Below are 144,179 nucleotides of genomic sequence, written 5' to 3' on the forward strand. Positions count from 1 at the left end.
AGGGTGAGTTGCAGCAGGTGGACTTGTTCAATGCCCCCCAAACTTTGCAGGATGTTAGAATATATTATTTTGACAAGCCCCAAGAAGTTTCAGCCCAAACGGATAATTGGAGGCGTTAGGCGAGCGACATGGAAACATTCAGCTGCCTTAGGCCTAAAGAGAGGGTCTTTAGTAATTTGGACCCTCCAACTTGGGAAACAAGTCTTCAAACTTTTCAGGACTAAAGGAGAGGATACATATGCTAAATCCATAAAGTTTCAACCCAAATGGACAATTGGAGACGTTAGTCGAGCGACTTGGAAAATGATAACACTCTCCAAAGCTCTTACTGAGGTCCCTTCTTTATTGCTAGTCTGTGTACATTATTTTTTGTTTGGGCTTGTTTGTTGTATTATTGCAGGTGTCTGGAGTAATATATTAGCATTCTTCAACAACAAATACATAGACAAGAGCACAAAAACAACTTCCAAACACCCTGCAACCTCTAAGCTTCAGCAGGGCAGCAGGTGCAGGGTGTGGAGTAGCATGTGGACTTGTCCAATGCCCCCCAAACTTTGCAGGAAGTTAGAATATATTATTTTGACAAGCCCCAAGAAGTTTCAGCCCAAACGGATAATTGGAGGCGTTAGGCGAGCGACATGGAAACATTCAGCTGCCTTAAGCCTAAAGAGAGGGTCTTTAGTAATTTGGACCCTCCAACTTGGGAAACAAGTCTTCAAACTTTGCAGGACTAAAGGAGAGGATATACATGCTAACTCCATAAAGTTTCAATTCAAATGGATAATTGGAGACGTTAGTCGAGCGGCTTGGAAAATGATAACACTCTCCAAAGCTCTTACTGAGGTCCCCTCTCTATTGATAGTCTGTGTATATTATGTTTTGTTTGGGCTTGTTTGTTGTATTATTGCAGGTGTCTGGAGCAATATATTAGCATTCTTCAACAACAAATACATAGACAAGAGCACAACAACATCTTCCAAACCCCCTGCAACCTCTAAGCCTCAGCAGGGCAGTAGGTGCAGGGTAGGGAGTAACTTGTGGACTTGTCCAAAGTCTCCCAAACTTTGCAGGATGGTAGCATATATATTTTTGATAAGGCCCAAGAAATTTCAGCCAAAACGGATAATTTTAGACGTTAGGCGAGCGAGCTTGAAACAATCAGCTGTCTTAAGCTTAAAAAGGAAGAAATTTGCTAAATGGAAGCTCCAACTTGGGAATCAAGCCTTCAAACTTTGCAAGGCTAAAGTAAAGAATATATATGCAAACCTCATGAAATTTCAGCTCAAACGGATAAGTGGAGACGTTAGTCGAGCGACATGGAAAATGCTAACAGGCTCCAAAATCCTATTTGAGATCCATTCCTCTCTACTAACCTGTATATGTCTATGCTTGTCTTTGGTTACTTGCTGTGTATTTGCAGGTTGTTGGAGACTTACACCAACATGCTTTAACATCAAAATCATAGAGGACAACATCTGCAGCAGCTCAACACCTGCAGCAGCCCAACACCTGCAACACCTGCAGCAGCTCAACACTTGTTTGCTTTGTTGCTTGTCTTTGGTTGACTTTCTTTGCTTAGAACCTATTTGGCACTGCTATGAGGGCTGCAGTAACCTTGGGCTTATATGGAGTAGCACACTCAGCTGGCCAACCACACTCTCTATTATCAACACACCCCAGCACCAACCTGCAGCAGACAAGGAACAAATCCAATCCACCTATGCCTTCTCTAATAACTCTAATAACACAACACTTGCAGCAGCTCCTTTCTTGCTGGTTCTTGTTTGTGGTGTAGATGCAGATGTCAGGATGAACTCATCAACATGTGTTTCCAACACCTACATAGAGCACAGCACAGATACAACCACCAAAACAAATACCTTCACTAAGAGGCCTACACAAGGACTATGCAGAGCAGCAACTTCCTTCTGGATTTTGTGGTTGTTTGGTTGCTTGTATTTGGCTGTTTGTCTTGTTGGTTGTGTTTGTCTATGCAGGTACCTCAGCTTCACCCCCCTCCAGGAGAATGCATTGATCTCCATGACCAGTCATTCTCAGCTTCACCAATGCAGCTGGCAGACTGCTAAAAGGACTGCAGTATCTTGGGGCTGCTTTGGAGCAGCACCCTCAGCTTGCCAAACACATTCTCCACTACTAACACACTCCAGCAACAACTCCATCAACCTGCAGCAGACAAGAAACATATACAAGTTTGTTGGTTTTGTTATTTTGTGCAGGTGCTCCAAGAGGCCTAACCACCTCAAAACAAAGACCAACAAGCAGCCTAGGGAACCTGCAGCCACCTGCAGATTGGCAGCCTTGGATGCATTCCATCAACAGCTGCAACAGCTCCACCAACTTGCAGCAGCCAAGGAACAAATACAAGCTAATGCTACAGCAGCTTGCACACCTCTTTGGTTGAATGTATTGTTGGTCTTGTTTGGCTGTGCAGGTACAGGTCTGCAGCAACCATACATTTGGACCACCATGCAGCTACTTCCTTCCTTTCAACCTCCATAGCTGGTAATCATGATGCTGATACAAAGGCACACTTCACCTGGATTTACTTGGTACGACAAGACTAAAAGGAGCAAAGATGAAAGGAATTTCCCATCCCATGCGAGATAGAAGTTTCGTATGCTTGTTCTTCTTCAATGTAGCTATGTCTGGTACGTAGCATAGTTGAATAGGACTAGTGTAGGTTACTTTTCTTTTTTCTCATGGAAGGGGAGAGTCTCCCTCATTTATGCTTTCATAGTTGAATTGTACCGGGAGGAGTCCTCTCACAGGTTTAATGCTTTCTAGTTATAGTTAGTTTCTTTTTTGTATCGGGGATGAGTTAGCCGACCTTAATAGGTTAGCCGACTTATGAACCACCATAGGATCGGAGGTAAGGTTTATGTCCCCCTCCTTGTATTTTTATTTTGATTATTTATGTTAAGGCTTGGGGGTGTTGCTTAACCCCTGACTGTGCACGAGAGGTGGGAGCCTCGTGTAGGGTCTGTTCCCGTAAAAAAAAAAAAAAAACGGCATCACATTGTAACAATATGTGCTGAAGCTAGTGATAAAAGAGGTTTCAACTTAATCTTCTAGATCTAGGAATCAAGAAAACTCATTATTTATGCTCGATTGTGGCATTGACGATTGATGTTTGGTATGGGAAATTAGCCTTTGGAAAAGCTTTGTTCAAATCCTTAAAATCAACATACATTCTAAATTTATTTTGTTTCTTTGGTACAACAACCATGTTAGCCAGCCATTCTAAGTATCTTACCTCTTGAATTAACCTTATGTTAAGTATTCCATTTGCCTTATCCTTGCCATACTCATTCATTAACTAAAATATGAGGCACTATTTTTCCTTACCATAAGAAAAATTGAGTTTATCCCCAGCTTGTGGACTATTATGTGTGATGGTATACTTAATATATCAAGGTGGGACCAAGCAAAATGGGTGGTCTTATATTTAAGAAAACCAATGAGTATACTTGTGAGTGACTAAGTCCCATGCCTAGACATACATTTCTTTACACAAAATCAATGAATAAAATGATATGTTTGAGCTTTTATTCTATTAACTTAGTTACATCTCGATCATTTAGAATATAAAAAGACCTCGGTATTTGATACTTATCTTGGTCTATCTCTTCAATTTCCAGCAGTCCATCCTTTGATTTTTGCTATTATTATTTGTTACTGCACTTATCGTCAATTGATAGTTCCCTCGCTAGTAACATTACAAACATCTTTTTGTTGATAACAGGTCACCACTGATTTGTTTTATTCCCTATGGAGTTGGGATTTCATTACTTGATGGTATGTGGAGAGAACAACTTTCATGGCATGGATGAATGGCCTCCTAGTATAATATTGCACCACATTTATTCATCAATCATTTTGGGTTGGGTTTGTTTGATCATTTCTTCAATATTCGTCGGTAGTTTTATCTCTTCTCAAGTTATTTCATTAGACATGTTAAATCAGTCCAAAAGCTTTGTTGCCATGATTGTATTGTCCACTAAATTTATTTCCTCAAGGACCCTCATGTGGATGATATTTGAGAAATACATGGATCAATCAACAGATGTTTAACCATAGTTAGCAATATCTAAAGAAATTACAAAAGCATTGTTATGAGGGTACTCCAAGTTGTTTGAATCTTGTTTGTTGAAAAAGATCAATTTTGAGTCTAGGACATCCCAATGTCTTTTTCCGTAGCTAACTAATACCTTAGCCTTTTTGTTATTTACATAATTACTCCACTAATTTTCTACCTGGATTATCATGTTTATCATATATCAAGGGAGGTGATGCTTATTTCCTTCTTCATCTCTTTCGTAGTTAATCCTAGCTTGACATTAAAGAACTCCCTTAGACAGCCATTTCTGAGAAGTATGTCTACCTCTTCTCAAATATCCATACATTCCTTCATTCTATGTCCATACATTTTATGAAATTCACACTAGAGGATCTAGTACTTTGATTCAGGATCAAATCCGATGGGTTTCGAGAAACACTTTTCCTTGATAATTCTCACAATTGCAACCAACTGAATTGAGGCAATGTTAAATCTATACTCTAATAGCCTGGTAGAGTTCTTAATTGTATGAATTGAGATCGGGTCCCAATCGCCTCTTTGTTTTGCTACCCCTTATGGTCATAATCCCTACCATTTTGTTTGTCAAAACTCTAGCTCTAGCTCAAACTTGGCCTTAATCCAGATTAGCATAGAGAAAATTAGTTCATCATAGGTTTTAGATTCGATTCATATACCTCTACCCCTTTGTGCATTACCTACAACATTTATAGATTCCAGATTAGCTCCACAATATTCAGACATATGCTCACTACTACAACACACCTCACACCATGTTGTGTGCTATTGAACTACATTCACTAGAGCTATTGTTGCCCCAATGCAAAGTAGTTGAAGCGTGTAGACATAATGTTCTGTATTGGTGCAATCTGAGCTATAAGGTTGTCACGGTATCAAATTTAAGCATACCTACCTGTTTTTGGACTACATTTCTAGAGCTCCTCCATTCCACTAGGGATTTCCCTAAGATATGTGATTTGGCCAGGCAAAGATCTCATCATAAGTCTTCTCTAGACCTGTCTACCTGCAGCAGAGTTAAGAAGAATTTTGGTGTTGGGTTCCAACCCTTAAATAAAGGTATGGACTAACACTTTATTAGCTTGGTAACGGTGAGGACAACTAATAAGAAAAGATTTAAACTTATCCCAGGCTTGGTACAAATTCTCTCCAGCCTTATGTTTAAAACTCAAGATTTCACTCTTTCGCTTAGTTGTCTTCCCTAATAGAAAGAATATAATTAGAAACTTGTAGGTTAAATCATTCCAAGTAGTGATTGAGTTTGGTGGCTCTGTCTTCAGCCACCTCCTTGCTTCCCCCAACAGAGAAATGGAAACAAGGTTAGTGTTACATAGTCCGGTGACACTCCAGTTGGTGTATAGGTGTCATTGATCTCTAAGAAATTCTGCAAGTAAACTTATGGATCCTTATGTGTCAATCCAATGAACTGGCCATTAGTATACAAGAGTTGCACCATAATCTGCTTTAGTTCAAATCTACCTACAGCAGGCAGTTTCTGGATATTATTGGTAACATTGGTAACATTTATAGTTTGAAGGATTGCCACATCCCTAATCGTTCTTGTGGCGATATTTTCTAGTACCACCATGGGAACTTCATGATTATCTTCCAGGTTGATTTTTTGTACTAGATATAGAGAGGCCACTCTCCTCCTTTGTTGATGTAAGAATCTCTCGAGCTCAACTAGTGGCTTTAGAATGTCTCTACTCCTTTCCAGTGTACCTGTTTAAGGATACCTTCAAGAAATCATAGCTAAGAATAAGTTGTTAACACTAACACAAATATCTAAGAAACATTGAAAAGAAACGATTGCCAAATTTAAAGTCCACGGCAGTGGTGCCAAAAATTTGTTGCTACCAAAGCACACGGAAGTGTATGCCATCTCACAAGTAGTAAAGTGACTCTTTTCAGAGCTGAATTATCGAACCCAAAGGAATTTATTTAGGCACTTTCTAGCTTCTCAAAGTATTAAATTACTTATGTGTGTTGGAGAGAGTTGAGATTTGTGGTGTGCAATTCTAACCTATGTAAAATAATAGTAAAATTGATTCGATAGTTACTGAAGTTTAATCAAATTAAGAAAGAATTTCAGTATTTTAGCACTTATAGATTTCAGGCCTAATATTCATTACCTTGGCATTCATTGGGTTTTTTAATTAGTGATTCATAGGGTTGATATTACAATCATGATCTTCTGACCTCTAATTGTCAACCTTTGTTGACAGCCTAACTACATCATTGATTAGGGATAACATGAACCAACAAAGATGCATTAATCCTATCATTCTATATAATAACCAAACATGGTGTATAGGTATGTGTCACGGGCATTCTATACACAAATTATCCTAGAAAATTCTAGAATAAACATGTTCCCTATATTCAAGTGTTCTATCTCCTCTCCATCTTCCAAGTTCCATGAAGTAAAACAAATATATTTTAATGGTGATCAAACATTAAAATAGTAGAAGCAAGAATATAAGAGTAATCATACAAAAGAACCCATTTTGAACCAAAGCAAATCATATTAAACCATAATCTTATGGCCACAACCCTAGAATAAGGGTATTTAGCCACTCATAGACCTCATTACAATCAAAGAAATAATGGATGACATTAAAGAGTAGATTAAAATGAAAGAGAAGAAGAAAAGTAACCTTAGATAAGTTCTTCCTTCACTCCTGTTCGTCCAAACTTTGAAATAAAAACTAAATTTTAATAAAAAATACAAGTGTGCTATTTATAGCCTCAAAAATGTAAAGATTAATTAACTGCACTGAAGTCCATGATGCAGACTTATTTCTGCACTGTAGAATCTCTCATTTTTCTTTTATCGGCGAAATCCCTTATAGCATCAGTCAAGTCCGCCATAGAGGCCTAACTTGAACCATTCTGTCTCGCCAATTAAATAATTCCCAATCTAAGCAATAATCCTGAAGCTAAGTTCGCAACGCGGAGGCACTCCCTTATAGTATATTTTCATTACTTTCGTTCTCAACTTTATCTTCAAGCTCCACTTTCATCATGATGCCCTTTTTAAGGTCATTTATTTTTATTTAGCCCTGAAAGTGTCTAATCACATTGATTAGCTACAATAACATACAAATACTCTAAAAATAAACTAAACTTTAAGAATTTGTTCTCAAATTTGACTATAAACATGGGTTATGTTGGCTATTAGGCGCACAAATGCACCCAAGATCACCACTCCCACGCTTGTAGTTTTGTTCATCCTCGAACAAACTCCTAATCTAATGCATGCAATATTGAAAAAAAGTACCCAAAGAATTCCTACCAAACCACGACTATTTCATAAATAGTTTACATTACACAAGCATGTATGACTTTGTTTGCGCGACAAACTAATCCAACACAACCTAAACTCAAGAGTTGACTCGATAAGGAATCAAACTCATATGATTTGTTAAGTCAAAACTAGTGTAGAATTACCACTCTTTTACTAAACATGTACCCTCACCAAGAAAAATTTACCCATATTCTCTCATAGTTACATTCAATGCAAACAACAATGGGTATTACATAAAATCACTCACTCTCCCATATGAAATCTAAAACTACTCAAGATAAACCATAGGCTTTCCCTTAGTGTATTATGCAACTCATTTAAGGTAGCTAAGAGCTAAGGATCACTTAGGACTTTTTGGGTTATAATGTAGGTTAGGGGATGGGTAGGTACTATTTTAGGGTATAAATAGTGACTAGTTCCCTAGTGCTTTAATACACTAAATATTTTTATTTTAAGTACATTCTTCACAATCTCATTCTTATCACTTCTCTCTTTTGCAGTGTACCCCTTTTCTTTTTAAGCACTTATCAACTATGTTGGGGAGTTTCCTTTCATTCTTCTTTTTATTTTGTTTTTCTTTCAACCATACCATATTTGAATTTATTTCCTTTTTTTCTATTTACTCCCTAATAACAAGATTTCATCTATCACGCACCAATGGCTCTTTATTTAGTAGCACAAGATTGTGACTCCCCCATTCCTTCACTTACTCTTTCTTAAAGCACTTGGGCTTTTTGGATAAAATTTGAGGTATTAAAAAAAATAGGAATAGGCTTCAAACAATGCTACCAAAAAATAACGTCAAGGGCTCAAAGGGGTTAACTATGGACTATCGTCAAGGTGGTTATCACAACAGTTCTTAAAATAAGGCTCACAAAATAAATGCCTAAATTGTTTTCCTAAACTCTAAACTCCCTTTGTTTTTGCTACACATACTGGAAAAATTCTAGCAATCAAGAGACAACAAGGATTATACAATCAACCTCACACATATGGCACATGCTCAATTACAGAATGACAACTCTTATGTGATTTCAACTCAACATTCATATGAATTCAACATTAAGTTTACATACTCAAACTCTAACAAAAACACTCAAACAGTCAAAATAAGATAGAAATATTTACAGAAGTAAACATGCAATCCCCCACCCCACACTTAAAACATTGACACTGTCCCCAGTTTCACAAAATAAAGGCAAACATAACAAGTAAGGTGGGATATTGCCCTGTCTACTCATCCATCTCTTCAGTATTAGTCGGATGCTTAATAGCCAAGGATGAAAAATCCTCTCCCTCAAAATACGACTCGACATCAGAACCAGCCCTCTTCTTATCCTCATCAGTGGTGACATCATCATAGAAAGTCTCACAAAACTTGAGCTTGATGTGGAGGAACTTTAGCATGGTCATTGAGGGGATACTCATTCTCCACCTTACTCAATTCAGACATAGTGGATGGTCTACCACCTGTCCTATGTTGCAGCATCTCTAGGATGTCCAAACGAGCCATGATTATCTCATACCACTTTGCCCGCTCTATAGAGGTGAGGACGGGCCCAAAAGTGGTGTCTAGCCCCTTGGTATTAGTGACGACGAAGGGATCAGAAGTTAAAGGGACCATATAATCAAGGGGTTTCTCAGATACCCCAGCTATTCATTACTGCAGTGCGGTTAAGCCTCCAAAGGCATAGCCACTGCCCTTGTGCACTCTAGAATTCCGAATAATAGACTTTATAACCACGCCCATATTAATCTCCAGGCCCATCATAAGGGCATAAATTAAGTAGGACCTATCCTGTATGACCTCAGTATAGTGTAGACTAGGGATAAGGTTGTGCATGATGATCTTCACCCAAGCACGAGCCTTCTTATTCATATATGCATATGGGTAAGAGAGGTGGAAACCTCTATTGCCATGATGAACCCATGTAGCAGTTGATTTGGGCCTGCATAAAGTATGACGAATGTCTTGGTAGGGAGGGCAGATGTTCAGATTTGTTAAAATAGTAGGAGGCATCTCCGAAGTCCCCAAGAGTTCATTGATTACCACAGGAGATAGGGGGACATCTACACCCCATATAATGATATAGTGAGTGTATGTATCCAGTAGGAAGTTAGCATATAACTGGCTCACCATCTACAGATTACATAGCTATGGGTCTGCAAATAGAAAGCTCATATTGAGCATCATTAGCCTCCTCATGATCTGAGGGAATTCCTTGGCCAAGATCTCGTCACCAATAGGCATGTCCGGGAAGTACCAAGACTCATTATGCCTTTTATAACAATTCTTACCCGCTCGATGTATTATTTTGAAGCCGAATCTATGTATCTTTGCTCATGGGACAGCAGGAGCAGTGGTATAGAAGGAACACATCTATCCTTTCTTTGGCTAACTATGGCTGGTTCCTTCCCGTGTCTACGGCTAGACGGCATAACAACATGCATTCAACACAAAACAACACATAAGCCTCCTCAAATTTAAACTTAAAACACAAGGCAACCACTACCAAACAACTACCCCATACTTAAATATTTTCATCGAATGCATATTTCATTAAGGTACTAAGACTTCCCTTATTTTAACAATTTGGTAATAGATTCATTCTCCAACTTCAATAATAACCATAATAAACGAGTGTACGCATTCCACATTCCTAACTTCAAGGCCTAAGCACATTTCATGTTTCAATAATCCCCAACTCAGTTAGCATACTACTCAAAAAGTCACATAGCTATTAAAAAAATACAATCCGAATCAATTCCCCAAATTTAAACATATATGCAACCAACGAATTCACAATATAGGCAAAATTTCACAAATTATTGCAATCCTACGTGCATGCTACTCAAGATTTCAAAAAATATGTTAATAAACTCAAAACTTGAACCCTTTTTATAGTTCTCAACCTAGGATTTCATGCAACAACTTCACCCAATAAAATCACCAACAAAAACTCAATTTCATACCAAAATCTTCCTCTACACAACAATTAGCATCCAATAGCAAGCCAAGAAAAATAAAATATTTTCAGAATTCAAAGCCCATGAGCCTACCCAAGCCAATTTTATCTCTTACATCAAAAAAAGGTTCAAGAACACATACCTTGTTAATTTGGACAAGAGAAATAAGAAGAAACTTGCTTGACTCCCAAAGAGTGTCATGGATTTGAGAAAAAAGAAGAGAGTTTAAGAGTAGGGAGAGGTTTTATGCCAAAATTATAGAGGGAATAGAATTTTAGGGGCAGAATTGGGGTTAAAAAGGGAAAGGGGTTGGGTTTTAAGTAAAAATGGGTAAAACCCTTCTTTTTAATGAAGGAATCCCAAAAAACACCAAAAGTTCGCGATGCGGAGATGTCGCGGACCCTTTTATTTAGTGCCCTAGAATTTAAAAAATTAAATTCACCTTAAGTGGACCTGGCGCACACTTTTCTTAGGCCATGATTGATATTCAAGTTGAGAAAATATACCTGGGAAATTTTGTGCATAGTGGGACTAGGTCAGCGACGTGGACCTGTCGTGGACCCATTATTTTGGAACATCCGCTTCTCTTTTTTTCTTTCATTTTCAATTATATATTCTATTATGCCTAAATTTAAAAGAAAACAAAATAAAATTAAAACAATTCTCAAAATAAAACTTACAACATGGGTTGCCTCTTGTGTAGCGCCTGATTTATTGATGTGCCATGACACAACTCCTTTGCTACTCATTTTCGACCTATATTTCTTCCTCTTCACACACCATATCTTTTCAAAAATAATGTTTCACTCATTGTTCGTTCACCACAAATATGGTCATTTCATGAAAATCCATAAATCTACGGCTCCATGCGATGACATTCGAACCACCTCAAAGGGACCACTCCACTTAGATATGAGCTTACTTAGAAAGAGATGGAAATGATAGCTAAAGAAAAGTACCTTTGTCTAGACTCAAATGTGTGAGAAACGATGTGCTTATCATGCCATCTTTTTGTCTTCACCTTGTAGAGTTTGGAGTTTTAATAGGTGTGGAGCCTAAATTCCTCAAAATTATGTAGCTAATCCATACGCTTCCTTCCTGCCAGCTCCGAATCAAGATTTAACTTTTTATAGGCTAATATGCTTGATATTCTAGCTCAACTGGCAGGTGACATGCTTTTCCAAATACCATATGGTATGGCCAGGTTCCAATGGGTGTCTTATACGTAGTTTGGTAGGCCCACAGTACTTTGTCCATCTTGATGGACCAATCCTTCCTAGTGGTATTCAAAGTCTTCAGGAGGATTTGTTTTACCGCTCAATTCTATACTTCAACCTTCCCACTTATTTAGGAGTGATATGTTGTCTCCACTTTATACCTAACACCAAACTTATCTAACATGTTCTTTATAGTTTGATTAATGAAATGCTTACCTCCATCGTTGATGATGGCTCTTGTAGGGCCGAACCTTGTACAGATGTGCTTCTTAAGAAAACGACTTACCACTTTTGAATTTGTAAGACCCCAGAATTATGGAAAGTACTAAACTAAGGATCAAAGGAGAAAATCTCGGAAAATGCAGAAACTGGCACCAGGGGTTGACCATAGAAGCCATCACGGGTCATGTTGAGAACCACAGACCATGGACAGCAACCGTTGTAGAGATTCAGAGGTTCATACTTATAGGGAAAAGACCACGACAAAGAACCATATATTGTGGTGAGAACCAGAGGCCGTTAAGACCTTTGTGGTGACTCCTCCCCAAAACCCTCATGACACTTCCCAAGGCAAGGGCCACAGATGACCACCACCGATCTTGGAGATTTTCATGGACCATGTAGATGGTCCATCCAAGGGTCCATTCATTCTATATTATGGGCTTCAGGGTTGATTCTTTAGTGTGAAAATAGATTTGGAGATGTTTTAAGGTCACAATAATCCTTTAGCATAAAGTTAAGTTGAAAAGCTTCCTTACCGATTGAGTTTCTATATAAGACTCTACATAGGACAAATTTAAGTGATAATATCTCCTTCAATATATAGACTCAGGTGTCTCATAACCTACCAAACTAAAGGTCTCTGAATCCTCTTTCCAACTCCACCAAGTTTGCCTCATTTGGAGTTCAGAGTAAAAAGTTATGGCAATTTTAATGAAGCTGATCAGACAGGAGAGGAACCACAACCCGTGGAGGTCTTCCGTGAACCTTGGTACGGTCCGTAGTGGCCGTCCATGAAGAAGGTTCAGAGACATCTATGGAACACATTCCAAAATAATTTTTCCAAGTCTTTTACCATGAGACCCCACCACAGTCCGTGGTGGGCATAGCGGATCATGAAGGTCCCTCATGAAGTCCAGTTTTGGCCAATTTTAAAAGGGATATTTTAGCCTTTTCCTGTATTTTAACATAAAGTGGTGTCATTTTGAGAGCTGAATTCACCTATCTAAAAGACCCAAACCTTCCCACACTTATTCACTCTCACTCTCATCCTAAGAACTCAAACCCTAACTTCCCAAGTACTCTCAAAATCTCCTTCATCATCAAGAAAGGTTCTAAGGTTTCACTCCAAGAAGATCAAGCCTCTATTTCTTTTCAAGTTTTGAAGGGTTTCATCCCAAAGGTATGTGGATCTTCATCCATGGGTTATTCCACTCATGAAACCCAAATATTTTCTTAAATTAATATTTTAATTTTTGATAATGAAATCTTATGAACTTTTACATGATGACTTTAAATGCATAAATTTTGATATATTTTAAGTTTATTTACATATATTGATGAATATTGACTCTTGATTACATGAAGTTATGATGTCATTACAGGTCCTTATATGAAGGTATGAATATAGTTTTAAAGTGTAATTATGGGTTGTTTTAAGATGTTTAAATGATCTATTCCTTTACTCTCATGCATGTTGGCATTGATTTAAATAATTTGGAAGTTGATTAATTTGAACCCACCTAGTTTTGACTATATTTTCACTAAAGCATGACTTGAAGTTTATGGACTCCAATTAAATGTTTAAGAAAGATAATGACTATGGTCATGGGAGTCTTTTCAATGGAAGAATGAATGGTTATGAAAAGTGTCCTCACCTAGTTTTACTATGTTTGAGTGAAGTTTGAAATGAAAGTTTTGACTCCAAAATGAATGATATGAAGCAAGTATTTATTCTATGGAGTCTTATGATTGATTGAATGATGAAATAGTTTCTTAACCAAAGTAAGGTTTCAATGTGAAAGGACAATTCGCGCATTGAATCAAATAAAAGGTTTTAATGAGCTATTCTATCAAATGATGATTTTATGTTAAAGTTATATAAATGCTTATGCTATTATGATATTTAAATGTTATTCTATTGAGATCTTACCTAGCACCGAGCTGGACTAGGGGCGAATACCCATATCTCAGAACTACATGCCACTATAGGAATAAAGGATATGGAGGCGAATACCCAAATCTCTAAGAGGTGAGTAGACAAAATATCAAGACTTGGAGGTGAGTAGCCAAAATATCAAGGCTTGAAGTGAGTACCCGAGTCTAAGAATTAAGGGTGAGTACCTAGTTTATACAATCTCTTAGTGGATTCACTCAGGCATGTAGGAGTCTATCTTGGAAAAATAGTCTCCACCTTTCCTCTGATGTATGGGAAAACATTGGGACCCCATGTTATAGCTCACATGGTATATGTCGATTAACAGTCACTCTAACAAAGGTACAAGGTCACCCTTTTAATGTTTAACATATCTCTCACTATGGTTAATATGTCTTACAAAGTAAAGTATGTTTCCTCACCCATGGTTTTATGACTCTCAACATGATTTAAGATATTTACTACTACTTATGAACATTTCTCATTATGACATATAACTGTCCATGCATTGTAGAGTTCTCTTTATAAGATTGCATTATGGTTTTAAATGACACTAGCCTTACTTTTGACTCGTTATCCCGTATAAATGATTTACTTATTACGGGTTCTAACATTGATCATTACATCATTGTTTTTATGTTATGAATTGCATTGCTCACATACTTAGTACATTCAAACGTACTAACGCATATTTTTACCTATATTATCTTATAATGTAGGGCTCGGCAATCACCCTACACACTCTCGTGGCTAGATAGAATACTTGTTCACTTGATTTAGTTACTCCTCATGCTTCGGGGACTACATATCAAGCTTATTTCTTTTCCTGCTACTCTTAGACTAAGTTGCTATTTCGAGATGTTTCATTCTTGTTTGGGGGGTTAGTGTCTTGTTCAATTCCCCCACCTATGTTGGTATGATACAGGCATGCTTAGACATAGAGTTGATATAGTTTGTTTGGACATATGACTTGAGATCTCACTTTCATTTCTAGACTTTCATGCTTGAGATTATTTTTACACTTATTTTTATAATATTTTATCTTACCATATGAATGCAATGTATGCTAAGAGGCTTAGTTGGGATCCTTCGGGATTTCAATTGCCATATTATGACTATTCCCTAGATCGGGTTGTGACAAATTTGGTATTGGAGCACAAAGTTCAAGTGTCCTAAGGTGTCTAATATGCCGTATCAAGTAGAGTCTTGTTCATAGGTGTGAAGCATGCCACATCTATGAATAAGAGACTATGAGACATTTTAGAAAATCTTCACTTCTTTCATGATCTATGTTGTGCGATAGAGTTGTGCCCTTAGGTCATTTTCTTAACGATTGTTCTTTGGAATTTTCAGAAGATACCTCTAAGAAGAGCCCCGGCCCAAAGAGAATTCAACACCAATAAGGGACAAGTACCTAAGGTCCCTAATGATCCCTTGGCCGAGCAAGTGACTCATGGTGAATTTCAGACAGTTATCTTAATGCTAGCCCAAGTTGTGATGACACAAGACAATCAAGGAGGGGTGGTTCAAAATGTGAGTTCGGTGGCAATAAGAGTTAGGGACTTTACAAGAATGAATCCTCCCGAGTTTTATGGATCCAAGGGGTATAGGAATCCACAAGATTTTATTGATGAGGTACACAAGATTATTGCTATTATGGGGGTACTATTAGAGGAGAAGGCAGAGTTGGCGCCCTACCAACTCAAGGGTGTTGCTAAAGTGAGGTACAACCAAAGGAAGACCAAAAGAGTGAATGAGGGCCCTATAGATTGGGATAGTTTTAAATTGCATTTCTTGATCGTTTCCTTCCCTTAGAGTTGAGGGAGGTGAAGGTGGTGGAATTTAACAACTTAAAGAAAGGGAGTATAAGTATGAGTAAGAGAGAGTATGCCCTCAACTTCATGAAGTTGTCCAAATATACTCCGACTTTGGTGTCCGACCCTCGAGCCCGAATGAGTAAGTTTATATCAAGGGTTTCAAATTTGGTTTTTAAAGAGTGTAAGATAGCCATGTTAATAAAGGAAATGGATAACTTTAGACTCACAATTCATGCCGAGCAAATTGAAGAGGAAAAGCTTAAGGAGGTTGTTAAGATGACCAAGAAGGCCCGAATTGAGGATGGATCATCTTTTGATAGTGCTTCAGTGCCTAAGTATCACAAGGATAGGGTTTCTAACCCTAGGTATCAAGGTGACAATGATAGTTGGCAAACTTTTCTCACATGCCAAAAGTGTGAAAGGTACCATCCGGGAGATTGTTTAGACAGTTTGGGTGTATATTTTGGTTGTGGTGCGAAGGATCATAAGTTGAGGCCTTTTTCATGGGTTTCTAAGAATTATAAGGATAGTCTTCAATGATCTCAGCCCTACTCCTCTATGGGTCCCCAAACCTAGCGTGGTACCTTATCCGATAAGTTAAACGACTTTGATTTTAATATATATGCATTGTATATCCGAGTGCAAATTTGTCATTTGTTACTCCATTCCCTTCTAATAGGTTTGATGTGTTACCCAAATTGTTATTAGAACCCTATTTGGTGTCAACCCTATTTGTGTCTACCCTATTAGTAGAATTGAAGGAATTGGTGGGAGATAAGAAAGTAGAAATCTTTTTCCAAGGGGGAGATAGAGTACCTAGTTATCAAGGTTGGTTGTGCGTTCTGAGGTTGATGATATTAGACGAGTCATGATATATAGAGAAAGAGTGGGTGTTCCGTATTGTGATGATTGAAGTATGCTTATTCCATTTAAAGCTATGGACAAAGAGAAAGATATAGATGGGATCTTGTGTGTGTAATAGATAGGTAAGAGTATATTGGTGTTCTTTTGAAAGGAATTAATAAAAATGTGGATGTAAAGATGTTAAGGTAGGCATGAAAATTCTTAAGTGATTTTAACTTCAAGGGAGCCATAAAGAGGTCAAAATGGTAGGCTTGAATACGTGGTTGTAGGCATACGAGTGATGGTAGTAGGCTATTGATGACTTCTCATTAAGGGTTTCAAATGAGTGTATTAGAATTGTTATAGAACTAGGCTTGAATGTGGTATTGATGGCATGTGGGTGAATGTACGATGTATTGGATATTTCATTATTAGGTCTCGAGGTTTGTGGAATATGGTAATAAGGGGTAGTACTCTCGGGATATATTTTCCTATAGAGGTATAGGGTCCTAAGACTTTTTGGTAAGGTGTTCTATGAATGTGATTTGTCATTGGAGTTAGCCCCAGTTCGTCTGGTATTTCCTATGTCTATGTTGAGGAAATGCGTGGGAGATCCTAGTTCCATTGTGCCTTTGGACATAATGAATGTTGAAGAGAATTTGACCTATGAAGAGGTTCCGGTTGAAATCCAAGATTGGCAAGTCAAGAGATTGAGGAACAAGGAAGTTGTATCCGTTAAAGTTCTTAGGAGGAATCAACAAGTTGAAAGCGCTACATAGGAAATGGAAGCGGATATGATGAAAAGATATCCTCATCTCTTTCACTTTACTCAAGCCTAAGGCAGTAAGTTATTAAAGCTTAAATGTTTAAGACTTCTATGTTTCAGTTTTCCTAAGTCCTTATATGTATGCATGTTAATGAAGTTGGATTTAAAAGATTATGTTTTATGTTAAAGTTTAAAATCTCATTGTTGATGCATTTCAAGTGTCATTGTATTCATCTTGGGTTGCTAGTCCTCGTGCAGTGTTCATACTATGCTAACGGTTCTCATTCGAGGACGAATGTTCCTAAGGGGGAGATATTATAAGACCCCAAAAATTTGGAAAGTCCTAAACCAAGGATCAAAGGAGCAAATCTTAGAGAGTGTAGAAGCTAGCACCAGGGGTTGACCACAGAAGCCATCAAGGGCCGTGGTTCTCACCACAGACCATGGTGAGCAACTATGGTAGAGATTCAGAGGTTCAGACTTGCAGGGAAAAGATCACGACAAAGAACCATGGGTAGTGGCTTACTCTATTCTCCCACCTATGTTTGGGGAGTTAGTACTTGTTCTATGGTCTCACCTATGTTGGTATAATAGAGGCATGTTTAGAAATAGAATTTATGTAGTCCGTTTAGACATATAACTTAAGATCTCACTTTTATTTCTAGAATTCCATGCTCGAGATTATTTTTTCGCTTGTTTTTATAATATTTTATTTTACCTTATGAATGCAATGTATGCTAAGAAGCTTGGTTGGTATCCTTTGAAGTTTTGATCGCCGTGTTACGACTAGGCCCTAGGTCGGATCGTGACAGAATCATTGGTTGGATAGGCGATGGCTTCAACCTATTTGGACACAAAGTTTATTGTCACCAAGATGTATTGATTTCCATATTAAGATGGAAAGGGACCCATGAAGTCCATGCCCCACACATCAAAGATCTTTACCTCCAAGATGTTGTTTACTGGCATTATATGCCTTCTTGATATCGTTCCCATCCTTTGATATTGTTCGTAGTTCTCGACAAAACCTGCAACATCTTTAAATAAAGTGGGCCAATAGAAACTAGATTGTAGTACCTTGTGAGTAGTGCGCTCCCCTCCATGATGTCCTCCATAAGCAGATGAATGGCAACTTTGTAGCACTTGTTGTACCTCAGTCTCAGTCACACTCCTTTTAATTATTCTGTAAGTACATTGTTTGAACAGATAAGGTTCATCCCATAATTAAAACTTTGCCTCGTACATCAACCTCTTATTTTGTTGGGAGGTTGCTTTTGGGGAAAAACACCACTCACAATGTAGTTGATGATATCGACATATCATGGTAGCTCAGTCACTTCTAAAGCTAACAGTTGCTCATTTGGAAATTCTTCTTTTATTTGCATGTGTTCACCCACATGCAATGAGTCCTCCAATCTGGACAAATGATCTGTTATTTGATACTCATATCCTTTTCGATCATTGACTTCTATATCAAACTCTTGTAACAGCAGGATCCATCTAATTAGCCATGGCTTGGCATTTTTTTTGCGCAATAAGAACCTGAGAGTTGCATGGTCAGTATAAACAATAACCTTTCTACCTAACAGATATGAGAGGAATTTGTCAAATGCATAGACCAAAGCAAGCATCTTTTTTTTTATAACAGTGTAGTTTGCCTGTGTCGAATCAAGAGTCTTGCTGGCATAGTAGATGGAGTGAAAAAACTTCTTCTTTCTTTACCCTAGAACAGATCCCATTACTATATCACTAGCATCATACATGAGCTCAAAGGGTTATTTCACGACTCAATCCTAGGGCGTAGACGTGACATAGCGAATAAGGAACAAAAAAGTACCTCAAACAAGCCTCTTAGCATTCTTTTAGCCTTTCATAAGTAATGACAATAAATAAACAAATAGAAATTATAATAGTAAATCTTCAACTTACATATGTTCAACAATACCTCTAACTTTTAGATTTAACGGGGCTAACACAAGTCCCTAGCTCAACCTAAATCATAACAGAAAGAAATGTCATAGTAAGTGTCTAAAGATCTCAATATATCATAATCTAGAAAGATAAAGGAGTATTGTTCCCGAAACATGGGAACTCACCAAAAGTAGTCTTCAAACGAAATCTCAACTAACCACGTGGATGAGGACGAGGAGGAGCACCGGTCCCTACATGGTGATATCATGTAGGCAAAAGAGTATGTGTTAGTACTTTAAATGTACTAAGTATGTAAGCATGAATGAACATTGAGGAAACATTAAAATATTTATGTAATATGAAACATAATGTAATGCATGAATAATCAATCATATAGATATCCTTTAAAACATTCATTTTGTGGGAAAATGACCATAACCGATATTTAAGACCATGAAAACTATTACATGAAATCCAACATTACCCCCTATATTGGACGGAGAGATTACTTGCTGGGTATAACTCCGTCAACTTCATTCATTTCTATAACTTTAACTTTAAGGGATTTCATGGATCCATTAGCCTAAGCCTACAAGGGCTCCTATGTTGGCACATATTTAATGAGACAAGGGGTTGCTACTAGGATTTCCTTACCGAATCTCACCTCAATGACCCATTCGGTGCTAAGTCAAGCCCACGGAATAGTTTAATAATTTAAAATAGTCATAGCATATAGCTTGAGAATTCAAAATATGATATTCGGTAGAATAGCTCATTAAAATATTTAGTGATTCAAATATGCAAAAATTATACTTATAGCATAAAGAATCCATCAGTAATAGCATTTCATCATTCTTTTATTTTATAAGACTCCCTTTTATCATAGACATTGCTTTCATAAATATTCATTTGGAGTCAAAGTTTTTTAGTCAAACTTCATTGAAAACATAGTAAAACTAGGTAGGTTCAAATCACTTCAACTTGCAAACATGTATGTAAATGAATATGCATAAATACTTTAAAATCCATTAATTAAAAATCATGCTTTAAACAATCCACCATGAATTTCAAGAACCTTTAACGAGATAAATAGAAAAATTACTTGTAAACCATCAATTCATACATATGAAATCATGTTGCATCAAAATAGATCAATAATCATTAGTTTAACCATGATTCATGATATTAAGTAAAAATAAGAATTACCCATAAGAAGATATTACTTTAAATCAAGAGATTTAGCTTAAACAGTTTTGAACTACATGGGTGGAAGAACCCATGGATAAATACCCACATAATTTAGAGTAAAGATTAAAGAAAATAAATATAAAATATCATATAATCAAAATACTTTAGGCATGAGAGTTGAAGGAATACTCTCATTGAAACCTTACATACCTGAAATCTGAAGTGTTACTCAAAATCGAAAGATTTAATAAACACTCTTGATTCCTAGAATTTTCTCCTCGCCGGAGCATTTTGTGTACTACCCGGAGTATATGAATCACCTGAATATTATTTCTACACTACTAAGAACTAAAACTATATTTTGAGAATGAGTAAAGGAGTGTATAGAGAGAAGAGTTGCTTGAGAAAGCTTGATAAACAAAATGATAAAATAAGATGGATATTTATAGGTGTGAAGGAGAGACCTAACAATAATTAAAATAATTAAAAAGAAAAATTTGAAAAATTAATGGAAGATTGTAATGCCACGGGTGATATCAAATGAAGGACTATTGATATCATGGGTGATGTCAAACGGATCTAGATCTTTCCATTGTTGGTGAGATGAACCTTTTTTTTAACGGAATACCCTTTTTTGGATCTACGTTTGGAAAAGATAACTTCCTCATTAGGATTTTGTGTCTTGATATGAATTGTTTCTCTAGAAGTCTACTTTCATGTCGTTTAAGAATCGACCGATTTGGAGCATCCTATTGTGAGATATGATTTTTTTCTTACAAATACTCTATTTCTTCACACCACCATGTCTTGCAATAATTAATTTATTTAACCCACTTAACATCCGAAACATAAATATGGTCAAACAAAATTTGTAGGTAATGATGTTCAAGTTATTTAGAAATTTGAATCACCTAATTTGGACCATTCTAATAAAAGTTATGCCCAAAATATAGAAACGATATCATTTTCATCGAGATTTGGAACATCATATACAATATTTTTAGGGGGTGTTACATTATCTCCCCCTTGGGAACATTCGTCCTCGAATGAGGAAAGACTTAGCTTGTGTAGAGTAGAGAGTAAACCAACAATTCACCATTAATGCAATAGTGCAATTTAACACATCGTTCGAAATATATTTCATAATTTTACAAGCATATGACAAAAAAAGTTGAAATGTAAGGATTTTAAGTAACTGAGCAAGAACAACTTAATCCCTTCGATTTGGGTAGAGGGAAAAAGATGAAGGTATTGCTTAATCATATCCGCTTCTGCTTCCCATGTAGAAATTTCAATTTGTTGATTCGTCCAAAGAACTTTAACAGATGCAACTTCTTTGTTCCTCAATATCTTAACTTGCTGGTCCAAAATTTCAACCGAAACTTCTTCATAGGTCAAGTTTTCTTCAATATTCACTACTCTCAAAATAACAATGGAACTAGGATCACCCACACATTTTCTCCACATAGACACATGGAACATCGGATGAACCATGGCCATTTCTAATGGCAACTCCAACTCATATGCAACCTTGCCAACACATCTCACGATTCTATAAGTACCTACATACCTAGGGCTCAATTTCCCGTTCTTACCAAACTAAACCACACTCTTTATGGGTGAAACCTTCAGATACACCCAATCGTCCACATCAAACTCAAGATTCCTTCTTCTAGTGTCAAAATACGACTATTGATGACTTTGAGCCATCTTCAACCTTTCTCTAATGATCTTCACCTTCTCTAAAGCATCAAGTACCGAATCAGGGCCCAACAAGTTCATCTCACCTACTTTGAACCAACCAACTGGGGATCTACATTGTCTTCAATACAAAGCCTCAAATGGAGCCATCTCAATACTTGAGTGGTAACTATTATTATAGGCAAACTCAATGAGCTTTAGATGATAATCCCAATTCTCTTTAATCTCCAACACACAAGCCCTTAACATATCCTCTAGTGTTTGAATCGTCCTTTTGGCTTGCCCCTCTATTTGAGGATGGAATGCAGTGCTTAATTTTACCTCAGTACCGAGGCCCTTTTGAAATGATCTCCAAAAGTGAGAACTAAATTGGGTACCAAGATCCGAAATAATGGATAACGGCACACCATGCAACCTCACCAACTCTCGAATATACAACTTGGCATAGTCTTCGGCACTATGGAAGTCTTAACTGGTAGGAAGTGCCGACTTAGTCATTCTATCAATAATTACCCAAATCGAATCATGACACTTCCGGGTATGAGGCAAACCCACTACAAAATCCATATTTACATCTTCCCACTTCCAAGTAGGGATTTCAATGTCTTGGTCTAGGCTACCCAGCCTTTGATGTTCGGCCTTCACCTATTGGAAATTCGGATATTCGGACACGAACCTTGCTATGTCCTTCTTCATGCCACCCCACCAATAGAACTCTTTTAATCTTGATACATTTTCTTCAAACCGAGATGAATACAGTATGTAGAATTATAAGCCTCCATCAATATCAAACACCTTAGGCCATCAACATTCAGAAAACATAGCCTACCTTGGTAGTATAGCACTCTATATCCCCCTTGGAAAAAGACCTCTATATGTTTTTCCTTCACCAACTTCTTTAACTCGATAAGCATTGGATTAAGATCTTGCTTTGATTTAACATCCACCACCAAAGAGGATTAGGACCTATTTTGAACAACTATACCACCATCATCAGTACCACACAACTTCACCCCTAATCTAGACAACCGGTGAACATCTTTCACCAACTCTCTCTTCCCTTCATCCACATGGGCCACACCCATAGACACTCTACTAAGTGCGTCGGCAACAATATTAGCTTTACCCAGATGATAGTGCACACTCATGTCATAGTCCTTAATGAGTTCTAGCCACCTCCTTTGCCTTAGATTAAGGTCCTTTTGGGTGAACACATATTAAAGACTTTTATGATCGGTATACACATCCACATGCACCCCATAGAGGTAATACCTCCAAATCTTCAGAGCAAAAACAACGGCTGCCATTTCAAGGTCATGGGTAGGGTAGTTATGCTCATACACCTTTAACTATCTAGAAGCATAGGCTATGACCTTTCCATTTTGCATTAATACACAACCTAATACAATCTTTGAAGCAACATAATAAACTATAAACCCTTCTAATCTTTCTGGTAGAATCAAAATAGGAGTGAGGTAAGTAGATCTTTCAAGGTCTGGAAACTCTTCTCACACTCATCCATCCATATCAATTTGGATTTTTTTGGGTCAATTTCATCATAGAAGATGAGATGGAAGAAAACCCTTCGATGAACCTTCTATAGTACCCGACTAAATCCAAGAAGCTCCTAATGTCTGAAGAAGACACTGGTCTAGGTCAATTCTTAACTGCCTCTATTTTTATAGGATCAACCTTGATCCCATCACCGGACATTGTGTGACCAAGAAATGCCACATTCTTCAACCAAAATTCACACTTATTAAATTTTGCAAACAATTGTCTATCCCTCAACATTTACAGCACAACTCCCAAGTAATTTTTATGTTCTTTCTCACCCTGAGAATAAATCAAAATATCATCAATAAAGACCACTACAAAAGTATTAAGGTAAGGTTTGAACACCCTATTCATCAAGTCCATGAATGCCGCCGGCGCATTCATCAACCCAAAACTCATCACCATAAACTCAAGTGACCATACCTTATTCGGAAAGCTATTTTGGGAATGTCACACTCCATCACCCGTAGTTGGTGATAGCCAGACCGAAGGTCGATCTTGGAGAAGTGACTTGTCCATTGCAATTGATCAAATAAGTCATCTATTCTAGAGAGTGGGTACTTCTTCTTACTGGTCATTTTATTTAATTGCCGGTAGTCTATGCACATTCGAAGAGACCCATCCTTTTTTCTCATAAATAACACGGAAGCACCTCATGGTAAAATACTTGGTCTTACGAATCTCTTTTTTAACAAGTCCTTTAATTGTTCCTTCAACTCTTTCAATTCTACCGGTGACATCCAGTAAGGAGGAATAGAGATAGATTGGGTATCGAGAAGGAGATCAATACCAAAATATACTTTCCTTTTAGGAGGGATACCGAGAAGGTCATCGAGAAAGACATCAGGGAACTCATTGACTATGGTAACCGAATCAAGAGAAGGACATTCGGAGACAATATCCCTAAACCTTAAAATATGGTAAATACAACCCTTAGAAATCATTTTTCGAGCCTTAAGATAATAAATGAACCTATCCTTCACCACCGAATCATGACCCTTCTATTCGATAATAGGCTCATTTAGAAATTGGAACTTGACTCAACGAGTCCTACAATTTGCGAAAGCATAAGATGCATGTAACCAATCCATCCAAAAATGACATCAAAATCTACCATGTCAAACTCAATGAGATCATAAGGAATAACTTTATGAAAGATAGACATGTGACAACCTCTATAGACCTTTTAGTAATAATTGACTCACCAATGGGGGTAGACACCAAATTGGGCTCTAATAACATTTCGAGTGACACATCAAATCTATTAGCAAGAAATGGAGTAACAAAGGATAAATTTATACCCGGATCTAATAGTGCATACACATTAAAAGAAAGGACCTTTAATATACCGTTAATGACATTGGGTGCATCCTCAACCTGTCGTCTCCCATGCAAGGCATAAAAGCAATTGGTGCATTGAACACCTCATTGGGCTTGTTGACCATGAGCAATTTATCCTTGAGGCCTATTGTTGGTCTCAAAATGCACACGTAAGTATACGTGGTCTCAAAAGTAATATAGTAGCTCTTTTTGAGAGCCGGATGTCGAACCCATAGGGAATCTACAACTTGGCTTAGTCAACTTTGTTTTGAATCAAATTATTTGGTGTGTGTCTCAGAAGGTTGAGTTTATCTATATCTACTAATGAAATTATTATAACTTGATGCAAACTACTTCAAGGATATCAAATAGAATTTCCAAATTTAAAGAAGTCATTGGGTTGTAGCAATTTAAGATTTCCAATTTAAGCTTCATTACCTTGGTATGTAATAGGTTACCAAGTTACTGATTTACAGGGTTGATTTTACAATTATGATTTTCCAATCTCTAATTGTCTATTTATGTTGACAGTTTAACTATATCATTGAGCGGAAATAAGCGTGAACCAACAAAAATGCTTTAATCTTTTCTTCCTATTTAACAATCAAACATGGTGGATAGATATGTGTCACAATCATTCTATACACTAATTATTCTAGACAATGCTAAAACAAACATGTTCCTTATATTCTAGTGTTTTATCTTCCTTTCATCTTCCGATTTAAGGATAGATAACAAATATGTTCCAATGGTGATCAAGCATTAAAAACAACCAAAACAAGAATATAAGAGTAACTTCATATGAACCTATTTTTAACCAAAGCAATCAAGAATTAAACTTTTATCTCATGGCTACAACCCAAGAACAAGAGAATTTAGCCTCTCATGATTTTTGAGATAATTACAATGAACATCTCTAACATAAAAATGAATCTAAGATGAAAAACAAGGGAGAAAATATTACCAAATTAGGTCTTGGGTCGTCTCTCTTCAGCTCCTTCCCAACAAGAACAAGTGTCCATGATATAAAATATAAAAGTGCTTTTATAACACCAGTAAATGTGTTGTTAAAGTAATCGTACTAAAGTCCGCAATGCGAACTTATCTTGTTTTAATATAATATTTTATTTTCCCGCTTTTGGGATAATTTAAGCTTGCCCATGTCCAAGGTCCGCGATGCGGACTTGTTGCAGACCATACTATTTTGCCCAATATTTTCACATTTTAGATTTGAGAATAAACTCCCAAGGTTCGCGACGCGGAGATGACGTGGACCACACTGTCTCGTGAAATATTTTCTTTTCCATGTTTGTTGATTCTTCAGGTCCAAGGTCCGTGATGCGGAGGTGTCACGGACCACACTATTTCTTGAAATACATGCCACATTTCTTGTGAATTTATTTCTCCCTTAGAGTTCCGATATCCATCAAATTGTGCTTCTTATTTTCCTTTGTGCTCACTTACACCTGAAAATTTTTAAACACACTATTTAGTTGCAATAATATGAAATATGAACAATATGGACTCGACTTTAGGAGTTTTGATTTCGATTCTAGTGATAATATATGGGTTTTAGTTTCTATTGGGCACATAAATGTATCCAAGATCACCACCCCACACTTATGGCTTTGTTAGTCTACGAACAAACTCCAAGTTTTATTTCTATACTAATTAATTATATGATATATAAAGGAATTTTTGTCAAACCACCATGAGTGCACAAATAGCTTATTTCACAAACATCCTTTGTCTTAGCCCTTAACTACTTCAACATCTTATAAATTCAAAAATTAACTTGTGGTGAAGCATTTCATATGGTTTGATGAATTAAAAATCTTCTATAAATTGTCATTCTTTTGTTAAACATGTGCCCTCACTGAGAAAGAATTACTCATACTCTCACAATTACTTTCATGGGTATTTAGACAATGATTCGTTCACTCTCTCAGATGAAATCACAGATTGCTTAAAATGAACCATAGGCTTGTTCGTAGTGTATTAAGAAGCTCTATTGAGGCAGCTAAAACTTAAGGATCACTTAGGACTTTTGCAGGTTGTAATGTGGGCGAAGAGGTGAGTAGTTACAAAACTGGACATGTCTAGTCTTGGTTTCCAAGTGCTTTCAACACATTATATTCTTTTATTCTTTTCAACTATTTCATAACCTTACTCCAACCACTGAGTTCTTTTGTTGGCTCAACCTTTCACTTTTTTCCCTTATGTTGGAGGAAAAATTCTTCAACCATGATGGGGTTGACATTCTTTTCATTTTTTTCCACACAAGATGTTGTGTCAATTCCTATCACCCTGGATTGTATTTTTAACAACCTAAGGTTATGGACTTCTTATTTCCCCAATTTATTTTTTTCTAAAGCACTTGGCTTTATGGATTGAAAGTATGGTTTCAAATAAAGAATTTGGGCATAGATTTTAACTTAGGCTGCCAAAGAATCAAGTTAAAGGCTCAATAGGGCTAACTAAGGATTTAATTTCATGTAGGTACAAAAGTGGTTTTAGAATGAGGCTATCAAAGAAACTACCTAGATCCTTTCCTTGAAGTCAAAACTTCCTTTATTTTCACTACTTAAAACACGTTGAGCAAGTTCTAGCAATCAAAAATAACCCGGACTAACCAATTTACCAACACACATTGCACATATTTAATTTTAAGATGACAATTCTTCAAAAATTTTAACCACAGTTACGTGAACTCAACATCATTCACAAGCTAACAATTAAATTTTTAAGTGCTTTAGTTAGTCACTTATTCATGTTTCTGCTATCTATTTTACTTTGGTAGTTGGACAAAAAGACATTATATACCTTATAATTATCTAAACTCTTTTTTTGTATACGGTTCAAAGGGACTATCCATAGCCAAAGAACCAAAAATAAATATCGTGGAACCCCAAAATCAGCAAAACAACAATCAGAAAGAACACACATAAGTAAAAATAAGCACACATATTCCTCATAAATCTAACAAAATAACCACACAATCCAAATAAACAGTAAGACTAACAATTTAATCAAAATCTAAATATAGACGTCCACCCCACACTAAAAGTTGGGCACTGTCCTCAGAGCATAGAATAGTAGACTTTCCTGTCTACTCATCCATCTGACCAACTGCAGTTGCATCCTCCTTTTCTAGTGGTTCAAATTATGTGGCTTCCAAGTCCGATTCTATATCCGAGCCAATCCAGTGCCTGTCTTCATCCGTGGGGATGTTATCCTCAATCGGCTCGTAGAAAGCAAATCCCAATCCTAGAACAGCCATCGTGTGCTCATTCAACATGTATCTCCTCTCGACCTCCCGAAGTTCCTCATCAGTAGACGGACGTCCTTCGGTGCGGTAGTGCAGCATTTCAAGGCCAAACATGCGGGCTATGATCATGTCATCACGCCTTGCGTGTTCTTTTATAGTGAGGACTGGGCCATGAGTGTAATTAGGTCCTTTGACGTTTGTGACATCATAAGAATCTGATGGGAGGGGGGCCATATAATCATATGGTTCCTTTGGGACACTCGCTCGTTGACATATCTCCATAATAAGCCTGCCAAATGTATATCCCCCACCTTTATGCACCCTGCATTTGCGAATAGTGGACTTGATCACTGCATCAATGTTTATGTCTATCTCTTTCATGAGGGCATAGACCAAGCATACGTTGTCTCGTGTCAGCTCTGTGTAGTAAAGGCCCAGAATAAACTGTGCATCATAATTTTCGTCCATAAACGTGCTTCTTTGTTTAGATGCACATATGGAAATATGTAGTGGTAGTTACACATCTTGTGACGTACCTACTTAGCAGTAGATAGGGGCCCACTCAATGTGCGTCTGATGTCTTGGTAGGGTGGCTGAATGTTCAAATCTATCAGTGTAGTGGTTGATATTTCAGGAGTGCCCAATATCTTATTTATAGCCATAGAAGAGAGCGAGACATCCACCCCTCGGACTCTTATAAAGTGTGTGCACTGTTCTAGTTGATAGTTGGCGTAGAACTCCCACACTATATATAGGTTGCATGGTCTTAGCTCAGCAAATTGAAACTGCATGCTCCTATCCTCAATGCTTCGCAAAATGTGAGGGAAGTCCTTTTCTAGCTTTTCCTCGTCGATCGACATATCTGAGAAATAACGTGCCTCAGTGTGGTGCTTGTACCAATTCTTACCACTAGGGTGTAAGGCTTTAATACCATATTGACGAGTATGACCTCTAGGCATTGATGGAGCTGGTGGTATAGAGAGTACCCCTCTTGTTCTCTTCCTGCTGGATGGGGCTGCCAACTCTTTTCCTGGTCTTCTGCTGGTAGACATGCTTTCTGCAAAATAACCCAACCAACAACCAAACATAAGGTATTTACTGGGTTTTTAAAAGTTAGGGCCCTTACCCCACACTTATACCCTGCATGAGCAAACAATTGATATGAAGGTACTCAAACTTCCCTTCATTTGACTAATATGAACAAATATGCTACCAACCAGCCCATACTTTACAATCTTTAATAAGGTTCATTCGTTTCTATCCAAGATCCAGAACAGTCCTCTTTATCCATCATATTGATTGTTTAGACACAATTAACATGCATAATTGAATACTACAACTATTTCAATCAAAAATTCACAACACTAATTTATCATCTTCACCAAGCCTATAAGAAATATTCATCAACCCAACATTTTGTTAAAGGTTAAGCATACAAAGGCATAAGACTTCATTCCATACCTGTTCAAAAATTTACACCCACATATAAATCATGACTATATGCATGTTTACTTAAGAATTCAACACACATTACCCATACTTACTACAATACCCACAACCCTTTAAACATCAAAACTAGGTTTAAATATCAAAAACCAAACCCTTAATCAATTAACACTCACATGCAATTTCTACATAATTATTTATTCATACCCATAAGTATTTCATTCTAAACTCAATGAAAATCAATTTAAAGGTCTCACAACACAAAATATTTAGATATGAACGATTTAGGCCACCAAATGAGTTGAAGAACACATACCTTTTGATGATGAAATAGAAATTTAACAAGAATTGATTTGAAACTAGGCAAATGTGTCGCGGATTTGAGAAAATTTTGATAGTTGTAGGGAAGAAAAATGTTTTGGGCGAAGAAGAATATAACAATGAAGGGTTTTTTTAAAATTTTGCCAGCGAGTCTACCCGTTAAAAATGGGTAAAACCCGTCTTTTTATTCAATTTTCCCAAAAAATGCTCAAGGTCTGTGACACGGAGCTATCGCGAACCCTACTATTTTAAGTTCAAAAAATTTATTTTTCATTTTGTGCTGAATTAACCCTGGTCCATGATGCGGAACTATCGCGTACCCTACTATTTTGCGTCCAAAATTCTGAAATTGTATTCATGTTAAAATTGATCAAGGTACAGAGTTGTTGCAGACTCTACTGTCTTTTTTTTGGCATCTCAAGGTTCCAACTTGTATTTCTGTACTGAATGGAGCCAGGTCCGCTACGCGGAGTTGGCCCGGACTTTCCTTGTGAATTATTTTTCAGCCTCAAATTTTTAAAATATACTTGGACACACTTTTCACTGAACTGGAAGAGGTCCGCAATACAGAGTTGTCGCGGACCCTACTATTTTTGCAATATCCAACTTTCCTCTTTTATGCTCTTTCACTCTTCAAACCAACTTATGTCGCAAAAACATTAAATGTTAGTAAAACTAAAATAAACAAGTAAAATTTGAATGTAAAATACACCATACCTCACGGGTTGCCTCCTGTACAACCCTAATTTATTATCGTAGCATGACTCAACTATAGCTTCACTCATTGTTCAATGCTATGGCTTCCTTCTCTCTATCAACATCCTCTCCGAAGTAATGCTTAACCCTTTGTCCATTTACCAAAAATGTGGATATTTTTATTGCATTCTACAATTCTACAACTCCATGTGGGGTTCTACACACGACTTCAAAAGGTCCACTCTATTTGGAATGCAACTTTCTTGGAAAAAGCTTGAGTCTAGAGTTAAAGAGTAGTACATTTTGTCTTGTTTCAAAAGTGCGGAGATTATGTGCTTATCATGCCATCCTCTTCTGTCCTGCAAGCTCGGGATCAAGGTTGAGCTTTTTAATCGCCCAATAGGCTTGATGCTCTAACTCCACCGGCAAATGACATGCTTTCCCAAATACCATTTGGTAAGAAGATGTTCCGATGGGGTTTTATACGCAGTTCTATATGCCCATAATGCCTCATCTAGCTTTTCTGCCCAATCCTTCCATTGTGCATTGACAGTCTTTGGCAAAATTTACTACACTTCCCAATTTGAGACTTCCACCTGTCCACTGGTTTATGGATGATAAGTTGTAGCTACCTTATGGCGTACCCCGAATCTGGTCAAGAGGTTCTTCACTGTTTGATTTATAAAATGTGATCCTCCATCACTTATAATTGCCCTAGGAGTTCCAAAATAAGTGAAAATATGCTTCTTCAAGAACTTGCTCACCACCTTCGAGTCATTTCTAGGAAGGTCTACTACTTTAACCCATTTGGATACATAATCCACTACTACCATGATATATTAATTCCCACAAGATGGTGGAAACAGACCCATGAAATCCATTCCCCATACATCAAAGATTTCAACCTCTAAAATGTTGGTCAATGGCATTTCATGCCTCCTTAAGATTGTGCCTATTTTTTGAACCTGATGGCAACTCTTTACATATCCTACAGCATCTTTGAATAATTTAGGCCAAAAGAAACCACACTGAAGTACCTTGTGCGCGGTGCGCTCTCCTCTATGATGGCCATCGTATGGTGAAGAATGGGAACTATCCAACACTTGGTGCACCTCAGCTTCCGATGTACACCTCCTGACCATTCTGTCAACACCTTGCTTGAATAGATAAGGTTCATCCCACATGTAGAACCTAGCATCATGTATAAGCTTCTTTTTTTGCTGCGATGTAGCATCAGGGGGAAATACTTCACTCACAATATAATTCATAATATCGGCATACCATGGTAGCTCTTGTACTCCCATTGCCAATAGATGCTCATTTGGAAACTCTTTTTTTATCAATTTCTGCTCACCGACATGGGATGAATCCTCTAATCTCGATAGATAGTCTGCTATTTGATTTTTGCAACCCCTCCTATCTTTGATTTCAATATCGAATTCTTAGAGAAAAAGAATCCATCGGATGAGCCTTGGCTTAGCATCTTTCTTGTTGAATAAGTATCTAAGAGTTGCATGATTAGTATAAACAATCACTTTTGTACCTACCAGGTAAGGGAGGAATTTGTCGAAAGCATAAACCAACGCTAGCATTTCCTTCTCTGTGATGGTGTAGTTTGCCTGTGCAGAGTCAAGTGTCTTGCTGGCGTTGTAAATGGAATGAAAAATCTTCTCCTTCTTTTGTCCCAAAACTACCCACACTGCTGTGTCGCATGCATCACACATCAACAGAAAAGGTAACTCCCAATTAGGAGCCATCAATATAGGGGCCTCAATCAACTTCTTCTTCAAGAATTCAAAGGCCTGCAAACAATCATCATCAAAAATAAATTTTACATCCTTTTCAAGCAAACTGCACATGGGTCTAGCGATCTTTGAGAAATCTTTGATGAATCTTCGATAGAATCTGGCATGACCGAGAAAACTGCGAACTCATTTTACTGAAATTAGGTGTGGAAGTTTCTCAATTACTTCAATTTTTTCTTTGTCTACCTCCAACCCATCTTATGACACTTTATGTCCCAACACAATACCTTCTTTGACCAAAAAATAACATTTTTCCCAGTTCAAGATGAGGTTTGTTTCATCGCACCTTGCAAGGACTTTCTCTAGATTTTTCAGGTATAGATCAAAAGACTCTCCAAAACCTGAAAAGTCATCCATGAAAATCTCTACAAACTCTTCTACCATATCATGAAATATCATAATTATGCACCTTTGAAAAGTGGCAGGAGCATTGCAAAGACCAAATGGCATACGCTTGAACGCATATGTTCCATAGAGGCATGTGAATGTTGTCTTTTCTTGATCCTCCGGTGCAATGGTAATTTGATTGTAACCCGAATACCCATCTAAAAAACAGTAATATTCTTGGCCTGCTAATCTGTCAAGCATTTGGTCAATAAAAGGTACAGGATAGTGATCTTTCCTTGTGGCATTATTCAACTTTCTATAGTCCATGCATATGCGCCACCCAGTTACTGTTCTTGTAGGGATTAACTCAATTTTTTCATTGGTCACTACAGTCATTCCCCCTTTCTTTAGTACATATTGAATTGGGCTTACCCACTTACTGTTAGAGATAGGGTATATTATGCTTGCATCTAGCCACTTAATTATCTATTTCTTCACAATCTCTTTCATGATGGGGTTCAAACGGATTTGTGGTTGGGCACTAGCCTTATGTACTTCTTCCATGAAAATTTTGTGCATACACAAAGCGGGGATGATCCCATGAAGATTAGCTATTTGCCATCTAATTGCCTTTTTGTGCCTCTTTAGCACCTCAAGTGCTGTTGTGACCTGTGCCTCAGATAAAGCATACGAAAGAATTACAGGTAATGTATAATTTACTCCAAGAAAAACATACCTAAGGTGTGTTGGCAATTGTTTCAACTCCAATTTAGGAGCTTCCTCGAGAGAAGGCTTGGGTGAAGGACCCAATTCTCAATTCAAGGGTTCTACATTCTTCTTCCACATGCTGATATTTGGTATATCAAGCACCCTAGCTAATTCTTTATCTTCCGAATCCTCTTCAATATCTTGACCCATCACGACTTTCGCCAACGAATCATATGCTATAATGCATTGAGCTAAAACTTCTTCATCGACGATGGTTACAACAGACAGTTCTTTATAGACTGCAGGCAATTTTAGTGCATGATATACATCAAACACTTCCACTGTATAATATGCTCTCATGGTTAACCTACCTACAGCTATATTAATAAGTGCCTCACCCATTACCAAGAACGGGCGTCCTAAGATAAAAGGAACATTGGAGTCAGGCTCAAAATCTAAAACAACAAAATCAACAGGGAAAATAAGAGATCCTACGTGTACCAAACCATCTTCAATGATACAGTAAGGTCTAGATACACAACGATCAGAAAACTATAGCAAAATAGTTATTGCTTTAAGTTCTCTCAGGCTTAATTATTTAAGCATAGATCTAGGCATCAAGTTTAGCACCCAGATCACAGAGACCTCTTACATTACTATTTGTACCAATGGTTACCTATACCATGAAACTACCTGGATCTTTTAGTTTAGCTGGAAGCTTACTTTTGTTCAAGATTCTTCAACTACACTCTTCAGTGAGTGCCACTCTTGCAAATTCAGCTAACTTGCTTTTATTGGCCACAATATCTTTGACAAATTTAGCATATTTGGGATTCCCTGCAAAACATCAATCAAGGGTAAATTAATTTGTACTTGTTTCAGCAAATCTATGAACTTGGCAAAACACTCCTCTTCTTTCTTCTTTTTAAATTTTTATGGGAAAGGAGGATGAGGTTTTGTCTTTGGTTCCTCGACTGCTTTTGAACCGTTGGATTCACCTTTTTCCCCAACTTGCTTTTTGCCTCTTACCTTTACCGGTTTGGCTTTGGGAGCCAATTCAGTGAGCGACAGACCACGCGAGTACTCACGATATTCACCTATTTGGGATTTGGGTCAGTGTTACTTGGTAAACCACCTTGTTGGCGAGAACGTTGTGCACTTGACAATTTCCCAAGTTGTTTTTCTAAATTTTGGGTAGCTAACTGATTCTGTCGAACATCTGCAGCTAGCTTAACTTGGTCTATCATGATTTGTTTCAACATATCCTCTATACTCATGCTTCATAATTTTCCTGATCCTTGATTACCTTGGCTTTGAGGATTGTATTCTTGACCATGATTGTTATATTGTTGTCCACCTCCATGTGGTCTGTATTGAGTCTGCCCTTATTGTTGATTTTGTTGATTTCCACCTTATGAAAAGTTAGGATGGTTCCTCCAGTTTGGGTTATACATGTTTCCATAGTTATGGTTTCCACCACTCCTAGGTGAATTACCCATAAAATTTAACGACTCTAGATTTGCGCCACAATATTCAGCCACATGTTCACTGTTTCCACATATCTCACACCACATGTGTTGTTGCTGAACCATGCTTACTGACGCTTACTGTTGTCCTTTTGCTAAAGTGTTGAAATGTGTTGTCATCATATTTTACATTGCTGCAATTTGTGATGTCAACGTAGTTACTACATCAATCTTTAACATGCCTGCCTTTTTTTGCACAACTAGTCGGGCATTCCCTCCATTCCACTCTGGATTTCCTTGAGATATGCGATTAAGCAATGTATATAGCTCATCATATATTTTCTCCAAGGCTTGTCCACCTGCAGCAGAATTAAGAAGAATTTTTGTATTGGGTTCCAAACCTTCGATGAAGGTATGGACTAACACTTCATTAGCTTGATAATGGTGACGGCAACTAATAAGTAATGATTTAAATCTGTCCGAAGATTGGTACAAATTCTCTCCAAATTTTTACTTGAAGCTTAAAATTTCAGCTCTCAACTTAGCTGTCTTCCCCAAAGAAAAAAACCTAATAAGAAATTTGTGGGCCAAATCATTCTATGAAGTGATTGAATTTGGTGGTTCCGACTTTAACCACCCCTTGGCTTCCCCTAATAAAGAAAAGGGAAACAATGTTAACCTCACATAGTCAGGAGATACCCCAATAGGCGTATAAGTGTCGCTAATTTCCAAAAAAATTGGATATGAACTTGAGGATCTTCATGAGGCAACCCCGTAAACTGCCCATTCGAGTACAATAATTGCACCATATCCTGTTTCAATTCAAACCTTCCTCCAGCTGGAGGTTTTTATATGCTAGATGTGACATTTGTTGTGAGTGGGACTGCCACATCACGCACTGTACTGGTTGCCATCTCTACAGGAACTTCTTCTGGCAAGACCTCTCCTTCTAACTCGTGATTATCCGCTAGATTGAGGTTATGTATTAGATTTTTTGAAGCTCTGTATTAGATTGTTCGCCTTTTTCACTGTAAGAATCGTTCAGGCTCGGATAATTGATCTACAAGCTCCTTGTCTCTGTCCAGTATAATGTCTCAGTTACCTACAACGAGTCTTTTCAACCAAGATCAAGTTGTTAACACTAGAACCAATGAAAAATAAAACTTTACAAAGATAGTTATTGCCAAACTTAACATAAAATTCCCCGGCAGCGGCGCCAAAAACTTGTTGGTATCGAAATGCACACGCAAGTATACGTGGTCTCAAAAGTAATATAGTAGCTCTTTTTGAGAGCCGGATGTCGAACCCACAGGGAATCTGCAACTTGGCTTAGTCAACTTTGTTTTGAATCAAATTATTTGGTGTGTGTATTAGAAGGTTGAGTTTGTCTATATCTACTAATGAAATTATTATAACTAGATGCAAACTACTTAAAGGATATCAAATAGAATTTCTCAATTTAAAGAAGAATCATTGGGTTGTAGCAATTTAAGATTTCCAATTTAAGCTTCATTACCTTGGTATGTAATAGGTTACCAAGTTACTGATTTACAGAGTTGATTTTACAATTATGATTTTTTAATCTCTAATTGTCTATTTATGTTGACAGTTTAACTACATCATTGAGCAGAAATAAGCATGAACCAACAAAAATGCTTTAATCTTTTCTTCCTATTTAACAATCAAACATGGTGGATAGATATGTGTCACAATCATTCTATACACTAATTGTTCTAGACAATGCTAAAACAAACATGTTCCTTATATTCTAGTGTTTTATCTTCCTTTCATCTTCCGATTTAAGGATAGATAACAAATATGTTCCAATGGTGATAATGAATTAAAAACAACGAAAATAAGAATATAAGAGTAACTTCATATGAACCTATTTTTAACCAAAGCAATCAAGAATTAAACTTTCATCTCATGGCTACAATCCAAGAACAAGGGAATTTAGCCTCTCATAATTTTTAAGATAAATAAAATGAACATATCTAACATAAAAATGAATCTAAGATAAAAAAGAAGGGAGAAAATATCATCAAACTAGGTCTTGGGTCGTCTCTCTTCAGCTCCTTCCCGACAAGAACAAGTGCCCATGATATAAAATGTAAAAGTGCTTTTATAACACCAGAAAACGTGTTGTTAAAGCAATCGCACTGAAGTCCATGATGCGGAATTGTCTTGTTTTAATATAATATTTCATTTTCCCTCTTTTGGGATAATTTTAGCTTGCCCATGTCCAAGGTCCGCGATGCGGACTTGTCGCGGACCACACTATTTTGCCAAATATTTTCACATTTTGGATTTGAGAATAAACTCCCAAGGTTCGCGATGCGGAGGTGTTGCGGACCACACTATCTCATGAAATATTTTCTTTTCCGTGTTTGTTGATTCTTCAGGTCCAAGTTCCACGATGCGGAGGTGTCGCGAACCACGTTGTCTCTTGAAATACATGCCACATTTTTTGTGAATTTATTTCTCCCTCAGAGTTCCGATATCCATCAAATTGTGCTTCTTATTTCCCTTTGTGCTCACTTAGACCTGAAAATTTCTAAACACACTATTAGTTGCAATAATATGAAATATGAACAATATGGACTCGACTTTAGGAGTTTTGATTTTGATTCTAGCGATAATATATGGTTTTTAGTTGTTATTGGGCATGTAAATATGCCCAAGATCACCTACCACAACCATCTTTACAATCCCTAGCATGGTGGCCTTTCTTGCCACACTTAAAACATGCATTGGAGCCGGCTAAGCATTTCCCTTTGTGAATCCTTCCACACTTCTTGCAAGCGGAGAAAGTGTCATGACCCAACTCCGTAGACCGTGACGACTGCCCAGATTGGACGCTCGCATATACCCCAGCTAACTATAAGTAACTTTGTCTCCTATTTGCGTCATAAGGAATCAACAGGCACGATAACATATAAGTCAATGAGGCTGCCATTACAAAAGGGAACGTACCAAAACATAAGTCTTATAGGCACCACTATACACACACACATATACAACCCACATACATGTCCACAGATCTCTAAGAGTAAGAAGAGTAACATAAGGCGGGACAGAGCCCCCACCGTACCCGTGAACAAATAAATATATACATCGAGGGTTAGTACCAAAACTAGGCTCCAGAACAATGGAGTGCTTCTGAACTACTGAGTGGAACTCCTACTCTGGCGGATCCCCAAAGTGTGTATTTGTACCTGCGGACATGAACGCAACCCCCCAAGAAAGGGGGGTCAGTATGACATATGTACTGAGTATATAAGCATAGACATCATAAGGAAATTACAGTTAGCATAAGGATGCAGGGAACAAGTATAACAATTAATAAATCATTGTACCTGCATCTTGTAAAACGACGTTATGTATCTTAGTGTCATATTCCGTACCTGGCCTATTGTGGGACTCGGTGTTACAAATGTATCATTATGTCATCATATGTGTATATATACTGTACCCGAACCCTTATGGGACCCGATCTATAATCATGTCATCTTACCATCATATACATATATCATACACGGCCCGTTATGGGACCTGATCTATAATCATGTCATCTTACCATCATATACATATATCATACCCGGCCCATTATGGAACTCGATCATACCCGGCCTTTTATGGAACTTGATCACACCTGGCCCTTTATGGGACTCGGTCATACCTGGACCTTTATGGGACTCGGTGAATACTTATATCATCTTATATTATACCCAACCCTCTTGTGAGGGAATCGGTCGTACCCAGCCTTTTATGGGACTCGATCATACCCGGCCTTTATGAGACTCAGTCATACCGGCCTTTTATGGGACTCGGTGAATACTTATCATCTTATATCGTACCAGGCCTTCTTATGAGGGACTCGGTCATACCCAACCCTCTTGTGAGGGACTCGGTGGAATATATATTAACCATATGCACGAGCAAAGCAGTGAGTAATCATATGCATTTTAGATCATAGTTGAGACTCGATGGAATACTCAAAATGTGCTATCATTTAAAAACCAAGAAGTTATATCAAGTACCTTTTGATTGCCACTATAGATTAGGTCAAAATGGAACTTTTGGAATCATATTCCTGTATCAAGTCATCATCAAATATCTTTTGGGAATCAAGAAGTTGGCTATCCTAGTGGCTTTAACAAGAGGAACTTCCTTGGAATCGTATACACTTCATCTATTTGTTTCATAAAGATCATGCCAAGAAGAAAAGAAGATTAGCTTTACATACTTACTACTTCCCAATGTATAGAAAAGCTTGAGAAGAAATAGCTCAATTACTGTAAGAGTTCTAACATTAGAGGATGAGTGAGAAACACTTAGGAATGGAGTCACCTCCGAGATTGTATCATCTTTTACGTACATCTAGGACATGCCAAAAGAAGAGAAAGAATAAGCTTTACATACTCTCTACTTTTTTCTCAAGGAGTCAGCATATGCATATATCATACCCGGCCCGTCATGGCTCAGTGAATAATTGTAGCATAATAGCATCATACTTATGTCAAAAGCATACCAAGAGGAAAGAAGGATAGCTCTATTTACTCATGCCAAAGACATGCCAAGAGAAAGGAGATAGCTTCGCATACCTCTTATGAATTACTCTTACCCACGTTTGCCTCGTTGTATTTTGAACCTATTTAACATGAAATCAATACTAAGGTTAATAACCTTTCACTTTCCAATTTCGAACTCTACAACCAAGTATCCATTTCACTCGATTAGTTTATTACTAGTTCCGAAGTTACTGAAAATTGGGCAGCATCTCCCCTATAACTTGCCCTATCTAACCGCTAATATTAGTAGACATATTACCAACAACAACCAGCAGCCATATATACAATCACATCACTTCAACATTACTCAATACAACTCCAAACAACTAGCTCAAAACAACGATACCAAAATAGAGTTTTTAATCTTTATTTCGTAAAACATTTAATAATATGAAATAGAGGGTCATGTGGCTGCAACCAGAAGAACCCACACCCTTTTTAAAACACCTTCCATCACTTCAACACGCAACCAAACCATCTGCAACCGTAGCACCACAATCGCAACACATTACTCGACTTCGATTTCACTATAACGAGTTCAATTTAGTTTGTTTCTAACGTCAAGCATCCTTAGACAATTTTTCCACTTCCAACCTTATTTCAGACATGTAATATACCTCATAAAATCATCATAAACTCTAATTTGAAAGGTAAAACCTTACCTTGCCCGAAACTCGCCAAAACTCGCCTCGGAAGTTCCTTTAGCGCGACTAAAACTTTGTGGCTGCTTGTTGTTCTTTTGGTGCTGACCCAAATCATAATTTTACATTACTAAAACCTTCATATCACCTTGGTATACCCTAGTTAATTAGTTCACAGAACAAAATTGGAGACTTGCCTTTTTTGTTTCCTCCAAATTTGTAGCCCTCTTTCTCTCTTAGCTTAGGGTTTCTCTTCTCTTTTTTTCTCTAGAGTTTTCTTGAATTTTAGACATAAGAATGACCTTTTGTTGATAAGGATGATCATAAACATATATATATATATATATATATATATATGCCACCTTAAGAGGTGACACGTATCAACCACTAAGTGGTGACATGTGTCAAGCCCTCATTAGGACAACACACCACATCATTAGACCATGAGATACCATGTGGCATGTGGGGGGTCCACCCCCTTGATCCAGCTGCTTCTATGTGGCACTCTCTTATGATGCCATGTGTCACCTTCTTTTCTCTCTCGTGGGTTCGTAATCTTATCTTATTTTATGAACCTATATAATTTTTGCTACGTAAGCTTAGTATAAACTCAAGTAGCTTAAGTTTGTAAGATTTCCAAGTTGGTAGCTTACATAAGTAAGTCGAGTCCTATGACTCATTACTTGGCCTCCAACTCCTTCTAGATTCTTATAACTGTGTTTCCAATCTTCCCTACTATGGGGTATCACATTCTCCCTTCTTTAAAGTTGTTTGATAGCGTTATAGATTATCCGGCTCACATGGTAACTTTTAAGAAGCTTTAAGAAACTTAAGAAACTTAAGAATCCTTCAAAAAACTTAAGAACCTCTCAAGAAACTTAAGAAGCTTAAGAGGCATTTCAAGATACAAAAGTATGGGGTATAACAGAAAGTTTGAGCAGCAATATTCTCTCTTGGAACCATTGGTTTAGTGCCCTTGTCCTTTTTGAACCTTAGAGGAGGAGTATTCGTGGAACATTGTCCTACAAACCGTTGCCCAACTTGCCCTTTGCCATTGTTACCATAATCGGACCTTTAAAGGTAAACCCTCCACCATCCACTCTAGCCCTTTTGAACACCCTTGATCTCTCTCTCAACTTCTCTTCTTCAATTTGTTCTGTGTAAGTCATTAACCGAGATATGTCCATATCCTTGACCAACATGGCCATTTTGCACTCCTTGGACACTAAGCTTGAAACATCGGAAATAAACTTGCTCATCCTAGCTCTTAAGTCGAAGACTATGAAGGGAGCATACTTTGACAACTTAGTGAATTTGAGAGCATACTACCTCACGCTCATACTCCCTTGAATAAGGTTGATAAACTTTTGGATTTTGGCCTCCCTTAGCTCCAATGGGAAGAAGCGGTCTAGGAAGGCACCTTTGAACTCTTCCCATCCTATCGGGCCCATTTCTTCATCCCTCTCAACAACCCATTATTTGTACCACACTTGAGACACACCTTTGAGTTGATAGGCCACTATATCGGCCTTCTCATTCAGTGGAACACCTATGATAGCCACAATCTAGTACACCTCATCAACCCACAATCCAGCTGAATAAACTATCTCGGAGAGCAAGAAGGTCCTCATCTAGTTTAGAACCATCGAACTCGAGTGAATTCATCCTTTGGAAATCCCGAATAGAGGACGAATTTTGCATTTGGGAAGGATGAACAACTTAATGCCCTTGGTTGGCTACGACTTGAGTCAACAACGTAATGATATTGCGAAACTCGACATGGGTTATCCCTTCCTCATGATGTGGGCATTGGGAACTGAAGGAGTTTAGTCCTCATCGTCAACCCTAGCTCTTGGAGGTTCTCTTCCATTAGTCATTAACTAGAGAACACAAAATGGTTCATTAGTTAAATAGGACACTCTAAGGCATGACATTAATTTGAAAGAAGTGAAAACTTTCCTAAATGTCCCATAGTCTCCTATTCATAGTTATGGTGCGCTTTACAACCATGAACAAGATCCTATTTGACGCGGTATGTTGGACTCTATGAACCATTCAAAACCTCAGGCTCTGATACCAAGTTTGTCATGACCCAAGCCTAGGGCCTAGACGTGACATGGCAAATGAAGAACCCAAAAGTACCTCAAACAAGCCTCTTAGCATTCTTTTAGCCTTTCATAGGTAATGACAATAAATAAATAAGTAAAAATCATAATAATAAATCTTTAACTTACATATGTCCAAAAATACCTCTAACTTTTAGATTTAACGGGGCTGAGATAAGTTCCTAGCTCACCCTCAATCATAATAGAAAGAAATGTCATATTAAATGTCTAAAGATCTCAATATATCATAAGCCAGAAAGATAAAGAAGTATTATTTTCGGAACATGGGAACTCACCAAAAGTAGTCTTCAAACGAAATCTCAACTAGCCACGTGGAGGAGGACGAGAAGGAGCATCGGTCCCTACATGGTGATATCATGTAGGCAAAAGAGTATGTGTTAGTACTTTGAATGTACTAAGTATGTAAGCATGCATGAACATTGAGGAAACATTAAAACATTTATGTAATATAAAACATAATGTAATGCATGCATAATCAATCATATAGATATCCTTTCAAATATTCATTTTGTGGGAAAATGACCACAACCGACATTTAAGACCATGCGAGCTATTACATGGAATCCAACATAATCCACTACATTGGCCGAGGAGATTACTTGCCGGATAGAACTCCATCAACTTCATTCATTTCTTTAACTTTAACTTTAAAGGCTTTCATGAATCCATTAGTCTAAGCCTACAAGGGCTCCTATGTTGGTACATAGTTAGCCAGACAAGGGGTTGCTACTATAATTTCCTTAACGAATCCTACCTCAATGCCCTATTCGGTGTTAAGCCAATCCCATAAAATAGTTTAATACTTCAAAATAGTCATAGTATATAGCTTGAGAATTCAAAATATCACATTCGGTGGAATATCTCATTAAAACCTTTAGTGATTCAAATATGCAAGAATTATCCTTATAGCATAAAGAATCCATCACTCATAGCATTTCATCATTCTTTTATTTCATAAGACTCTCTTTTGATCATAGACATTGCTTTCATAAATATTTAATTTGAGTCAAAGTTTTTAAGTCAAACTTCATTTAAAATATAGTAAACCTAGGTGGGTTTAAATCACTTCAACTTTCAAACATGTATGTAAATAAAATTATGCTTAAATAATTTGAAATTCATTAATTAAAAACCATGCTTTAAACAACCCACCATGAATTTCAAGAACCTTTAAAGAACTAAATAGGGAAAAATACTTGAAAACCATCAATTCATACATTTAAAATTACTTTGCATCAAAATAGACTAATAATCATTAGTTTAACCATGATTCATGATATTAAGTAAAAATAAGAATTACCCATAAGAAAATATTATTTGAAATCAAGAGATTTAGTTGAAAGAGTTTTGGACTATATGGGTGGAAGAACCCATGGATAAATACCCGCATAACTTAGATTAAAGTTTAAAGAAAATAAATATAATTTATCATATAACCAAAATACTTTAGGCATGAGAGTTGAAGGAATACTCTCATTGAAGCCTTACATACCTGAAAACTGATGTGTTACTCAGAATCGAAGGATTTAATAAACACTCTTGAATCCTAGCATTTTCTCCTCGCCGGAGCATTTGTGTACTACCCGAAGTATATGAATCACCAAAATAGTATTTCTACACTACTAAGAACTAAAACTATATTTTGAGAATGAGTAAATGAGTGTATAGAGAGAAGAGTTGCTTGATGAACAAAATGATGAAATAAGATGGGTATTTATAGGTGTGAAGGAGAGACCTAACAATAATTAAAATAATTATAAAGAAAAATATAAAAAATTAATGAAAGATTGTGATGGCATGGGTGATATCAAATTGAGGACTATTGATGTCATGGGTGAGGTCAAATGGATTTAGATCTTTCCATGGTTGGTGAGATGAACCTTCTTTTAACTGAATACCTTTTTTCGGAGCTGCGTTTGAAAATGATAACTTTCTCATTAAGATTTTATGTCTAATATGAATTATTTCTCTAGAAGTCAACTTTCATGTCGTTTAAGAATCAACCAATTTAGAGAAATCTACAGTGAGATATGTTTTTATTCTACAAATACTCCATTTTATCACAACACTATGTCTTGCAATAATTAATTTATTTGACCTACTTAACCTCCGAAATTTAAAATATGGTCCACAAAAGTTGTAGGTAATGATGTTCGAGTTATTTAGAAATTTGAATCACCTAATTTGGACAATCATTTAAATGTTAATACAGAAAATACAGAAGCGATATCATTTTCATCGAGAATTGGAACATCATATATAATATTTTTAAGGGGTGTTACAGGTAACTTCTAGTCAGAAGCGATTAAGTTTGGGATTCAGTCAGCATCAAATTTAGGAGCTCAAATGCCTGCAAACACTTTTCATCAAACAAATATTTTACCTCTTTTTCTAGTAAGCTGCACATAGGACTGACAATCTTTGAAAAATCTTTGATAAACCTCCAATACAAACCAGCATGCCCCAAGAAGCTGTGAGCGCCCTTAACCGAAATTGGAGTGGTAGCTTTTCAATCACTTCAATTTTTGCTTTATCTATCTTTAACCCCTTTTTGGATATTTTGTGACCTAACACAAGCCCCTCCTTTGCTAGGAAGTAACATTTTTCCCAGTTTAGGACAGGATTTCGTTCCTCACATCTTGTTAATACCTTGTCCAAGGTTCTCAGAAAAAGATCAAAAGACTCTCCAATGACTGAGAAGTCATCCATAAAGATCTCTACAAAATCCTCCACCATATCATGAAAGATAGCCATCATGCATCTCTAGAAGGTGGCAGTAGCATTGCATAGACCAAATGGCATACACTTGAAGGCATATGTCTCATAAGTTCATGTAAAAGTAATCATTTGATGGTCCTTCGGCGTAATGGCGATCTGGTTATAGCCTGAATATCCATCCAGAAAATAATAATTTTTATCCATCCAACCTATATAATATCTAATCAATGAATGGCACTAGGTAGTAGTTTTTTTTCTTGTGGCTTTATTCAACTTCCTATAGTCTATGCGCCATCCAGTGAATGTTCTGGTGGGGATTAACTCATTTTTTTCCATTCGTCACTGCAGTTATCCCATCCTTCATTGGCATATACTGGACTAGACTTACCCACTTACTAGTTGAAATAGGGTTATAATTCCTGCATCTAGCCACTTGATTATCTCTTTTCTCACTACATCCTTCATAACAGGATTTAGTCTTTGTTGTGGTTATGCAATTGACTTATTCCCCTCTTCCATGAAGATCCTGTGTATGCACAAAACTGGGCTAATACCATGTAGATCAGCCATTTGCCATCCTATCGCCTTTTCCCACCTTTTAAGCACCTTTAGGGATGTTGTGAGTTGCACTTAAGACAAACAAGAAGAAAGAATTACAATTAAAGTATCATTGGTACCAAGAAAAGCATATCTGAGATAGGCTAGAAGTGGACTCAACTCCAAGTTAGGAGCTTTTTCTAGAGATAGTTTGGGTGAAGGATCCAATACTCTGTCTAATGGTTCCACAATTTTCTTCCACATACTCACGTTTAGAATATGTAACATGCTGGCTAGCTTTATTGCTTCGTGTCACCTTCAATATCTCGACCGACTAACACTTTTTCTAAGGGGTATTTCACTAATACACACTGAGCTTCTACTTCCTCATCAATGACAGTTATGGCAGACAACTCATCATAAACTGCAGGTAGTTTCAATGCTTGATATACATCAAACACCTCAACCTTGTCATGTACCGTCATGGTTAATCTACCTATAACTACATCAATTAGTGCTCCTCCCATCGATAGGAATAGACGTCCTAAGATGAAACGGACCTCAGTGACAAGCTCAAAATCTTAAACAACAAAGTCCACAGGGAAAATAAGGGATCTCACTTGGACTAAAACACCCTCAATGATACCATATGACCTAGCCATAGAATAATCAGCCAATTGCAACAAAATTGTAGTCGGTTTAGGGTCTTCCAGGCCTAATTTCTTAAGCATAGATCTGGGCATCAATTTTATACTTGCAACCAAATCACAGAGACCTCTCGCATTGATGCACTTACCAATGGTTACTTGTAATGTGAAACTCCCTGAATCTTTCTACTTAGCTGGGAGCTTTACTTTGTTCAAAATTCTTGAACTGCACTCTTCAGTAAGTGCTACCATCTCATATTCTGCCAACTTGCTCTTGTTGGCTACTATGTCTTTGATGTACTTAGCATATTTTGGAATACCCTACAAGACATCAATTAAAGGTAAGTTAATTTATACCTATTTTAATATGTCTATGAACTTCTTAAAATACTCTTCCTCCTTCTTCTTTTTGAATTTTTGTGGAAATGAAGGAGGTAGTTTTTCCTTTGGATCATAAACAACTCTTGGCAAGTTAGGCTCAGCATCTTCAACATTCGTCACTTTAACTTTACCCTTACTAACTTTGCTTTGTGGAGCCAACAGTACTAATGGGTTTCCACTTTGGATACTTAAAGTATTTACCTTCTTAGGGTTTGGATCAGTGCTACCTGGCAAACCACCTTGCTGGTGAGAGTTATGAGCACTGGCTAACTATTCAACATATTTCTCTAAGTTTTGAGTTGTAATATGGTATTGAAAACCTCAACGGCTAACTTAGCTTGGTCATCCATGAGTTTTTTAAACATGTCTTCCACACTCATATTACCAAAACTTCCTACTTGATGGCTGTTTTGGCCTTGTTGATTATAATGTTGTCCTTCTCCTTGCGGTCTGTATTGATCTTGTCCTTGGTGCTGATTTTGTTGGTTTCTACCCTAAGAGAAGTTTGGATGGTCCTCTAATTGGGGTTGTAAGGGTTACCATAGTTTTTTTGGCCTCCACCAGTTTGTGCATTATTTACAAAATTGATCGATTCCAGATTATCTCCACAATATTCAGACATATGCTCACTGCTACCACACACCTCGCACCATGTTATGTGTTGATGTACTACATTCACTAGAGCATATTGCTGCCCCAATGCCAAGTTGTTGGAATATATAGACATCATGTTCTGCATTGCTACAATCTGAGTTGTTAATGTTGTCACGGCATTAAATTCAAGCATACTTGCCTATTTTTGGACTATATGTCTAGAACTTCTTCTATTCCACTCAAGATTTCCTTGACATATGCAATTTAGCAGTGTAAAGAGCTTATCATAAGTCTTCTCTAGAGCCTGTCCACCTGCAGCAGTGTCAAGAAGAATTTTGGTGTTGGATTTCAACCATTCAATGAAGGAATGGACCAACACCTCAGTAGCTTGATGATGGTGAGGACAACTAATAAGTAAAGATTTAAACCTATCCCAGGCTTGGTACAAATTTTCTCCAACCTTCTATTTAAAACTCAAGATTTCACTCCTTAGCTTAGACGTCTTCCATGACGGGATAAATCTAATCAGAAACTTGTGGGCTAAATCATCCCAAATAGTGATTGAGTTTGGTGGCTCTGTCTTCAGCCACCTCCTTGCTTCCTCCAATAGATAAAATGGAAACAAGGTTAGCCTTACATAGTTTGGTGATACTCCAGTTGGTGTATAGGTGTCACTGATCTCCAAGAAGTTCTGCAAGTAAACTTGTGGATCCTCATATGGCAATCCAGTGAACTAGCCATTAGTGTGCAAGAGTTACACCATATTCTTCTTTAGTTTAAATCTACCTCTAACAGGCGGTTTCTAGATGTTATTGGTAATATTTGTAGTTTGAGGGATTGCTACATCCCTTGTAGTTCTTGCAGCCATATTTGCAGGTACCACCATGAGTAGTTCCTGATTATTCTCTAGGTTGATTTGTTCAACTGGATATAGAGCAGCCGCTCTCCTCTTTTATTGATGTAACAATCTCTCAGGCTCAGCTAGCATCTCTACAATGTCTCCATTTCTTTCCAGTGTGCCTATTTAAGGATACCTACAAGAAATCACAGCAAAGATCAAGTAGTTAACACTACCACAAATTGCTAAGAAACTTTTAAGAGAAACGATTGCCAAATTTAAAGTCCCTGGCAATGGCGCCATTGTTGCTACCAAATCACATGCAAGTGTATGCGGTCTCACAAGTAGTAAAGCGACTCTTTTCATAGCCAGATTATCGAACTCAAAGGACTTTATTTAGGCACTTACTAGCTTCTCAAAGTATTAAATTGCTTATGTGTGTTGCAGAGAGTTGAGATTTGTGGTGTCTTATTCTAACCTATGTAAAATAATAGTAAAAATGATTTGATAGTTATAGAAGTTCAATTAAATTAAGAAAGAATTCCAGGGTTTTAGCACATAGAGATTTCAGGCCTAATATTCATTACGTTGGCATCCATTGGGTCTTTTAATTAGTGATTCATAGGGTTGATATTACAATCATGGTCTTTCTACCTCTAATTATCTACCTTTGTTGACAGTCTAACTACATCGTTGAGTAGGGATAAGCATAAACCAACAAACATGCATTAATCCTATCATCCTGTATAGTAACCAAAAATGGTGTATAGGTATGTGTGATGGGCATCCTATACATGAATTATCCTAGGCAATTCTAGAATAAACATGTTCCCTATATTCAGGTATTCTATCTCCTATCCGTCTTCCAAGTTCCAAGTAGTAAAACAAATGTATTTTAATGGTAATAAAGCATTAAAATAGTAGAAGCAAGAATATAAGAGTAATCATACGAAAGAACCTATTTTGAACCAAAGCAAATCATATTTAGATAAGCTAATTGCACTAGTATTGCCATAAAAAATAGGAACAGCTTCATAGGATAAATCATAATCAAGTAATTCATGCATCATCCGAAGTAATTGAGTGCCACAACTTCCAACAACAAGATATCCAGCTTCAATAGTTGATAATGCTATGGAAGTCTACTTTTTGCTATGCCATGATATTAAATATTGTCCCAGAATTTGACAAGTTCATCTAGTACTTTTTCTTTCATTTTTATCACTTGAAAAATCAGCATATGAGTACCCAATTAGATCAAAATTAGATGAGTGAGGATACCATAATACCATTTCAGAGGTTCCAATGAGATATTGAATAATCCTTTTTACAGCAGTCAACTAGGATTCCTTTGGTGCGGGTTGAAATTTGGCGTATTTGCATACACTGAACATTATGTCTGGTCGACTGGCTGTTAAGTATAGTAATAAGCCAATCATTCCTTGATATAATTTTTCAGTCTAAAAGAAAAATCATAAATCATGAGATAAGGTCAATGAATCATTAAAAGACATAGTGAAAGCTTTTAAGGAAAAATGTAGTTCATTTTGTGGATATTAACTTTAATTGATAATAAGACTGTGTGAGCTATAACTTGAAATTTGGTGTAACTCCTACGATGAAAAGGAAAGGCTACTTTTAAAGGTAGACTCTGTATCATTTTATGAATGCTATTGTCGATCCACTAGCTAAGTTATTTAAGACAACCTATGGCAGCACATAGTTTGAGATTAGATGTTGCTAGTAGAGACTCCCTTACCAAGCCTCCACCTCAAAGCCCTCTCGTTGCTAAGTCAAATCCCAACGGAATAGATAAAGTCCATTATCAAAACATAACATTAGGAAACACAATAATCATACACCAATCCTCATCATAAAATCATAAAAGAGTAGCTCCTTTCAAATCATGATTCATAACGTAGTTCATATAGACACTTACCTTTCTAAATATCTAAATTATAATTTATTTCATATTGTGAGAAAACCTTTCATAAATCATTGATACTTACTCAAAGCATCATTTAAATATACTTCATCATTTTCATAAAAACATGCATAAACCTCTATCAAATTCATGATCATAGCTGTCATGACCCAATCCCGTAGGCCGTGACGGGTGCCCGAACTAGGCACTCACGTATATCCCTGCTATCTGTAAATAAATATGTCCCCTATTTAAGTTATAGCACATCAACAGGCAGGATAACATATAAGCCGACGAGACTTATCATAGCCACCACGGTACACATACATACATATACAACTCATACACAACCCATATATATGTCCACAGACCTTTAAGAGTAAGAAGAGTAACAAAAGGCGGGACAGGGCCCCTGCCGTACCCGTGAATAAATAAATATATACATCGAGGGTTAATACCAAAACTAAGCTCCAGCACAATAGAGCGCTTCTGAACTACTGAGTGGAACTCCTATGTTGACGAATTCCCAAGGTGTGTATCTGTACCTACGGGCATGAACGCCGCCTCCTCCCAAGAAAGGGGGGTCAGTACGACATATGTACTGAGTATGTAAAGCATAGACATCATAAGGAAATTATAGTTGGCGTAGGGATACAGGAGGCAAGTATAACATAAAACCATTTACCGTACTCGCATCGTATAAAAGAAAGTCATATATATTACCATCACATATGGTGCCCGACCCATTAGGGGACTCGGTGTACCATCTACATCATTCTATCATCATAAGTACATATATATTATTAGCACTGTGGAACGTACAGCCCGATCTATGTATATAGTAAGTATATGCCGAAGAACGTACAACCTGATCCACATATCGTATAATAATGCCGAGGAACGTTTGGTCTTATCCATGTATCATATAGTAATGCCGATGAATGTTCGGTCCGATCCACATATTATATAGTAATGCCGAGGAACGTTCAGTCCGATCCACATATCATATAATATCATTGCATACATATACCATACCCGACCCTTTATGGGACTCGGTGTCATCATATTATCATATACCATACCCGACCCTTTATGGGACTCGGTGTTATCATATCATCATATATCGTACCTGGCTCTTTATGGGACTCGGTGTCATAATTATCATATACCATATTCGACCTTTTATGGGACTCGGTGTCATCACATTATCATCTGAGACTCAATAAAACAATCATACTAGACTATCCTTTGAGGTTCAGAATGGTACTTATCCCAAGTGCCCTTTTAAGTGTCATTAGGGGTCGTATCAACTAGAGTCTCAGGAATCATAGGCATTTGTCAAGTAATGCCAAATGGCTTATGAAATCAGAGGCATTGGTCGTCATAGATTCCTTAGGAATAGGAGCTTATCAAAGTAAGGACATGAGTCACTATAGCGTTTGTGAGCATATGGACTTCCACACGCTAATTCCTGTTTTACGTACAGAAGGCTCGAGGGTAGTAGCTAAACTACCATAAGAGCATTAACATCAAAAAATGAGTAAGAGACAAGAATCTTATTCGGAACTTAAGAATGAGATTACCCCAGCTTGTATACATATCACTTACTTTTAGGATATGCCAAACGAGAAAAGAGGATAGTTTACGTACTTACTACTTTCCATCACATAGAAGCCTTGAGAGGTAATAACTCAACTAGTATAGGAGTTCTACCATCAAGAAGTGAATAAGACGTATGGACCATACTTGGAGTTTTAAGAACAGAATTACTCCTAAATTTCATACACATCTCATACTTGTGCTAAGACATACCAAGAAAAAGGAGTTAGCTTCACATACTTACTACCCTCCATCATATAGAAGGACTGAGAGTCGTAGCTCCTTTATTATGAAAGTTCTAATATTAGGAAGTTGGTAAGAATCATAAATCTTGCTCGGAGCTTTATAGATGAGATACTCCCTAAAGCGTGCATCATGTGGTACTTATGTCAAAAGCATACCAAGGGAAAAGAAGGATAGCTCTATTTACTCATGCCAAAAACATGCCAAGAGAAAGAAGGTAGCTTCACATACCTCTTTAGGGATTAATCGTAACCCAGCTTGCCTCGATATCTCCTTAACCTATTTAACATGAAAGTAATACTAAGATTAATAACCTTTCATTTTCTCATTTCCAACTCTACACCCAAGTAGTCATAGGAACCATTTCCTTATCCATTTCCCTCGACTAGCTTATTACTAATTCTGAAGTTGCCGAAAATCGGGCGGCATCTCCCCTATAACTTGCCCTATCCAAGTGCTAATCTTAGAAGACATATTACCAAAGACAACCAGAAGTTATATATATACAATTAAATCACTTCAACGTTACTCAATACAACTCCAAATAACTAGCTCAAAACTACGATACCAAAATAGAGTTTTTAGCCTTTATTTCGTAAAACCTTTAACAATAAGAAATGGAGGGTAGTGTGGATGAAACCAGTAGTACTCACACCCCTTTTAGAAGACTTTCCATCCCTACAATACTCCATCCAACCAGATGCAACTGCAGCACCACAATCACCACACACTACTCAACTTCGATTTAACGCTAGCGACTTCAATTTAGTTTGTTCTAACGTCAAGCATCCTTATGCAATTTTTCCACTTCCAGCCTTATTTAAGACATTTAATATACCCCATATCAACATCATAAACTTCAAATTGAAAGGAAAAGCCTTACCTTATTCGAAACTCGCCAAAACTCGCCTTAGAAGCTCTTCTAGCGCGACTGAAACTTCGTGGCTGTTTGTTGTCCGTTTGGGGCTGCTCCAAACCATAAATTTACATTACTAACACCTTCATACCTTCATGGTATACCCCATATAATTAATTCACGAAATGGAATTAGAGAACTTACCTTTTTCTCCTCCCAAAACCGTAGCTCTTTCTTCTCTCTAGCTTAAGTTTCTCTTCTCTTCTTTTCTCTAGAATTTTCTTGACTTTTGGAGATAAGAATGAAACTTATAGGATAAATATGGCCATAAAAGTCATAAACTATATATATATATATAGGCCACTTTAGGAGGTGACATGTGTCAAGCCTTAAGTGGTGACGTGTGTCAAACCCTCATAGGGCCAACACACACCTCCTCCACTTAGGGGCTGCCACGTGGCATGTGGGTCCCACCCCTTTATTGCAGCTGCTGCCATGTGGAACCTCCAGCTGCTACCACGTGTCACTCTCCCATGCTGCCACGTGTCTCTCTCTTCTTTTTCTCATGGGTTCGTAATCTCGTCTTGCTTTACGAACCTATGTAATCCTTGCTATGTAAGCTTGGTATGTACTCAAGTAGTTTAAGTACGTAAGATTTCCAAGTTGGTAGCTTAAGTAAGTAAGTCGAGTCCTACGACTCATTATTTGGTCTCCAACTCTTTCCGGATTCTTACGATACTATTTCCAATCTTCTCTATTTTAAGGTATCTCATTCTCCCTTCCTTGGAGTTATTTGATAGCGTTATAGATTATCTGGCTCACATGGTAACTTTTAAGAAGCTCAAGAGCTTTAAGAAGCTCCAAGAAACTTAAGAACCTTTCAAGAAACTTAAGAAGCTTAAGTAACTTAGGAACCTTCCAAGGTACAAAAGTACGGGGTGTAACAATAGTTCATAATCTATAAGTGAAATTCAAAGCATAATGCATGGGTCCATATGAAATCAACTTTAAACCATGTATTTTAGTCAAATCATGCATAATAAGATAAAATAAAATCAGTTGACTCATAATAAAAAGGACCCATGAAGATTTGACAAAAACTCTAATTGAATTAGGTGAAATAGAACTTGAGAGATAGAGATCTTTTGGGACCTAATGGGTGAAATGAATGCATTGGTGAATTCCCACATACCTTGATAATCAAAACCCCAAAACAATGAAGATTGAACTTGAACCCTAGATTGAGAGAGAAAAGCCTTAGAGGAATTTTGAGAGTATGAGAGGGAATAGGGGAGTTTGAAGGATTTGGGTAGTTATAGGACGTCCAAAATATCCAAAATTGACGTAGTTTAGAAGTTAAAAGAATGGAAAATGTACAAAATAACCCTAGATTAAATCTGTTGGAGTGACCCTATTGACGGGACCTATGGTCCATAAGTTCTTCCACGAGTCATCGGAAACAACCGTAGAAATCATGCACAAATATTAAAGCTACTGGAATTGATCATCAGTCCTACAACTCAAGTCTACGGTCGTAAACAACCTACAGTCTGTCAACCCAATGATTCTGTACAACCTCCAAAACCCAGTCTCTGAATGTCACTCTACGATCCACTATATGATTTGTAGAACTTTCTACGGTCCGTAGGACCTCTCGTGGAACTTACTCTTGGCTACTAGAGTTTGCAACTTCTCAGGGGTCTTACTATGGACTCCTTCTACTGATCATATGACCTTCTATAGTCCGTAGATGGTCCTGGTAGGTCAACCCATAAACTTCAAAAATTTTCCAAGTGTCTAGGCTTCCTACGACTGTGTTCCTATGGCTCGTAGGTCTTCCTACGGGCCATAGATTGTCTTGTAAAAGCATGCACCAGTTCAACTTCTGCAATATTTTCTTTTTTCGACTTTCCAACTTCCAGGGTCTTACACATATAAATTAAAATAAAGACCTTAATGAAACACAATCGAATCGAATGGAACATATTTGTCCTTTTGTTCTATCTTTGGGACACGAGTCCTTTATTGACTTCAACGACGAGTTTTCGCCATTTTTCGATGATGATTACCTTGTGATCCCAATTATGAGTTGAGGTCAAGATAACCATTTACTATTCCATACAAGCACTTCATTCATGTAATCATCATGTATACTCTTTCTCGATCTCATATGCCACATGCTCTTCTTGAGTTCTGCCACGTGTATGGATTATTTCCCTCCAATACAATTGTTACACAAAATAAGATTTTTTATCGTTACGTAACAATAAATTTAACTATATAATATAATAAAATTTAAGTAACAAATAAAATAAACATGATATTTAAAGTAATAATAATACAAGAGGTTGTTTGTAGAGCGTATTAGAAGAAATAATGCATGCATTATCTTTTGTGCATTAGTAGCACCTTGTTTGGAAATCTATGTTATTAATAATGCAAGAATTTTAATGCATGTATTATTATGGCCAAAGACCCAATTACCTCTTCAAATCTTTTGTACATTTTTTCCATTATATTTGTACAAATAAATATTTTTTTATAAATTATACATTGCATGTTATTTTTAATTTACCAAACCAAATAATGCATAAAAAACAATCTTTGCATAACTAATACAAACATACTAATATAGTCTAATTATCATTATTTTTATACAGCCCACCAAACTCCTGTTCATAACAACCATCCAAACAGGCTTGAGCAACTGAGAAGGTTTTGCGTTTGAATTGGGAGAGAGAAAAATAAAGAAGAGAATCAAAAGATCATTTCAATCCCAAAACTATCAAAGCCCTAAAGAAGAAGAGCCCTCTCTCTCTCTTTCCTGTATTGGTCGAACTCACAGAATACTACCAATACTTAAATCTACTTTCATTTTCCAACTGTCTCAACCGTGAAGATAAATGGAATTTTAGTGGATAGACCTGAAAAATATTCCAGTAAGGTTTTCTGCTGACTGAAAGCGGCTGCTCTGTGCAATTTTAATGACGTAGGTTGATTTTCCGGCTCTTCTATTCACTTCTCCTTCTATCAACAATCTCAAATAATGCTCAAAATAAATTAGTATTTGATTTCTACGTGCAGATTAATGTTGTACTTGCCTATAAATAAAACGTTCTCCTTATTTGATCCTATTTTCTATTCATTTTGGGCACACATTTTTTGAGATGATCCTTGTTCGAAAGTTTACTTGAATCTGACTTTATTGTTTAAGAAATAGATTCAGCTTCAAACTGAATAAAAAATTATCTGTTAGGATTGAGAGTAATTTACACTTCTAACACAAACAGAATATTGAAGTCCGCTTTTTCCCTTCTTTTTTTTCTTTAGGGATATCTGCAATGCACCGTGTAGCGAGTGCAGGCAACACATCCAATTCGGTGCGGGGTCGGAAGGAGAAGAGGTTGACTTATGTTTTAAATGACGCGGATGACACTAAGGTGACTGTTGTCTTACTATATCAGCTTCTGTTGTGTAGGTATCTGTTTTCCCTTTTTTGGTTGCTTCGACTCTTCAAAAGTACTGTCTGGTGTGTGTCAGATCCTCCAAATGCTATGCAATGGAGGATGTGACATGGGCGTGGCAACTTTTTTTGGAGGTTCAAGCAACATACATGTGCAGTAGTATCTGCAAAAGCTGAACTCAGCAGAGTAGAAGTTAGTAGAATAGTCAATAAACACCTAAATGGGGCTTTTTAGGTTTCCCTTAATTTGCTTACCATTTGTTTTTTCTTTCTGGAGCATCACCCATGTGATCATCAATTGTATTTCTCATTGAAGTTGGAGGCTTTTTTCTGTAAAGTTATCCAGATGATATCTTTTTAAGTCTTTTCTGGAATTTGTGGATATTTATTGTTTGGATGTGATGAGCCGTGATACTATAAGGCGAAGTATCTTAGTTGAGGTTTTACATTCTTAGCAACTGTCCTATATAAATAATCAATCTCTCTTGGTTTGAAATTTTGGAAGAGTGGTTTGCTTCACTAGCTAGGATTCGAACTCATGACATGCGCTTAGCGTGGAATAGTAGTGTGGGTTTCTCCTCTACTCTTCCATTTAAATACTAGACTCGGTTCACTAGCTAGGATTTGAACTTACAACATGCTCCAACCAGCTACAACACATTCTGCGCAGTGCTACCTTTGTCATTGAATCAAAGCCTTTGGGGATACTTTCTTATGCTACTTATAGTATCTAACGCCATTCACGTGAAAAAATCAAAATGTGCATCAGTCCTCCAGGAACCTATAGGTCTGGAATGTCATTGCCAGAGCACAAGACAACATACACACACTCTTTCTTTCTCTCTTTATCTCTTTGTGTGTTTTTATCTATGTTCAGTTGGACTGACGGACAATCTCCCGAGGAAGAAAAAGAAGCTGCACAGTAGAATCAATGTAAAATAATGGCTAACTTCTTGAAGCTTGTTCAAGTTTACCTTAGTTTATATGCATCCTTTGCATTTAAGTCTTTTTAGTTTATATGCATCCTTTGCATTTAAGTCTTTTTAGTTTATATGCATCCTTTGCATTTAAGTCTTTTGTCATAGCTAGTGGTCTGCTATTTAGGTCTTCTAAAGAGGTTCCCCCCCCCCCCCCAACTTTAGACATGACTTATTGTAGAAGGTATTAGAATGAATCTTAAGTTGATACATATTTGGCATTGTGGTAGAGTTGGATGATATTGACAAGTTGAGAGTGAGTCTGTCATTAGAGGACAAGTATCATGACCTGTTTTCTGATAGAGTTGTGATTGACACCCGGTGCCTTTATGTGACTGAGTGATCTTTCTTAGCTTTTATACTCTCTTTTTACTAATCTACTCACGATATCCTGTGGAATTTAATACAACTCTTAACTTGTAATCATTTCATATTAAAACTAAATTCTGCTCTGTTAACTGAAATTATTCTTCTCACTTTCTTTGATAAAACTTTAAAACTTCAAGGAAAAAGTAAAGTTCTTCTCATACTATATAAACTGTATGTATGTGAGAATGTAACCATAATCCCAAAAGTAATGTGCACTGTTCATGAAGCCTTTATATGGAAGTAGAGCGGAGTGCACAGGACATGTATTCTCTGGCTATTACTCAAACTAAAAGAAATAAAAGAATAAACTGAAGATCGAGGTGCGCTCAAGCTGGACCATATATTACGGTTATAAAAATAAATAAATAAAAAAAGTAATGAATTTTCCATGGGTAGCAAAAACGGAGCTCACCAATAATCTTTTTGGAGTGAGGGAGAACCTAGCTTGTTCTTACGATGACAGTCAATGCAGGCTCCCCCCCCCCCAAAAAAAAAAAAAAAAAAGAATGTGGGCTACGATTTCCTCGCCACACAGTAAGTGTCATGACTCCCTCATTAAGGCCGGAACAAGATAAAAACACGAATGCATATCCGGAAAATTCTAAAAGTCCATGAAAATCTGAGATTTGGGCTGGTGATAATGGGCTGGAAGTTCATTGTTTCTTCTTTTTACTTGGGTTTGATGCACTTGAGCGGAGGGTCTTTTGGAAACAGCCTCTTTACCTCACGTGGTAGTGGTAAGTCTGCGTACACTCGACCCTCCCTAGAACCCACCTAGTGCGATTTCACTGGGTATGTTGTTATTGGTGATAATGTGCTGGAATAGTGGCAGCGTACTGGAGACAATTAAGGAGGCAGTATCTTCTTGATCTGGCTGCTTGGTGACATCTCACATGAGGAAGTGGACTTGGTCAAGCTGCCCAATTTTTTATCTCCCCTCTCATGCTTCCTTCTAAAGTATGTCTTCAAAGGTGGGGTTGTATTAGTGCACTCCTCCTAAAAAGATGCCTTGTCCTCAAGGCGGAAGGAAGGAAACTGTCCAGCAAGTATGTCACAGTCTTCCCATCTAGCTTCTTCAGCAGTATGATGATGCCATTGAAAGAGTAATTCTAGAGCTGGAATCTCATATTCTTTCACCCAACGGTGCAACAAAATTTTTAGTCTCCACAGTAAATTTGAAATCAGCAGAAAGCAGTAAAGATGGAGGGATGGAAAATCGAAATAGCCATGAGCGGGACGAAGCAATGAGTGGAAAATTGGATGTACTTTGCTGATGGAGGTAGCTGCAGTCCATAGGCAACATGACCTACTTTGCAAACAATTTTATACGGACCAAAATTCCAAGGAGAAAGCTTATCATTAGGCTGTTTGGCTAGATTCTTCTGATCTTAAGGCTGTAGACAAAGTAGAACATCACCCACACTAAAAGGCAAATCACGGCACTTGGAATCAGCTCGGGATTTCATGCGGGATTGAGCTTTCAGAAGGGCCAAGAGTTGCTTCAAGACCAGCAAGTTAGTTCACCAGGAATAAACGGATGCAATGGTGGCGGTTCCCTTCCATACACAACCTGATAAGGTGTCATATTGGTAGAGTAATGGTAGCCCGTGTTGAAACTTGAAACAATGCAAGGATTCGCCTCCTTTGAAATACTCTTTTCTTTTTTCAAAATTGTTAAGTTTTAGCTTGTCTATATAGCTTGTATCATTATAGTGATTTGGATAAAGACTAACTTCTCCCTTTTTATTCTTGCATCTTCTTGAAAATTATATTGTCATTTGTTTGATCTCCCATGTCTCTTCTCTGTATCTTGTCTTTGTTTGTAGCAAAATATCATTGGGGGAGGGGAGGAGGGGGTGAAGGTTCCTGAACAAAATGAACCAAATATTATTTAATGATATTTCACATTTGGAGCTTCTGTTGATGAAGAGGTACTTTTAACTTTACCAAAGATGTAGTGACTTTGAAATATAAGTTGTTTTGTCAACCTGTTTTCTTGAAGATTGTTCACCTTTTCTTGAGAATTTCTGGCTAGTTCATCATTCATGGATATATCTGGCAATCTATATGAATTTTGCATCTTTCTAGCTGTTATCTTTGCAAGCCTCCTACTATTCTTTTTACTTTGTGGTTCTTGTGAGTCATGAACAAGTTCTATTTTGGTCGTTCATTTTTAATACTCTGTTCAGTGATTGCTTACTGTGGTTTCTTTGCGTTTCTGTCTCAGCATTGTGCAGGTGTAAATTGTTTGGCTCTGTTGAAGTCGTCCTCACCCGGTGGGTCTGAGTATCTGTTTACTGGGAGCAGAGATGGCACTTTAAAGAGATGGGCATTGGCTGAAGATGGTGCCACCTGCTGTGCTACATTTGAGTCGCATGTTGATTGGGTACTGTTCAAATTCTTTTTCCTCTCTAGGTCTTGTATTGTACTAGCTTTTTGAATCCCACAGCACTAGCATCAGTTTAACGACATCAACTAGATAAAATCATATACACCATATGGTAACATAAGAATCAGTTGACTTTGACCAGGCTGCACCAGATAGTGTTTTTTTTGTTTTTTGTTTTTCCTATTTCTCAAATAAAGGTCACCAAATACTATTTTCAAGTACTTTATGCAGTGGCCCATCTTAGTATGAAATTTAGTCTGTTCGACGGGAACTTCTCGTTCCCTTGGATAAGTCTGGATGTGCTATTGACCTGTCCTCCAAATGCTAAATCTTTTGTTGTATAACTGGCTGTTTTCATATTTTGTTTGTTATGTTACTTATGCATAACTTAGCAGTTGTATTGTGATTCATAAATTGTGCAGGTAAATGATGCTGTTCTTACAGGCAATAACACATTGGTTTCATGCTCCTCAGACACCACTGTCAAGGTATTTATGTTTGCTTCTAAATTTGGTATTCCTATTTGCTCACAATTTTTTACATGCATTTCTATTACTTCTCACTACACAACTTGTTTTCTGAAATTCTTTTGTTTTTGGGAAATTTCTGTTGGATCATCAGGTATGGAATGGCTTATCTGAGGGATCTTCTACCAAGACATTTCGTCAGCACTCTGATTATGTCACTTGCCTTGCTTCAGCAGAAACAAATGTAAATTCTTCTGCAAAACTTTGTTGGCATTGTAAAAATTGCAGTGAATCATTAACTTCCATTTGAAAGTAGGACTTGAATATTCAGGCTGAATGCGGATTTAATTAACTCTACTTTCTTGACTCCATGTCATTATCATTAATGATAGAGCAATGTTGTTGCATCTGCTGGTCTTGGTGGTGAGGTTTACATATGGGACCTTGACGGTGCACTTTCCCCAACATCTAAGTATGATGCAACTGAGGAAGACTGTTCTAATGGTGTCAGTGGTGCAGGAAGTTCACTGCCCATTACAAGCATCCACCCTAATAGTTCGAGCAACACCATTTCCTTGCACTCCCAGTCACAAGGATATATTCCCGTGTCTGCAAAAGGCCATAAGGAGTCAGTATATGCATTGGCAATGAATGACAGTGGATCCCTTCTTGTTTCTGGTGGAACTGAAAAGGTATATTCTTGTAGTTAGGTTAGTTTTTTATCTTTCAAAATATACAATTCCTAAATTACCAAAGCAGCTGTAGAAATAACAACTTTCTGAGTTTCTTTAAGGTTGTGCGTGTTTGGGATCCAAGAACTGGTTCGAAGACCATGAAGCTAAAAGGTCATACAGATAATATTAGGGCGCTACTTCTTGATTCTACTGGCAGGTATGTTGGAAAAAAATGATGCTATAACGATATTTTAGGCTCTCATTTCCAATTGTTATTCATCTAGAAGCATTTGGCTTCCAACTACTATACATAGTTGATATACTCCGATAAGCATGGTGGAAGATGGATTTGGACATAGGTTTAGCCAAGTATCATTGATGCATGTTACTTGACACTCAAGCAATACAAAGAGGAACAAATGTTGTTCATTTCCTCCCACTTATGAGGGTGGTAGATAGTGTTTTTAAGGGCTTGCTTAAAGCACACTTAAACCTTGAAGGTCGCTGAGGCTTAGGTAGTGTGCTTCACGATGCTCAATTGGCGCTTTAGTGTAGGCGTCAAGGTGCTAAGGTGTGTGCCCCATCACCCATAGATTTTGTATTTACGAGCGCAACACACACACACACACACACACATATATATATATATATATAATATGTCAAAAAATATTTTTGTCAAAATTTATATAGGGAATGAGGGCCGGATCTTTTGCGTCTCTAAGAGACCAAAACAGAATTGACAAATGCGATTGCTAGATGATTATGGTGGGGATGGAGGAAGTATGTCTCGGTGCTGATGTTAGGAAATGCATGGGGTACTATAATAATATGAGAAAAAAGAAAATTTGAGGTTGTGGAGGTAAGTAAGGGGTAGTTCATGGTTGCAGCCCGTATAAAGAATCCTCGGGAGTGAAGAGTGGAGACTTGGGGGAGTGTATGGAACATGGGGGGAGGGATCGAAGGAAAGCTTCCGGAAGAGATGGCCACTTTGGCAGTATGAAAGATACCTTGGTTGTTAGAGAATTTTTTTAATACAATACAATGAACAGATGAAGGGATAGGTTGTAGGATGATGTCTAGGGTCATGGAAGAGTTCTCTGAGTTTATTGATAACCAATGCCTTATTGATCTCCTGTTGATAGGGACAGATTTCATATGGTTCAGTAAGATTCCACATCAAAATCAAGACTTGATAGATTCATGGCATCTACTTACTTGGAGATGGTACCAGGCGTGTTGCAAGTTCCATTGCTTAAGAAGGTGGGTGAAGTATGACTATGTTCCAGCCCGTGGGAATGCGGGAGGAATACTAGTTCTTTAGGATGAGAGAATACTGGAATGTTTGGAGGTTAACAAAAGGGAATTCATGATGGGTGCAAGGTTTAAGAACTTTGAAACAGGGTGGAATGGGGCCTTAGGGAGGTGGATGGACCGGTAGGGGAGCGTTCTATGGTTACTTTTTGGGAGGAATTAGGGGCATGTATGGAGAGGTGGGAGATTCATAGGGTGGTAGGGGAATTTTAACACTAAGATTCCTAGAGAAGAGATTTGAGTTGTAGGGTGATATCTAGGGCTATGGAAGAGTTTTCAGAAGTTGATAACCATCTTCTTATGATTTGCCTTTGGCAGGTGCTAATTTCACATGGTTGAGGTTAGATAAATCAATTTCCAAATCTCAGCTTCATAGATTTCTAGTTTATACTTCTTGGGAGGAGTTGACACCAAATGTGATCCAATATCCTCTTTCCTGCGGTTGACCTCCAATCATTCACTTATCATGTTGGACGGTGGTTTAAGCAGAAGGATGAGATCTCTTTTCAAATTCAAGAATATGTGGCTTCGAGGGACATTTTTTTGAGATAAAGTAGCCGCCAGTCGGGCGGTGGAACAACTATGACGTGGAGGGTAGACCATCTTTCAGACTTGGTAAAAAGACAAAAATGCTCTAGAATGATATAAGGGTGTGGAATAAGTGTTTGGGAGGGTAGAAGTGAAAATTAGGGAGACTGGGAATGAGGTGGGGGAGTTAAAAAGAATAGAGGTGGGAAGGGTGCTAGATGGTAGGGAAAAAGAGAAGAAAAAGTTTTAGAATGGGAGCTAGCTTCTTTGACTTTGGCTCAAGAGACTAGTTGGAGACAAAAATCGATGGCTTTGTAGCTGGAAGATGGGGGTTCTAACACTAAATTCTTTCATAGGGTAGCAATTGAAAATAGGAGGAGGAATCTAATAGAGTCCGTGGAGGTTTCGGGAGAGACGTATGAGCAGTGGCGGACCCAGGATTTTTAATAAGGGAATTCAAAATCTGAAAAAGTAGACACACGAACTAGCCGAAGGGGGTTCGACATCTACTATTTATACATAAAAATATATTTTAACCATGTATAAATAGTATAATTTTTCGCCGAAGGGGGTTCGGATGAACCCCCTAATTACATGCTAGATCCGCCCCTGCATATGAGGGGGAAGAGGAAGTAAAGGGAGCTATTGTTCAATTCTATGAACAATTGTTTATAGGGGAAGCAAATAGGAGGCCTTATTTGGGGTGTGTGGATTTCAATCAGATTGGAGGGTTAAATAGTGAGTGGTTATAGAAGGCTATTGAGGAGGAAGAGGTACGGGTGGGGGTTGAGGGTTGTGCGGTAGACAAAGCCCTAGGTCTAGTTTGTTTCACTTTGGCTTTCTTTCAACATTGTTGGAGAACAGCCAAACTTGATGTGTTGAGTACTATTGCTGAGTTTTAGGAGGGGGCTGAATTTGAAAGGTGCTTAAATGCTTCTTTCGTTGTCATCATTCCAAGAAGGAAGGGGCTTCTAGCATCGGGGACTACATACCTAATAGTCTAGTGGGAAGCATCTACAAGATCATTTCTAAGGTGCTCTCTAATAGACTTAAGAGAGTTTTGAACGAGACCGTTTCTTCATTGCAAAATGCTTTTGTCAAAGGAAGACAAATCTTTGAGGCAACTTTGGTGGCTAATTAAGTGGTAGCTTCGAGAAAGAAACAAGTGCTGTTTTGTGCAAGCTAGATCTTGAGAAGGCTTATGACCATGTAATTGGAAGTTCTTGGATTTCATTATACTGAAGATGGGCTTTGGGGAGAAATGGAGGAAGTGGGTCAGTTTTTGCATCTCTTTTGTGAGATACTTGGTTTTGGTGAATGTCAATCCGGTTAGTTTTTTTGGTAGAAGTAGGGGTTTGAGGTAGGGAGATCCCTTACCACCTATGCTTTTCATCTCGGTGATGGAAGCTTCGAGTAGGATGATGTACATAGCTGTTTTGGGTGGTCATATCAAGGGTTTCAAGGCTGCGGTTAGTGGTGTTGGCACCATGTCGGCCACCCATCTCTTATTTGCAAATGATACTTTGGTGTTTTGTGATGCTGATGGGATCCAACTGGACTACCTTGGACAAGTGTTAACTTGGTTTTAGGTGGTTTAAGGGTTTAAAATTAACCTCAATAAATGCGAGATCATACTCGTTGGTGAGAGAGAATCTTTTCTAGCATGTGCAAAGCAAGGATCTTCCGTTGAGGTATTTCTTGTGGAGGGAGGTTGCACAATCCAAATAAGATATTGTCGTTTCACTGAGGAAGCTCTTGATACTTTTAAGAGATTAGGATGACAGATTGGAGGTATCTACATTCATATAGATCCAATTGTTAAGCCTTTACTAGGTCAGGGTGAGCCTCCTTCTGTGATCGTAGAGGATATAAGAGGTTGGTTAGTAAGTTAAATCATACCACTGTGACTCAACCTGACATTGCTTTCTCGGTGAGCATTGTAAGTGAATTCTTGGATTTCCTATGTAGTCACTGGAGTGCAAAAATTCATATCCTTCTATGTATATAAAATATGTGCTAGAGAGAATTATTGTATGCAAATCTAGTATGTAGATGCAGATTGTGCAGGGTCACTCGTTGGCACCTTCTTTGGGATATTGCATTCTAATTGGAGGATTAGTTGGCATAGTAAGAAGAAAATTCAGTCACAAGATTAAGTATATAATTAGAATAGTGGAATATAACAATAGCAATCTGTAAACTCGTATGGATCAGACAACTATCGGAAGAATTAGAGTTTGGTAAAATTGGTTAGATTGAACTTAGTTGTGACAAGCAAGCTACACTCATGTTGCATCATGTTCTTTGTTTCAGGAGAGGACCAAGCAAATAGAAATTTTCTCAGAAAAAAGAAACTCTATGAAGACTAGTGTTACTGTTCTCCAAAAGAAAATCTGTGAAGATTTTTTTAACGAAATTCTTAAAGGCGAGTGATTGACTTGCAGATATATTAACCAAGTCTTGTGCTGGACCTTGGAACTTATCATATGTATAGCAAGCTTGACGCATCCAACTAATCATATATATAGCAAGCTTGATGCATCCGACTTGTATGCAACTCCTTGAGGGGGTATATAAGAGAGATTAAAAAAATGTTGTATAGAAAGTAGAATCAGTTAGAGATTATTTCCTATAACTATGTAACTTTGATATTCCTTCCTATTTATGAACAGGTGTACATCACTATTTAAACACCCTGTAGCTTGAGGGAATAATCAAGCTATACATTTTCTATATTCTTTTCATATGTCTTATTTGTCACAAAGTCCATGCTTTGATCTACAAGGGAATATAGAAACTACTTGTGGAATAATTAAAATTAAATTAATATATAGCTAAAGATACCAGCAAAGGTACTACTAATTACAGTAACTTAAAGACACCACAGAAAAAACACAAAAGGACATGAAATGACTAAATTTATAAAATTTAGTTAAAAAAAAAAGCAACCATCTCCAGTTTGATTAGCTAGCTGGTTAGGTTACGTTGAGACCCTCTTTGGCCATTTCGACCATTTAACTGCAGTTTTCTCTACCACAAACTGTATGCTTTCTGCTGCAATTGTCTTCCGTTACAAGACCTTACAGGTTACACTTGTAACCCACATTTATGCAACTATCCCCTCTATTTCAATTTAAGTGTCTTACTTTTCTTTTTAATCTCTTTAAAAGAATGTCTCTTTCAATATTTTATGACTCTGTAATTCCAACATTCGACCACAATATTTAAAGGCATTTTGGTGCATCACACATATTTTTAGTTTAAAACTACAAAATTCAAAAGTCTTCCGTTTTCCCTTAAAACTCCGTACCTAGTCAAACTAAGACACTTAATTAAAACAGAGGGAGTATATATTTCTTTTTTCCCTTTTTATGTTCAAATTTGGATAAGCAATTAATCATTTGGGCTCTGGATGTATTTTATTCGTGTTTTAGTTAGAAAACTTTGTATATCAGTATATATACTATGTTTCCCAGAGAAAGATTGTTTTTGATGCATGTGCCAAATTGTTTTTCTGTTTTGTGTTTTGTCCAACAAAAGTAGAAACATATTTTTCATTTTTTTATCATTGTCTTTCGATAGAGACCAAATGTTTTTTGTCTTCACCTAAGCCCTCAGAAAGTAACATTTTTATTTATCCCATGTGGGTTATTACCTGTTATTTCTTGGTTTTGAGTTCCCATACTTTTTGGCTTTTGACAGTTCACTATTGCATATGAAGATTGAGCACTAATGCTTGCTGTATTTTGTAAATGTGATTTGTTGGGTTCCTTCAAATGATGGCCTTATCCTGTATTTTTTTGTAGGTTCTGCTTATCTGGGTCCTCTGATTCCATGATTAGGTAAGGAGTGATTGCATCATACAAGGGATGGGTGGTGGGTAGTTGAATCTGTAAGTACTGCTAAGTTGATGAGAAACATGCAATAAACAATGCCTGGCTTCACTATATTCATCATATTTATTATGAGTTCAGTCACTCATTACTGTCCAAATCTTGCATCTGTTATTTGCACGTTTTGTTTTATATCAGAGTTGAATTTTACTTTGCCTCCAATGATTAGATTATGGGATCTGGGTCAGCAGAGGTGTGTGCATTCGTATGCTGTGCATACTGATTCTGTATGGGCACTTGCTAGCCCTCCAACATTTAGTCATGTTTATAGTGGTGGAAGAGATCTCTCTGTAAGTGGACTCTTACAACTTATCAAACATGCTTTCTCTTGCCGATTTCTTTTCCTAACTTCTTAGACTTCTATGCTTACTAAATCATCCTCTTGACAAGAAAATGGTTGTACTTGCAGTTGTACTTAACAGATTTGGCAACAAGGGAAAGTGTCTTGCTTTGTACAAAGGATCACCCAATTTTGCAGTTAGCATTACATGGTGATAGCATGTGGGTCGCTACAACTGATTCTTCTGTACATAAGTGGCCAGCAGAAGTGCGTAATCCCCAGAAAGTTTTCGAAAGAGGGGGTTCGTTCTTAGCTGGAAACTTGTCCTTTTCGAGGGCAAGGGTTTCATTAGAGGGATCTACCCCTGTGAGTTAACTCCAACATACCTTTATATCTTTTCTTGAGGTTACAACTGACATTTCTGAATACATGTGCAATTGCATTCGTGGGTTCAAAATAGTTTCTGTTTTTCTGTATGGACATTATGATGAATTGATCTTCTTAGACTTGGAAATTGTCATGTTAAATGAGTAGGACATGTTAAAATATTTTGTTGTCAATTGTTTTTTGTGGGAAAACAAGAGTTTGAGGGAGAACTGAGCTTTTTATTATTCCCACAAGCTATTGGGGTTTAAATAGCTAAGTTTACATGTGCTAAAAAATAAAGACAATACCTAGTCAATACAAATCAATACCTAATTAAAACAGGAGTAAATTTAGGAGTAAATCAAGCTACTTACTATATTTACATATATGCTATAGAATATTCTCATGATTCTAACACTCACCCTCAAGCTGGTGCATACAAATTATATGTGCCAAGCTTGTTACATATATAACTCATTCTGGGACCTGCTAGGGACTTGATGCATATGTTTGCAAGCTGATCACATGACCGTACGGACCTTATGACGATGTTTCCTGATAGTACCTTTTCTTTGAAAAAATGACAATCAATCTCTGTGTTTGGTTCTCTCGTGAAACACTAGATTTGATGCAATGTGAAGTGCAACTTCATTATAGCACACAGGTTCCATTCCTTTAGTATCTCCAAATTTCAACTCCTTTAGTAGTTGTTTGATCCATATGAGTTTACTTGTTGCCATTGCGATAGCTCGATATTCTGCTTCTGCACTTGATCTAGCAACCATATTTTGTTTCTTACTTTTCCAAGACACAAAATTTTCCCCAACTAGAACACAATATCCAAAAGTGGATCTTCCGTTAGAGGGTGACCCTGCCCAATTTTCATCTGAATATCCAACAATTTTCTCATGTTCTTTGTCTTCCTAGAGTAGTCCTTTTCCTAGAGCAGATTTTATGTATCGAAGAATGTGAATAACGACATTCCAATGACTGTCACAATGAGAATTCAAGAACTGACTTACAACACATTTGTGTCCATTAGAGAATCAATAGGCCTACATTCTGTCATCCCTATCTTTTTCAGGAATATCAAGTGCATACTTTCTCAATGAATGACAATTCTTGATTTCAATGTCCAAGAAGTATCTCAATCGACCAACGATCCTTAGTATGAAAGTGTTGGAAAAGGTGATGTTTCAATTTGGTAGTTCCTTCATCATCATTCTGTGTGATAAGTATGTCATCAACGTACACTACACAAACCTGGAGCAGAGTGACAATACAACACAGAATGATCAGCTTCACCTCGCACCATGTCAAACTCCTGAATAACCATGCTAAATTTCCCAAACCAAGCTCAAGGAGACTGCTTTAGGCCATATAGTGCTTGTCGTAGTCTGCTCACCATGTTACTGGACTCTCCCTGAGCAACATAAGCAGGTGGTTGCTCCATATATATCTCATCTTCGAGATCTCCATGAAGAAAGAAATTTTAAATATCCAACTGATAGAAAGACCAATGACGAAACAGACTAAAGAAATCTTGGCCACAGGAAAGAAGGTATCACCATAGTCAAGATAAAAAATCTGTGTTTAACCCTTGGCCACTAGTCAAGCTTTTAGGAACTCAATCTGTCCATCGGGGACAACATTCACTGTATATACCCAACAAAAACCAATTGTAGATTTATCTGGAGGTAGAGGAACAAGCTCCCAAGTACCATTAGAGTGTTAGGACATCTCCTCAATCATAGCTTGTTGCCAGCCTAGATGAGAAAGAGCTTCACATTCAGTCTTAGGAATAAACACAAATGATAGTGACGATACAAAGGCAAAATGGGCCGGTGACAAACTATGATAGCTCAAACAAGTATAGATAGGTTGAGGGTTACGAGTAGAGCAATTACCTTTTCTAGTGGCAATGGAAGGACTTCGTGTAGACAAGTACTCAATAGGCAAGGATTTCGGTAGTAGATGTGAATTATCTAGGTGCGGACGACAATGATAGGTCAATAGTGGTGGAGGTGCAGAGGAGGAAAATGGAGTTATAGGAGATGACATGGAAGGATAGACTATGGCGGGATCCCCAAAAGATGGAACTGGTAGAACCTCAAAAATGCCTACGTGTTCAGCAGAAGAGGATGTAAAGTAGGGCCGACCTTCAAAAAAAGTAACATCAGCAGACATAAGGTATCGTTAGAGATCAAGTGAGAAGAATCGATATCCCTTTGTACCATTGAATAACCGAGAAAGACACATTTAAGAGCATGGGGAGCTAATTTGTCTTTTCCTAAAGTATATGGACAAAGCATGTGCTCCCGAAGACGTGTGGTGGAAGAGAGCATAAGGTTGATTGGGAAACAAAACAGAGTGTGTAACTTGATTTTGAATAGCAGAGAAAGGCATACTGTTAATCAAATAACAAGAGGTGAGCATTGCGTCCCCCCTAAAAACGCAATGGAACACTTGCTTGTATGAGAATAGTGCGTGCAGTCTCAACAATATGCCTATTTTTTCTCTACGGCCCTATTTTGTTGTGTAGTGTAAGGACAAGATGTTTGATGAATTCCATGGGAAGACATAAATTGGTTAAATTGAGATGATAAGTATTTACGTGTATTATCACTACCAAAATTGTGAATAGAAACACCAGACTGATTTTTTTGTTTCAACACCGAAGTTTGAAATACAACAACAACAACAACAACAACCCAGTGAAATCCCACATCGTGGGGTCTGGGGAGGGTAAAGTGTACGCAGACCTGACTCCTATTAATGTAGGACGGCTGTTTCCGAAAGACCCTCGGCTCAAAAGAATCATAGGAAAAAAGGTCAGACAAGAATATTAAAAGTAGGAAAGTAGATAACGGAAGAGTTCCAAACAATAGTATAATCAAAGCACCAAAAAACAGTAGATATTGTCAAATAATACCATAAATAACATAAGATAACATAACATACATAACATAAATCAGAGTACAAGAAATCATAGTGCGTTAATACGCCTACGGATAAGGGGGAATAATGCCACTATGTACTAGCCTTCTACCCTGATATGTGTCCTCCACACCCTCCTATCTAAGGTCATGTCCTCGGTAAGTCGTAAATGCGCCATGTCCTATCTGATCACCTCTCCCCAATATTTCTTCGGCCTACCCCTACCTCTTCTGAAACCATCCATGACCAACCTCTCACATCTCCGCACTGGTGCCTCTGAGACTCTCCTCTTCACATGCCCAAACCATCTCAGTCGCGTTTCACGCATCTTGTCTTCCACCGGAGCCACTCCTACCTTGTCTCGAATAGCCTCATTTCTAATTCTGTCACTCCTGGTATGCCCACACATCCATCTCAACATTCTCATCTCGGCAACTTTCATCTTTTGCACGTGGGAGACCTTAACTGGCCAACACTCCGCCCCATATAACATAGCTGGTCTAACCACCACTTTGTAGAACTTGCCCTTAAGTCGTGGTGGCACCTTCTTGTCACATAACACACCGGAGGCGAGCCTCCATTTCATCTATCCTGCCCCAATACGATATGTGACATCCTCGTCTATCTCCCCGTTGCCTTGCATGATAGAATCAAGGTACTTAAAACTATTTCTCTTTTGGATGGCTTGGTCCCTGAGCCTAACTTCCGCGCCAACCTCTTGAGGAGTCTCACTGAACTGGCACTTTAGGTACTCTGTCTTGGTCCTACTCAACTTAAACCCTTTAGACTCCAAGGTGCGTCTCCAATCTTCCAGCTTAGCGTTAACTCCGCTATGAGTCTCATCGATGAGGACTATGTCGTCCGCAAAAAGCATACACCATGGCACCTCACCTTGAATTTGTCGTGTCAATACATCCATCACCAAGGAAAATAGAAACGGACTAAGAGCTGATCCTTGATGCAACCCCATCACAACTGGAAAGTGTTCTGAATCCCCTCCTACTGTCCTTACCCTGGTTTTGGCACCCTCGTACATGTCCTTGATCACCCTTATGTACGCTACAGGTACACCTTTAGCCTCCAAACATCTCCATAGTATCTCTCGTGGGACTTTATCGTAGGCCTTTTCTAAGTCGATGAATACCATATGCAAGTCTCTTTTCTTCTCCCTATATTGCTCCATTAGTCTCCTCATAAGATGGATGGCTTCCTAGTTGAGCGTCCCGGCATAAATCCAAACTGGTTCTCTGAAATAGACACGCCTCTCCTCACCCTCATCTCCACCACTCTTTCCCACACTTTCATAGTATGACTTAGAAGCTTGATACCTCTATAGTTGTCGCAACTCTGGCTATCCCCCTTGTTTTTGTATAGAGGGATCATGATGCTCGACCTCCATTCTATGGGCATCGTTGCTGTCGTAAAGATGACATTAAATAACCTAGTCAGCCATTCCAAACCTACCGAGCCCGCACTCTTCCAAAATTCTCCAGGGATCTCGTCAGGTCCGGTCGCTCTTCCCCAGTGCATCCTACGAACGGCATCTTTAACCTCATCGCCCGTAATACTCCTACAACCCCCAATATCGTGACTACTTCCTGTATGTTCCAAATCTCCCAACACAATTTCTCTGTCCCCTTTGTCATTCAAAAATTTATGGAAGTGTGACTGTCATCTTTGTTTGATAAGGGTCTCCTCTACCAATACTTTTCCGTGTTCGTCTTTAATGCACTTCACTTGATCCACATCACGTGTCCTTCTCTCCCGGGCCCTGGCTAGCTTGAATAATTTCCTGTCCCCGCCTTTCTCTTCCAGTTCAGCATAAAGGTGTTCAAAAGCTGCCGTTTTTGCCGTTGCAACCGCCGAAGTTTGAAATATGGAAAATAATTCAGAACGATCTTTCATTAAGAACATCCAAGGTGCACCTTGAGTAATCATCAATGAAAGTTACAAAATACTTAAAGCCCAATGTAGAACGAACTCTACTATGACCCCAAATATCAAAATGAACTAAATGAAAAAGAGACTGCATGATTATTAGGACTACGTGAAAAGTAGCTCGGGTGTGCTTCCCCATTTGACATGACTCACAATCTAACTTGGACAATTTGGACAAGCTAGGTACCATCTTTTGAAGTTTGGATAAACTAGGGTGTCCCAATCGTCTATGGATTAAATCTGGAGAGTTGGAGACTGAACAAACTGTAGTGGATTTGTGAGAATTGAGATAATAAAGTCCATCTGGCTCATGCCCTTCTCCAATCATCCTTTCCGTACTGAGGTCCTATATAACAAAGAAGTCACTAAAGAATGAGAAGAAACAATTTAAAGCCTTAGCCAAACGACTTATTGACAGGAGGCTAAAGGGACAACCAAAGGTAAGGGATTGGCTTGGCCGACTCCAGTTGCCATGGTTTGATAATCGTTAGCTAATGTAACAGTGGGAAGGGACTCGGAAGTAAGTAATATTGGACGATAAAAATTTGTTACCAGAAATGTTGTCAGAAGCGTCTGAGTCGATGACCCAAGGGCCAAGTGTGGTGGACTGTGAGATACAAGCAACAAGATTACCAATCTGGGGAACAAAAGCTATTGATGAAAATGTCTACTTACTCGCTTGCTACAGAAGAAAATCATTGTATTCTACCTCAAATAAAGAGAACAATTGATCGGTCGGATTACCAATGGATTCAGTTTGAGGGTTGCTGGAGCCCACAAATATAGTGCTAACATATCAGATCCGAGAGACATAGAGACAAATCTATTAGTGTCCAAAAAAAAAGAAGTAAATTCTAGAAAAGAACCTGAAAAATATATCTGGAGAACTGCTAGTTGTCTCGCTGGAAAACTAGATCTGACTGCCAGAAAGTGGTTGAAATCAGGAAAAAGTTAAATGGGTAAGGTTTGAATGCTGCGGTGAACCTACTGTTACTGTAGAAAGGAATCTGCCGGAAAAGTGGCCGGTGAACACAAACAGTGAGGATTCCGATTGTAATGGTGGTACTGGTATATGCACAGTACCCCTGGAGAGTGTCGGAATTGCAGAACAGTGGAGGTAATCTGTCATTCTCAAGGATAACTAGAAGATTCTCAAAACTGAAAAGGTGATGTGTTTGTACATGATAAAAGGAAAAGATCACAGGGAAAAGGAGGGGGCTGAAGCTATGGAGTTCAGTTATTGTTGTCTTCAACATTATTTGTCATGTTGTACTAGTTTCCAGCAATAGCTCAATAATGGAACTAATACATGCATGATTAAGTTAAATCCACTATGAATTTTCTCTTTATTAGTTAAGAATTTCGTCATTTTGGTTGTCAAAATTAAAAAAAAGAGTGAGGATATAATCTTACTGAGTTAGATTAGATGATGATGTTTTTGAAATTCTTAGGCTGTCAGCCACTTTTATAAGAATTTGATGCGTGATATAGAATTTTGATGTCTGAGTCCTGTGCAGGGGACATAGCTCTTGTTGTTGAAGTTCTTTGACTATATTACTGATGCGCGATTGATGATGCTACAAGTTTGTCTGTGAAGTTGTATGCCTGGTGTTCACGTTAATCTAGTAAAGTGGACTTACTCTAATCCAGTCAGTTGGTGTAGGAAGAAGAGCTACTAGAGAAGAATCTTAGAACAAATCATGGATTAATATCCCGAAGTACTAGCCTGGAAGAGTTTTGATCCTTTTTCGTGGTTTAACCATCTGACATTCAGAATGTACTGTTTGAGTAATTCAGACTCGCGCTGCATAAGGGAAAGTGCTCCCAACTAGAAATCTGATCATAACATAGAAAATTCAACCCCATTAGAGGTTTCCCACTCAAGGTAAAAAAAACTATCTGTAATTGATTGATAACATTAGGTAATATATCAATGTCCTTTGATAGTTAACCCCGTTTGGTTAATTTTTATTTAAATCTTGTGGAGTCAAATTAGTTAATGGAACTCCTTATAGTAATTGATTGATAACTTAGCTAATATATCCGTGTCCTTTATAGTCATCCTAGTAAATTTTGTGCTAAAAAAAGTTGTAGGCATTTGTCTTGGTCTTTAAATCTTGTTGATTTAAAGTTGAAGTCCTTAAGTAATTGACTGATAACAATCACTACCAACTATTGTGGTGGGATAGATAGGATTCTTCTGCCCTTAACCGACACTAATTGGGTGGAAAAAAATATTGATAACAATCTGTCTTTCTGTTTTATCTCTACACCTTATCTCTACACTAAATGTTTTTGTGGAAAATCGAGGATAGAAAAATAGTAAAGAGGACTATTCCACTTAATATATACTGCAATGTCAGCTATATCAACTGTTAATTTTACAATTCAAGGGGTATGTTAACAATTACACCAGGCAACTGAAATGGATTTGGGATTTATATTTGATGGATCCGAACTTAAAATTTTATCATTGAATATGTTACACTTTTAGAATTATGGTGTTCGAAGTTTAACTTTTTTGAAAATCGAATAAATTTTCATGGATATTTAGTTCAGTTACATTGAATCCGTCTGATAAGTAAAGGAATTAATAATTCCATTAGCGCATAAGGACAATAGCAGCTTAAAAAGGGCAAGAGAGTCTCTGTAAGCTGGATATAGAGAAAGCCTATGACCGCTAAAATTGGTGTTTCTTATGGAAGACTTTGGAAAACATGGGTTTTTGGGTAATGATGGATAAACTGGATCAAAATTTGTACCACTATAGTGAAATTTTCAGTTTTGATTAATGGCTCTCCCACATGTTTCTTCTCATCTCAGAGAGGCCTGGGACAAGGGGATCCATTATCTCCGTTTCTCTTTATCTTGGCAATGGAGGGTCTCAATGATAAGCTAAGAACAACCCAAATAAACAGCTGGATAAGGGGTTTCAATGCAAACATGGAGGATAAACAGAGTCTAGCCATCTCACACCTCCAATATACAGATGACACTCTAATATTATGTGATGTCATTAGCCAGCTGTAGCTTTTAAGAATAATACTGATACTGTTTGAAGCAACCTCAGGTATACACATTAATTGTGGCAAAAGTTTCATCTATCCAGTTAATGAGGTACCTAGGATTGACAGCCTGTCAAATATTTTGGGTGGAAAGATAGGGGAGCTGCCCACAATATATTTGGGAATGCCTCTGGGAGATGAGAGCTAATCAAAAGACATATGGAACAATGTTCTGGAGAAATGTGAGAAGAAGCTTTTTTTTTTTTGAAAATAGTAACTTTGTCATCTATATATCCACATGTATACTACATCAATGTAGCCCCCCTTCCAAAACATATTACAGCCTAATAGACTCTATCTGTGCTTTTTGTCACAAATAGTCTAAAACATCAAAAAGGTCTTCTGCCTGTACTAATACTACCTGTTTACACCAAAAATAATAAAGAGCTAAACAACTCATCTTAAAAATCTGTAAATTGTTCTTCTTTCTCTCAAAACACCTTTGATTCCTTTCTTTCCACACTGTCCAGTAGTGTCCACCGTATGCAAGCTGGGACAATCTTCCATGTCTCTTCCTTTACTGTCGTATTGCCCACATTGATCCAGCAATTTAGAAGTTGTGCTATGTTTCTTGGTTTCACCGAAGTGATCTTCCTAAGACTGCTGAATATCCTCCATAGTTGATCTGGCCATTTGCAATGCAAAAAGAGATGGTTGACTGTCTCTGCCTGTTCCTCACATAAGTAACACCTTGAACATAGTTGGAACTTCCTCTTCCTCATATTTTATTGTGTCAGCACTGCTTCCTTGGCTAGTAACCATGTGAAGCAATTTACCTTGTATGGGATTTTAGTTCTCCAGATCATCTGCCATGGCCAGTGCTCCATCTTGTCATTTGAATGATTGAGGTCTTTGTAAGCTGAATTGACACTGAAGACCCCTTTGCTGCCAATCTTGCAAACAACCTTATTTTCCCCATCAGCCAGATTACTAAATTGTGCCATTGTGTCATGAAAAGCCTCCATATTTCCCATCTCCCAATCATTTAAGTTCCTCCTAAGATGCAAGTTCCACCCCTATCCTGTCCACATTCCAAACACTGTTGCATTTTATTGGAGGCTTACTTCATACAAGTCTGAAAATAATTGTTTCAAGGGTCTTTGGGTTATCCATTTCCTCCCAGAATTACACCTTCATGCCATTACCCACTTGGAATCTGATTCTAAATAGAAGCAGAGGCCAGAGATTTCTTACTGATCTCCAGATACCACATCCATATGGTGTAGTCACCATCTTTGTCATCCACCTATTCTCCGTATCATATTTTGCCCTGACCACCTCTTTCCATAGCATATTCTCTCCTATCATAAACCTCCACAATCATTTTAACATAAGGCTTTTGTGTTTGCCTTTTCATGTTCCTGTTCCCCATTCACCCCGCCCCCCCCCCTTTTTTTTATGACCTCTTCCCACTTGACTAAATGGAACTTCTTTTTATCTTCGTTTCCCTGCCATAAAAAGTTTCTTCTCAAAGCATCTATCCTCTTTATGACATTGTCTGGTGCTGGGAACACAGACATCGTGTAAGCAGGTAATGCATCAAGCTCATTGTTAACCATAGTTAGTCTACCTCCCCTAGATAAGTATTGGCCCTTCTAGTTGGTCAACTTCTTCTCACACTTTTCTATCACTACATTCTAGATCCTGTTTGATTTGCTCTTTGCCCCCAATGGCATACCTAGGTATATAGTTGGTAGCTCCCTTACTTTACTACCCAAAACTTCTGCCAAACTATCCACCTCAGCCACTTCATTAATGGGATAAATGGAGCTCTTTCCCCAGTTGATGGGTAATCCAGAAACTGCTTCAAAGATGATGAATATTACTCTTAGAATCAACATTTGCTCTCTGACTACTTCACAAAAAATAAGAGTATCATCTGCATATTATAGATGACTGATCCCAAGTCATTTAGTGCACTGTCGTCCACCTGGAAGCCCATTACCAACCCTTCACCTTTGCTGTCTGAATTAGATTACTCAAGCCTTCCATGGCTAAAATGAATAAGAAGGGTGACAGGGGTCACCCTGTCTCAGTCCCCTCTGAGATGGAAAGAAGCCACTGGGAGTTCTGTTGACTAAAACAGAGAACTTGACTGTGCGTATGCAGAATTTCACCCATCTAATCCACTTGGCTCCAAAACCCATCCTTTGCATCATAAGTAGTAAGAAGTTCCAGTTTAAATGGTCATAGGCCTTCTGAATATCAAGCTTGCATAGATTCCAGGGCATTGACTTCTCTGTCTGGATTCTACACATTCATTTTCTATCAGCACTGCAACCATTATTTGTCTACCTTTTATGAATGTCATTTGTTGTCTCTCTACGAGTCTATGTAGCACCTTCTTCAGCCTTCCTGCCAAAAGTTTAGCTATGATCTTATAAACCCCACCTATTAGACTAATAGGTCTGAAGTCTGTCAGTTCCACAACTCCCACTTTCTTAGGAATTAAAGCCACAAAGGTGGCATTAATGCTCTTCTCAAACATTTTTTCCTCATGAAAATTCTACGATGTAGCCACCAGATCAGGTTTAATGGTGTCCCAACTCTGACTAAAGAAAGCCATGGAGTAACCATCTGGCCTTGGTGCTTTGTCCCCTGCACATGTTCTTATGCCCTCCAGTATTTCCTGGTGCTCAAAAGGTACCAAAAAGTAAATTGTTCTCTTCTTCATGAATCATAGGGAAGTTTCTCATCTAGTCTTCTGGCTCAGAGTATAGTTTCTTATAATTAGTTACTATTTCCTTTTGTATCTCCTCTGGTCTATTCAGAATTTCTCCTCTCACTTTCAGCTTTGAAATTGTGTTCATTCTCCTGTGTGCATTTGCAGTTCTGTGGAAGAAAGCAGTGTTTCTATCCCTTGCTTTAACCACACTGCCCTGGATCTTTGCCTCCAAGCTATTTCCTCCCTTTTAGCTATGTTTTGAAACTCCATGTTTAATGCTATTCTAGAGGATATCTCCTGTCCCCAAGGTCCTGTGCTCCTGTATCTCTAATTCAGCTATCTGTTTCAGAACATTTTGCTTTTGTGCTCCCAAGTTCCCTTGTGCAGTTTTACTCCATTCTTTTAGCTTTTCTTTTAGTGCTTTGAGCTTTGCAACCAGTACATAATCAGTTTTTCCTCTGAAGTTGAAATAATTCAACCACCCTTTTACTTTGTCATTGAAACCCTCTATGTTCAGCCACCAGTTCTCAAATTTAAAGTATGACTTTGTGTTTTCCCACTCACCACATTGTAGCATTATGGGAGAATGATCAGAGGTCACTCTGTGAAGTTTATTTTGCTTTATATTTTTGAAATTTGTTTCCCACTCTTCAAAGAACAAGATTCTGTCCAGTCTGGCTGCTGTTGTATGTCTGTCTCCTTTCTTCCGGGTGTATTTCCCCCAGATAATTCAGGATCAACTAACTCCATGTCTTCTATGAAATCTGAGAAGTCTGTCATTCCTTTGTTGATTCTGTTGCAATTTTTCTTTGCTGATGGGTACTCACAGTGTTGAAATTCCTTTGTTGAGCATCCTTTGCATGTACCTTCGCTTTCTTCGTGGGCTCCGTCATCCACCTACTGCTGTGGACTGCCTCCCTATAGGTTGTGCTTGATTGTTTGCTAATGTTTACTTGAGGTTTTTGCTGGAATGTAGGCTCGTAGATGAACTTGGCTATTTTGTGTGCAATACTACTCCATCCCCCTTTGTATGAAGTTTCCGGTGTAATACATATGGATTTGTTCTGCCCTTGAATAGCAATAAAACTGAAAAATCTGCCATTTTCATTGTATTTAAGAGAGCAGTAATACTCTGCAAAATGGTCCTTCAGCTTCCATCTCCTAATAACTTTCCCTTGTACCTTGGATGCCTCAATAAATATTGAGACCAACCACCGCAAGACTTTAATGCTAATCCACTCTTGTCATTAAGTTCCTGCTACTTTCAGTCCATTTGTACCACGAATCTGCTCCTCCTTTGCATCTGGTGATTTCGTATGATTTAAACCCTGCATTGTAATAAATGTTGTTGACCTGTGTTGGTGTAATTCCGGCCATAGTTGCCGGAAGAAAGGTCCCCAGACCTCTCCAGTTTCTAGTGACAGCAGTGAGGGGAGTAGAAGAAGCCGAAGTTTTCGCCTTCGCTTTGGAAAAGTCAGTATCTATCCCTAGGTGGCAGAGTTATTCTCATCAACAGTGTTCTTGATGCTTTGCGTACCTATATGATGTCTGTGTACCCTATGTCGGCAAGTGTAAGAGACAGATTGGATGCCATCAGAAGAAATTTTCTTCGGATCACAGGTTTCACTGGTTCAAGTGGGACCAAGTTCTAGTCAGCAAGAAAGAAGGGGGACTGGAACCAGGAATCTGAAGCTACAATATCACAGCTTGCTAATGAAATAGTTGTGGAGGTTTCATCTCAAGAACAATCACTATGGAAAGATACCATAAGGCCAGATATGGACTGGAGACAAGGTGGATCAGCAAAATAGCAACACAACCATATGGCACTGGACTGTGGAGGACAGTCAGAAATTTATGGCCAAAACTTATAAACAAGTGCAAAATAAAGATAGGAGCTGGTGGGAAAACTCTGTTTTGGGAGGAAATTTGGGTGGGACAGGCTTCTCTCAAAGCTAGTTTCCCTGACCTGTTCAGCTTGAGTCTACAGAAAATGGCCACTGTCAAAAAGATGAGAGATGCTCAGTGTTGGAACTTAAGGTTCAGGCGACCTTTAAATGATTGGGAGGTGAACACGATGGTTGAATTTTTAAACATCCTGGAGCAATGCAAGGACCTCAATAACAGTGAAGTAAAAGTCAAGGTGCCCTTCAAGGTGGCCTGTTTTACTTGGCTTTTAGCGAAACAGACTGTTCTCACTCAGGATAACCGTATTAAGAGGGGCCTCCAGCTGTGCTCCAGATGCTTTTTTTGTGAATGTGAGGTAGAGACAATAAATCATCTCTTTTTACACTGTAAGGAGACAGAAACTTTGGCAGATTTTCATCAATATAGGGGCATCATTTGTTCTATGCCAGGAAACATAAAGGAAGCTTTGGCATGTTGGAACAGGGATGGAAATCAGTCGGGGCACAGGGAGAGATGGAAAATTCTCCCAGCTTGCATTTGGTGGACTATTTGGCTGGAAAGGAATCAGAGATGTTTTGAGAACAAGAACTGCTCTATGTAGAAGATGAAGCTGATGAGGATATCCCTAGTATTTTAGATTGCTTATGAGTTCATAGGAGGACAGCAACACACTTGTATTTTTGATTGTAAGTATTACTGGAATACTTCCCGAGTATTCTTTTTTTTTATAATACAAGTTACCTTTCCTCAAAAGAGAGAGAGAGATTGCAATCGTCGGGATTTATGAGTTAGATGATTTGGCACGAGGTATCATCTAAGAGATTTAATTGGGATAAAATTGCCCTACACTTTATAAAAAAGAAGATAAATATGTCCTTTTTACTCTATTTGCAATTTGGGTAGTTTAGTGGCCATGTTACCATTTTTTTTGCATCCACAGCTTTTGCTTTGTATTAGATTATTATGATTATTGATAGACAACTGGTGCATCATACATGCAATAGCTCTTTCCTTATGCAGATCAGATGTTGTAGTCAGATTATAAGTTGACTATTCTTTTTCGATGTGTGCTCCTCCATCGTTACAAGCCCTTCTTCTTTTCTAAAATAATAAAATAAATTAATCTTAAGAAAGTTAAGAATGGTATAATTTTGCAGGTACCTGTCTATAAAGAACCTTCCTTTAGCATTTATGGAACTCCAGCAATTGTGCAGCATGAGATTTTAAACAACAGAAGACATGTGCTGACCAAGGTAAAATTACCTTTTGCATTAAATTGTGTGGCTAATGGCGTACTATTGTTAATGAGGTTATATTGTATTTAGAAAAGTATGATTTTGTAAACTGATATTGGATTATGCCTTTGAAAGGATACTGCTGGTACAGTTAAGTTGTGGGAGATCACAAGAGGGGCTGTAACTCAAAACTACGGAGAGGTTAGAATGAAATGTTCCGAGATCTATTTAGCAACTATAGCATGTGCGGAGGATACATTCTTATTTTTCTGAAATGATGATGATTGTGCTCTTCTTCTTCTAATTTCTTTTTCTGTTGTGGCCTGCTTTATTATGTGTGTTTTTACCATGTTTTTACCTGATTATTTTTGGTGTAGGTTTCATTTGACAAGAAAAAGGAAGAATTATTCGAGATGGTAAGGAACTAGAATGCCGTTATAGCAATTCTCCTACTTTTCCATGAATTTTTCTGATACCTTTTACTTGTTCAGGTAAGCATCCCTGCATGGTTTACTGTGGACACTAGGCTCGGAAGCTTGGCTGTACATTTGGATACTCCACAATGCTTTTCTGCTGAGATGTACTCTGCTGATCTCAACATCTCTGGGAAACCTGAAGATGACAAGGTATTTCCTGATATGAACCTTTTGCTTACAGTTCACCGTAGTGGTTCCAGGTCCCATATCTGCATTCATTTGTTAACCTTGCTCCATTCTCTTACCTGATTTAGGCTCATCTAGCTCTTTTTTCCTTAAGTTTGTTTATTAAGGACTGGGAAAGATGAAAGTCCAATAGGGACGGATACATCATTTCACTCCACTTGATCAATTAGTCTGCATCAATTTGGAGATTCTCCTTTTTCTAATTCCACGCCTTATGATGAAAGGAGAGTCTGTGCTTACTCCCTCCGTTCCAATTTAAGTGAACCTATTTGACTTGACATAGAGTTTAAGAAAGAAATGTAGATTTTTGAAAGTTGAGGTCTTATTCTTAAACATACTGTAAACATTTGTGTGACTGTAAGACTTTAGAAACATGTGGTCTCATTCCATAACATTTGTTTGGTGATCAATGCTTCTTATTAAGAGTAAAATGTGAACTTTAAATTGACTTGTTTTCAAATTTCGAAAGCAGTTATTCTTTTTGAAATGGGCTAAAAGGAAATAGCTTCACATAAATTCAAAGGGGGAGGGGGGGGGGGGGGGGAGTATATTATGAGAGATAAATAAATTGGTAGCATGTCTATATAGATGAGTGGGACAGTTCGGTAAAAAATGGAGATTGAGCCACTCGTACACCTTCTAAGTAGTTTTTGAAACCAACTAGGTGTTACATCAACGAAATGACTTTGATTTATCAGAAAACTGAATGGTGAAACTTATTTGTCTTTAACTTTTGTTATGTGTTTTGTTGTCAAGCCTAAATTATTCAGATCACTGGAAACATTTTGATGTTGATGTTTAACTTTTTCTTTCCATGAATATTTGATTACTTCTCTTATCACAAGATAAGTTTGATAAGATCGTTAAGTTGAAATTTCTTTGCAAATTCATTCAGCAGTCTTATATTGCTCTCTACATTCTTGTTGTTCCATTAATAGCTTAGAAATCTTGCAGTCCCTAAGACATCTTACCCGAGCTCCCAGAGATGAGGCAAAAATGCTCATATTGCTAAGTAATTTACAAGGCATTCCTTGAAACAAACTCCTTCTCCCTCCACTCTCCCCCCAAACCAAAAGCTATGGGTAAAACAGCTACCTTCTCTTGCAGTCCCCAAGACATTTTACCTGGGAGATATTGCAATTTGCTAAGATAACTAAGGGATCATTTGGTAGAGTGCATTAGAAAAAATAATGCATGCATTAGCTTTGTATATTACTAGGATTTTGTTTGGTAGACTTTTTCCACCAATGTGCATTAGTTATACACTCTATTTGATATTAAGGTCTGTATAACTAATACATGAAAATCCATCGTATTAGTAATGCAAAGAGTCTTAATGCATGCATTAGCATGATTAAAGACACAATTGCCCCTCAAAATCTTTTCCACATCCTTTCCAACATATTTGTGGAGGGTATTTTGTAAACAAATATCTATTTTTGAAATTATGCAATGCATGTTGTTTTTATACACCAAACCTAACACGGCATAAAGATAATCTAAGCATAACTAATACAAGCATTACTAATACACCATATTCAACACCATTCTTATATACCTTACCAAACGACCCCTAAGTAATCTACGAGGCATTCCTTTTAACAAACCCCTTTTGCCTCCCCTCTCGCTCAAACCAAAAGCTAAGGGCAAAACACCCATCTTCTCTTGCAGGCCTTAAGACATCCTACCTATGTCCAAGAAGATATTGCAAGTTGCTAAGTAATCTACCAGGCATTCCTTGAAATAAACCTATTCTCCCTCCACTTCCCCCAAACCAAAAGCTAAGGGCAGAATGACTACCTTTTCTTGCATAACCACCTACCCATTATAAAAAATGCACTGAACTGGAATTTTAGTATTCGTCATTCCTAATTAGTTAGTTTATAATTGGTTCTCCTTATTATTGGTATGTTTGGTCTGTGTAGATAAATATCTCCTCTTCATGCATCTTCGATGATGATAGATATACCGAATGGAGGTGGAATACAATGGTTTTATTGTACAAAAACAAGGGTGATATCCAAAACTGTAACAATTACAAGGGTATTAAATTGCTAAGCCACACTATGAAGTTTTGGGAGAGGGTGGTGCAGATGAGGGTGAGGTGAGGGTTGTCCATTCTTGAGAATTAATTTGGATTCATGCCACGATGATCGACTATTGAAGCCATCCATCTTGTGCGTTGACTAGTGGAGAAATATAGCGTAAGGAAGAGGGACCTACATATGGTGTTCATTGACCTTGAGGGTTATGAAAAAGTCCTGAGAGATGTCCTTTGGAGGTGCTTGGAGGCTAGAGGTGTCTCGATGGTTTATATTAGGGTGATAAAAGACATGTACAATGGAGTCAAGACTTGGGTTAGAATGGTGGGAGTGGACTCGGAGCACTTCCCAGTTGAGATAGGGCTGCATCAAGAATCTATTCTTAGCCCTTTCCTATTTGCCTTGGTGATGGATAAATTGACGTGGTTTATTTAAAGAGGAGGTTCCATGTCGTATGCTATTTGCGGACAACATAGTATTGATTGATGAGACACATGATAGAGTTAATGCTAGGATGGAGTTTTGGAGACAAACGCTAAAGTTCAAAGGGTTTAGGTTGAGTAGGACCCAAATGGAGTATTTGGAGTGCAAATTCAGCGTTGTGTTAGATGAAGCAGATGTGGAAATGAGGCTTGCCGCACAGATCATTACCAAGAGAGAATTTTAAGTATCTTGAGTCTGTAATCCAGGATAGTGGGAACATCGACGGTAATGTCACTCATCGCATTGGGGCGGCTTGGGTGAAATGAAGGCTTGTTTTTTGAGTCTTGTATGATAAGAAGGTACAACTTAAACTTAAAGGTAAGTTCTACAGGGTGGTGATTAGACCATCCTTGTTGTATGGTGTGGAGTGCTGGTCAATCAAGAACTCACATGTTAAGAAGATGTATCTTGCAGAGATAAGGATGTCGAGATAGATGAGTGGGCATACTAGGAGCAACAAGATTAGAATTCGATTATCCGGGAGAAGGTGGGGTGGCATCTATGATGGACAAGATGAGGGAAGCAAGACTGAGATGGTTTAGACATGTGAAGAGGAAGTGCTCAGACGCTCCAGTGAGGAGGTTCAAGAGGCTGATTGTAGGGAGTACGAAGAGAGGTAGATGTAGGCCAAAAAGTATTAGAGAGAGGTGATTGAACAAGAAATGGCATAGCTTCATAGTACCGAGGACATGACTTTAGATAGGAAGAAGTGGATGTCGTGTATTAAGGTAGAATGTTAGTAGGGGTAGAATGTTGTTTTGCCTTGGGAGGGTTTAGGCTTGTTAGTACTTGTCGTAGTACTAGTTCTTGCTATATGTAGCTATTGTTTATTTCTTGTAGACTTTACAATGCTTTTCTTATTAACTGTTATGCTTTCTTCATTGTTTTCTTCTTTCTTTACTTGAGTTTGATGCACTTGAGCTGAGGGTCTTTCAAAAATAGTCTTTCTACCTCCATGAGGTAGTTTTAAGGTCTGCATATACTCTACCATTCCCAGACCCCACTTAGTGAGATTTCACTTGGTATGTTGTGGTTGTTACCTAGAAAAGGCTTAAAGTTCCTCGGGAGGTACTTTGAATGGAGTGTAGAGGTTTTCCTGTTGTGTACATTAGGGAAATTAAGAACATGTATGATGGAGCCAAGACCCGTGCTCAGACAGTGGGAGGTGACTCAACACTTTCTGGTCGTGATGGTTTGCATCAGAGGCCAGCCCTCGGTTCGTTTCGATTTGCCTTAGTGATGGACGAATTGACACGACATATATAAGGGGAGGTGCCATGGTATATGTTATAAGTAGATGACATAATATTGATTGACGAGATGCGTGGTGGAGTTAATGATAGGCTGAAAGTTTAGAGATAGACCTTGGAGTCTTAAGGTTTTAGGTTAAGTAGGAATAAAATATAGTACCTAGAGTGCAAGTTTAGTGACATAACATATGAGGTGGAGGTGGAAGAGAAGATTGATGCACAAGTCATACCCAAGAGAGGAAGTTTCATGTATCTTCTAAGAAGATGGGGAGATTGACGATGATGTCATACTTTGTATTAGAGCGAGGTGGGTGAAACGAAGGCTCACCTCTAGGATACTGTAAGATAAGAATGTGTCACCAGTACTTTAAGGTAAGTTCTACAGTGTGGTGGTTAGACCAATAATGTTGTATGGGGCAGAGTGATGGCCAGTCAAGAATAACTACTTTCAGTAGATGAAGGTAGCTGAGATGAGGATACTAAGATGGATGTGTGGGCGTACTATGAGAGATATAATTAGGAACAATGTTATACATGGTAAGGTGGGAGTGGCCTCCGTAGAGGATAAGATGAGGAAAGGAGGTTAAGATGGTTCGAACATGTGAAGAGTAGGTGTTGGATACGTCAGTGAGGAGGTGTGAGAGGTAGACTGTAGCAGGAGTTAGGAAAGATCGAGGTAGACCATAAAAAGAACTGGCGGGAGGTAATTAGACAGGGCATGACACAACCTCATTGAGGACATGACCTTAGATAGGAAGGTTTGGAGGTTGAAGATTAGAATAGAAGGTTAACAGCTTGTCCAGGATTGTCCCACTTTATGTGGGAGAGGTAAGGGGCTAACCTCCTTTCCTCTCCTCTTTTCCTTATTTGGTAGTATTATTTATTAGTCACGTAGTCTCTTATTCTGCAATATGTGTTAATATTTGTTGCTTCACTTGTTATGTATCTTGATATTTTGTTGTCATATTTTTCTTGCTGTACCACTTTAAAAACTTTTCTTTTGAGCCGAGGGTCTATCGGAGACAATCTCTTTACCTCACAAAGGTAGGTAAGGTCTGTGTACATCCTACCCTCCCAAGACACTTGTGGGATTAACACGGGGTTTGTTATTGCTTCCTTTTCCTTTTGGATGTTCTAAGTTGTTTCGACTTCTTGTGTACTGCCAAATGTCCAGGCAGTGGACACATTTCGGTTAAAAATCACTGAACTGGTATTTTGACTTTTTTTGGTCAGTTTCGGTTTGAATATTTGAAATTTTGGTTATTCTTTTCAGTGTTTGGCTTTTTAAAGGAACAATTTCGGGTAACCAAACCACCAAACTTATAAGCATTTTATTTTTCAGCCCCATTTCAAGAAAACTAGTGCTTCACTTCTTTCCCCTCTTTAGACATGCCCATTCCTCTTATTTTCAGAAAAAAACAAAGGCATGCCCATTCCTCTCTGTTGCAGCTCAATTCTTTCCTTGTGTAGGCGTTGGGGCCTAGTAAACAAAGAACCAAAGACCTAAAGTGATGTAAGGGTGATAAGATCGGGTTACTTGGATAAACAAGAAAATAATGTTGAAGCGAAATTATAAAGATTAAAGACAAAAATTGAAAGATGTGTGAGATTCGATAATAAAATCCCTAAATTTCAAGAAAAGTGCTAAGAACCCTAATTGATCTTAGTATTCAAAATTAGCGGATTAAAACTAATTATGATATTAATAGAGTCAATTCAAGAACTTAGATCAAAAGTAATCTAGATCCCTATTTCGATGAAATTAGTGACAATAATTAGTATAAGACTAATCACCTTTTTTAATTTATGAATAAGAACCAAAGATACCAAGTTAAAAATTAATCTTATTTCTTAAAGAATTGTTCTTATAAAGTTGTAAGATAAATGCATAGTCATCACATACAAAGGCGTAACGAAGAAAAACCTCTCAATTAATATTAATCATGTCTTTCTGATTAAAATAACAAAATCTACCCCTATATATAAACAAAACCTATACCAAATAGAATGAGATTTAAATCCTACTTTTATGGAAATAATAACTAGAAAACTTTAAACTAGGAAACTTTTTAAACTAGGAAGTTCTTAAATTAGGAAGCTTTTAAACTAGGAAAATAAGTAAAACTATTCCAAAAATTACCTAACAAAAATTAGGGGAAACGTGCAAAATTTGCACCCAAAAATAATGTTAAAAAAATGACACTTATGGCATGTTTAATTTTGCCCATTTGTGCGTGCAAGTCAGCCCCATATGGGCTTGATTTTATCAACTCTTGGGATTCATGTGGGGCCCTCCTTTGGGTTCTCATGTGGCCCTAATCTTCCTTGTACTTGGATCAAGAAATATATGTAATATTTAGCCCACTTCTTGTCATAATTTTTGGACACTTCTTCCTCTATAATCATCTTCTTGATTTTTCATTGAACCTATCAACTTTAATGGAGGCGTGCCACTGTGGATGCTATCAAAGGATGTTATTATTTATTCATCATCTGGTATATGATTTGGAGGACGGCTGCAACAGCGATGAGGGATCAGAGAAGGGGAGAGAAAGATGAGAGAGATTGAGGTTGTAGGTGTAGATAGAGAGAGGACTAGGAGTAAGTTAGGACACTGAGTAAAGAAAGAGTGAGAAACTGAGTCGCCATTTCTGCTGCAAACCATAGCTCTTTAAGGAGAAAATGGAATGGTGGGTCAAAGGGTTCTGTGGGGCTTGCACCAAGTAGTAAACAATCGCAAAATGAGGGGCTTTGGGTTTATCAATTTTGGCTGAAGTTCAGTTTGGTACTTCTTAAAGAAGTGATACTTTCATTAAATATGCAGAGCAAATAAAAATAAATAAAGAAAGAATTAGCTATATAAACACTTCTTTTTTACTAGTCGAGGCATCATTTTAAGCCCATTTTCTGATAAAAAGGTCCAAAAGCCAAGTTTATGGCCTTTGGTCACAAGAAAAACCTGAAAAGGATATGCTTTCTGCCCTTTCCGTTTGTAGAAAAGTCCAACCTGGAAAAGCCCAACTGAAACCTTAAACTGAATAACCGAACCAATTTAACCGAACCGAAACTTAAATAGACCGTTTTGGTTTGTACTTTTCCAAACTGAAAAATTGAAAAACTGAACCGGCTGAGTGCCAGCCCCTACAAATGCCTGTGCTTTGCATGTTGTATTACAAGAGGAATGGATAAATGTTTGAACCAATGTTATGATTTGTCAGTTGTATCAATAAATTTTGATTTATTCACTTACACAAAGGATGAAATTTTTTGTCCATTGGCGTATTCTAATTATAGGTCAATTTGGCACGAGAAACACTTAAAGGGCTGTTGGTCCATTGGTTAATCAAAAGAAGGCAGAAATTTGGATCTCAATTGTCAATCAATGGAGAAGTCCCATCTGGAAAAGATGTATCTACAAGGATTTTGACTACTTCTAGAGTGGAAGTAGACGGTAATGCTGATAATGATTCTGCTGTGTTCCCCCCGTTTGAATTTTCAGCAGCATCTCCTCCATCCATCATGACTGAGGGCTCTCAAAGTGGTCCTTGGAGGAAAAAGATCACTGACTTAGATGGAATTGAAGACGAGAAGGACATGCCTTGGTGGGTTATAGACTGCGTGATGAACAATCGTCTGCCTCCCAGGGAAAATACCAAGTAAATCTCCAAAGCTGCATATTCGTTTTCTTGACAATCCTTGAATATTGCATGTTTGAATTATATAGTAGTTAAGTTTTAAATCAAGTCTTTCAGGAGGCAGTTACAATCTCACTTTTTGAAGGAGCAATCTGTTGCTAATTTCCGTTATTTCTTCTAGTTTCTTGCTCCACATATGCTTAAAGCAGAGCTATTGACGTGTTCCTGCTGGCTGTGATAAATTACTTTTGATTTAACCCCTTTTTTATAAAATGGTTTGCAGATGTAGCTTTTATTTGCATCCATGTGAAGGTTCTACTGTCCAGATCCTTACGCAAGGCAAACTGAGTGCACCTCGCATATTAAGAATTCACAAAGTAAGCATCTTTAGTTTGACTTTGATAGTAGTGTAGAATCAATTTATTGTCCTGATGATAGTTGGGTCCTTGTTGGCTACTAATTACACTTCGTCTTATTGTCCATACTGTTGGGAAACTTACACGTTTCCTTTTCCTGGACACCTCCTACTGGAACACCACATATAATTTGCGAAAAACAACGCAAAATATACAGAAGAATATCTTAAGGAAATCACTATAATATATGCTCCGAGTTGCCCAAACTGATTTTTCAATTTTTATTGGGTACTGGACCTGTACCATGGTTATCCTTCGAGATGTAGATTCCATGGTTATCACCATTATTGGTGTAAAAAGATAGAAATAGATGAATTAGAACTAGTAGATTTGTTAGGATCTCTGTGAGTAGCTTCCTCCTACTCTCTTTTTGCTTCTTTTTGAAGGTCTCCAGCCTCTCCTTAATGCTGAGGAATACGACGTTATCAATTTCAAAACAAAAGATTCCATGTTGCTCTAGTTTAATGTCAAGTAAAATCCTGATAGTCTCAGTAGTCTTTGGAGATCTTAGTTAATATTTGATGATGCATCAGATAGCTAAATGAAAAGCAGAAAAAGACTATGGCTGCAAAGGCCATGATTCTTCAGTCAGTTAACTGAGGATTTACTATCTATGTGAATGAGTAGTTCTTATAGTACCATAAGTTGGTACAACTTAAAGTATGATGGGTTAATTATCCCGATAATATCAGGCGGTTGCCAAGTAATAGCTGATCTTCAGGAACGTGGTTAATATCTCCAATCTGGGGGAGTGTCATCAACTGGATAAGTGAAGTGATTTTTGATTTCTACTTGGATAGTTACGATTGTGAATTCACACAAATGTTTATGGCTTGTTTTAGACTACAAGTTTCAAAAATCTTTTTCTTTCTTAAAATCCATGCCCAGTCAAACAGTACCATATAAATTGGGATGGAGGGAGTGTCACTTATATCTCAATCCCAAGCTACTTAAGGTGTGCTATACTAAGTTGCTCGGACTCGGGTGTGAGTGTTCGAGACGGATGCGAATCCGAGAGTCGGATTCCGCAAAATCTAAATTTTAAGATTCGGAGATGCGAATCCAAGTATGGATACGGGTGCGTGGATTCGGCTAAAAACATTCAACATTATAAAAATATAGTTATAAAGATATTCTAAATTATCAAAAAAGTTGACATGCTACTAATTAATTTAAAAATTATCACTCATTTTATAAGAAAAAAATAGTGATAAATAGCATAACCTAAATATTTACATAAAATTTGATTTTTACGGTAAACATGGTACAATTTGTAATTAAAGTAATTTGTTTATCTCTTTCTCCTTCCAAGAAATGTTTCCTCACTTTCTTCTTCCAAGAAACCTTTTTCATTTCTCTCTAGTCTCTACTTCTTTTCCCAAGACAATTTATAATTAAAGTAATTTGTTTGTCTATTTCTTCTTCCAAGAAATCTGTCCTCTCTTTCTTCTTTCCTGAAACCTCTTTCACTCCTATATAGTCTCTACAACTTCTATTAGCTATTTATTTATCAGCTTCGCCGGAGAAAAAATTGTTCTTGACTCTGGTCAAAGTATCCGGATGGGGTTGACCGAATCTGAGACGCACCCCGCACCCACACTAGTGTCGTGTCGAGACAGGTTCGGCTGCAAAAATGAAGAGTCCGCGCAACATAGGTGCTATATGAGTCCTTTGTATCTATTCCACTAAATTGAGACTTTTCTTTCCCGTACTTAATGATTTATCTTTTTAAGACAACTAGGAATCCTCTAAAACTAGAGGTATCCGAAATGGTACTCTTGTTCCTAGACGAATGTGCAAGTATTTAAGCAGAATTAATAGACTCTTGGCAAACACCAGTGTAAGTGAAAAGCAAATAAGCTTTAATTCCTCTTAGTTGATATTGCTTATGTGGATTCTTTGCTTCAGTTGTGTTCTGTTTTTAGCCAAGTTCACATTTATTCCAATACAGATATCTTTTGTTACAATTTCTCTCCAACTGATTATAAGTGTACCTCATCCTATTTTAGCACCTTCAGTTGTTGTAATCTTGCACCTACAGAGCTGTACATATGATGTGTATGTAGGACCTTCCTTTCAATTTTCCTCTATGAGATACCATCTATCTGATGTGATTATTTCTAATCTTGGCTATTCCCGCATGAACGGACATCCTTCTTGACTTCATAAATATGATATTTCTTGTGGATCTGTGGTCTTTTGAGGTCCACCATTCACTCCTATATGACATTGCTAATTTCCCTACTATTTTGTAGAATTTGTGTCACCTTTTAGGTATATTCCTATTGCACTACAGTTCTCTATTTCAGCCATCTTATTTGAATGCTCTGTGTAATATCTTCCTCTATCATGTTATTCTCTTGCCACATTAAGCCTATTTTATATGAGCTGTTTACATTTAGACTCCACAATTCCATCAAATCTCACTTAACCTTCATTCTACTTTTGAGAGCTAAATGCAGTGTCAATATTTCGTTTGACTTTTACTCATTCTAAAATATTTGTTCTCTATATTGTTTCAGTATAACTATTAACTGTAGATTTGGGTACCTTAGTTTCATACTTATGAAAGGTCATCTGCAAATAGGATCCACTAAGAATCTCAATTTATGCATTATTGGGTAGCTTATCCATGACAATAGTTAAATAGCACGAGCTCAGGACTGATCCTTAGTGTAAACTCAGTCTTAAGAAATTCTATGTCCTTTCACTGTTCCCACACTTGTTACAGGTCTGTCCTTTTGTACATATCCTTTATCGTTGTTAGAATAGGATTGTATATAGTGTCCTACGTGGAGAAAGATTGTAATGTAGTGTGTATAAATAGAACTGAGTGTAATAATGTAGAATATGCATCTTAATAATATTTCCCGAGTCTTTATTTCTCACATGGTATCAAACCATTGGTGAGAAAATCCAGGAGAATACACTCAGTACCGTGCTTCAATATCTGGCCACTGCTAGGGCTGTTTTTGCATCGCTTGCTGTCCAGTGGGTCTTCTGCGAAATCCGATATCACCACAGGGTAGAGAACACTCCAGCGACAAAACTCCAAAAAAATGCACCGTCAGAATCGCCGTCATGCACCAACATGACCTTTTTCTCCGGTGACATGTCTGTTACACACGCCAGCAACGTGAGATCATTTTCGATCAGAATCTGATGTTGATATTTCTTCCCTCTGGTCTCTCCAAATTTTCGAGGGTGCTGTGATATTTTTCTAAAGATTCCGACTGCTAGAACCCTAATCTGGCGGACTCCAATCAGTTTTCTGGCAAACTTTTTTGACCTTCCTTTACCCCGGGCTTTACAAATTGCCTTGTTATATTTTCTCTTTGCTCTTTTGTACTCTTTTAAGACTTTTTGATCATTTTTCACTACTGGTAACTTCATATGACACTTTTTTTTTCTTTAGTAGCTCTTTGCATCTCCAGACCTGACGAGATTCTTGGGGAATTTTGGAAGAGTGCGAGATCGGTAGGTTTGGAGTGGTTGACTAGGTTATTTAATGTCATCTTTAAGACGGTAACGATGCCCAAAGAATGGAGGTCGAGCGTAATGACCCCTCTATACAAAAACAAGGGGGATATCCAAAGCTGCAACAACTATAGAGGTATCAAGCTTCTAAGCCATACTATGAAAGTGTGGGAAAGAGTGGTGGAGATGAGGGAGAGGAGAGGCGTGTCTATTTCAGAGAACCAGTTCGGATTTATGCCAGGACGCTCAACTACAGAAGCCATCCATCTTATGAGGAGACTGGTGGAGCAGTATAGGGAGAGGAAGAGGGACTTGCATATGGTATTCATCGACCTAGAAAAGGCTTACGATAAAGTTCCACGAGAAATACTATGGAGATGTTTGGAGGCTAAAGGTGTACTTGTGGCGTACATTAGGGTGATCAAGGATAGTAGGAGAAGACTCAGAGCATTTCCCAGTTGTGATGGGGTTGCATCAAGGATCAGCCTTTAGTCCGTTTTTATTTGCCTTGGTGATGGATGGATTGACGCGACAAATTCAAGGTGAGGTGCCATGCTGTATGCTTTTCGCGGACGACATAGTCTTGATCGATGAGACTCGTAGCGGAGTTAACGCTAAGCTAGAGGATTGGAGACATACCTTGGAGTCTAAAGGGTTTAAGCTGAGTAGGACCAAGACAGAGTACTTAGAGTGCAAGTTCAGTGAGACACCTCAGGAGGTTGGCGCGGAAGTTAGGCTTGGTGACTAGGCCATCCAAAAGAAAAGTAGTTTCAAGTACCTTGGGTCTATCATGCAAGGCAGCGGGGAGGTTGACGATGATGTCACACATCGTATTGGGGCAGGGTGGATGAAATGGAGGCTCGCTTCCGGTGTGCTATGTGACAAGAAGGTGCCACCACAACTTAAAGGCAAGTTCTACAAAGTGGTGGTTAGACCGGCTATGTTATATGGGGCGGAGTGTTGGACAGTTAAGGTCTCCCACGTTCAAAAGATGAAAGTAGCCGAGATGAGAATGCTGAGATGGATGTGTGGGCATATCAGGAGCAACAGGATTAGAAATGAGGCTATTCGGGACAAGGTAGGAGTGGCCTCGGTGGAAGACAAGATGCGGGAAATGCGATTGAGATGGTTTGGGCATGTGAAGAGGAGAGACACAGATGCCCCAGTGCGGAGGTGTGAGAGGTTGGCCATGGATGGTTTCAGAAGAGGTAGGGGTAGGCCGAAGAAATATTGGGGAGAGGTGATTAGACAGGACATGGCGCAGTTACAGCTTACCGAGGACATGACCTTAGATAAGAGGGTGTGGAGGACCCATATTAGGGTAGAAGGTTAGTACATAGTCTCGTTATTCTTCCGTATTAGTAGGTGCATTAGCGCACTATAATTTCTTGTGCTCTGACTTCTGTTATTATCTCTCTATTTCTTTTTGTATTCTGATTACTCTATTTAATCTGTGTCGCTTTCGTTATTTGCGTTATTCATTATTTGTTTTTTCATATTGCTTTGAACTTCTTAGCCTTATCTGACCTCTTTTTATGCTTCTTTTGAGCCAAGGGTCTCTCGGAAACAGCCGTCCTACCTTGGTAGGAGTAAGGTCTGCGTACACTTTACCCTCCCCAGACTCCACGTTGTGGATTTCACTGGGTTGTTGTTGTTGTTGTAGCTCTTTGCATCTCCTCATTCTACCACCTCGGTTCTATGGTTGAGGTCCTATGCTTTTAGGCACAACTAAAAATTTCACTTGCTACTTTGTCAATATAACTTGCCATTTCATAAGATATCAAAATTAGCTTCTAAATCCATGCTCCTTCCTTTACCTTAAATGTTAATCCCCTCTATCCCATTTTATGTGACACCATTTGACTAGGCACACAGTTGAAGAAAGAAAGGGAGACTTGAAATTTGTGGTCTAAAACAAACCTTAGATATTTGTATAGCTATAAATCATTTCATTAAGCGTAATGGGGAGTTTTAAAGTTCAAGTAATTTCTAATTATAGAAAGGTGACATTCTTTTTGGGACAAACTAAAAAAAGAAAAGTGTGCCACATAAATTGGGACGGAAGGAGTATTTGATTTGTGCCTTCTTGTGTTCAGTGTCTAGTGTACACCAAATTCTTGTTGCATATAGTTCCTTTTCTCTTTCTCTTTCGCTTCACATCCAGGAAGATCGTTGTATGTTAAGAGTGTGTAGGGCTTCTAATATGACCTTGCAGTCCACTGAATAACTCACATGAAGATGAGACTACAGATGATCTGGTCCCGCTATAAGATGCAGCTGAACAATTAAATAGTGAACATTAGTGCACTTCTTTGTGTGCATTATGATAAAGTAGGACGCCAACCAAAGATGATAATAATTATAACGTGACCGATAAAAGACACTGCACCAATTTGATCTTGATGAGGGATCTGGCATATTCACAGAGCCTTTTGGACTATGAATTTTCCTACTTTGGGAACAACATTATTTGTATTGCTCCAATATTAACTGTCATACAAATGAGCCCACTTCAATCTATTCCATTCTTTATATTGGACTCAGTAATAAGAATTTTTTTTTAAGAGAGTGTTTCAGTTATTCATATGAAGCCTTAACTGCTCAGGAGTGGAAGGAAATTTGAGCTTTCTTCAGATTTGGAAACACTAAAACACCATGATTTAGTTCTTGAATGATGATAGGTGAGTATGGAAGCCAGAACCAGAGCCATAGCTAGGGTTGAACCAGAAGGAAGGAGCTTAGTTATTGATTAGGTAAGGTATTTTATTAATAGTACCAAGGAGGTACTACAGTGGTATTAAAGAGAAGTTCAGATCATCTCAACACTTGCAACATCTAGGCTTCCAAAAATCCAAAAGAGAAGTTGGATAGTCCAGCGTATTGCTCCTACACCATGTATAAACAAATTGAAGGCCTCTATAATTTACAAAAGGTGGAGGTTGTTTCTTTCCTTCAACACACCTATTATTTCATTCCAACTGTATGCACATGATGCATAATGGGATACTTCGCCAGATTTGCTTCTTCCCTTTTCCGATCCTCTGTCCTTGCCAGCAAATTAGTAACTTCTCCCATCTTGTGGCATCACCCATGTGACTCCAAAACTATTCAAGAAAAGAAACCAAAGCTGCCAAGAAAAATTGCAATGAAGAACATGGTTCTTGGTTTCCAAGGGAAGGAGCATGGTTAAGTTAATAAGATAAGGAGTGTGATAACGAACTTCAGGAGTTGGAATATTATCCGTATTTTTGTTCCATTTCAGGCTTTCAACACATTTTCAATGAAATAACTATGTAATTTTGATTTATTTCATGCACCACAGAAATAATTTGTCCTAGGGATCCTTTCTTTAATGTTATTATACCATTAAAAGATTTCACATTACCCAAATAAAGTCATTTAACAGACACTAGCCATATCTCCATATCTAGTTTCAAATGGATAACAAATCTAACATCTCGATTAGGTTCATACCTGACAATCTCAGTCAAGTCTGTGTAACATAACAGGAGACATTCACCAATTGGAAGATGAGGACAGAAAATGATGTTAAAGAATGATAATAATTGCATCCAAGGATGTGGCCCAATGGTTAATGAAGTGGTTTAGATTTACTCAACTGTTCTATTTTCTATTCAAAACAAAGAAAGGATAAAATAGAAGTTTGTGCAAAATCTTGGGGACCAAAGTTCAAATCCCGATATTGACAAAAAACACAATGTGATTTCTTCACATCTATTTAACCCTTGTTGGTATGGACACCACCATTATTGGAAAAAAGAAAATAGAATAGATAATATTCAAGTTAGGTGCATTGCCAATTCAAAATTGTAGAAGTGAAGGAATATGACCACCCAACTTTGACATTATACCTCCAGCATATAAATACTCACACATTTGAAGAAAGAGAGATAGAGAGAGGTGCAATCCTTGAATCAAGGTAGTATTCATTGACCATTTGTGAGATACAGATACAACTTTCAAATTTTGGGCTCAAATGGAAAGCAAGCGAGTTATGTCTGCTCAAGTTAAAAGAGCTCCAAAAAGTTTCATTGGTTCAGCTTTTCTTTGATCCTATAATCACCCAGAAGTATCTTTTCCTGGTAATTAATTTACACTTACCGAGGATAAACAATGAATGTCTCAAAATGGTACTGTTTTTCTTCTCCAGGTTATCAATTATGCCATAGAAAAGCTGGTTCTTGATAAGCCTTTGGATAGCATAAACTCGGATGGGGCTTTTGCTCCTGGTATGCATCGAGCTACTGGAGTAGATGATTCATCCCGGACTGGGCCGAAGCCTTGGCAAAAGCTTAAGCCATCTATAGTGATCCTGTGCAATAACCAGGCAAGTTCAGGGTTCTGTTTCTGGGTTTGAGATGCTTCACATATTAAGATTTTAGTAGCATGCACTGTTGTAATTTTCTTCTTCATCTTTATACTCTAGATCGGAGATTCTTAAATTTGAACTTTTAGCAATATATCCTGTTACATCATACGGATTCTCAAAAAAAAAAATATTGACTTTGCCAAATCAATCTTTGTATATGTTGACTTCAAACACAATTGCCCAAGTGGGGATATGTTCCGGGTTCTTCTCACAGTGCTTTTTGGTTAAATGAAATTTTATTACCTTACCAGGTTTTATCCCCTGAAATGAGCTTGGCAACTGTACGGGCCTATATATGGAAGAAACCTGAAGATCTTGTACTTAATTACCGTCTGTTGCAGAGCAAGTGACAGGAATGAAAGTTATAAGGTACATTTTTTGTTTGTTTTGAAATCTTCTGTATTTTTCATCTTTCCCTTTGTTCACTATTTCATCCATTTTGAGCTAGTCCTTTTCATGAGAGAATATTGAGAGAGTGCCTGAAGACTAATGTCTTATGCCCATATCCTTTTATACATACTTTACAGTATACATGATACCTCTACTCAATGTGAGACATTAAGGCCTCATTTGTTTACATTAAGATTTAAGCACTTATTTGGTTTGAATATGTCTTAATCATTAAAATCTTAGAACAATTTTTTGTATAGATAATTTTCACCACCACTCTTTCCACAATCATCAGCCACCACCTCTACCATCACAACCACCACCACCATTGTCAATCACTATTACCGTTGCTAACCACCAGCTACCACCACCGCTGCCAACCACTACTGCTAGTTGCTACTAAACCTCCATCTATAATTATATCCATTGCCGCCGCCACCACTATCAGTCACTACCACCACACTGTGGTCAATTCCTACTACCAATTACTTCCATCATCACAACGAGAATCGCCATCAACTACCACACATTCTTTAGCCACCACCATCAACACCGTCAATTGCTTACATCAACCAACTTGACCATCACAACCACCACCACCACTGTCAACCGCCACCATCACGCCAGTCACTACAGCACCAACCACATCCACCCTCACAACTATCATCACCATCATTACTTCCAACTAACACCAATCATTGCCATCACCACTAGTCCACTACTACAACCCCTCTCCGTCGTCAGTAGCAAACATAAATATTTCATTTTTTAATCAAATAATGATTTCATTTTATTAAATTTATATTTTTTCTAATGTTCAATTAATTGTTTATTTGAATTGTATATTTATTATGTTACAAATATTAAAGTTATGCACATTTCAGATGTTGAAAAATAAACAGTCTTAATCATTCAGTATTCAAATTTAGAGACATCTTAATCATCATATGTGCATTCAGATTTAGACGTCTTAGTCTTAATGAAAACAAACGAGGACTAATACTATATTACGTCAAGTATAACTTTTTACAATTAACCATTTTCAACTATCTAATCCTCTAGTTGTGCTTGTATGTACCAAGCTTGTTGTATGCAACTACTTTTTTCACTTAATGAGATTGTCTTCTTAAATATATTTATCGCTATCAAAGTGACAATCAATTTCTATATGCTTGTTTCTCTCATTCAACACTATATTTGATGCAATATGAAGTGCAAGTTGATATTGTCACTAGTGTTAAATGCATTTGGTTAATCTTTCAAGTCTTTTGAATTCTTTTATTGGTTGCTTGATCCATATGAGTTAACAAGTTTCCACTGTCGTGGCTGGATATTCAGCATTTGCAGTTGAGCTTATAACCCCTTTCTATTTCTTGTTTTCCAAGAATCCAGACTACCTCCAACTAGAATGCTTTTTCTTGAATTAGAACGTCTATTAGAAGGAAACCTAACCCTATCTGCATCCATTTGTCTAATTCTTCTTGTCCTCAAACCGTGTAAAATAATACTCTCTTCAGCATATTTTAAATATTAAAAGGATTTGAACCAGTACGTCCGAAAGACCACCGAAAAGACTATCATATCGAGTAACTGTGAGATAGTTCAACTTTTCAACCAACCTCTTTAATCTCCTAGGATCATTCAATGTGTCCCCTAACCATTACTTTGACATTCAAATTTATAAGTGTAAACGAGTCCACAGTGATCATTTATGTCTCTCCAGGAATGTCAAGAGTGATCATTTATGTCTCTCCAGGAATGTCAAGAGCATACTAACACGTTGTGAGATAACAATATCTAAATGAGACTAGGCGACCTCCACGCCTGGAAAATACCGCGCTGTCTTGGTCCTTGGTCTAGAATTGCTGAGGAGATATTATTAAACTTCAAATACTCGTTTTTTCAACTTCAACCAAATATTGTCCAACAGGCAGTAATCAGCTTTCAATCATACCAAGCTCTTGAATAACCATGCTAAACTTACCAGATCATGCTGGAGAAGACTACTTCAGACCATATACAAATCAACCTAAACCAACATACAAGAGTACTAAACTTCCCCGAGTGAAAAAACATAGTGTTGGTTCATCCTCAATATGCTTGCGAATAAATGAATTCTTGATATCAACTTGTGAAAAAGTCAATGGCGAACAACATCCATGGGGAAAAAGAATCTTAAGGAAGCAATTTTTACCATGGGATAGAATGTATCAATAGAATGTAAAACATACATTTCCCATCATAGTGTCACGATCCAAATCCGATTGTGATGACACTCGTCTCAACCCACCAAGACAAGTCAGTCTAAAACCCAACGAAAAGTAAATGAAATGAAATGAAATTTAACTTAATCCAAAAAAAAACAGGTACATAATCTCAAAAATCCCCCAAGATTAGTTGTCACGTGTACAAGCCTCTAGACAATATATAGAATGTGAACAGAAATACAAGTCTCAATGTCTTTGTCTCAAAACAGGACTAAAACATATATTAAGAGTAGAGGTGTCTGCCAAAGTGATGTAACAACTACCTCAATCACTCTAGATAGTAGCCTCGGAGATGGATGGAAAGAAGGAGATATCACACAGATTCGGGCTCACAACCTACACAAGTGTAGAAGCAAGGGGTGAGTACCAGCAACACAATACCCAGCAAGCGCACAACTAAACTTAAGAAAAGCTATATAGAACTCAAATACTCCTGCCATACCAACCAAACCTTCGTAACTACAACCGCACGCAAACCAGCCCAATCTAGCAATTTATATTACAAGTAGCACATATATTACAACAGTTCTCAATACTTCAATTAACTCAGTCAAGTGTCAAGGTTTATCAGTCACAAGGATATCACAGGGCTAAATACTAATTCAAGACAATTAATGAAATGCAATACAATGCAATGTTGTGTCAAATAATATGATGCATGGCTGTCCTACCGGTACACATCCGTTGAATCTTAGTCCGGAATTCATGAGGGACATATCTGTCGTTCTCGTTATTTGCTTTCTCATATATGCCTTATCTAACCTCTTTTATGCTTTTATTGAGCCGATGATTTTTAGAAAACAGTCATCCTACCGTGGTAGGAGTCAAGTCTGCGTACACTTTACCCTCCCCAGACCCCACGTTGTAGGATTTCACTGGGTTGTTGTTGTATATATGTCCATGTAACCTGTCATGGAGCGTGTGGCCCGACCCCTCATATAATACCTTCCACGGAGCGTGTGGCCTGACCCCTATTTCTCATAATAACTACCACGGAGCGCGTGGCCCGTCCCATATTTCTCATTGTTATCACATGTATTTCATTTCAGCTGTGCTATAGAACCAGTACAATATAGGCATGAGCACACATATAGCAATGTACAATGATAATCGTAACAACTCAAGAGTCATATCAATATAGTCAAGGCACGCTATCTCAGATAGTGCACACAAACCCTATATGCTTTCCTACTAAATTCGACGTTCCGAACTCAATGAAACCATCAAAATTCGAATTTGAGGTCTCCTTGACCCGGAATCTGAAAAGTCGCAACTAAATTAGCTTTAAGCTTCAAAATACCAAAACGAGCTCGGGACCTCCAAAAATTCAATCAAGGCCACCCCTAGACCTAAAATTATCTTCCGAATCCAACAGAGCCGTCGGAATTTCATTTCGAGTATCGAAACTCCGAATGTTGACCAAAGTCAAACCTTGACCTAAAATTCTTCAAACTTTCAACTTAAGACCTCAAATCCACATTACAACTCCAAATCTAATTCTTTCAACTCTCCTAGACCAAATTCCACATTTCGAAGCTGATGGAATCATGTAATTCCGTTCCGAGACTCGTAGCTCCGATCGGTACCAAAAACCACTTTTGAACACTTTAAGCCTTTAAAAATTCAAAAACTCCCAAAACCCAAAATTTTCAACGAATTTCCAAAACCTATGCTAAAAGCTGGTCAGAAATGACCCGGGGCAACTATCGAGAAGGGTAAAACGGTCATTTTGCAAAAACTTTCAAAAATGACCTTCAGGGTCATTACACAGCTTGTTATTAGCGCTAATCTGAAAGAGCTACTCCTGTAGATTCAAGAAAGGAATAGACAAGATTGACATGAAAGATATGGTGATGTAAAACAATGATCACTCTCAAGCAGGTATATATGTGATGATGATTATGAGAAGAACAAATACCTTTACAAACGGTCACTAGAAAGCTATTTGTGGAGACAAATTCGAAACCTGCGAAGGATCTGTTGCAGGGCATGGATCATATGACCCTTGTGTGGGATAATGGTGGCTGTAATAAGTCAAAAGCAGTGATGCTGTGGGAGGAGATGTAACCAGGTACTTATCAGGACTGCATTGCTGGTACAAATAAAATAACAAAGATGTCAAGATGGTTTGAAAAAGGTGCAAGATGAGACTGCTTTATGAAAAGTGTGGCACCGACTGACCAAAGGTATCGACGAAGATCAAGTGCATAACAACAATATTCCTTTTAAACTTGAGAGTAATCATAAACTACACACTTGAAATCATGAGGATCTAGTTTGTCTTGCCCAGGTGTCAAGTTCTAACAAAAGAAGTGTTCCCAAAAAATACATGGAAGAAGGGAGTATAGAGGTTAATATGGAAATAAAACGATGTTAGTCAAGAGGTGGCACAGTGGGAGGAGATGTAGGAAAGGTACTAATAATAGCTTTACTGGTGGTCGAGTAAAAAATAGAGATGTCAAGACGGTCAGAAGAAGTTGTAAGATAAGATAGTTCTGAAAAGTGTCATTGGACGACTAAAGGTATCAACGAAGATCAAGCGAGTGGTAACAATATCCCTTCTAAGCTCGAGAATAATTAGAAAACACACTTGTGAGCATGAGGGTCTAGTTTATCTCGAAGATGTCAGGTTATAACAAATCAAATTCTATCAAAGACACGAGGAACAACTGAACATATAGGTGAATGGGGAAATAAGACTGAACAGGGGACCTGGTCCTGCAAAAAGAAGCACATATGTCAAATAATATGCCATGAGATGTTCCTATTCTTTTGGATATACTTAGTTTATGTCACGACCCAACCCCGTAGGCCGCGACTGGGGTTCGACCTAGACCCCTGTATACCTGTCTATCAGCTGTGGTCAAGTCAAACTATAGACAATGTAATACCATGCATCAGAACCCTAATGGGTTATAACATTTTCATAAACCTGTAGCCTCTTTCATTTGTATCACATCGTGAAAGGGCACGCAATCCGACAAGGCTGTCATAACATAATAACACGTACCATATATCATGTAGACCTAGCTGAACCAAACTGACATACACAACCCACATATACATGTCTGCAAACCTCTAAAAATATTAACGACAACACATGGCGGGACAGGGCCCCTGTCGTACCCATGCGTAAACAAAAGCAATTATATACATCAGCAGTCAGTACCAAAAACTAGGCTCCGATACAATGGAGCCTCTTCCAGCTGAGCTGAGTGGAATCCTAAGCTGACGGACTCCCAAAACCTATATCTGTACCTGCGGGCATGAAACGCAGCCCCCCGAAGAAAGGGGGTCATTACGACATATGTATTGAGTATGTAAAACATAACATAGTACAACTGGAATCATATCTGAAATAGAGAAGCAGGGGACAATATCACATAAGAAACCTCTGTACCTGTACCCCGTGAATCATAAAAGCATGCATGCTCAAATCATACAATATAGCCGGCCCTTTCAGGAACCCGGTGAATCATATATCTGTAGGACCATCATAGGGCCCAGCGCCGTCACCACCTTATCACATCACATCATCATATATATACATACGTACCCGGCCCTCTAGTGAGGGGCTCGGTGAGTTATTCATGTCATTGCATTATCATGTCTTCATATAGCGTACCCAGCCCTATAGTGAGGGACTCGGTGGACAATGCAGTGAACTGTGCACGATTACATACTCGGCCTGGGACTCGGTGAAAGAAGTGTTACAGTATACACGAGTAGAGTAGTGAGTAACTATATGCAATTTAAATCATTATCGGAGACTCGACCGTATAAGAAAATTAAGCTATCGTCTAAGAACCCGAGTAGTAGTGAAGTCCTCTCAAATGCCCTCTAAATGCCATTAGGGTCTATATCACTTAGAATCTCGGGGACCCTAGACATGTATTAAAGTAAGGCCAAATCGCTTATGGAACCAGAATCACTTGTTATCATATAGTCTTTAAGATTTGGAGCCTGTACATTTGTTACCTCTTTAACATATAGAAGTTTCAAGGAAAATAGTTCCACTACCATAAGAGTTCGATATCCAGAAGTAAATAGGAGATGCTTAAGAAATGGAATTACCCCAAAGATTGTATCATGTTCTACTTATGTCTAAGACATGCCAAAAGAAGAAAGAGGGTCAACTTTACATAGTCTGTACTTTCCTTCATGTGGTCATCGTGTACATATTTCGTACCCGGCCCATCATGGGGCTCGGTGAACAACCATGGCAGCATAACCTCATTTTCATGCCAAATACATATCAAGAGAAGGGAAATATAGCTTCCCATACACTACTTTTTAACACGTAGAAGCCTTGAAAGGCAATACTCAATTCTTGCAGGGGTTCCTATATCAAGTAGTGGATAGGGATTATGAGGCGTACTTGGAGTTCTGGGGATGGAATTATCCCCACATTTCACATACAACCCACTTAAGGTTAAGACATGCCAAAAGGAAAGAGAGATAGCTTTACATACCTCTTACGGGTTACTCTTTGTCACGTTCGCCTCGTCGTCCTTTGAACCTATTCAACATGGGAGCAATACGAATATCAACCACCCTTGACTTTCCAGCATCTTAAGTTGCATACGAGTATTCATAGAACTCATTTCCTCGCTCGTCTTCTCGATCTGTTCTTTAGTTAGTTAAGGAGTTAACGGAAATCGGACAACACCTCCCCTATAACATCCCCTATCCGGATTTCCAACTACACTCCTAATTACTACAACCAACCAACAACAACAACCTGCAGCAATTCACATCAACATTTCATAATACAAACTCCAACCGATTCGCTCAAAACTACGGTACCCAAAATAGGGTTTCTAGTCTCTATTTTGTAAAACATTTAACCATACGAAACGGAGGATCGTGTGGCTGCAACCAGCAGCACCTATACCTCTTTTAGAGTACTTTTCAGCCCTGCAACACACCACCACACCACCTACATCCGCAGCACCACAAGCACAACACCCTACTCGATTTCAATTTAACTATAACGACTTCAATTTAGATTGTTTCTAACGTCAAGCATCTTTATGAAATTTTCATATTTCCAGCCACATACAAGACGTGTAATACACTCCATAACAACACCATAAACTCCAAATTGAGAGGAAAGACCTTTCCTTACCCGAAATTGGCCAAAACTCGCCAAAACCCGCCTCGGAAATCTCTTGATGTGCTGAAACGAAGTGGACTGTTTGTGTCACTTCTTCGCTGCCCCAAATAGTGATTTTATGCTATTAAACACCGTTATGTAACCGTGGGATACCTTAAATAATTAATTCATGAAACGAAAGTTGGAGGCTTACCTTTTTGGGACCAAACCCGTAGCCTTCCTCTTCTTGCTCCTAACGTTTTTCTCTCAACTTTCTCTGATTTTTCTAAGTGTAAAGCTGAAGAAATGACTCCTTAGTCATCATAAGGTACCTATATACACCTCCACGTGATCGAGGAACACCTTAGATAATTAATTCACGGAGAAAAATTGGAATTCACCTTTGAAGGGAGCAATCCGTAGCTATGCTCCCTTATTCTCCAAGTTCTTCATATTTTTGTCTAAGTATGAACAAAAGAATGACTTTTAGTCATTATAAGGTGCATGTATACACCTCCTTGGGAGGTGACATGTGTCATCCCCATAGGGTGACACGTGTCTAGCCCCTATTGGGCCACGTATCCATGCCATGCCTCCTAGGAAGCCGCGTGTCGCCTTCTTCTCCTTTTCGAGGGTTCGTAATCTCGTCTTATTTTAAGAACCTGTGTAATCCTTGTTACGTAAGCTTGGTATGTACTCAAGTAGCTTAAGTATGTAAGACTTCTAAGTTAGTAGCTTATGTAGGTAAGTCGAGTCCTACGACTCATTACTTGGCCTCCAACTCCTTCCAACTTCTCATGACCCTATTTCCAACCTTCCCTACTATGGGGTATCACATTCTTCCTTCCTCAGAGGTATTTGATGTGTGTGGAGAGTAGGGGTCACATGGCCATTTTCAAGAAGGTTAGGAACACGTTTCCAGGTACAAAAGTGCGGGGTATAACAGTTTAACATTAACTTTTTGTCGACTTACATCAATAATATACTCCTCATTACCTTTCAATAAAAAAAAATGCTATGAAGATTGCATCCCTCCAATGTCGTGCGGAACATGTGATTATATAAGTTAGGAGTTCAGTCAGTTGTGTGTTAGTATGTAACAAACGAAAAGGCTAATACTAAATGCTGGTATTTACTCCAAATCCTAGTTCCCAAGAAGTGTTGTGCCATTGTTCCTCTACATGTCATGGACATGCTCTATTGGAATCTTCTCATCCACTTCTTATAAGCCTGACCTCCAGCTTACCAACTCACAATTGTCTGTGACTCTGTTTGGCTTGTGAGGTTGTGTTGTATCGAGGTAGAAGTTGGAAAAATTCTCCATTCCTTGAAACTGGATTGCTACATGCATCCCAGCTGCCGCTCAAATTAAAAGAAAAGAGAAGAAAAAATAGAAAAAGCCAGCCTTTTGTGACTTTGAATGGCATCTACCGTCTTATTCTATCCACTTGGCCCCTTAGTGTTGTGCTTATTGGCTATTAGATTAGTTTTATTAGGTAACCCTTGCTTCAACTGGCATTAGTGTATTCATCTTTCTCTTTATTTGATTCTAGGCCAAACCTGAATCCTAGCCTGAAAGTGCACACTTTGATTCTTACAAATCAGTTCTGTTGGTTCCTTGGTTTCGATAATTTGGTGCTTCATTGTCAATTGGAAATGTTGGATTCTTGAGTAAGTCAGGTTCCATAAATCTGTAGCCAGAAAAATAAATTGTTGGACAACCTGAGAGTGGACAGCTAATGTGTTCCACTTATTGAACAAGGTTCTATGGTCGGTCCGTGACCCCTGGATGCCGAAGGCGTCCTTGGGGTGATCTCGTAGTTGTCAACTAAGTATCGTAAGTAAATTGCTCCATGGATTCAATAAATCTAAGCAAATTAAAGTAAATTGTAGTTTTGTTTTCCACTTCTGTTTTCCACTTCAATAAAAAATAAATAGAAATAAGAATTAATTCATGCCGTTATCTGATTAAACAGCAAAGGCTAACATAGGTTTTGAAGTGTAGTCAACATCATATGTTTTTCTACTACATGATATATGAGAACATTTTTCTTAAGACTTGTGGAAAACCATTAATATTAGATGGATAATTTTATTTTAGAATATGACGGCTTCCCTCCTGTTTCCTGCAGGTTCGGAGTGGCTTGAGGTAATGGAGCTCTGTCCATACAGAATACTTCTGAGGGTAAGCAATCTGCTGCAGTGCTTGCTGCTGGCGTTATTTATTGTTTGTACATCCGGGAACCAGATGGTTGGATTCATTTGCAAAATTTTAACGACAATCCAATTTTACCATTTTCCCATTGAATGATGGTAAATGATTTTGTCGAATCCATTAGAAGAAATGGAAGGTTTGCATGGCTAGTAGGTCGATGCAATGTTTATATAAAGCTGAGTTTGCATGTGGTATAGGTTTTCAGTTTGGAGGGGACAGGAAATGACATTAGAAGATTTTTTTTCAAGGTTTGTAGATTTGTATCTGAAAGAAAGTTTGTTCTGGTAGTCTTGCATGAACCACAATGTAGGAACGTGAATAATTTATTTGGAAATAAAATGTTCTTTCCGGCCAAAGTAATATACGTATTTCATCTCATTGGTGTTTCATCTGTATTGTCAATCAACTCTTTTATCAGTAGTCTAATTTGTTTGGTTTGCGGCCGAGCAGTTATAAGCCGAATGATTTTCATACAAAACTAATGAAACAGTAACAAGAAGAAAGGCAATGCATGCGAGAAAATAAGCTGAGTAACTAAGGGGTCGTTTGGTGTAAAGGATGACACTAAATAATTTCGGAAATTAAATTATAGTGATATTTAAGTTGGTATTTGGCTGACAAGTTTGGGATAATTTATTTCGGAATTAATAAATAGTACGGAATAAGTTATTCCTCCTTTTGGGTGGTATACTAGTTTTGGGATAACTTATCTCGGAATAAAATAGGTAAATGATAAATATATCTCTTTAAATGTTTTTTTATACTATCTTACTTTTCACATTCATATATATTTACATTATTTTTCATATCATATATGACAACATTCACTCCTTATTTTAATGATAATTCTTCATATTTTTTCTATTAAAAAATTACACTAAATAATATAATATTTATAAATTTATTTAACTAATTCTTATGTTTATTTATATTTTGATTTCTCATAAATCCTTCTTTACTTTAACAAACTTAAAATGAAAATTCTATTTTAAAATTAAATAAGAAGTAAGTTTTATTTTTAAATACATACGGACATCATGAAAATGTACACATAAAAATATTTAAGGTAAAGAAGACGAAAGTTTTATTTTAAGAATGAATATTGAATAACTAAAGCTTGCAACGAAAATATTAAAATTAAAATAAAGTGAAGGATATTTTACTGAACAAACAACCTATTCTTAAAATTTATGCAACACATATTATTTTGAATACAACAAAGCAAACACTCAATAAGAAATTATCTCAGCATAACTTATCCTATCATAATTAATCCCAACATAACTAATTTCATCATAACTTGTATTCAAACCAAATGACCCTAAGTTAACTATAGTAGAGTTAGTGGTGATAGAATTAGCCCATGAACATGTCACACGCCCAAGTTACAATTGGTCATCTACCCGCATATCAAAAAGGGTTAATTTCATATATATATATATATATATATATATATATATATATATATCAAAAAGTTATTAGTATACAAAAAAATATAGCCATATTTCTATTTACACAAAAAAGAGCCAAAAAGAGGCCACGAGTTGAACACTACAAAGCTCCATTAGGCCTTTTTTGCTGAATACTACAGGGCTCGATTCGGTCCAAGGCCATTAGGTTTTTTTTTGCTTTCTTTCCTTTTTTTTTCATTTTTCTTTTTGCAGTGGTGATTTTTTTTTAAAAAAAATAAAAATTATTTTTCTGTTGTTTTTTTTTCTTTTGCTGCATTTTTTTAAATAAAAAATATCCTCTCTTTTTTTCAAAACTTTTTTCGTGAAATTTTTTTCATCTACCAATATTGTATAAATAGTGTAAAAACATGTATATATATATATATATATATATTATATTCAAACAATTATGTAGTGTATATGTGATGTATTGTTTTTTTATAAATAGCTATGTAGTGTATATATGTACCGATATTATATAAGTAGTTATGTAGTGTATATGTAATGTATCGATATTGTATAAATAGTTATGTAGTCTATATGTAATATATTGATATTACATAAATGTTGTATAAACATGTATCAATATCGTATAAATGATGTATAAACATGTATATATGATGTATAAATAATTATGTAGTGTATATGTAATCTATTAATATTGTATAAATGTGTATAATCATGTATCGATATTATATAAATAATTATGTAATGTATTTATATTTATTTGACTATCATGCATTCTTACCTTAATAAATACTACCAATATTACTCTTACACTTTTTATTCTTCTTTCTTCTTTAAAATATATAAACAAGAATCAGTGTGAATATTAATGAGCAACTTACATAAATAGCTATAGTTATAGGGTTATTGAATTTGAATAGCTAAACGTATGATATTTACTAAAAATGACTACATTTTATAACAAATTTTTGTTGTATGCTTGCATTTTTTTCCTTTATTTATACATTAATACTACTTTAATTATAATCCATTAAATAAGGTAAAATCAGTTACTATAACAACCAACCCTTTAGTTACGTCCATAAAATTCTCAATTTACCAGTATTTAATTAACAACTACTAATTTACCTATTAAAAAGATAGATTACATTAAATTTCAATCACTATTACGTAAATTTTGGAATACATATATCCGCATAGATAATCAAAGTGTTATTCATTTAAATATTTGGATACTCATTCTAACAAATATTCTCGATGTTAATGTTTGGATACTCATTCTAACAAATATTCTCGATGTTAATGCTTGGATACTAAAGTTTTTTATTTGCATACAACGTGACTAATTGTTATTATACTTAGATATTAAAATACATTAATATGTTCGTGACTGCTCTGCAAAGTTAGGTAGCGTTTTGATTCAACAAAAGTTCTCATATCAAAATTGTACTAATTTTAATACTTGGTCACTCATTTTGACAAACATTCTGTAGAGCAAAAAACAAACTAAAAACTATATCTTAATACGTTTATGTATCTAAAAATTATTGTGGTATTTTATTCATTTTTATACTAAGTTCTTTAACATATTAAAATACATTAATAAGATTATATATTAGCATACATTATTACGTGTACATATTAAAATACATTAATACGTTTTTGTCTAAAAAAAATCCGAAAACCCTGTATCATCTCTTTTTTGAAGTCACCTAAATTCTATTATCAAACTTTTACGCAATTGAAAATTTTATTGCTAAGTATTTCAACAAAAAGATAAAGTAAGATGGCTTCCATGCCTTAAACCACAAAACCGACTCAAAGTGTTATCCAAAACAAAATATTGATTTCGAAAACAACTTAAACATGCTACTAGTTGATCATCACAAGTTCTCTACTGCCAATTCCAATGCATGCCCTCCTGCTCATTTTTTGCGGTGCCTCGTTATCGCTAACAACCTCATCGTCAGTCTTCTTGGAAGCATATTTACATAGTAGTGCGCCGTACCTAATACGTAGTAACTCGGCATCAATAGTTTCAATAGGAATACCTTTGCCATCACTCAAGTACTCCGCAAAAGCAAGCAAATATAGTCCACAATCCCTGTATCTATAATTTATTAGAATAATGAAATTCGTGTATCTATTTAAAAATTTGAGTATGACGATATTACGTACATTGCACCAGACCACTGCTGAGGTATGTCCTACACATAGGTCACATCTAATGGAATGGATATGTCCTGCGTAGTATGATTATAATACATTGACAGATACATTAGCAGAAGATGAGCAAACTTTTGAATTTCATTCCTAACAGAGGAATATGAGTCGTATACATAAATGCGTCGTTCAACAATTGACAGAACGGTCAGGATTTATCTCCTTCACGTTAATCGGTATGAGCACATTGTTTATTGTAATCCATGGTACAACAGTCATCAACCTATAGCCACTGATGTATTCAGCTATGTCGTTTTCAATGTTTTCTACACATGATCCCCCTTCGGTGTCAGCATAGGAGGCAAAAATTTCGCCTGTCTTTGTCTTGAACAAACAGTCAACAATTGTGAATCTATATCGGCTGTTAATGTTGTACTTGCTTTTTTTACGGAAGTAGCATAGAACCACATCGATATGCTGTGATGATAAAACAGATAACTTGAAATGATAGAAAAAACATCTAAAACTTAATGTATTAAACTATCAAACATTGTGAAGTATAGAACTATCCAGCAGTCTGCAACATATAATACTTAATGTATTAAAATATCAAGCAGTGTGAAATATATAACTTAAAAGTACACAAGTACATGTATAAAAGTTAGTGTATTAACATATCAAAGAGTGTGAAAGTATATAATTTAGCATGTGGAAACTTTGGTTTCAAAAGTATTCAAGTATTTATATATGACTTAATGTATCTAAGTGGATTAATATACTCTCATATGAAAACATAACACAATATAGTATAGTATCTAAGTGTATTCTCATGTACCCTCATATGAATACTTTGGTTTCAAAATAGGAAAAAGGCATAAATTCTTCATTGAAGTTGTACCGAAAAGTCAGTTACACACTTAAACTATCATGACGATCTATTTCACACCTAAACTACCTAAAAGTGAAGCTATTAACCCCTACAACTGACGTGGCAAAAAAAATGCGTCAGATTCTATAAAGCAAACAAAAATTAATAAAACAAAATCACCTCACCCCCATGTCCTTTCTTCTTCACACACACCTTCATTTACTCCCATTTTGAATCTTGATTTTTTTTCTTTCAAAATCCATTAAAGTAAAAAAAATAATTAAAAAACAAAATCACCTCACCCCCACATCCTTTCTTCTTCACACACACCTTCATTTACTCCCATTTTGAATCTTGATTTTATTTTCTTTCAAAATCCATTAAAATGAAGAAGAATTATTCTTCCCATTTTGGTGGAGAAGACGATTGGGGTTTGGGGGGGAGTCGGTTGGGTGGTTAATAATTAATTAAGAGTTAATTAGTATAAAATATAGTTAATAAAAGAAAATTTAATTAATAAAGAAAAGAAAAAAATATAAAAATGGGATGAGTAGTTAATAATTAGTTAGGAGTTAATTAGTACAAAATATAGTTAATAAAAGAAAAGTTAATTAATAAAGAAAAGAAAAGAAAAGAAATATAAAAAATCGATGGGTGGTTAATAATTGATGGGTAGCTAATAATTAATTAGGATTTAATTAGTATAAAATATAGTTAATAAAAGAAAAGTTAATTAATAAAGAAAAGAAAAGAAGAAATATAAAAAATTGGATGGGTGGTTAATAATTAATTAGGAGCTAATTAGTATAAAATATAGTTAATAAAAAAAAAGTTAATTAATAAAGAAAAGAAAAGAATATAAAAAATCAGATGGATAGTTAATAATTAATTAGGAGTTAATATAGTTAATAAAAGAAAAGTTAATTAATAAATAAAAGAAAAGAATATAAAAAATTATAACTTCTGATGTGGCGATGACATGGCGATGATGTGGCACTGATATGACGCTACGTGACAGCGAGTATAATACACCACATAGTATGAGAGTGGTGTTATGCGTTCAGGTGTGTAATAGTTTCACTTTTAGACAGTTTAGGCGTGTAATAGATCGTTATGATAGTTTAAGTGTGTAACTGAGTTTTCGGTACACGAGGAATTTATGCCTTTTCCCTTCAAAATAAATATAAATATTTATATATCTTAATGTATTCATCAAGGATATAAACAATTATAGAAGTTAATGTATTAATATATTAAACATGTAATATATATATATATATAAGGCTGGTACAATAGATCCTTGTGCTCAGATCCTTCTTCGGACCTCGCGCATAGCGAGAGCTTTAGTGCACCGGACTGCCCTTTTATCAGTTTGGAAATATGAACACGACAATTTATGAACCTTATTAGTACACTTGTACTCTATATCATACGCATATGAATACCCGGGTTGTTAAGCATAAATTTGATACATTGGACAACCCAATAAGAAGATGAAAACATGGCACATTGTAATTTTTCAAAAAAGTGTATTTAAATTATATCCATATGATACTAGAAAAATTAAAGTAAAGCATCAATTTTTAAAGCATACAAACCTCAATCTCTTCCTCTGTGATTTTTCACTACTACCTTACTCGACACCGTTGACTTTTCTTCTTTTTTTCAAGATTATTTTTCATGATTAAAGGCTTTGAACTTTCTTTCTTCTTTACAGGTGTAGCCGATTTAGTTCCATTAACTAGATTCAGAGTCTAGGATTATTAGCCTTGTTTTTCTTTCTTTCCTTCTCCATTGCAGCAAGCGAGCCTGAAATTTTGGCTTGTTCTTGAATAATACATAAATCAAAGAAAGGAATTTCATCCAACAATTCATCGAACAATGATATACCTCTTATAACCTTTTTAAAAGAATTGATTTCCACCATTGTAATGGATACAACAACTCTTCAATCAAAAAATCTGAAACCCTATAAAAAGGATGATGAAACATATATACGTATACAAAATTAATCTTCATAAAATCGAGAAAAAAAAATACAAGTAAAAAATACCTGTTGAAGATAAATCACCTAAATCACTCCCAAAATAGTACAATAGAATCGTGTTTGGGATGGAGATGGAAAAAAATCAATGATTTCTATCGTGATATTGAAAGAGAAAGCGGCCCAAATTCTGATTCAAAATGAAATATTGAAAGAGAAAGGTTCAGCAAAAGATATTGAAAGAGAGAGCATTGGATAGGGTAAAAACAAATGGAACACGCGCTGTAAATATGGTTTGACATAATTATTATGTGTGTAAAAATTATTTTGCTTTTAATGTTTCATTATCAATATATAAAATTTAAAAAGAATTGATTATTATTGTATAATATTTAACTTTGCTATTAAATATATTATTTTATCCAGATAATATAAGAAAAGATAAATTATAATCATTTATAGAAAATATATATTGATGTTTGTTATATTCGATAGTTTTTTCAATATTAATTGAGGGTGCGAAGGACTAGTAAATGTGAAGATTGATAGCAATATGGTTGTGGTACAGTGGTGAAACTGTTTCACCCTTAACAAAAGTCTCAGATTCAAACCCTGAGTATGGAGAAAATCCTGGTGAGAGCGTCACCCTGAATGAGCCTTGCATAGCGCGATCCGAATTTAGTCGGAGCTCCATGAGCTCCGAACACGACATAGAAGACCGAAAAGGAAAATACAAAGATGGATGATGATTTCATTTTAAAGATTATTTTGGCTATTATCATTTTGTGTTATTAGTTGTTACCTTTCTTAAATAATAATTATAATATTTTTTTCTATATTATTGGTTATTAATACCTTTCTCAAATAATAATTATAATACTTTTTTCTTTATTATTCGTTATTTATAAAAAAAAATTTGTAAAATCATTGAAAGTTTTACTTTTACGTATTTTCTTAATAATAAATTAAAACGCCCCGTAGATCCATGAGACTTACGCTCCATGTCTCGAAGCTTATGCCTCACCCCGTATTGCATAAAACGCCTTACCTCGCGCCCCCACCTTTTAAAGCACTGACCATGATAAAGAATTTTTTTTTGTTTGGTACTACAAAATTATAAAGAACAAACAAAAGAATGAAAATTTAAAAAATTTCTTATATATACAATAAAATAATTAATTTATAATAAATATAGTCCATATTATTTTACATAAAAAAGCCAAAAATTGTGAATTTAGCTACTCCAGAATCGTGGTTAAATGGGAGAAAAACTATGGGTAAAAAGATAGCCAAAATGGGGCTATGAGCTCAACAAAGCTCAATTCGGCTCAAGGCCGTTCGATAATTTTATTTTTTTTTAAGAATTTTTTTTGTTTCTTTTTCTATTGCTGCGTTTTTAAGGAAAAATAACTTTTCCCCCCTTTTCCAAAACATTTTCCATGCAATTTATTATCATGTATCAATATGTATAAATGATGTATAAATATGTATATATGATGTATAAATAGTTATGCAATGTATATGTAATGTATTAATATTGTATAAATATTGAACAAATGAGCATTGATATTGTATAAATGTCGTGTAAATATTTATCGATATTGTATAAATAATGTATACATGTGTATCGATATTATATAAATAATGTATAAACATATATATATGATGTACAAAATGGTTATGTAGTGTATATGTAATATATCGATATTGTTTAAATAAATATGTAATATATCGACATTGTATAAATGACGTATAATCGTATATAGATATTATATAAGCAATTATATTATGTATATAAGTCAATATTTATTTAGAGAAAATACATAAAATTCTCCCTAAATTTGTATGTGTTTTTAAGTAGAAAGTGTGCGGGAGCGAGATCTATTACCCCCACGGAACGGTTTTAAAGTATTATATATACCTGCTTTTTCAACAATTCCCAGTTATGATATGGCAAGTGCAAGCATGCACCAACCCTAACTTACCACGTGTCAGTTCATTAATTAACTTTTAATTGTTTTCATTTTAGCCTTTTGTTTTCTATTTTTGATTACTTTTCTTTTACTTTTTTCTTTTTGCCCTTACTACTTTGCCTTTTAACTTGTCCAAACATTTCTTTGAATCCCACAATCACAAGTTCACAACCCACTGCAACAACACTTCATCATCACTACTTAATCACTGCTAAACCATCACTGAATCACCAAATAGTCAAAATATGAGAATTCAAATTTCTATTAAATCAAAATCTAAAATTTAAATCACCATCTACTTTATCTATTAGCCTCATCATTTGGATCTCTAATTTTTAGAAAAAAGAAAACTACTTAGTCAAGTTGAAAAAAAAAGAAAAAATAATGCAATAATGTTTTTGGTTGGCTGGAAAAGCTTATTAAAAGGCTATTAATGGTGATTTGGGGGAAGATGAGAAGATGGGTCCACTTTATGAAGAAACAAAATTTTAATTGGCAATGTCATGTGGCAACTTTACACTGGTTTGGGACTGTATTATTATTCCCTCAGGGTGCTCAACTTTCGTGAGAACACAGCGACTGTGGAAATAAGTCAAAATGGTGTATTTATGATAGATTTAAATGGTTTCGTGGAGTAATAAGACATCTACAAACTTTTGGTATCTACTTCAAAAAAGGATTTAAGTTTAGAGGGACTTTATGTATTTTTCACTATTTATTTGTTTATCATACATTTCCACCTTAATAAATAGCACAATAAATAAAAAATAATAAAAAACACAAATATTTATTTTTCCACAAAAGATTTGAAACAATAAGAAAAAGGAAAAAGGTTTTAAGAAAAGAGCAACAAAAAAATATAAAAAATAATTTTTTATAATAGAACAACAAAAAAATATATATTTTAAAAATATATATACATGAGATATACATTAAATATAAATTATGATACACTGAATATAACTTAACTATATATGGAGTATATATTAACTATATATGGAGTATACACTGACTATTCAACCTCGATCAACTCAAAATTATCTTTAAACAATTCCAAATTTTAGATATAAAATTCGCTCAATGTTTCAAATATTTTGATATTTTATTTGCTTGAAACGATCCAATTAATCAGCAACATCAAAAACAGCATCAAAAGTAGAAGATGAATAAGAAAGAGAAGGAAAAAGATGAACAAGAAGAAGAAGAACGAATTAGTAGCTGAAGAAAGAAGAAGACAAGAAGAAAAAAGAAGACATGGAAGAAAGAAGTAAAGCAGAAGAAAGATGAAGGATGAAGAAGACGACGAGTTATATCAAACATGGGCATTAAGTATATCATCACAATATATCTATATACTAACATGGTCTTCAATACTTCAATAAGACACTTATTAGTCCTCCATATCACCACAGTATGATTCTATACTAATATGATATTATACAGGTCCGCTTCATTCCTTCAGGGATACACCCCTCAATCCTCCATATACCATTACAATATATCTATATAGTGACATGATATCATGATAGTTTGAGACAATCCTCAGTCCTTTATGATACCATCAGAGTATAACTATATACTGATTTGGTATCAAAGAGGAATGAATCAGTTCTTCGACGAGGCACTCCTCAGACTTCCATGATAACATCACAATATATCTATATATTGGCATGTTATCATATATGACTGCTTTGGTCCTTTAATGAGACACTTCTCAGCTTCATGAAATAATCACAATGTATCTATATAGTGGGATGATATCATAAATGACCGAGACACTCCAAGTCCTTCAATGAGATACTCTTCAATCCTCTATAATACTATAATAATATATCTATACAATGATATGATATCATGATAGACCAAGACACTCCTCAGTCTTTTATGATACCATCACAATATAACAATATACTGGCTTAGTATCATGGAGAACTAATTCAATCCTTTAATAAGACACTCTACAGTCCTACATGATACCATCATAATATATATATTTATATTATTTTATTTGTAGTCTAATTTTTATTTTTATTTTTATTAATCTAAAAATCATTAATTAATATGTTTTTGTACTTTTGTACAAAAAATATATAAAAAGGGACAAATAAGATAAAAAAGTAGAACAATAAGAGAAATAAAGTAAAGAAAAATAAAGAAAGGAGAGTAAGAAAAGGGGTTGATGCGACAATTTAAAAAAATGTGAATTATAGTGCCATAATTTAAAGAAACAATTCATGAGATTCGAGTAATTATTTTGGACTCAATTCTGTGAGGCATAATCGGACAATATATTTAGGGAGGATGGTATTCACAAAATTAGTTAATGAAAGGGGAAGATAAGGATAATTAGTTAACTTTATATGGGATAGTTTGTGTATTTTTTTCATTAATTGACTTAACTCATTTTAGCCCATACATTAATCACCCATTTGGCACCCCTAGTTATGGCTCAAGGGTTGAAAAGAAGTTTGTCACATATTACATGAAGAACCATATATAAAGTGGACGAGAACGGAAGTCAATAGGATGGATGTGATCGAAAATCTTCAACACACAATTGTTGATTTTTTCAATGGATCACTTAAATTGGAAGAGCATCAATTAACTATCCCGATGTAGCGGCAGTATAAAAGATGATTGTCAAATATGCTTTTTTGGAAGAAGACATGTGTTGATTAGATTATATTCTATAGAGGACTTCATAAATCTTATATCAAAGGCGGTTGTAAGACCCCAAAAGTTGAAAAATCGGAACAAGGAAAAATTCCAAGAAAAATAGACTGGTTTAGAGTCTATGACTCAACCTACAAGTCGTAGGGACTCATAAGAGTCGTAGGAGGAACTCCTAGGGTTGCTGCTCAAGGTTGGAAATTTGGTTAAGTCTGGAAGAAGGTTTACGAGTCAATTGATGACTCATAGAAAGTTTGACGACTCATAAGAGTTAGTCGTAGGTTGAAATCTGATTTTGAAAAAAATACAAGACTCAAAACTTTTGAAATGACTAGACAGGAAGAGTCGTAGAGGAGATGACAACTCGTAGGAACGAGTCGTAGGAAAACATCAAAGGCTCAAGAATTCAGAGATTTTCAAGTTCTGTAGGACGAATCGAATATACGACTCGTTAAACCGTGTATGACTCGTAAAGAGTGATTTGAAGGGTCTTCACCAGGTTTAATGAGGGAAATTTTAATTTTTCCCCTTTCTTTAATGTATGTGGATGATTTTGGGACTAGATTCTTCCTATACTTCTTTAATGTATGTGGACGATTTTGGGACTAGATTCTTACTTACTAGCCTAAGTACTCCTAAACCTTTCATTCTCACATTAACTCTCAAACTCATAAAATCTTATCTCCCAAGGCTCCTCTCAATGGTCTTCTTCTTTATCAAGGAATTTCTAGTGTTTTCTTAAAGACCAAGTCTCCTTTTCAATCTCAAGACTAGAATTCATCAAGGTATGTGAGACTTCATCCATGGGCACCTTTCACCCATGGAAATACCAAGTTTTCTCTCCAAAATTCCTTATGATTTTTATTCAAAAAGCCCTAATTTCAATGATTATGCATTGGATCTTCTTATTCATGAAGTATTATATAATTATTGATTAAATTATACATTTAATTGATATTATTTTCATGAATTACGTATGGATTGGTATAAGGAATATGATCATGCATGTTTTCTATCCAATTTCATGATTTCTGAATAAATTGTGCATGTATTCAAGTTTCTACTCCAATTTCATCATAAGTTATGATTATGGATTTCAAGTATGTTCAAGCTAGGAATTTCTAGCAAGTTTATGACAAGAGGTAACTTAGGATCCTTAAATGTTGACCTAGAGACCTAATGATATTTTCATGTAAGCTTATGAAAAAAAAGAGATGACTTAGGATCCTTAAATGATGACCTAAGATCCTAACAATATTTTTTATGATGATATAATGTATGAAATTGAGCTATTTCATGAATTATGAAGTCTATGAAGCAGCTTATGAATGTATGTTAAGTATGATTTATGATATATATTTCATGAGATTTGACTAAGCATTGAATGAGGCTTGAGGAGGGGGGGGGGGGGGGCTCGACCAACGGGGTTGTCACGACCCAAGCATAAGGCCTAGATGTGACATGGCGAATGAGAAACTCGAAAGTACCTCAAACAAGCCTCTTAGCATTCTTTTAGCCTTTTATAGGTAATAATGATAAATAAACAAGCAGAAATCATAATAGTAAATCTTCAACTTACATATGTCCAACAATACCTCTAACTATTAGATTTAATGGGGCTAAGACAAGTTCCTAGCTCACCCTCAATAATAATAGAAGAAATACCGTAGTAAAATATCTTAACATATCATGAGCTAGAAAGATAAAGGAGTATTATTTCCGGAACATGGGAACTCACCAAAAGTAGTGTTCAACGAAATCTCAACTAGCCACGTGGAGGAGAACGATGAGGAAAACTGGTCCCTACATGGTGATATCATGTAGAGAAAAAAGTATGCATTAGTACTTTGAATGTACTAAGTATGTAAGGATAGATGAACATTGAGGAAACATTATAACATTTATATCATATGGAACATAATGTAATGCATGCATAATAAATTATATAGATATCATTTAAAACATTCATTTTGTGAGAAAATAACCATAACCGACATTTAAGACCATGCGAGCTATTACATGGAATCCATCATAACCCTCTATGTTAGCCGGAGAAACTACTTGCCAGGTAGAACTCCGTCAACTTCATTCATTTCTTTACCTTTAACTTTAAGGGCTATTTATGGATCCATTAGCCTAAGCCTACTAGGGCTCCTATGTTGGCACATAGTTAATGAGACAAGGGGTTGCTACTAGGATTCCTTTATCGAATCCCACCTCAATGCTCCATTTGGTGCTAAGTCAATCCCACCGTATAGTTTAATACTTCAAAATATTCATAACATATAACTTGAGAATTCAAACATCATATTCGATAGAATAGCTCATTAAAACATTTGATAATTCAAATATGTAAGAATTGTCATTATTGCATAAAGAATCCGTCATTCATATCATTTCATCATTCTTTCATTTCATAAGACCCCCTTTTGATCATAGATATTGCTTTCACAAACATTCATTTGGAGTCAAAGCTTTCAAGTCAAACTTTATTAAAAACATTGTAAAATTAGGTGGGTTCAAATCACTTCAACTTGCAAATATGTATGTAAGTAAATATACATAAATACTTTGAAATCCATTAATTAAAAATCATGCTTTGAACAACCCAACATGAATTTCAAGAACCTGTAAATAGATAAATAGAGGAATTACTTGTAAACCATCAATTCATACATATGAAATTATGTTGCATCAAAATAGAGAAATAATCATTAGTTTAACCATGATTCATACTATTAAGTAAAAATAAAAATTAACATAAAAAACTATCACTTGAAATCAAGAGATTTAGTTGAAAGATTTTTGTACTACATGGGTGGAAGAACCCATGGATTAACACCCACATAACTTAGAGTAAAATTTAAAGAAAATAAACATAATTTAACATATAATCAAAATAATTTAGGCATGAGAGTGTAAGAAATAGTCTCATTGAAACCTTACATACCTGGAATCCGAAGCTTTAGTTGGAACCGAAAGACTTAATGAACACTCTTGAGTTCTAACTTTTCTCCTCGCTGGAATGTTTTGTGTACTACCCGGAGTATATGAATCACCGGAATAGTATTTATTCACTTCTAAGAACTAAAAATATATTTGAGAATGTGTAAATAAGTGTATAGAGAGAAGACTTGCTTGAGAAAGTTTGATGAATAAAATGAGGAAATAAGGTGGGTATTTATAGGTGGAAAAGAGGGACCTAACAATAAATAAAATAATTATAAAAAAAGCTGAAAATTTAATGGAAAATTATGATGTCATGGATGATGTTAATTGGAGGACAATTTATATCATGAGTGATGTGAAATGTATCTAGATCTTTTCATGGTAGGTGAAATGAGTTATCTTTGACAGAATACACCTTTTCGGAGCTGCTTTTGAACAATATAAATTCCTTATTAGGATTTGGTGTTTTTATAAGAATTGTAGATATAGAAGTCTAGTTTCATGTCGTTCAAGAATAAACTAATTTTGAGCATCCTACAGTGAGATATGAATTTACTTCTACAAATACTCCATTTCATCACAGCACACTGTCTTACAATAATTAATTTATTTGACCTACTTAAACTCCGAAACTTAAATTATGGTCTCACAAAAGTTGTAGGTAATGCTCTTTTGGCTACTCAGAAATTTGAATCACCCAATTGGGACAATCGTATAAAAAGTTATGCCCATAATACATAGGCTGTATCATATTTAGGTGAGAATTAAAACATCGTATACAATATTTTTAGGGGATGTTAAATTATCTCCCCCTTGGGAACATTCATGCTCGAATGAGGAGAGACTTAGCTTGAGTAGAGTAGAGTGTAAAAAAACAACCTATCATTAATGCAATAGTATAATTTAAAACATCGTTTAAAACATAGTTCATAATTTTGCAAGTATATGACAAGAAAAGTTGAGATGTAAAGATTTCAAGTAATTGAGCAAGGACAACTTAATACCTTAGGTTTGGGTAGAGGGGAAAAGATGAGGGTATCTTTTAATCATATCCGCTTCCGCTTCCCAAGGTGCACTTTCTATTTATTGATTCCTCCAAAGGACTTTAACAGATGCAACTTCTTTGTTCCTCAATCTCTTAACTTGCCGGTCCAAAATTTCCACAGGAGCTTCTTCATAGGTCAAGTTTTCTTCAATATTCACTACTCCCATAAGTACAATGGAAATAAGATCACCCACACATTTTTTCAACATAGACACGTGAAACATCGGATGAACCATGGCCATTTCCAATGGTAATTCCAACTCATATGCAACCTTACCAACACATCTCACGATTCTATAACGCCCTACATACCTAGGGATCAATTTCCCTTTCTTACCAAATCGAACCACACCTTTCAAGGATGAAACCTTTAGATACACCCAATCGTCCACATTAAACTCAAGATCCCTTCTTCTAGTGTCAGAATAGGACTTTTGACGACTTTGAGCCATCTTCAACCTTTCTCTAATGATCTTCACCTTCTCTAAAGCATCAAGTACCAAATTGGGGCCCAACAAGGTCATCTCGCCTACTTCAAACCAACCAACCAGTGATCTACATCGTCTCCCATACAAAGCCTCAAACAGCGCCATCTAAATACTTGAGTGGTAACTATTATTATAGGCAAACTCGATGAGAGGTAGATGATCATCCCAATTTCCTTTGAACTCCAACACACAAGCCCTTAACATATCCTCTAGTGTTTGAATTGTCCTTTCGGCTTGCCCATCCGTTTGAGGATAGAATGCTGTGCTCAACTTTACCTTAGTACCGAGGCCTTTTTGAAAGGATCTCCAGAAGTGAGAAGTGAATTAGGTACCACAATCTGAAATAATGGATAACGGCATACCATGCAACCTCACCAACTCCCGAATATACAACTTGGCATAGTCTTCGGTTCTATAGGAAGTTTTAACCGATAGGAAGTGAGATGACTTAGTCATTCTATCAACAATTACCCAAATCGAGTCATGACGCTTCCGGGTATGAGGCAAACCCACTACAAAATTCATATTCACATCTTCCCACTTCCAAGTTAGGATTTTAATATCTTGGGCTAGGCCACCCGACCTTTGATGTTCGCCCTTCACTTGTTGGCAATTCGTACATTCGGACACAAACCTTGCTATGTCCTTCTTCATGCCACCCCACCAATACAACTCCTTTAAGTCTCGGTACATTTTTGTTGAACCGGGATGAATGGAGTATACAGAATTATGAGCCTCCATCAAGATCAAACTCCTTAGGCCATCAACATCTAGAACACATATCCGATCTTGGTAGTATAGCACCCCATCTCCCCCTTGGGAAAAGACCTCTATCTTCTTTTCCTTTACCAACTTCTTTAACTCGATAAACTTCGGGTCAAGATCTTGCTTTAATTTAACATCCACCACCAAAGAGGATTCGGACCTATTTTGAACAACCATACCACCATCATTAGTTCCACATAAGTTCACCCCTAATCTAGCCAACCGGTGAACATCTTTCACCAACTCCCTCTTCTTTTCATCCACATGGGCCACACTCCCCATAGACACTCTACTAAGAGCATCAACAACCACATTGGCTTTACCCGGATGATAGTGCACACTCATGTCATAGTCCTTAAGGAGTTCTAGCCACCTTCTTTGCCTTAGATTAAGGTCCTTTTGGGTGAACACATATTGAAGACTTTTATGATCAGTAAACACATCCACATGCACCCCATAGAGGTAATGCCTCTAAATCTTTAGAGCAAAAACAAAGGCCTCCAATTCAAGGTCATGGGTAGGGTAGTTACGCTCATGTACCTTTAATTGCCTAGAAGCATAGGCTATGACCTTGCCATTTTGCATTAAGATACAACCTAAACCAATCTTTGAAGCATCACAATAAACTACAAACCCTTCTAATCCTTCTGGGAGAGTCAAAATAGGAGCAGAGGTAAGTCGATGTTTTAAGGTCTGGAAACTCTTCTTACACTCATCTGTCCATATGAATTTGGAATTCTTTTGGGTCAATTTTGTCATACGAGATGAGATGGAAGAAAAACCTTTGACGAACCTCCTATAGTACCCGACTAGACCTAAGAAACTCCTATTATCTGAAGGAGATAATGGTCTAGGCCAATTTTTTACTGACTCTATTTTCTTAGGATCAACCTTGATCCCATCACCGGACACTACGTGACCAAGAAATGCCACTTCCTTTAACCAAAATTCACACTTACTAAATTTTGCAAATAATTCCCTATCTCTCAACGTTTGAAGCACAACTCTCAAGTAATTTTTATATTCTTCCTCACCCCGAGAGTAAATCAAAATATTATCAACGAAGACCACCATAAAGGTATCAAGGTAAGGTTTAAACACCCTATTCATCAAGTCCATGAACACCGCCGGTGCATTCGTCAACCTAAAACTCATCACCACAAACTCAAAGTGACCATACCTTGTTCGGAAGGCCGTTTTGGGAATGTCACACTCCTTCACCCGTAGTTGGTGATAGACGGATCGAAGGTCGATCTTGGAGAAGTGACTTGCCCTTTGCAGTTGATCAAACAAGTCATCTATTCTAGGGAGTGGGTACTTATTCTTAATGGTCATCTTATTTAATTGCCGGTTGTCTATGCACATTTGAAGCGACCCATCCTTCTTTCTCACAAATAACACAGAAGCACCCCATGGCGAAATACTTGGTCTTATGAACTCTTTCTCTAACAAGTCCTTTAATTGTTCCTTCAACTCTTTTAATTCTGCTGGGGCCATACGGTATGGAGGAATAGAGATAGGTTGGGTATCAGAGAGGAGATCGATACCAAAATAAACTTCCCTTTTGGGAGGGACACCAGAAAGGTCATCTGGAAAGACATCGAGGAATTCATTAACTATAGGAACCGACTCAAGAGGAGGACTTTTGGAGTTGACATCCCTAACCCTCACAATGTGGTAAATACATCCCTAAGAAATCATTTTGCAGGCCTTAAGATAAGAAATAAACTGACCCTTCACCACTGAATCACAACCCTGCCATTCAATAACAGGCTCATTTGGAAATTGGAACTTGACTCGACGATTCCTATAATCTATGGAAGCATAAGATGTATGTAACCAATCCATCCCAAGAATGACATCAAAATCTATCATGTCAAGCTCAATGAGATCACAAGGAATAACTTTATGCAAGATAGACATAAGGCAACCCCTATAGACCTTTGTAGCAATAACTGACTCACCAACGGGGGTAGACACCAAATAAGGCTCTAATAACATTTCAGGTAAAACTCAAATCTATTAGCAAGGAATGGAGTAACAAAAGATAAATTTGCACCCGGATCTAATAGTGCATATACATCAAAAGAAAAGACCTTTAACATACCAGTAATGACATTGGGTGCATTCTCAACCTCTTGTCTCCTATGCAAGGCGTAAAAGCACTTGGTGCGTTGGACACCTCCTTGGACTTGTTGACCAAGAGCAATTTGGCCTTGAGTCCTACCACCACCATCTCTACAATCCTTAGCATGGTGGCTCAGCTTGCCACACTTAAAGCATGCATTGGAGCCAGCTAAGCATTCCCCTTTGTGAGTCCTTCCACACTTCTTGCAAGCGGGGAAAGTTTGAGTTGCAACATTCTCTCTTGGAATCATTGGTTTACCACTCTTGTCCTTTTTCAACCTTGGAGGAGGAGTATTGGTGGAACCTTGTCCCATAAATTGTTGCCCACCTTGGCCTTTGCCATTGTTACCATAATCAGACCTTTGAGGGTTAAACCCTCCACCATCCACTCTAGCCTTTTTGAACCCCCTTAATCTCTCTCCAAGCTTCTCTTCTTCAATTTGTTCTGTGTAAGTCATTAACCTAGAGATATCCATCTCCTTGACCAACATGGCCGTTTTGCACTCCTTGGACACCAAGCTTGAGACACCAGAAATAAATTTGCTCATCCTAGCTCTTGGGTCAGAGACCATGAAGGGAGCATACTTAGACAACTTTGTGAATTTGAGAGCATACTCCCTTACGCTCATACTCCCTTGATGGAGGTTGATGAACTCTTGGATTTTGGCCTCTCTTAGCTCCAATGGGAAGAAGCGGTCTAGGAAGGCACCTTTGAACTCTTTCCATCCTATCAGCCCTATTTCTTCATCCCTCTCAACAACCCATTGTTCGTACCACACTCGAGCCATACCTTTAAGTTGATAGGACACTAGCTTAGCCTTCTCATTTGGTGGCACACCCATTATAGCCATAATCTAATACACCTCATTAATGAACTCCATGGAGTCCTCATCTAGTTTAGAACTATCAAACTCAGGCAGATTCATCCTTTGGAAGTCTCGAATCCTAGAGGCTGGATTTTGCATTCGGGGAGAAGGAACACCTAGATTCTCTTAGTTGGCTATGACTTGAGCTAACAAAGTAATAACACTATGAAACTCGGCATGGGTTACCCCATCCTCATAATGTTGGGCATTAGGAATCGGAGGAGTTTGGTCCTCATTGTCAACCTTTGCTCTTCGAGCTGCTCTTCCTCGAGTCATTATCTAGAGAACACAAAACGGGTCATTACTTAAAGGAAGGCTTAGGAAACTCTAAGGCACAACATGAATTTGAAAGAAGTGAAATTTTTCCTGAATGCCTCATAGTCTCCTCTTCATAATTATAGCACGCTTCACAACCATGAACAAGACCCTATTCGACGCAATATGTTGGACTCCAAGGACCATTCAAAACCTCAGACTCTAATACCAAGTTTATCACGACCCAAGCCTAGGGCCTAGACGTGACATGGCGAATGAGGAATCCAAAAGTACCTCAAATAAGCCTCTTAGCATTCTTTTAGCCTTTCATAGGTAATGATGATAAATAAACAAGCAGAAATCATAATAGTAAATCTTCAACTTAGATATGTCCAACAATACCTCTAACTGTTAGATTTAACGGGGCTAAGACAAGTCCCTAGCTCACCCTCAATTATAATGGAAGAAATGTCATAGTAAAATATCTTAACATATCATAAGCTAGAAAGATAAAGGAGTATTGTTACCGGAACATGGGAACTCACCAAAAGTAGTCTTCAACGAAATCTCAACTAGCCACGTGGAGGAGAACGAGAAGGAGCACTGGTCCCTACATGGTGATATCATATAGGCAAAAGAGTATGCGTTAGTACTTTGAATGTACTAAGTATGTAAGGATGCATAAACATTGAGAAAACAGTATAACAATTATGTAATATGGAACATAATGTAATGCATGCATAATAAATCATATAGATATCCTTTAAAATATTCATTTTGTGGGAAAATAACCATAATCGACATTTAAGATCATGCGAGCTATTACATGGAATCCATCATAACCCTCTATGTTAGCCGGAGAAACTACTTGCTAGGTAAAACTCCGTCAACTTCATTCATTTCTTTACCTTTAACTTTAAGGGCTATTTATGGATCCATTAGCCTAAGCCTACTAGGACTCCTATGTTGGCACATAGTTAATGAGACAAGGGGTTGCTATTAGGATTCCCTTATCGAACCCCACCTCAATGCTCCATTTGGTGCTAAGTCAATCCCACCGTATAGTTTAATACTTCAAAATATTCATAACATATAACTTGAGAATTCAAACATCATATTCGATAGAATAACTCATTAAAATATTTGATAATTCAAATATGTAAGAATTGTCATTATTGCATAAAGAATCCGTCATTCATATCATTTCATCATTCTTTCATTTCATAAGACCCCCTTTTGATCATAGATATTGCTTTCACAAACATTCATTTGGAGTCAAAGCTTTCAAGTCAAACTTTATTAAAAACATTGTAAAATTAGGTGGGTTCAAATCACTTCAACTTGCAAATATGTATGTAAATAAATATACATAAATACTTTGAAATCCATTAATTAAAAATCATGCTTTGAACAACCCAACATGAATTTCAAGAACCGGTAAATAGATAAATAGAGGAATTACTTGTAAACCATCAATTCATACATATGAAATTATGTTGCATCAAAATAGAGCAATAATTATTAGTTTAACCATGATTCATACTATTAAGTAAAAATAAAAATTAACATAAAAAAATCACTTGAAATCAAGAGATTTAGTTGAAAGATTTTTGTACTACATGGGTGGAAGAACCCATGGATTAACACCCACATAACTTAGAGTAAAATTTAAAGAAAATAAACATAATTTAACATATAATCAAAATAATTTAGGCATGAGAGTGTAAGAAATAGTCTCATTGAAACCTTACATACCTGGAATCCGAAGCTTTAGTTGGAACCGAAAGACTTAATGAACACTCTTGAGTTCTAACTTTTCTCCTCGCTGGAATGTTTTGTGTACTACCCGGAGTATATGAATCACCGGAATAGTATTTATTCACTTCTAAGAACTAAAAATATATTTGAGAATGTGTAAATAAGTGTATAGAGAGAAGACTTGCTTGAGAAAGTTTGATGAATAAAATGAGGAAATAAGGTGGGTATTTATAGGTGGAAAAGAGGGACCTAACAATAAATAAAATAATTATAAAAAAAGCTGAAAATTTAATGGAAAATTATGATGTCATGGATGATGTTAATTGGAGGACAATTTATATCATGAGTGATGTGAAATGTATCTAGATCTTTTCATGGTAGGTGAAATGAGTTATCTTTGACAGAATACACCTTTTCGGAGCTGCTTTTGAACAATATAAATTCCTTATTAGGATTTGGTGTTTTTATAAGAATTGTAGATATAGAAGTCTAGTTTCATGTCGTTCAAGAATAAACTAATTTTGAGCATCCTACAGTGAGATATGAATTTACTTCTACAAATACTCCATTTCATCACAGCACACTGTCTTACAATAATTAATTTATTTGACCTACTTAAACTCCGAAACTTAAATTATGGTCTCACAAAAGTTGTAGGTAATGCTCTTTTGGCTACTCAGAAATTTGAATCACCCAATTGGGACAATCGTATAAAAAGTTATGCCCATAATACATAGGCTGTATCATATTTAGGTGAGAATTAAAACATCGTATACAATATTTTTAGGGGATGTTACAGGGGTCCTTATATAAAGTCTCTTGTCTCATAACTACGTGCCACCGTAGGTTTTCCTTATGGCCTAACTAGTGGATCCACATATAGCACATGTTAATGACCCACCTAGTGGGGTAGAGTTCTACCTTGGTAAGTAGGCTCTCTTTTTCCCGATGTACGGGTAGATATTAAAATTCAATGTTATTTCTCACATGATCTTATAGTCGGTTACGGTTCTATCCCAACTCTTTTTACGCAGTCCTTATGTTCTCATATATATGTCTTTCAAATTCTTTGATCAACTATAATTTTCTCATGACTCTACTTATCATCTTATATAGCATGTATGTTATTTGATCATTGCATCTCATATTTTATATTATATAGCATGCCCGTATACTTAGTATATTCAGACGTACTAACACATATTTTTTGCCTACATTGTATCATAATGTAGGGGTTGATGTGCACATCCATCTCCCACGTGCTTAGAGTTGAGTTCCTACTTCTGCTAGTGGTGAGTCCTTATTTGTAGAGGGCCGGGTTATGATTTCTTCTTTTTATTTCAAAGACTTTGGTTATGTTATATTGAGGTTGAGATAAAGACATGTATTAATCTCCACCCATATTGACTATGTAGAGGCTTGTTGGACACAAATATAGAAGTCTACGTTGTCAAATTTTATATTTTTATGACTCATGTTCTTGAGATTTTCTTATGTTATTTCTGTTTAATTACACCTTATGCATGCTTACGATGCGTCAAGAGGCTTAGTTGGAGCCCTTTGGGTTTCGACTGCTGTGTCAAGTCTAGGCCTTAGTCCAGATCATGACAATGATGTATTATATCAAGTCTAAGGATAGAAGTTCTTAATAGATTAGATCATTCATCTATGACTTGAAGTTTCAAGTGGATGATCTTGGGTGCATTTATGCATTCAATGGCTAAAATAACCAATGTTCATAGTAGAGTTTGAGAGCAAATTCTTATAGTTTAGTTCAATTTTTAGAATACTTGTGTGCAATTATTGCTAACCAACATGATTTAGGTACTTTTAGGGCTTAATGAGGAAGAATGAACATTCAAAAGATGATTGCATTGAAAGTGGAGCTTCAAGGTGAAGTTGGGAACAAATGTGAAGGAAATACACTATGCTAGTGTGTGTCCACGTCGCGTAGTTGACTTCAGCTATTTAATTCCAACACTTGCAATTTATTTGGATAAAGAGAGGAGTAAGTGCGAGGTCTGCGTCGCGGACCTAGTTAAGGATAGAAGGAATTTTACTGAGTGAAGAAAATGCAAAAAAATACTATGTAGAAACATCTCCGCATCGTGGACTTCATTATAGAGGTTGAAACTTTGTATTTTTTGAGGCTATAAATAATCTACTTGTATTTTACTTTAAAACATTCAGTTTTTTTTCACATTTTGATGAAGGAAGACGAAAGGAGAAATCTCCTAGGGTTTTTATTTCTTCTTATATTTCATTTGTAAGTGAGTTTTTATGCCATTAATTATGTTTTGGATTGTGTTAAACATTATGAGTGGCTAATAACCTTTGTTCTTGGGTTGTAGCCACAAGATGAAGGTTTTAATATAATTCACTTTTGTTGAAAATGATGTCTTTCATATAATTTCTCTTATATTCTCATTTATACTATTTTAATGCCCGATCAACATTAAAATACACTAGTTATCTACCCGAAACTCGAGAGGCAGAAATGAGGTAGAACACCAGAATATAAGGAGTGTGTTTATTCTAGAATTGCCTAAGATAATTCGTGGATAGGATGCTCGTGACACATACCTATACACCATGCTTGGTTATTAAATATGATTATAGGATTAAAGCATATGTGTTGGTTCATGCCTATCCCGCTCAGTGATGTAGTTAGGCTGTCAACATAGGTAGGCAATTAGAGGTCAAGAGACCATAATTATAAAATCAACCCTATAAATCAGTAATTAAAAGACCCATTAAATGCCAGAGTAAAATATGTTAGACCTGAAATGTGCAAGTGCTACAACCCTTGAATTATTTACTCATTTGATCATAACTCACTAAATTTCTGAATTGTTTCTTAATAGTAGTTTTAATAATTTAGTAGGCAATATAATCAAAATTAACCTTTTTGTAACACACACGAACAATTTAGTCGATTGGAAACATTACTCATGCCTGATTAAAGTCCTTTGGGTTCGACAATCCGGTTCTAAAAAGAACCACTATATTACTTGTAAGACCACGTACACTTGAGTGTGCTTTGGTGGCAACAAGTTTTTGGTGCCGTTGCCGGAGACTTTAAATTTTGCAATTGTTTATTTTCAACATTTGTTAGTTGTTTGTGTTAGTGTTAACAACTTGATCTTAGCTATGATTTATTGCAGGAAAATTTGCAAAGACACACTGAAAAGAAGTGGGAACATTGTAAAGCCACTAGCTAAACCCGAGAGATTTCTACGTCAGCAGAGGAGGAGAGCGACTTCTCTATATCCAGTACCATAGGTAAATCTGGGTGATAACAACAAAGTGCCTATAGAGGTTCCTGTGAATATGAAAGGTAGGATTGTACGTAATGTGGCAGTCCCACTCAGAGCTAATGTTACCTCCAGCATTCAGAAACTACCAGTTGGAGGAAGATTTGAACTGAAATAGAATATGGTGAAATGTTGCAAACTAATAGGCAGTTCACAGGTTGCCTCATGAAGACCCCCAAGTTTATCATAATGCGGTCGTCCTCACTAAACCAACTTGAATAGTCACACCAACTATAGTGTCTCTTGATTATATGAGGTTGACCTTATTTCCGTTTTCTTTATTGGGGGAGCCAAGGAGGTGGTTGAGGTCAGAACCACCCAATTTCATTACTACATGGAGAGATTTAGCTCACAAATTCTTAATCAAGTTCTTTCCTTCGGGGAAGACAACAAAGCTAAGAGCCAAAATTCTAAGCTTTAAATAGAAGTCGGGTGAAACTTTATACCAAACCAGGGAAAAGTTCAAATCTCTGCTTATTAGTTGTCCTCACCATCACAAAACTAATGAAGTGTAAGTCTATACCTTCATTAAAGGGTTGGAGCCCAACACCAAAATTCTTCTTGATTCAACTACAGGTGAACAGGGTTTGAGAAGACATATGACGAGCTATACACATTGCTAAATTACATATCTCAAGAAAATCCAGAATGGAATGGAGGAAACTCTAGTCCTGTCATCTAAAAATAGGCAGGTATGCTTGAAGTTGATACTGTGACAACTTTGACAGCACATATTGTAGCAATGCAAAATATGATGTCTACTCACTTCAGTATCTTAGCTTTGAGGCAGCAACAGGTTCTAATAAATGTAGTTCAACAACATCAAAAGTGGTGTGAAGTATGTGGCAGTAGTGAACATACGTCAGAATACTATAGTGCAAATCTTGAATAAGTAAATTTTGTAGGGAACACACAGAGGGGCAGAGGCCAGCAAAATTATGAAAATACCTATAACCTTAGTTGGAGGAACCATCCAAACTTCTCTTTGGTTGAAAACCAACAAAAATAGCACCAAGTCCAAGGTCAATATAGGCAAAAAGAAGGAGGCCAGTACTACAATCATCAGGGCCAGAGTAGCCAACAATCAAGTAGTACAAGAAATATGAGCGTGGAAGACATACTTAAGAAAATCATGTCTGACCAAGCTAAGCTAGCTGCAGATTTTTGTCAATATCAAATCACTACTCAAAATTTAGAGAAACAGGTAGGACAGCTAGCCAGTGCTCAAAATTCTCACCCACAAGGTGATTTACCAAGTAACACTATTCCAAACCCCATGTAGATAAATGCTGTGTGCATACAAAGTAGATGCTAACTAGTTGAGTTAGCACTATAAATCAAAGATAGTGAAGGTAAAGGTAAAGATGTAGAGGTTGAAGCTGGTGAGCATAGCTTACTACAAAAGGAGCAATAGCTAAAGACAAAACCACCTCCCCTATTCCCACAAAAAGTTAAAAAGAAGGAGGAGGAATGCTTTGAAAAATTTATAGATATGCTTAAACAGGTGCAAATTAACTTTCCTTTGATTGATGTGTTGTAGGGTATTCAAAAATATGCCAAGTTTATCAAAGATATTGTGGCCAACAAGGGCAAGTTAGCTGAGTTTGAGATAGTAGCACTCATTAAAGAGTGTAGTTCAAGAATCTTGAATAAAGTAAACCTACCAGCTAAGCAAAAAGATCCAGGTAGTTTCATGGTATAGGTAACCATTGGTAAGTGCAATAATGCAAAAGGTCTTTGTGATGTAGGTGCAAGTATAAACTTGATGCCTAGATCTATGCTTAAGAAATTAGAGAACCTAAACCAACCACCATTTTGTTACAATTGGCTGATCGTTTTATAGTTAGACCTGATGATATTATTGAGGATGTGCTAGTTCAAGTAGGATCCCTAATCTTTCCTGTTGATTTTGTTGTATTAGATTTTGAGCCTGATCCACAGGTTCCTTTTATCTTCGAACGTCCATTCTTGGCAATAGGAAGTGCACTTATTGATGTTGTTGTAGGTAGGTTAACTATGAGAGCACATGATAAAGTTAAGGTGTTTGATGTATATCAGGCACTGAAATTGCTTGCAGTCTATGAAGAATTGTCTTCTATAACTATCATTGATGAGGAAGTGGCAACTCTAGGCATTTTAAGAGTATTGATGGGTTAAGATATTGAGGGTGAAATAGAAGCTAAAGAGCTATCTAGTGTACTCGGCATTCTAAATGTCAGTATGTGGAAAAAGAATGTGGAACCATTAAACAGAGAATTGGGTCCTTCACCCAAGCCATCCCTAGAAAAAGCTCCTAACTTGGAGTTGAAGCCGCTTCTAGCCCATATCAGGTATGCTTTTCTTGGTGTCAATAATACTTTACCTGTAATTATCTCGTCAGCTTTGTCTGATATGCAAGTTACAAAAGCACTTAAAGTTTTAAAAAGGTACAAGAAGGCAATTAGATAGGAAATGGTTGATCTCTATGGTATCAGCCCAGTTTTGTGCACACATAGAATTTTCATGGAAGAAGGACATAAGGCTAGTGCACAACCACAATGTAGGTTAAACCTTGTCATGAATGAAGTAGTGAAGAAAGAGATAATTAAGTGGTTAGATACAAGTATAATATATCTAATCTCGGATAGCAAGTGGGTAAGCCAGTTTAGTGTGTACCTAAGAAAGGGGGAATGATTGTAGTGACCAATGAGAGAAATGAGTTAATCCCCACTAGAAAAGTTATTGGATGGCGTATTTGCATGGATTATAGAAAGTTAAATGATGCCACGAGGAAAGATCATTAACCAGTGCCATTTATTGACCAAATGCTCGTCACGTTAGCAGGCCAAGAGTACTATTTCTTCATGGATGGATACTCAGACTACAACTAGATTACCATTGCACCAGAGGACCAAGAAAAGACAACTTTCACATGCCCTTATGGGATATATACATTCAAGCGTATGACATTTGGTCTTTCCAATGCTCCTTCCACTTTTCAGAGGTGCATGATGGCATCTTCCATGATATGGTAGAAGAGTTTGTAAAAATATTTATGGATGACTTTTCAGTGTTTGGAGAGTGTTTTGATCTGTGTTTGAAGAATTTAGAGAAGATATTATCAAGGTGTGAGGAAACAAATCTTGTTTTAAACTGGAAAAAATGTCATTTCTTGGTAAAGAACGGGATTGTATTGGGTTACAAAATTTCTAAAGATGGTCTAGAGATAGACAAAGCTAAAATTCAAGTGATAGAGAAGCTCCCACCACCTGTTTTAGTAAAAGGTGTCCACAGTTTCCTAGGTCATGCTGGATTTTATCAACGATTCATTAAGGATATTTTAAAGATTGCCAAACTTATGTGCATCTTGCTAGAAAATGAGGTAAAATTTATTTAAAATGATAAATGTTTGCAGGATTTTGAACTATTAAAGAAGAGGCTAACTAAATCCCCAATCCTCATAGCTCCTGACTGGGAGATACCCTTTAATTAATGTGCGATGCGAGCGGCATAGAAGTGGGAGCAATGCTAGGACAAAGGAAGGAGAAAATATTTCAGTCTATCTACTATGCTAGAAAGACTCTTGACTCAGCTCAGGCAAATTACACTGTGACAGAGAAGGAGATGCTTGCATTGGTTTATGCATTTGATGAATTCCACTCTTACCTGGTAGGTACAAAAGTAATTGTTTATACTGACTATGCAACTCTCAAGTACTATTTCAACAAGAAGGATTCCAAACTCATATTAATCAAATGGATCCTACTGCTTCAAGAATTTGATGTAGAAATCAAAGATAGGAAAGGATGCCAAAATTAAATAGCAGACCACCTATCCAGATTAGAGGATTCGTCATATGTGAGTTCACAGAGTTTTATAAAGGAAGAATTTCCTGATGAGCAGCTATTGGCATTAAAGGTTAAAGAACTCCCATGGTCTGCATATATTGTGAACTACATAGTAAGTGGAGTGTTTCCGCTCAAAGAAAACTCCCAGCAAAAGAAAAGATTAATGTATGAAGCAAAGTTCTACATATGGGGCAAACCTTACTTGTTCAAACAAGGTGTTGATTGGATGATTAGAAGATGTGTGCCTGAATCTGAGGTCCAACAGGTTCTACAAAGTTTCCATTCATCTGATTTCGGTGGACATTAGAGAGGATAACACAAGGCTCATAATATAATGACCCTCTAGGTTATTTTTGAATTTAAGCATTCATTTTTTTATTTAGAGCATTCCTGTAGCGACCCTAAGTCATTTTTGACTTGATGGCACTGATTGTTAAGTTTCCTGGTCGTTTAATTGGGTTTTAGGCTCGTTTCCCTATTTTAGAGCTTTTATAACTTGAAAAGTTGACTTTGATCATAACTTTAATAAAATGATCTCAAAACATAATTCTGTTGGTTCCATCAGCTCCAGAATGACCAAATTAGGCTAGTAGTGTGGGTCGACCTATAGATAGACTATGGTTTTTACCTCATGAGACTGAGCATGTTTAGGCAATTATATATTTAATTATATGAGTTGGAGGGATTGGAGTGTCGAATATGCTAAATTCCTAGAATTTATGTCCTAGGTGCTATTTTAGGAAACTGTTAGACCATTTAAGCATTATTCCTACTATTATCATTCATCCACGCCTTGTGTTGTATTCTTACCAATGGTAATATGTTTGGAAGCATGGTTGGACTTAGTCTAGGCTTAGACTAGTGATTGCCTTAGACTTGCGTGATTTTGGTACCGTTGGGCCTTAGAACTTCTTCAATGTCATTTTGGACGGTTAACTCCCTATAGACTGATATAGTAGACTTGAGTCTGATAGTTTGATCTTTAGCTAGGAAGTAGCTGAGCTTGTGACCTTACCTCTACATTACCCTATTCTCTTGTCGGTCTAGTATTTCTTGGTTCTTGATTCTGGGAGACTTCACAATGATTATGGTTGTATATGGTTTGGGCGAGAAGGATGTATTGATAGCACTCGATTATGAGGCACTCTCCATGACACTTGATTGGTCACTGATTCTAATTCAATTCAATCCCTTAGCTATAGGTACCTAGTTCAAGCCCGTGATCTAGCTTACTTGTGTTCGGTTTCTTGGCTACAGTTACCCAGTTAAAGCCTGTGGCGTAGCTTACTTATGTTTTGGCTTCTTAGCTACAAATATCGGATTGAAGTCCGAGGTCTAGCTTGCCCATGTTAAACCCGTTAGCTATAGTTACCTAATTAATATCCATGGTTTAGCTTACTCGTACCGACTCATTAGTTGCAGTTACCCTATTGAAGTCCATGGTCCAATTTACACATGGTTCATATGGTTCAATTCCTGATTCCCTGACGAGTTTTCGGTTCGATTCTTCATCTTCCCTGAGCTTTGGTTTAAGGCATTAGAGTTTGGGAATGGTATGGTTCAAGGCTGGGAAATGGTGATATTATTAAAATCCTTTTGTCTCCGTTCATTTTACCTCAGCTTTCTTTGCTCCTGTCGGGCTTAGGGAGTCCGTACGGTGTACCTATCTAGTTTATGGAAGCCCGGTAGATTTAGTTAAACTTTTCCTTTTATTTGTTTAGTACGCTTCTGTACATACCACATTTACTTCTGCCTTGTCTTTGGTTATCGTCATTTACTCACACTTCAGTTTAATTTTACTTATCTTGCTCAGTCGGCCTATGATGCCTACTGGGTACCTATTGTTGTGGTATTCATACTACACTCTGCATCTATTTTTGTGATATAGGTCTGAGTACTAGCTACCTTCATTGATTCAAGCCAGCTGCAGTCGTGATCGGAGGCGAGGGTGAGTACATTACATCCTAGATTTACCTATCTCCCTCTGTATCTACATTTTTCCTATCTTTTTCTTTTTGGTACAACTCTATTTTCGTGGTCCACTTTTGTAACTTGCACTCTTTTTACTAGTGGCTCTATACATGTGACTTTCAAGTTCTAGGAGAGATCTTTTTGGTTTGCATATATTTAGTTGCTTACGCCCATTCATGTATACTCCTATTATTTCTTTACTATTTTAGACTGTATTTCTAGTCTTCTACCCTGAAATCCCATAACTCACAGTTCTGGGATATGGGTTGACTTGCCTACTGGTGGGTCATAGTAAGCGCTATCATGAGGTAAGAAATCGGTTCGTGACACATAAGGTATTGCATTCTAGTTTCTTTTGGCCTAACTTATTAAATGATACTACATGTGTTTTTAAAATCTGTGACCAATGCCAAAGGATGGGCACCATGTCGAGAAGGAATGAGATGTCGTTTAATAACATCTTGGAGGTAGAGATCTTTCATATATTGGGAATAGACTTCATGGGTCCCTTCCCACTGTCATATGTAAATCAATGGTGGTAGATTACGTTTCTCTATGGGTTGAGGCCATTGCTTTGCCAACCAATGACTCTAAAGTGGTAAGTCGCTTCCTCAAGAAGCACATTTTCACTAGGTTTGGCACTCTAAGGGCCATCATTACTGACAGAGGCAAGTATTTCATTAATAAACTAATAAAGAATCTGTTAGCTAAGTTTGGTGTCATGAACAAGGCCGCTACAACATATCATCCCCAGACTAGCGGGCAGGTCGAAGTATCGAATTGTGAAGTGAAGTTAATCCTTCAGAATACTGTGAATGCTACAAGGAAAGATTGGGACTTCAAGCTAGTTAAAGCACTCTAGGGCTACAGGACTGCGTACAAAACACTAATTGGCACATCACCATACTATATGGTGTTTGGAAAATCATGTCACCTTTCGGTGGAGCCGCAACACCAAGCTTATTGGGCCATTATAAAGCTGAACTTAGACCTAGAGTTGGCTAGTAGAAAGCGTATGGATCAACTTAATGAACTGGAAGAATTCAAGCTCAATACTTATGAGAATGTGAAATTGTATAAGAAGAAGACGAAGAGATGGCATGACAAATACATTGTTGCTCAAACATTTGAGCTAGCTCAAAAGGTATTGCTCTTTAACTCTCGTTTGAGTCTCTTTCTATGTCACGACCCAACCCCGTAGGCCGTGATGGGTGCCCAAACTGGGCATTCGCGTATATCTCTACTATCTGTAAGTAAATCTGTCCCCTATTTAAGTTATAGCACATCAACAGGCATGATAACATATAAGTCGGCGAGGCTTATCATAGGCACCATGATACATATATGCATATACAACCCATACACAATCCACATACATGTCCACAGACCTCTAAGAGTAAGAATAGTAACATAAGATGGGACAGGGCCCCCGCCATACCCTTGAACAAATAAATATATACATCGAGGGTTATTACAAAAACTAGGCTCTAACACAATGGAGCGCTTCTGAATTGCTTAGTGGAACTCTTACGCTGATGGATCCCCAAGGTGTGTATCTATAGCTGCAGGCATAAATGCATCCCCCCGAGAAAGGGGGTCAGTATGACATATGTACTGAGTATGTAAAGCATAGACATCATAAGGAAATTACAGTTGGCGTAGTGATGCAGGGGGAAAGTATAACATTTAACCATTTACTGTACTCACATCGTATAAAAGAAAGACATACATATTACCATCACGTACTATGCCCGGTCCGTTAGGGGACTCGGTTTACCATCTACATCATTCTGCCATCATAAGCACATATATATTATTAGCGCTGTGGAACGTACAGCCCGATCCATGTATATAGTAAGTATATGCCTAGGAACGTACGGCCCAATCTGCATATCATATAATAATGCCGAGGAACGATGGCCCGATCCACATATCATATAGTAATGCCGAAGAATGTTCGATCCAATCCATGTATCATATAGTAATATCGAGGAACGTTTGGTCTGATCCATATATTATATAGTAATGCCGAGGAATGATCGGCATGATCTATATACCATAGAATAATAATTATATTATAGCCGTCCGGGGACTCGATAAAATATGTATTACAGTATATACGAATAAAGTAGCGAGTAACCATATACAATCTAAATCATTATCAGAGACTCGACAATGTAAGATGATTAAGCTATCGTCTGAGGACCAGAATAGTAGTGTAGCCATCTCGAGTGCCTTCTAAATGCCATTGAGGCCTATATCACTTAGGACCTTAGGGACCCTAGACATGTACTAAAGTAATACTAACAGTTCATAGAATCAGGGATACCAATCGTCACATAGTCCTTAGGACTAGGAGCTTGTGATCCAATACTTCTCAACCTATGGAGTTTAAGGAAAGTAGTTCAACTTACTACAAGAGTTTGACATTCAAAAGTGAATAAGAGATACGGATTACATTTAGGACTTAAAAGTGGAGTTACCCCAGAGCTCATATCACATTTTACTTACAATTAGGACATGCCAAAGGAAGAGAAATAATAATCTTTGCCTAGCCTCTACTTTTCCTCAAGGAGTCATCATTTACAAATATCGTACCCGGCCCGTCATGGGCTCGGTATCATAACCTTATTATTGCATTACCTTACCATTATAGCACCACACTTATGTCAAAGACATATCAAGAGGAAAGAAGGGTAGCTCTACGTACTTATGCCAAAAAATACCAAGAGAAAGGATATAACTTCACATACTTACTACTCTCAATCATATAGAAGCCTTGAGAGGCAATAACTCAACTAGTATAGGAATTCTACCATTGAGAAGTGAATAAGACTTATGAGTCATACTTGGGGTTCTATGAATGGAATTATCCCCACATTTCATATATCAATCACTTAAGGCTAAGACATGCCAAAAGAAAAGAAGGATAGCTTCACATACTTATGCCAAAAATATACCAAGAGAAAGCTTCACATAACTTTTTTGGGATTAATTGAAATCCGGTTTGCCTTGATACCTCCTTAATCTATTTCTAATGAAAGTAATACTAAGATTAATAGCCTTTCACTTTCCAATATCCCACTCTACAACCAAGTACTAATAGGAGTCATTTCCTTATCCATTACCCTCGACTAGTTTTTTAGTAGTTTCGATGCTACAAAAAATCGAGTAGCATTTCCCCTGTAACTTTAACATCCCCGAGGTTCAACTCCACCACAGTGTCAACAACCATACCAACAACAACAACCAGAAGCATATATACAAGTAAACTACCTCAACATTACACAATACAACTCCAAACAACTAGCTCAAAACTACGATACGAAAATAGAGTTTTTAACTTTATTTCACAAAATCTTTTACCATACCAAATGGAGGGTAATGTGGATGCAACCACCCACACCCTTTTTAAAACACTTTAAATCCTTGTAACACGCAACCCAACCAGCTGCACCCGTAGCACCATAACGGTAACCCACTACTCAACTTCAATTTAGCTACAACCACTTCAATTTAGTTTATTTCTAACGTCAAGCATCCTTATGAAATTTTCCCACTTCAAACCTTATTTAATAAATGTAATATACCTCATAACAACATCATAAACTCCAATTTGAAAGGGAATCCCTTACCTTGCTCGAAACTCATCAAACTCATCAAAACTTGCCTCGGAAGTTCCTTTAGTATGCCTTAAACTTCGTGGCTGTTTGCTAACGTATTTAGATGATACAACCATAAATTTTCATTAATAACACCTTTATAACATCGTGGTCACCTAGATAATTAATTCACAGAGAGAAATCGAAGAACTCACCTTTTTTTCCTTCAAAATCGTGGCTCTTTCCCTCTCTAGTTTGTTCTCTTCTCTTCTTTCTTGTTCTTGAATTTTCTAGATAAGTATGGAACTTTAATAAGTAACAAGACATATATATATAGGCCACCTAAGGGTAGACATGTGTCAACCCCTAAGTGGTGACACGTGTCAAGCCCTAAGTGGAGGCACGTGTCAAGCCCTCATTGGGCCGACACACCCCTTTCCTCCAATCATAAGCTACAATGTGGCATGTTGGGTCCACCACCCTTTTTCCAGCTGCTGCCATGTGGTACTCTTTTATCCCCCTCATGGGTTCATAATATCATCTTACTTTACGAACCTATCTAATCTTTGCTACGTAAGCTTGGTATGTATTCCAATAGCTTAAGTATGTAAGATTTCTAAGTTGGTAGCTTACGTAAATAAGTCATGTCCTACGACTCATCATTCGGTCTCTAACTTCTTCCAGATTCTTATAACTCTATTTCCAATCTTCTCTACTATAGGGTATCACAATCTCCTTTCCTTAGAGTTGTTTGATAGCGTTATAGATTATCCGGCTCACATGGCAACTCTTAAGAAGCTTAAGAGTTCTTAAGAAGTCTTAAGAAGCTTTTAGAAGCTTTAAGAAACTTTAGGAAACCTTAAGAAACTTAAGAGGCTTATGATCCTTCCATGAAACTTAAGAGCCTTTCAAGAGACTTAAGAACGCGTTCCAAGGTACAAAAGTATGGGGTGTAACATCCTTCCCCCCTTTAGAACATTTGTCCTCAAATGTGAACCAAAACATTCCTCAAGATCTTATACAGACTATATGGAGAGTTTCTCTATTCCATTATAATAACATATACTTTCATCGAGCCATCACTATCAGAGTCCCAAAGGTTGGGATTACCTATAGCATAAAGGGTAGGTACAGATACCTGTATTTCATTTCCTCTTCAGTTTCCCAGGTCATTTCTTTGCGATTTTTGTTTTGCCACAACACCTTGATAGAAGCTACATCCTTAGTTCACAATCTCCTTCTCTGCCGATCCAGGATAGTGATAGGTTGCTTCTCGTAGCATAACTCCTCTGTGACCTAGATATACTTTACGGGATATACTCGGGTTGGATTACCAACACACTTGTGAAGAATTGATACATGGAAGACTGGATGTACTTCTTTCAGATTCGCTGGTAAGTACAACTCATAAGTAACCTTTCCTAGTCGGTGGAGGATCTGATATGACCAATGTATCTAGGACTAAGGTCCTCTTCCCTACTAGATCTCATTACTTTCTCTATGGGTGGTACCTTTGGAAATGCCCAATCATTAACTTGAAACTCTAAAAGTCGACGTTGATTACCTACGTATGAGTTTTGTCAATTTTGGGCGGCTAATAACCTCTCCTGCATGAGCTTCACCTTCTATACAACTTATTGGACCATGTCTGAGACCATTAGTCGTGTTTTACCAATATCAACTAACCAATTGTCGACCTACACTGTATGTCCTACAAAGTCTCGTACGGGGTCATTTGAATACTAGAATGACAGTTAGTATCATAAGTAATCTTGACAGATTGTAGACAACTGTCCTAGATACCTTTGAAGTCGACCGTATAGGACTGAAACATATCCTCTAGCGTTTAGCTGGTAAGCGTAATCTATCCCTCGATCTGAGGGTACAATGGTGTATGAAGACTTATATGTCTTCCCAATCTCTTTGTGGACTGATCTTTAGTAGTTAGCTGTAAATTGGGCTCCTTCATCCGAGACACCAACTATGAGAACTCCATAAGGTCTCACCACCCTCTCGACCTATAAATTCACATAATCTCGGCTGAACAGGTAGTCCTTGATTGAAGGAACATGGGTTGATATTGTTATTCTATGGATAACATTTCATATAAAATTATCTGTCCATGGAGTGAAAAGTGAGTCTTGTATCCAGGGTTGTGTTATGGAATATTCGACCTCGTGTATTACTTCTTGCCTCTATTAGATGATATCAACTGGTACCCTTACCTTTTTGGTTTTGTTCTGCTACAAAGCGGTGTCAAAGTTCCCCCACACAATGACCCCCATAGCCGTTCTGTATTTGGCTTATCACTAGCTGGTATTATATTAAAGAAATATAGCACACAAGTACGTCGTCCATTGGTACTCAGCTAATCCAACTCGTTTTGCTCGAGACCTTTTACAACTCTCTTAACCCAACTTATAACACTCTAGGTACATACTCTCATGTCATTGCTTCATCGTTAATTCAGATTCTTCCATACTACCCCTTCTGTCACCCATTACATTGAAATGCTTGCAATAATGTGCGACGGTACTCAACCTAGACTAAGATTTACCTTAGCGTCATCTCGCTAGTCTTCATATTTCGTCTTACTCTCTCCTCTTTTATCTTACAACTGGTATTGGGGTAACTCTTTAGTTCAGCCATGGCCATGTCCTTTTTGTAATTTAGTGGAACTTCTTTTTGTACTTGTTTATAACATATACAAATAATCATAACCCCCTTTTCTTCATGTACTCCTCTGCTTGGTCTTATGTTGCATATATAAATAT

General features: G+C 37.0%; 1 protein-coding gene, 1 long non-coding RNA gene and 1 other non-coding gene across 4 annotated transcripts; 2 read left to right on the forward strand and 1 right to left on the reverse strand.

Annotated features, from left to right (window-relative positions):
* The first annotated feature begins 47,504 nt into the window (after window positions 1-47,504).
* Window positions 47,505-47,611, forward strand: LOC129890893 (small nucleolar RNA R71). The gene has a single exon (XR_008767081.1). It is a non-coding gene; the product is annotated as a small nucleolar RNA R71 (small nucleolar RNA).
* A 7,643-nt stretch (window positions 47,612-55,254) lies between these two features.
* LOC129889076 (uncharacterized) lies at window positions 55,255-107,718 on the forward strand. 2 transcript variants are annotated; one of them, XM_055964199.1, is made up of 19 exons: window positions 55,255-55,568; window positions 55,906-56,015; window positions 59,612-59,770; window positions 60,196-60,261; window positions 60,395-60,484; window positions 60,633-60,932; window positions 61,034-61,131; window positions 66,560-66,595; window positions 66,816-66,936; window positions 67,056-67,292; window positions 80,963-81,058; window positions 81,176-81,241; window positions 81,418-81,456; window positions 81,532-81,666; window positions 88,772-89,133; window positions 89,396-89,489; window positions 97,177-97,353; window positions 97,647-97,764; window positions 107,280-107,718. In XM_055964199.1, exons 2-18 carry the CDS (start codon window positions 55,917-55,919, stop codon window positions 97,743-97,745), a joined length of 2,274 nt encoding a protein of 757 aa, XP_055820174.1. In that variant the 5' UTR covers window positions 55,255-55,568; window positions 55,906-55,916; the 3' UTR covers window positions 97,746-97,764; window positions 107,280-107,718. The 2 variants fall into 2 exon arrangements, with proteins under 2 accessions (XP_055820174.1, XP_055820175.1); XM_055964200.1 differs by having other exon boundaries at window positions 55,255-55,564.
* A 5,639-nt stretch (window positions 107,719-113,357) lies between these two features.
* Window positions 113,358-113,981, reverse strand: LOC129890826 (uncharacterized). The gene is made up of 3 exons (XR_008767038.1): window positions 113,865-113,981; window positions 113,702-113,780; window positions 113,358-113,620 (listed from the first exon to the last, which is right to left on the reverse strand). It is a non-coding gene; the product is annotated as an uncharacterized LOC129890826 (long non-coding RNA).
* Between the last annotated feature and the right edge of the window lie 30,198 nt (window positions 113,982-144,179).

The sequence above is a fragment of the Solanum dulcamara genome, chromosome 5, assembly GCF_947179165.1.
Source record: "Solanum dulcamara chromosome 5, daSolDulc1.2, whole genome shotgun sequence".
In the NCBI taxonomy this organism is placed as follows: Eukaryota; Viridiplantae; Streptophyta; class Magnoliopsida; order Solanales; family Solanaceae; genus Solanum; species Solanum dulcamara.

Coding starts and splice junctions, on each gene's coding strand:
- LOC129889076 (XM_055964199.1), top strand. CDS start 55,917: ATGCACCGTGTAGCGAGTGCAGGCAACACATCCAATTCGGTGCGGGGT. Junction 66,596..66,815: donor TCCTCTGATTCCATGATTAG/GTAAGGAGTGAT, acceptor TCCAATGATTAG/ATTATGGGATCTGGGTCAGC. Junction 89,490..97,176: donor GCATATTAAGAATTCACAAA/GTAAGCATCTTT, acceptor TTTCTTCTCCAG/GTTATCAATTATGCCATAGA.